This window comes from Canis lupus, chromosome 19 (assembly GCF_048164855.1).
Source record: "Canis lupus baileyi chromosome 19, mCanLup2.hap1, whole genome shotgun sequence".
NCBI classification, from domain to species: Eukaryota; Metazoa; Chordata; class Mammalia; order Carnivora; family Canidae; genus Canis; species Canis lupus.
The window spans coordinates 57016822-57152604 of record NC_132856.1 but is presented as its reverse complement, the minus strand read 5'-3'; the positions used below and the strand labels follow the sequence as shown (position 1 = coordinate 57152604).

General features: G+C 56.9%; 7 protein-coding genes and 2 long non-coding RNA genes across 44 annotated transcripts in view; 6 read left to right on the top strand and 3 right to left on the bottom strand.

Moving 5' to 3' along the window:
• Nucleotides 1–3425, top strand: part of LOC140611064 (uncharacterized) — a 7032-nt gene extending 3607 nt beyond the window's left edge. Inside the window, exons 1-2 of one of the 2 annotated variants that reach the window (XR_012012432.1) lie at nt 1927–2364; nt 3060–3425. This is a non-coding gene — a long non-coding RNA (uncharacterized lncRNA). Of the gene's footprint in view, nt 1–1926; nt 2365–3059 lie in introns of those variants that run through there. The other variant, XR_012012431.1, reaches the window with a different exon arrangement.
• A 1167-nt stretch (nt 3426–4592) lies between these two features.
• Nucleotides 4593–27424, bottom strand: MAP2K2 (mitogen-activated protein kinase kinase 2). Its single transcript, XM_072787808.1, has 11 exons — nt 27249–27424; nt 23207–23417; nt 18042–18188; nt 13660–13737; nt 12980–13031; nt 12766–12890; nt 11933–12146; nt 9945–10009; nt 8532–8593; nt 7414–7459; nt 4593–5830 (listed from the first exon to the last, which is right to left on the bottom strand). The coding sequence occupies exons 1-11, from the start codon at nt 27338–27340 to the stop codon at nt 5720–5722; spliced, it is 1203 nt and encodes a 400-aa protein (XP_072643909.1). The 5' UTR covers nt 27341–27424; the 3' UTR covers nt 4593–5719.
• Nucleotides 27425–56616: 29192 nt separating this feature from the next.
• Nucleotides 56617–66522, top strand: CREB3L3 (cAMP responsive element binding protein 3 like 3). Of its 2 annotated transcripts, none has more exons than XM_072787790.1 (10): nt 56617–56772; nt 57255–57383; nt 57804–58101; nt 58973–59085; nt 60636–60773; nt 61731–61837; nt 63956–64024; nt 65169–65253; nt 65470–65522; nt 65720–66522. In XM_072787790.1, exons 2-10 carry the CDS (start codon nt 57255–57257, stop codon nt 66060–66062), a joined length of 1335 nt encoding a protein of 444 aa, XP_072643891.1. In that variant the 5' UTR covers nt 56617–56772; the 3' UTR covers nt 66063–66522. The 2 variants fall into 2 exon arrangements, with proteins under 2 accessions (XP_072643891.1, XP_072643890.1); XM_072787789.1 differs by having other exon boundaries at nt 65426–65522.
• A 548-nt stretch (nt 66523–67070) lies between these two features.
• SIRT6 (sirtuin 6) lies at nt 67071–79091 on the bottom strand. 11 transcript variants are annotated; one of them, XM_072787792.1, is made up of 9 exons: nt 79035–79091; nt 78075–78302; nt 73545–73672; nt 71649–71831; nt 70106–70165; nt 68932–69027; nt 68775–68855; nt 68089–68212; nt 67071–67997 (listed from the first exon to the last, which is right to left on the bottom strand). In XM_072787792.1, exons 2-9 carry the CDS (start codon nt 78192–78194, stop codon nt 67656–67658), a joined length of 1134 nt encoding a protein of 377 aa, XP_072643893.1. In that variant the 5' UTR covers nt 78195–78302; nt 79035–79091; the 3' UTR covers nt 67071–67655. The 11 variants fall into 11 exon arrangements, with proteins under 11 accessions (XP_072643893.1, XP_072643892.1, XP_072643895.1 ...); XM_072787791.1 differs by lacking the exons at nt 78075–78302; nt 79035–79091 and adding an exon at nt 75373–75529; XM_072787794.1 differs by lacking the exons at nt 78075–78302; nt 79035–79091 and adding an exon at nt 74668–75247.
• Nucleotides 75580–100331, top strand: ANKRD24 (ankyrin repeat domain 24). Of its 20 annotated transcripts, none has more exons than XM_072787777.1 (22): nt 75580–76411; nt 78782–78857; nt 86352–86438; nt 86543–86673; nt 86753–86841; nt 87728–87792; nt 88285–88342; nt 89603–89715; nt 89868–89974; nt 90189–90376; nt 90893–90921; nt 91533–91613; nt 91754–91861; nt 92533–92577; nt 92674–92772; nt 93560–93632; nt 93873–93991; nt 94150–95667; nt 97656–97823; nt 99479–99604; nt 99763–99828; nt 99983–100331. In XM_072787777.1, the coding sequence occupies exons 2-22, from the start codon at nt 78822–78824 to the stop codon at nt 100058–100060; spliced, it is 3384 nt and encodes a 1127-aa protein (XP_072643878.1). In that variant the 5' UTR covers nt 75580–76411; nt 78782–78821; the 3' UTR covers nt 100061–100331. The 20 variants fall into 20 exon arrangements, 19 of the variants coding, with proteins under 19 accessions (XP_072643878.1, XP_072643884.1, XP_072643880.1 ...); XM_072787779.1 differs by lacking the exon at nt 75580–76411 and adding an exon at nt 76466–76687; XM_072787778.1 differs by lacking the exon at nt 75580–76411 and adding an exon at nt 76466–76746.
• Nucleotides 100332–101075: 744 nt separating this feature from the next.
• EBI3 (Epstein-Barr virus induced 3) lies at nt 101076–108734 on the top strand. 2 transcript variants are annotated; one of them, XM_072787805.1, is made up of 5 exons: nt 101076–101442; nt 102068–102191; nt 103830–104008; nt 105683–105840; nt 108313–108734. In XM_072787805.1, exons 1-5 carry the CDS (start codon nt 101376–101378, stop codon nt 108463–108465), a joined length of 681 nt encoding a protein of 226 aa, XP_072643906.1. In that variant the 5' UTR covers nt 101076–101375; the 3' UTR covers nt 108466–108734. The 2 variants fall into 2 exon arrangements, with proteins under 2 accessions (XP_072643906.1, XP_072643908.1); XM_072787807.1 differs by having other exon boundaries at nt 101078–101442; nt 102071–102191.
• Nucleotides 108735–108754: 20 nt separating this feature from the next.
• On the bottom strand, nt 108755–111275 carry LOC140611062 (uncharacterized). Its single transcript, XR_012012430.1, has 2 exons — nt 110921–111275; nt 108755–109615 (listed from the first exon to the last, which is right to left on the bottom strand). It is a non-coding gene; the product is annotated as an uncharacterized lncRNA (long non-coding RNA).
• Nucleotides 110963–124284, top strand: YJU2 (YJU2 splicing factor homolog). Of its 4 annotated transcripts, XR_012012429.1 has the most exons (10): nt 110980–111113; nt 112748–112848; nt 114433–114577; nt 116158–116292; nt 118313–118494; nt 119194–119317; nt 121795–121942; nt 122118–122243; nt 123345–123465; nt 123900–124284. XR_012012429.1 is itself a non-coding variant. In XM_072787804.1 (9 exons), the coding sequence occupies exons 1-8, from the start codon at nt 111090–111092 to the stop codon at nt 122228–122230; spliced, it is 972 nt and encodes a 323-aa protein (XP_072643905.1). In that variant the 5' UTR covers nt 110980–111089; the 3' UTR covers nt 122231–122243; nt 123345–123753. The 4 variants fall into 4 exon arrangements, 2 of the variants coding, with proteins under 2 accessions (XP_072643904.1, XP_072643905.1); XR_012012428.1 differs by having other exon boundaries at nt 122118–123465; XM_072787804.1 differs by lacking the exon at nt 123900–124284 and having other exon boundaries at nt 123345–123753.
• Nucleotides 124285–129192: 4908 nt separating this feature from the next.
• On the top strand, nt 129193–135408 carry SHD (Src homology 2 domain containing transforming protein D). Its single transcript, XM_072787767.1, has 6 exons — nt 129193–130321; nt 131361–131466; nt 131547–131735; nt 132614–132737; nt 133854–133973; nt 134989–135408. The coding sequence occupies exons 1-6, from the start codon at nt 130025–130027 to the stop codon at nt 135173–135175; spliced, it is 1023 nt and encodes a 340-aa protein (XP_072643868.1). The 5' UTR covers nt 129193–130024; the 3' UTR covers nt 135176–135408.
• Nucleotides 135409–135783: the final 375 nt, after the last annotated feature.

The window sequence follows — 135783 nt, the reverse complement described above, 5'->3', positions numbered from 1 at the left end:
TTTAACGTCGATGGGTCCAGCTCACTTACGTTTTCTCGCGCTGCTTGTGCTCATGTGTCATGTTGAAGAGCCCACTGCCGAGTCCGAAGCCGCAGAGATGGGAGGTGGGAAAATCCAACAAAGTCGTGATGCTGAAGGTCCTGGGAAGGTCTGGCAGCCCTTGGCAGGGGGCAGGGGGCAGGAGAAGGTGGCCCTGAGCGGGGATGTTTGTCTGGAGCCTGAAGTTCCTGCAGGAGCTGGGGGGTGAGGGGGGTGATGAGAGAAGCTTCCAGAACAGGGAGCAGCAGGTGCAAAGACAGGAAGAAGAGTGAGAGTGAGAGATGCGCACCTCCCCCCCCAGCGCCCCCCCTCGCCTCTCCTCGCCCCCGTGACCCCTGGGTAGCCCCTGCTTCTGCACCCTGGGCCCTAGGGCCCCACGGGCTTGGGGGCGGTCACGGGGCTGTGTTTGGAAACGTCCTGGGTCCCTGTGAAAAAACCCAAGCCTGTCAGTGGAAGAGAGGAGGTAGGGGTCAGGGCAGGGGGATGGCGGGAGCAGAGCGGCTGCGAGTTCTGAGCTGATGCCCGCCAGTCAGTGAGCAGGAGCGGGCAGGCTCAGAGGCAGCAGAACGGAAGCCGTGCCGGGCGGGCTTCGTCCTTTGAGGGGAAGGGGGCACCCAGGACAGCTGCTCAGGGCCCAGCCCTTACCTCCAACGGGCAGGTCACCTGGACCAGGGCTGTTGTGGAGACAGATCTAAGGGCTGGACCCCAGGGGAGGACGCGCTGGGGCCTCCAGGACGCAGCTCTGAGACCTTAATCCTGCTCGGCTGCACGAGGGGGGCCACGGGGGGGGGGGGATAGACCACCACGCACCTCGCTCCTTATTAACTCATCTTCCTGAACCTGTTTGTCTGAGGTTACCGCCCGGCTCGCGGGTGGCAGCTGTCCCTGGCACAGAGCACTGGTTTCTTAGCCAGACGTCCAACTGACCCGCTCCCAGCTCGGCCAGCACCAGCCCCGCGCCCAGGGCCGGTGTTGGGGGGCGCAGACCTAACAGGCTTCCGCTCCACCTGGGGGGAGCCCATGTCCCCGCCGTGTTCCCATCGCACCGCCAGACACGAGACAGCAACCCCAGGTGCCTGGGGACCCCCTGGCCCCCTCCCCTTCCTGAACCGAGGACCCTCCTCCACCCCCCTCAACCAGGGGGTGGACCCTACTCTGCCCCACCTCCCACCCCACCCCTGCCAGGCTAGTCTTCTCCAGGGCCCATTAAGTGGGTCCCCTGCTTGGGACGCCTTCTGCCCCCGAGGGCTCCCAGTGACCTTCCTTCGCAGGTGGGGGGCTCTCGGGGAGAACACTCAGTCCCTGGGGTTCTGCATGGCTTTGCCTTTAGCCTTTGGGGCGCCGTGAGGCTGTGGACCCCCAGCGGGGCCCGCAGAACCGCCCCAACTGTCCCACTATCCGCGGATCGAAGACAGTGACCGAGTCGGGGGAAAGCTCGGCCATGGGGCCGGCAGGATGGCCAGCCTTTGTGCGGGGGGCGGGGGGGGGTGGATCCTCTGGTCGGGTCCCCCGTCGCCTTGGGCAAGCAGCCCCTCCTCTCCGGGGTCAGACCTGTGTGCCCACAGGACGGGGTGAAGGGAGAAGGGGCTCGGGCCGCTGGGGCAGGGCCTGCCCTCTTGGGTGGCCCAGGATGACCCCCTTGGCCGGCGGGGGCTGGGGGGGCACGGGGCCCGGAGCCCGGGTGGGGGCACAATGCAGTCAGGCCCCAGGTTCCAGCAGGCGCCGCGTCCCCGGGGAGACGGGCCGTGGCCGCAGGCCCCCCTCGCCGGAGGCCCCCGGGGAGCCCGGGCAGAAACCCGAGCCTGAGAGCCTGAGCTCGGCGGGTTCAGGCACCGGGGCGGCCTCTCCCTCGGCCTCTCCGCCCGGCCCTCCTTCCTCCTGGGCCAGCCCGTCGTCGCCATGGGGACGGCAGACCAGGCCGGTCCTCCACCCACCTGGGCCCGAGGCCCGCACACCTGGGCAGCGCCCGGCAGCGGAGGGCGCGGCCTGGGCGCCCCTTCCCCTTCCTCGCCCCACCAGCCGGGACCCTGCTTTCTGGGAAGCCCCGTGGCGGTTTCCTCTGACCTCCGTTCACCCGGAGTCGCGGCCCGCAGAGGGAGGCCCGCTTCCGCCTCTGACCTGAGGCTTCCTGCCCGGCGCACACCTCCACCCGGAGGGCCGGCTGAGCACCCGCGTCTGGCCTCCCCACCTTCCAGAAGGTTCTGGGCCACCCCTGCCCATACCCCTCTGGGCACACACACAGGAAGTCCAGTGGTCCAGGCGGGGCTGCCTGGGACACACATGAACCAGGGTCTGGCCTCTGCCTCTTGGACCATTCAACTGGCGGTAGGATTTCGGGCTGAGTCAGGCTCCCCCTCGGCACTGTCCACGCGGGCGGGTGGTCCTCTGCAGAGGCCGGATGGGAGGCCCTGGGGGCGGAGCCGCACCCCTAGCCCCCACCCCCTGCATGCCAGGAGCTCCCCGGTGTGACCACCACAGAGGTCCCCAGGCATTACCCAGTGTCCCCTGGGGGCAGGACTGCCCTGGTTGAGACCCTAGGTTAGGGCTTCCACCGACCCCCACGCACTGCCTTCCAGTCATCTGACGACTGGGGTCCTGGGAGGCTGCACATGTGACACATCGAGGGTCACGCGGCTCTCAGCTTTGAGAGTTCGAGCCCCACGTACAGCTTACTTAAATAAGGGGCACGCCGGGGGCTCAGCGGTGGAGCGTCTGCCTTTGGCTCAGGGCGTGACCCCGGGATCCTGGGATCGAGTCCCGCATCGGGCTCCCCGCAGGGAGCCTGCTTCTCCCTCTGCCTGGGTCTGCCCCTCTGTTTCTCTTAGGAATAAATAAATAAAATCTTTAAAAAAATCAGTAAACATAAACACTGAGTAGAAGGGAGGGGGTGACTCAGTCACTGGGTCGCCCTGGTTGTACCCTCTGACCCCTGGGGAATTACTCTGGCGTCTAGTGTGTGCAGAGGCTGGACTCAATTTCTTTTCCAAATAATTAATGCAGGGTCTCCCCCCACCCCACAGCATGGCCATTTGGGATCCTTCTCTGTGGGGTCGTCCTGCGCTGACCCGGGCGCCGTGGGGGTGGAGCAGCACCCGAGGCCCCACCCACCAGATGCCAGCAGCTCCCCGTGGGACCACCACCGATGTCCTGCAATGGCCCCGGGTCCCCAGGCTGAGGCCCAGTGGGCTGACGGCCGGAGTGGACACAGAGCACAGCCCATTCGGGCCTGCACTGCCCGACACAGCTCCTGGCCACATGCGGCCCCTGGGCCCCGTGATGTGACTGCTCTGGGCCATCTGGGCCGAGGTGCGCTGTGACAGCAAAGGACACGTCAGGTTCCAAAGACTTCGTGGAAGATAAAAAAATAAATAAATAAGTAAAAGGAAGGCCAAATTGGTGATTTCTCCTGTAAAATGGTAAGACTGCCTCTACTGGGGCGACTGCACCACCATCAGGTTACGTCCACCTGCCTCAGCCCGTCGTGAACGCGGGTGCAGGAGGTTAGCCCGGCGCTGCAAGGACATGCGGGGGCTGGGCGGTGACCCGGGCTGGGGGCCCTCGCCCTGACCCACCTCTCCCTGCGCGGAGGAGGGAGCCCAGGCTGGGGTGAACAGAGCCGGGGGGCTTCCCCGGGGGGGGCCGCTCAGGACTCCGCGGAGAGCCAGGCGGGGACGCAGGCACGGCTCCATGCTGGCCTGAGGTGCCCTCCCGAGGACGAAGGCAGCGCGCGGGGACAAGGCCCACGGATCTTCCTCCAAAGCAAACGCAGGAATAAAAAGGCGGAGACAACAAACAAGTGAGCACACCCAGCGCACAAGCTTCTGAAGCTCTGATGCGTCTCCCCATTTTTGGACACAGAGGTCAGAAAGACGGGGTGTTAGGGGTCCCAGGGGTTGTGTCCTCAGGGGCCCCTGGACACGGAGGCGGGGTCTTCATTCCGGCTCCCGTCCTAAGCGCTGTCGGGATCCTTCAAGAGCCAGGAAACCCCAACACAGCTGCACAAAACACTCCCTGTTTCCTAGGGGCCACCTTCCACTGACCCCGTCAGGAGATGAGGAGACCCCAAAACAGCTCCTGCGCAACCCACGAGGAGCCGTCTCCCCCGCAACAGGGGCCCCGTCCCGGGGTCTGGCTGGCCGGCGGCCTGCAGGGTGTGTGCAGGGGATTGCGGGGTGGTGGGGACTCACCCAGGGGTACTGGCCTAGGTACCCCCGGCTCTGGCGAGCTCCTGGCTTCCCAGGAGCCTGGTCTAGGGCAGAAGGGACAAGAAGGTCCTGCCGCACGGCACCACCGAGTGAAGGTCTCCGGGCGGCACCACCTTTCTGGGGTCAACCTGGAGGTGCCCCTCATCCACCCCGTAGGCCTTACCCTGAGGATTCCAGATCCTCCGCAAGCCCTCAGGACCCAGCCCTGTTTCGGGGGCCTTGGTGGCTGAGGCCGGGCGGGTGCGGATGGGCCCAGGGACGCGGCCCATCGTGGTGACCAGCGCTGGCCCCTGCCACCCAGACACCGACACCCTCTTTCCCAGGCCCCACAGAGCAACACCGGCGGACTTCGGGGTATCTTCTTTATTCTCCCCTCAACCAGGTGAGACTTTGGGGATGGAAGTGGCGGAAACCTGGGAAGCCGGTGGAAGGAGCCAGCAACTCGTCTCCTCTTTGGTGTCCACAGGAAAAAGCACAGGAGCCTGGAAAGGCCGCCCCGCAGAGCAGCTGGGACCCGAGAGCCGTCACAGTGCCTGGGGGGGCGGCCCCCAGCCTCGCCGTCTTCAGAGCTTGGAGGGGAGCGAGGGGAAGCCTCAGAAGCGGCCCTGCTCTCCCTCCGGGCGGGGCGGCCGGGCCCGGGGCTGGAGCCGTGTGCATGTGCCTCCCGGACACAGGACCCCTCCCCTCTCCCAGCAGGCGCGGCGGGCCTGCGAGGGCCTGAGGGACGTGGCCTGGGCAGTCACTTCCGATCCCCTGGGCGAGCAGAGGCGACACAGGGAGCCACCTGCCCACATGTGTGGCCTGCGGGCGCGGGGACAGCGCAGGCCTCCTCTGCTGGATCTGCGAGGCTCCTCAGCCACACCGACAGCTGGGAAGCCCGCCACTTCCTTCTGCCACCGTCGGCTCGGCCGCTGCCGTCAAGAGTCAGAAGAGTCTGTTCCCTGAAGCCCGGGAGGGGCTGAGCGGGTCCCTCCTGGGGGCAGGTGGGTCAGCGGCGTGACAAGAGGTAGGGGAAGGGGGAGAAGTGGACCCCACGACCACCTCCACGGGCAGATGTCGGACGAGGGGGATGACATGCAGGAGCGCGAGGCTCCCTCTGAGGCTGCCTCCCCTGGAGACTGCGGTGTCCCCTACTGCCCCTCTAACCCCTCGCGGCTGCACCAGAGGCCGACCCCCAGAACAAAGGGAACGCCAAGTACAACGGGCACAGTTTGCTTTTTCTTTCCCTGTTTTGTTTGAAACCTAAGTAAGCAGGTCTGAGAAGACCCCGCGAGCAGCGTCACCCGCCCTGGGGACCGGAGGCCACACCAGCTGGGACAGGCGGGAGCGGGGCTCAGTGTCCACTGCGGGGTATGCGGGCAGCTCCGCGGAAGGCAGAGGGAGAGGCTGGGGTGGGGAGAGGAGGCGCTGGCCTGTCCTGGGCGGGAGGGGCGGGGCGCAGGTGGGATGGCGGACAGGTCACCCGCAGGACCCCGTCACACGGCGGTGCGCGTGGGCGTGCTGGGCTGATTCAGCCGCAGCGTTTTACACAACCAGCCGGCAAAATCCACCTCTTCCACCTCGGACCGCTTGATGAACGTGTGGCTCTGCAAGGAGAGGACAGGTGCGTCAACGACCGGCCGGCAGCGCCTGCAGCAAGGAGGATGGCCGGCGGGCGCGTGGCGCACAGGAAGCCAGAGCCAGAGGCTACCCTGCGCTCGTCGGGCCCAGGTCACTGTCTGGGGGTTGAGCAGCATCCCCGGCCCCATCCCCAGGATGCCAAGAGTGCCCCCATCGTGAAGCCCACAAATGTCTCCAAACATGCACCGCCCCTGCCTGGGGCCCCTGGGGTCGCCCCAGCAAGAGCATCCGATCTGAACAGAAGCCTCCGTGATGCCAGTAAGCTCCTGCTGCTCTGTCTGCTGCGGCAGCCACTGGCCACGTGAGGCTCCCAAGCCCGTGACATATGGCTCCTGTGGCTGAAGAACAGGAGCCTACGTTCTGTTTCGTTTTAAGTCACCGACAGAGTTCCCGTGGGGACAGCAGTGCGCCAGAGGTTCCTGGCCTGAGGCTGGGGGAGTGAGCAATGCTGTCCCCCCAGGGTGTGCAGGGGATGGGCGGGACGGGGGCTTGGGTCCACGGGAGGAGGTCTCGTCCCCCATGAGACTCCCAGGCTTGGGGACGACCAGACGGGGGGGGGGCAGGACTCCATGGCCTGGGGCCGCAGCGGGGCCACTTACAACGTCGGTTTAGGTGGGGCAGAGACTCGGGGGCTCCACGGGGCCCTCAGCATCAAGGACCTTCTCTAGGTCACAGATTTGTATATCACACAATGAACGTGCACCTGTGACGTCACGTGTGGCTCTAACACACAGACTGGAAACTCCCTACAGCTGACAAGACTCTTGAAGAACCAGGACACACCAACCCTTCCCACACGGTGTTCTTGGTGGCGCCCGCAACCAGGAGATGCTGGCTATCCCCGAAACTAAGGGAGGCACTGACGCCGTGACCTCAGGCTGGAGACACGCCAGCGGCGAGGAGCCCGGCACGTGTCCCTGGGGGAGGACTGTCTTTTGCAGAGGCCCCGAGCTGGAGGCTCCCTCCTGGAAAGACCGCGTCCCGACAGTGAATAGGGGCTCTTGTTCTGATGCTCGGACGCCCGGCACCTGTGACTGTCACGGGCACGGTCTCGTGTGGGGAGGCATGTGAAGGGCGGGCTGCCCCGGGCGCAGCAGGGGTGTGGGTGAGGAGAGCTGGCAGTGGAGGGCGCTGAACGTGCCTGGCCCACTGAGGCCACACGTCAACAGGCTTGCAGCCCGCCCCCACCTGCTGGGGAACGGCAGCTCCGACGCCCACCTTGCTCTCAAGGGCATCAGACAGCGTGGACTCACAGGCAGGCTGGTGGGCCCTGGGTCTCCCTGACCTGCGGGGCCCCCGTGCTCGAGGCAGGAGCGGCACAGAGGTCTTAGGGTGCCACCACTCCCAATAACAACCCTGGCCGCAGGCACGGCCAGGGCTGTTCCGTACCAACGGTGCCCCGACTGCTCTAGACCACCCCACTAATGGAGTCAGGACACCACCGGGGCTCTCCAGCTCGACACGCGCTCCAGGAGGCTGAGCCCGCTCGAAGGCTGGCTGCGGTCTGCCCTCCCCCCGAGGTGAGCCAGTGCCCCCCAGGATCACTTACCATGAGCATCTTCAGATCTGCTCGCTCTGCTGGGTTCTTTATTAGGCTGGAGAGGAAGACAGAGAACGAGGGAGACAAGGCAGGGCAGTTAGTCAGCGGCCACAGGAACTTGCATTTTGAGCCGTAATAGGCCAGCCCAGTCCCCGTGCCTGGCCTATCTGGATCTGGACGCAGCAGGGAACAGAATCTGCTCTGTTACTCCTTTGGTGTAAGACTGAGACTCCTGGGGAGGGAAGGGCAAGGGTCGGCAACCAGGACAAGAGGGAAGGGCAAAGGCTGTGGAGACACCCTGGCCGCTGCTCAGTCTGAGGCCTAGAGCCAACCACAGCCATACTGCTAATAAATCCCCCCAACTTGGGAGTGTGTCAAAATAGAACTTTTCCCCTCATAAAAAAGCAGAACTGCCCCTAAAGACAGTTGCTTAAACTGGCCTGAGGACAAACAGTGGCCGTTCAGATGCAAACAAAAACGCAACGGGTAGAAAAACATTTACACAGATGATTGGGTTTCTGCGGCAGCATGCTGGCCAGCGGTTGTGCAAAGGGCCGGTGGTGCCTTCACCGCCAGGAGCAGGTTTGCTGCTGCGTGATGCAGTCCCCAGGCAGCAGCCAGGCTGGCCGACTCCAGCCGTCCTGCCACAGCCACGGTGAGGGGGGCGGCCTTCCTGGTCCTGGGCCTGCTCGCCCCGGGCCCATGCTGATGCATCAAGAACAGCTGGCCACTTGCCAGAACCCGACATGAAAAGCTTGTTTGGACACTGGTGGGTTACAGGGCTGAGGGATTAGGAAACCGGGATGGCTGCTGGTGGAAGGCAAGGCGGGAATGGCATTTCCAAAGATCTGAAATCCTGGTTTGTTCTGGGCTTTGAGGACAAGATGGGGGACAGCAGCTGGACATCACGACTACCCAGGTTCTCAGGTGAGCTCCAGGTGTCCCCCAGTTGCCTCTACCCACCGGCAGTCCCACCGTCGATCCAGCCCGGGACCAAGAAGGAAGTTTGCCTCTGGGTCGGCAGCCGGGGTGTGGGCAACTATCCCAGGAGGCAGGCGGGGCCTCCGATGGCCTGGCACCCTGCCCCGGCCCGCCCCGAGACCGTGTTGGAGGTGGTGGCACCTTACCATTTATTTACAAACTCCTGGAAGTCCTGGGTGAAGACACCATTGGGCAGCTTGGGAGGCGGCTGTGGGAGACAGCAAAGGGGTGGGGGTCAGATGCTCAAGGGCGGTTGGAGAATCACAGGGAGAAGGTGCTTCCTGGCCCTGAACCCATGAGGACAGCACAGCACTTTTTGGGGGCCCTCAGAAGGCAACTTTCCTGGCCCCAGTCCCTTCACCTGGCTAGAGGGGGCACCCCCCACCCCCCACCTTCTGGCAGCTTTGCTGCAGGCCCTGTCACCTGCCTTGCCAACTTGGCTAGGGTCTTCGGGGTTCTATGGAAAGCTCTGGGGGTTTCGGGATCATAGCTGGTTCCAGGAGGAAGGAGAACAGGGCCCAGCCTCACTTTAGGGATGTGTCACACTCTGGGCCACTGTCTCCAGCTGGGGTTCTGGAGCACTGGGGGGTGGGGTGGGGGTGGGGCAGCTAGCTCCAGAAGCGCGAGCAGCCTGGCCCAGTACACATGTGCCAGGGTGGGGACAGCTGTGTGCAGGGTCAGGCCCTTGTCAGGGGAGGCAGTGGGCAGACTGCCCGGTGAAACCCAGAGCCTTCCTCCCATTTGGGGGTGGGAGGTGCCGGCAGGCTCCCCGGGAGGACGTGCTTGCCGGGCCTAGGTGTGGCTGCCAGGTGCAGGGCACGCTGTGTCACCAGAGCCAGCCCGTCCTGTTCTGTCATCACCAGCCCTGCTCTGAGCCGCTCACCTCAACACTGAGCCCCGCACCAAGCCAGTGCCACGGGCAGCCCGGCCGCCCCATTTCTCTGCCCTGATTCCAAAGGGCCACCGCAGGCACTCTTCAGCCCACAGAACCTGTGAGAGGCGGGCTGTGGGGTCAGGGCCCGCTCTGCTTCTTTCCAGCTGCCGCCTGAGGAGGCCGCTCCCATCCTTCAGCTGCAGCTTACTCGTCTGTACAAGTCCCACTAGCTGCTCACACGGAGGGGAGGACGATCTGGTGGGCCGGGCCCTCCGTGCCTCCTTCCCTGAACTTTCCCTGAGGCAGCGGATCACTCGGGACCACATGGGCTCCAAGAAGCTCAGAGAGCTACCAGGTGACAGCTCTGTGGAGGGCTGGCGGGCTGGCTCCGGGGCCACAGCCTTTGGAGGGGGTATGGCAGGAACATCACGTTTGTCTTTACACACTCCGACACACACACACATGCTATATGGGGGCATAAACTCCTCCTGGAGAGTGGGGGACCTAGGCAGTAGGGCGGAAGGCCACGCACTTCGACACCTGATAGAGGTCCCTGTCCCGCCCTCCACCCCTTCCCAAGAGAACCCAGTCCATGTGGAATTCCCTTCCTTCGGGTAAGGAATTTCAAGTTGAAGAGCTTAATCCGCCCGTGTGAAGACGTGCCAGAGGGGCTTCGGGTACGCACCTCGTTCACAATATAGTCCAGCAGCTCAAAGATGGCCATAGCTGGCCGGCTGTCCGTCCCATGACCTGCCAGGGCAGAGACAAAAACAGGGGTGAGGCGGGCGTCGGCCGAGTACCCTTCCCCCCGCGCGGGCCCAAACCAGGGGAGGTGCCCTGGCCGGGCTCCTTGCTATGGAACTTGCTTTCTTGGGAAACCAGATTCTTTCTGAGCCTCCGGTGAATTAAACAAAACAAAACAAAACACCAAAATGAACAGGAGCATTTTTTGAGAAGTCACACATTTGGCACGGTGCTGCTTCCAGGCTGTGCCAAAGTCACAACCCCTGGTTTCTGGCGCACAGGCAGGGTGTGGGGGGTGGTGCTGACCAAGAGCAAGGACGGCAGCGTGACCTTGCAGGGAGCTGCGGGTGAAGCAGCATCAGGCCCCAAATGCTGCCCAGAATGGACGACCGGCTAGGGGAGTTGACCCCTGTCTTTGACCCAGCTGGCCAGGACCAGGTTTGGCAGCTGGACTTTCGCCTTCTGTCCCCTGTCCTGAAATGGGCATGCAGGCCGGGGCTGGGGGAGGTGCTGGCAGGCAAAGGTGGCCTGGCATGGCCCGCCACTCCTCCCTGCTGGGATGGGGCCGCAGCTGAACACCCGTGATGCCATCTGGGAGTTGGTGCTGGGAGGGACGGAGCCAGGGCCCGAGGACACGGATGGGGGTGGGGGTGGGGTTCTCCCCTCAGAGAAAATCAAGACACCCCAGCGATGTGGGTCTGGCACCAGGGAAAGAGGAGCTAGACTTGAAAATACCGTAAATGCAACTATTTGATGGCCTGTGTCCATCAGCGGTGAAGACACATAACACAACACAGTCCACCACACACGGGACTACACGGCCACGGACAAAGGCGAGGCACCCACGCCGCCCGGGGGACGGACCCCGAGCTCATGACACTCAGGGAGGGAACCAGACACAGCAGGCCCCACGGGGTGGGAGTCCACGTGTGTGACACGTCCAGGACAGGCTCCTCCACGGATGGGAAGGGGGTTCATGGGGGCCAGGGAGGAGGGGGAGTGACGACTAACAGGGATGGGGCTTCCTTTTGGGGTGATGAGAACATTCGGGAACTAGACAGCAGTTATGCTGGCACAACCTTGTGAAGATACACAATTCCACTGAATTGTACGCCTTCAACAAGCGAGTCCCGGGGAGCACGAAGTCGGTCTCAATAAAGCTGGTATCAGACAAGCGCAGCCCGACCGCACTCCGCTGCACATTCCTTCAGACTCAACTCCCTTCCTGTCACTTGACTTAAAGAAATCAGAATCCTCAGCGCCGCTTCCTAGTTATGCTGCCCCCGCCATAACCCTTCCCCGCCCCCACCTCCAAGATGGTCAGAGGGTCAGCCTGAACCCCTCTGGTTCAGGGGTCCCCTGGGGAGCCCCCCACCTCCCAGGGGACCACTGCAGGCATGGAGAGTCCTCTGGGAGCCCAGGTGACCCCGGGGCCCCCCAGCCTTCGTCCCCTCTCACACGGTGTGTCGGGACAGGCCACCCAAGGAAATTGAGACAAGTTAGTTTCAGTTTCTGAAAGGCCCGCTCAAACAGCAGAGCGTTAGCTGCAGGGTCCAGGCGGTGGGCATACGGGTGGCTCGCTGGGCGATCCTTACAGGCCATTGTCCACGTTTGAACATTTCTGTGATAAAATGTTGGAAAACCCACCCAACCAGTGGCTCGGCTGAGGAGTTCTCTCCAGAACCGCCCCCACCCCCCCACCCCAGCTGGCCACGACACACGCAGCTGCCTTGAACGGCACCGGTTTGGGGAAGTGTCCCCAGAAGCCTCGGGACCATCTGCGGACTGCTGACCACAGCCAGCGTGACCCAGGGGGACAGGTGGTGCTGAGAGGGGCCAGAGGGGAGGCAGCTGCCACCCTCGGGCACTGCATTCCCCATGTGGGCATCACTGCTTGTCCAAATGCTAAGTTCCAGATTCAGGCCATACCGCTGATGGGGCGTCCAGGGGGTCTCGGCCGTGGTGAGATGCTGTGAGGCTCTCCTTCTATCCCGTCAACCATGGGCCGGCCGAAGATGGCCTCTAGCTCCTTGGCATCTGGTGGCGGGATGGGGTACCTTCCAATGGACAGCTCCACCAGGGACAGGCCCATGCTCCAGATGTCCGACTGCACTGAGTAATGAGTGCCCTGCAACCGCTCTGGCTGTCGGCGAGAAAGAGCAAAGAAATGCCCGGATGGTGGCTGGGACCTGGGGCTTCCATCAGGAGCCCTCACGGGGTCTCTGGCCATCCTGTCACCGACACTGTTCCCTCTGCAGCCCCATCCTGGTCCGTGCCGCCCTCTAGAGACCCAGCAACGGAAAGAAAGCAACTCCATCTTCTCCCTACACCTGCTGTGGGGCAGCGAAGCTCCCAGCCAGCACTGACAACAGCGCTCAACACCCAAATCTTTTGCACTTTTGGAAAAGGATGACCAACCCAGGAAAGACAGCGGGATGCCTCCTTTTCCATAACAGTCAAAAAAACTAACTTCTCAGAGTCCGCTCCTGGGATCACTCAGACGTTTCCTGAGATACCTGAGGGGTAGTCTCTTGGCTCAGAAACTAACTGACCGCTCTCCTGGACCCATCTCTTACTGCTGGCAGAAAGCAACCAGGCATTTCCAGCAAAAACCCTGATCAAGGAGACAACCGCTGCTAGAATTTGGACGGAAAGGAGAAACCCTGCAGAAACACGGTGTATTTGGGAGAACCTCAAGCTTTGCAAAATCTTCTGGAAAACGGAAGTGCTGACAGGACAGGGTAGGGTACAGACGGACTCACAGACATGTAGGACCGAGTTCCCACGAAGGAGTTGGCCATGGAGTCGATGAGCTGGCCGCTCACCCCAAAATCACACAGCTTAATCTCCCCTCGGGAGTTGACGAGGATGTTGGATGGTTTCACGTCTGAGGGCAGAGGCAGCTGCAGGTGAGGGGGGCCCGGCCTGCCTGCCTGCCAGCCCCACTCGACCCCTAGGTGCCCCTACCCAGCTCACCTCGGTGCATGATCTGGTGCTTCTCCCGGAGATACGCCAAACCCCGGAGAACCTGCGGGGGAGCCCCAGGGATGGGTCAGCAGGGCAGCGCCCCAGGCAGACCTGAGAGGCTGCTTGTCTGGCACGAGTTCAGGGAGCCCCCATGTTGAGGGACGGAGCAGGTGAGGTGAGCATAGCGTCCCAGGCCTGCGGGCAGATGCCTGGCTCACCCACCCTCACCTACTGCCCACCTGCCAGGCGGACACTCAGCAGGGACTGGGCCAGCGCCAGGCCCAGGCTCCGGCCCAGGGTCCAGCAGGAGGGCTGGGGGTGTACAACCTAGCTGCCCTGCCCTGAGGGTCACACAAGCCCAACGGGCACTGTCTGTCTAATGCTTCCATGCTGGGTTTACGGTGAGGCCCCGTAAGTGATGACAGCACTGTGGGATACCATGTGGCTGGGACCCTATAGGGGCAGGGAAGTATCATGTGCATTTTACAGAGATGCCCCTTGCCAGCCCCGCAGTTGCAGAGACGGGCATGGGCCACACCACCTGGTTCCAGCGGTTTGTCCAACTCTGGCCACATGTAAGGTGTAAGGGGGCAGGTTAAGGATAAACCCACACAGAGCGCGGGCCCAGGACTGTGCACACAGCCCAGTGTGGCAGTGGCCCGCGGGGGAGCCAGAGCCCGCACACTTACCGCAATGCTGACCTTCCCCAGGATCTCCTCAGGGATTCTCTTGGCTTCCTTCAACACCTGGTCCAGAGAGCCGCCATCCTAGGGTCAGCACAGAAGAGAAAAGGCAAGCCGTGCTGAGCAGTCGGCCAGGCAGGGCCCACAGTGCAGAGAAGGATTCCCAGAGGGACGCAGAACAGCAGGTATGAGAGCGAAGCATTTCCCCAGTTCCCGGTGAGCTGGAGCTCAATTTCCTCCACAGGAAATAGAGGCCAGACCACAGCCAAATGCCCCCCGCTGGCTCAGAGTGGGGCCTCCTTCAGCCCCTGCCACCTCCAGGACCTCGGGAGGGCCCATCCAGTAAGAAGCAACCAGGGTGCCAGCGCGCTCCCCAGGCAGCCCTGCCTTCCGGGAACCCCCGCCGTGACTCAGCTGCCCCTTCCCCAGGTTGCCATGGCAGCAGCAGGCGGAGCAGCGTCACCAGGCTTGCAACCAGAGCAACCGCGGAGGTGCCAGAGCTCGACCGCAGGCTCCTGGGGCCTGGGTTCTACTCCTGCCAGCCTGTGGCAGCCCCGGTGGAACAGAGACGGAGAGCCCGGAGGTGAGGCCTGGAGCTGCCGCTGCCCACTCCCTGCTCCCCTGCCCCCGTCCCTTAGGTCTTGCCCTGTGCTTGTCGCTGTGCACAGGCACGTCCTGCAAAGGACAGGACACATGTCCTCCCCGGCAGCTCCCCACGCCAGGCTTGCCTCAAGTCTACGGGGCACCTTTCAGTCAACTTGGAGATCAAACCCAGGCAGGGGTCCCTGCTGGGTCCTCCAAGACGCTAGGTAGACCCGCGGAGTTCCAACCATGGGCCAACATCTGAACTCACGGCTGGGCAGCTGCAGAGAAGGTGCTTTCTCTACCAGGCTGCTCCAGGCTGCCACAGGAGGGGGTGGGGAAGCCTGAAGGCCCCCGGATGCTGGGACTCCCGTCTCCCAGCCTTGCTCAGTTAAAACGGCCATGGGTGGGAGTTCTAGAAAACCCAACACTCTTTGAAGCTTCTACAACCTGCACATGACTCTCTCAACTACTTCCAGACTAAGAGTGCAAGACCCACAGAGAGGGTGACTGTGCCCGGGAGAAACCCATGGGACCAGGTATCCTGGCTCAGCCCAGTTCTGCCTGCAGGACCAGGGGGAGTTCCTTCTACCCTTCCTGTTTTTTGCTCAAAATGTCAAGCAACCTTTAAAGAATACAAACAAATTCTTTGAAGACTATAACCCTGCCTCCCAACACAGCTCCTCTCGTTCTGAACCTTCATGGAGCTGTGGTAGGTTTATAAACCAGGACGTCGGGGGAGAACGTCCCCAGAGAGGCCAGGGCAGGCCAGGCCCCGCGTGGGAACCTCGCCAGTTAGCTGAAACGCCCGGTGGGCGGACAGTTCTGTTCTCTCTATGGCTGCTCTGCCCCCTGCACCACTCCTGCCAACCACAGATGTCCCCAGACATGGCCCAGTGTCCCCTGGGGTAGGATCATTTCCGGATGAGACCCCCTGGTCCACATGAGGAAGAGTGTAAATTGCTCAAGTCACGCTGACAGGAAGTGGTGCAGAAGATAGCACCACTGGGTCCCTCTGACCCCAAATCTCACGCTGTGCGGACTGTCACACACTTTCATTTTGTGTATGTGCTCTAAATATTCTGGAAATTGCACTTTGACGTAAGTGGTATATGAGTATCTTTTTATAAAAAACTCAGCTCTAGGGGCACCTGGGTGGCTCAAGTGGTTAAGCGTCCGACTCTCAGTTTTGGCTCAGGTCATGCTCTCGGGGTCCTGATATCGAGCCTCTTGTTGGGCTCTGCTCAGCATGGAGTCTGCTTGAGACTCTCCCTTTGCCCGTCCCCCGCTCACGCCCGTGCTCTCTCTCTCCCAGCAGTTCTTTCTGCCTCCCCTGAAGTGTGACTTCCAGATCCTTCTATGTATTTGCATGGGCATCCACATGCACAGGGAAATATACACGGGAGTTTAAAAATTGTATCTAAGTGGGTTCACGTTATGCATATTTTCTCCTTGGGGATTTTTCTTCCTCTGCCAAGTGGCCAGGTAGGGTTCTTACCTCTCCCTCACTGGCGGACGTGTGACTTTTCACTATTGTACAAGGGAGCACATGCTTCAGATGGGACTGGACTCCAGAAAACACCAAGAGGTGCTTCTGAACAGTCAGTAAGCTGCCCCCTGGGACACCCACTACCCACTGTCTGCGGGGTCCATGCCAGGAGTCGCCCCAGTGACAGCCCCTTGCCCTTGGGAAACCACCAGCCCGCTGTCTCTAAGCCCCAGGCACCAACGTGTACTGGCCAGGTGCATTCACCCCCCCTAGGTTCCATCTGCGCTGCCCACCGCCAACTAGGGGTCTTCCCTGGCAAGCGGAGCTGGAGTCTACCCAGGCGGAAATGAGAGCCGATTCACACCCAACCCCATGTGGAGATAAGCCTTCCCCTCTGCTCACTGCTCTAGGTGTCACCGGAAGATTGGCTCCCTGCACCCCCATCCTGGCCCCGGGAAGCAGGCACCACCACCCTCAGCTCTACGGGGTTGGGGCTGGGGGAGGGAGAACCTTGTCCCAAGTCATGCTGTTAGGAGGTGAGTGGTGCAGTGGACACCTGACCCCATCCCCCAACAGGGCACGTGAATGAACAATGTAGAAGTGTGTCCCGCAAACACGGGAATGCCCGGGGGATGAGGCGTGGCGTTGGAGCAGATTACATGACCTGAAAATATCATGGAGGATGGTGGGGTGCGGGCCGCCTCCCCCTCCCATTACTTAACATCGTTTTGCTGTCCTCAGCCCTTCCTTGCCCAAAGAGCAGGCTCATCCCCAAGTCTAGAACAGCGGCCTCCAAGCCCCGCGCACGGGGAGCCGTCTCTGCGGCGGCGTGGAGCACACACCTCACCTGATTCTGTCTTTTCATGATGCGCCGTCTGCTCGCTCCGTGGCCCTCCCACACCCGACACAAGAGCAACCCAAAAACCCCAACTAGGAATCTGTAGAGAATGAGCACCATCAACAACTGGGGCCACTGGGCACTCCTCGTGCTGTGGGGTGCAGATGCGTCGTGCAGAAAACCTCACTTCATGCTCCCCGAGACGAGAAGCAGGAGAAGGCGGCCAGCTGTGACACTACTCCTCTCGTGCAAGAGAAGGGGCCGCTCCGAACTCCTCCTGCCATCAGGGAGAACAGGGAGAGGACCCAGACGGCTCGCCTTAGACCACAAAGTGACTCCCTGTCCTTTCTCGCCCCAGGTTCTCGTGGCAGTAACTGCCCGCAGGTTGGCGGATTCAGGGTCTGACCTCTCCCGCTCCCTCTGTAGCAGAGGATGGTCTGAGGCAGGGCACTGTGGGGCGGGAGGCCAGGTAGGGGCGGAGCGGGAGGGCGGGAAGCACCTTCTCTGGGGCTCCCCGTTACACCACGCGGCCTTACACCACGCGGCTGTCACGATGTCTCACGGGCACTTGCTCAAATTCACTTCCTGCCTCTGTTACAAAATTGTCAGAGGGGACAGTGCCGCGCCTACGAGGCATAACCGAAGCTGCGAGCATAAGGCCACAGCATCCTGGTTTTGCAAGGGCCCCAATGGGCCTGGGGCCTGGATGGCCAGGCGGCAGGCCGCCCCGTACCTGATGAATCAGGCTCAGCACAGGGTCGGCAGCATTTCCTCCCAGGGCGCTCAGCTCTGACCACTTCTGCTTTTGTTACACCGGATCCCACCCATTTCTGAGGTTCAAGACCAGTTTCTTAACAAGGGGGCTCATCAGAACCAACCGTGGTAGTCTGAGACAAGATCGGCTCCTGTGTTCCACCCCGGAGCTTCTGATTCCATGGACCCGAGCTGGGGCGCAAGTTGGGTCTTGCCTTCAACAGAGCGACCAGATCACTGCCCTCCCTTCAGAGCCATCAAAGTCTTAACCACGCATACCCTCGGGCCCAGCAATTACGCCTTCGGGACCCTAGCTCATCTCCTGCCCCAGGACACTCGGGACCCTAGCCCACCTCCGCCCCAGAACATTCCTCACACTGTCACTCCCAACAGGCTGTAAACAACCTGTGTCCACCGAGAGAGTGTTTGATAAAGTACCTTATGGGCACATGCCATGGCCAGAACACAAACAGTGGGGAAAATGAAGCCGGCTCCCCACGTGCCAGCAGGCAACAGCTTCCACCACCTATCTGGGGGAGGCCAGGTTGGAAGGAGGGGAACGTCTCGTGCTTTGAAGACCAAGGGATGTAGGCGCATGTGTGCTTGCAGGGCATGGAGTGTCTCCAGAAGGACCCCTTGGAAATAAGCGTGCTGTGCGTCTGAGGACGTGGGCTTGGAGGGGATGGGCAGGGAGCCCCCTACCAGCCCGGGGCACGGCGCACTCACCATATGCTCCATGCAGATGCTGATCTCGCCGTCGCTGTAGAAGGCCCCGTAGAAGCCCACGATGTACGGGGAGTTACACTCGTGCAGCACCTGCAGCTCGCGGATGATCTGGTTCCGGATGGCCGGCTTGATTTCCAGGTGGATCAGCTGCGAGGGAGAGGAAAGGGAGGGGCTCACAACCAGGCCGCTTGCTGCGGGCACCAGGAAGGAGGGGGCTTTGGCCCCTGCCCTTGATGTGCTCAAGACAGCAACCAAAACTAAGTAATCGCCTCCTAAGCATTTACCTAGAGAACAAAAAAGACATGTCTACACACAAACTTGCACACCAGTGTTCACGGAGCAGGACTCACGACTGCCAAGGTGTGGAGACCACCAAGTGTCTACCCACAGGTGAACAGATACACAGGCACCCTACTCTGCCAGGAACGGGTGAGGCGCCCACACGTGCTGCCCTGAGGATGGACCCTGAACACAGGACACTCAGGGAGGGAACCAGACACAGAGGCCCGCGATACGAGAGTCCACATGTGTGACACGTCCAGGACAGGCTCATCCACGGGCAGGGAAGGGACTTGCGGGGCCAGGGGTGACTGCTGATGGGGATGGGGTTGCGTTTTAGGGAGATGGAAGGTTCTAAAATAGATGGTAGTGACGGCTGCACAGCTATGTGAATATACTACTCACTGAATTACATATATTTAAAGGGGTAAGGGAGGTATGGAAGGTAGGGCCAAAAAAATACGTATGCACAAAGGGTATGTTCACCAGATCTCAACAAAGCTTTTTTTTTTTTTTTTTTTTTTTTCCCAACAAAGCTGTTTTAAAACAAACCTCAATGGAACAAACATTTTCACTTAGCTGCCAGGGAGCTCCGATAACAGAATTCTCTTCCCACCCAACTATACAAAGCACCACACCAGCGATGCCCATGACCTCGGGCCCTCTCAGCCAGGGGCCTGCTGCTGGAGCCCTTATCCTTCCAGGCCAGAGAGGACACAGAGGGAACCTCAGGCCGCCACCCAAGGAGGATCCTAGCTCTCCTTTCACCGGAGTTCAAGTTGGCAGAGGGGATGGTCACCTGCAGCAACAGTGAGAAACCAAACGACTGGAGAGATGCAGGACAGCTGACAGAGTGCCAAGAGCAATACCCAACAGGAAAGAGTTGAGACCGTGGCTCCATGTCCTGGCCACTTAGAATCTCAGCTGCTCCGACCATTGCAACTGAACAGGAAAAAAGTGATTTCCACCTGCCTGTCGGATCCAGGGTGTCTGAACCTGTCGCCATAGATCCTACAGACATTTCATCAGAACCCTGTGATGGGGAAAGGGTGTAGGAGGGGCTGCGTGCCTAGAGGGACAGGTGGGAGTCGGCCAGACAGATGTGGTGGGGGTGGGGGTTCTGGACAGGGAAACAAATAGCTGACTGAGGGCACAAAGGGGTGAGTACCAAGTTCAGGCGGGGGGCTCCCAGGCTCATGCTCACAACCCCGGCCACCTTAAAAAGTGCAGTAGGTCTAGTGCGACAGTGCCTGGGGCTCCTTGGATTCCTTAGCAAAGGCTCCTGCCTCTACCTGCCAAGGCGAGCTCTGGCCACGGGCTCCAGGCACCGCACACCCCTATGGCCATGCCGGTACAATGGCCTCTCCTCTGGTGGGACACACCTGTGACGTGATGCCCAACAGGCACACACAGGAGATGCTAGGTCCAAAGATGAAGTGCTGCTGTCCATGCGGAAAGCAGAAGGTCTGCTCCCAAAAGCTCAGAAGAAGAACTTGTGGAGCCTGATGGATGGCAATGTAGGGTGTGAAGGCCAACACCAGCCAACAGAAATACAATCAGGTCTTGTGTTTAATTTTAAATCCTCTAGTTGCTGCATTACAAATGTACAAGGAAACAGGGGAAATGATTTTTTCATGTGTTTTAGCTCAATGAGATATATTACACAATTACGGTTTCAACATGTAATCCGTATAAAAATATTCATGAGATTTTCCCATACTGAGCCTTTGAAATTTGGCATCATGTTTCTCTGCACGAACAGCACACCTCAGCTGGACTGACCACATCTCAAGGGCTCCGTGCACATGGCTGACCAGGGCAGCTGCCGTGAACAGTACAGCTCTTAACCAGGAACTTCACAGGAGCCACAGCCGAGCTGGGGAGCGAGAATCCCCCCAGGCTCCGCAGAAGAGGAAGGGGTGGAGAGGAGTGGGCTGGGCAGAACTGGACAGAAACCCAGAGGTCATGGGAGCCCAGAGATGGGGCCTTTCATGTGACGTAAGGCCACAGAAATCTGAGGCTTTCTGGAAAGATGCAGTAGAGAAGACGCGGGGACTCACGGGCCCATTCTTTCTGGGCTTGTGGAGGGAGCCTTCCAGATCACCAAGGAGCCTCCTTGAGAGGACATGGAGAAGAAAAGACAGGCATGGGAAGCAAGGGGCATGTTTCTGAGCATGCGTGTTCACGCTTCACCCTGATGAAAGATCTGGAGGGGACAGAATAGTTGTCCCCACGGCACTGATGGGCAGGTTAAGGTCCCAAGAGGCTCAATCCTGTTCTTAGGGGGGCACATGGCTGGTGAGTGGTCAAGTCTGCATCAGGGCCAGGCTCCCAGAACACCAAAACCCAAGCTTCCTCCATGTCACCACCCTGGGGTCACGCAAACTCCTTGGAGCTGGTTACAAAGGGATGGCACAAAGCATTCAAACCCCACATCAAGTCCATCTAGGAGATGCCTGGGTGGCTCTGCGGTTGGGCGCCTGACTTCGGCTCAGGGTATGATCCTGGAGTCCTGGGATCGAGTCCCACATTGGGCTCCCTGCATGGAGCCTGCTTCTCCCCCTGCCTGTGTCTCTGCCCCTCTCTCTGTGTCTTTCATGAATAAATAAATAAAATCTTAAAAAAAAAAGGCCCATCTAGCAGTTTAAGGGGATTTCTCCTACAAAATTGCAGGTGGGAGGAGTGCGGGGAATACAAACTAGAAAAAGGGAAATAAAATCTGAAGGTGAAATGCTGACAGCTCCCATCAAGTCCGAGTAAACTGCAAAGGAGAGACACGAGAGGGTTCAAACCCACTTCAGACGCCGACCCAACCTGCCTGTTTTCTCATGTTTAAAATGGAGCTGAAGCCACAACGTGACACTGGCTCTGACACAGAGCAATCGCGTGAAGGATGGCAGCCAGAAGCACGACACGGCTTTGCACAGGTCACACGACCTCCATCGTAGAGGCAGGCGCTCAAGGCCGGCACAAACCGGAGGCCCAAACTCCCTCCTCTCCAGGAAGGCACATGTGTAACAAACATGCTAAATTCATCATACATCTCTCTTGGCCCAGGTAATGCTGCTTGGGCTCTCAGAAGGACACAGGCAGAGTCCGAACGCCACGCTCAAGTCATGGAAACATTTACAATCAAGTGTGATTATAAAAATCGAGACCGGTTCACTTGGGGCTTACATAACTGGCGTCCGTGCTCTCCCTACAGCTCATTCGGGTTAAGAAAATCCTCTGCTGATGGAAGGGGCTGTCAGGATGCTGGCGACAAAGGGTGCCGGCCCCCAGAAAAGGACCACCTCAGCCCCCAACCTCCAGCCTGCAGGCAGGCTGTATTTGGAGATCTGATAAGCTTATGCACTAGGAAAGCACGGAATCCATACCCTGCACCTGGGAATGCAGGATCCCTCCAGGGGACTAGGAAGCCAGTTTCGCAAAAACCACTTTGCCACGTTAATTTCCCATCTGTGTCCACATCTATGGCCTCGTGGGGGAACTGGCATTCCAGATGGAAGGTAGGCAGCCCCTGACCCCCGTGGACCAGCCCGAGGCCCCTGGGCTATCACAAAGACACAGCCCTGAGCAGCACGATGGCCAGGCGGCCAGCCTTCTTGGTCAGTGTTGTCCACCAAATGCTCGTGGGCATGGGTCTGTCCCACACGCAGACCCACACTGTGCCAGGCATGTGGCCACTCAGGGCACACACGAGGGTGCTTAGCATCCACGGAGAACAAACCTGGGGGTCCTTCTCCCCAGTACCTCGGACCTACTCTCTTTTAGCTCTTTATTGTGAGGGCTTGTGGAAGTATGGGAAAGCTGTAAAACCGGCAGTGTCCCGTGCAGCCTCCACCCGCTGCCCGACGGCGGAGTCTCACCCACCTGAAGGACAGTGTGAAAACCTGGAGACTCACGTCGGGGCTGCATCGCAACTGGGTGGCAGGACTAGCCTAGGGCCCCGGGTTTAAACTCCCAAAGTTGACCTCAAAGGCTCCCACATCGCTGTGGAGCAGCCCTCGGAGTCACACAAGGCACGCTGGCGCCCCCCGGGTGAAGGCTCAGCTGGGTGGGGACACTCCTAGGTCCCTGATGCCAAATTGAGCCAGTGCTCTGCTTGCAGCCTCCCCCCGCCCCCGCTCCCCCCCCCCCCCCCCACTGAATCTCATGCCTGCCTGGTTATTCCCTATTTGCGGGGTGACGCCAGACCAGAGATTTCTGGGGCACCTCCGATTTAGGAAAAGCTGCCTGTCAGAAGGGGACACAACCAGGTCCCAGGAGGGAAGGCACTGCAGCGCTAAGTCCTGGTGGAGAGCGAGCGCGGCACTCCCAGGAAAGGCAGGGCAGCGCACGCCACCTGGGCATGGGGCGGCCGCGTTTCTGAGAACACAAAGTGGAACTCCAGGAGGATGGGCTTCCAGAAAGAGGTGGCTTTCTATGCCTGAGAGAACATGCCTGTATGAGCTGAATAACTAGTCACACAACGTCCCCTGATTATGTGGGGAGGGGCCACTATCCCCAAGGGTCACATCTTCCTCCTCCCTGCCCCTACATCTCACAGGGAGGATTCTTGACCACTTAGCTGGGAGCCCAAAGGGGGAGCCAGTCTGAAACACTCTGGACATTTCTGAGAATGGAAGTTTAAGACCTGAAAGGCAGAAGTCAGTAACTGAAGGGAAGAGCTGCTCGAGGTGGGCGGGCACTGCTGTGTGTCCTAGCCAGACACCGGCTCTTCCTGAGGACGGGGTGAGTGCCTGAGCCCTCCAAGCCCAGGAGCCAATCAGAAAGCACAGGCCTGCACCTTTCAAACCCCTCTCCTATTTCCAGGGGACCTGCCCCACCACACACCGCCGTGCAGCGCAAGGATGAAGTGCACGCCCTCGCTGACCACCTCTCACCTTTCTCGCCATGATGAGGCCAGAAGGTCTGTGCTGGACCTTGGTGACCACCCCGCCGTTCCCGGCTCCCAGCTCTGAGATCCGTTCGAAGTCGTCATCCTTGAGTTCCCCGACCTTGGCCTTCTGGGTGAGGAAGGCTTCCAGTCGCTTCTTCTGCTGCTCATCAAGTTCTAGCTCTGCTAGCTTCTTCTGGAGGTCCACCAAGTTTGCTCTGCAAAGACCCCAAGGGCAAAGGCTAGTAAGGAATGTGCAGGCTATGGGAAAGATGACGGGCCCAGCCGAGCTTATGGTGAGGCCACCGCAGGCTGGGCCCCAGATGTGTGGCTGGAAGGACATGGGAATGCATCAGACCTGAGTCCTATGCTGAGGACATCACCCCTTTCCTCAGGACCAGCTCTGGTTCAGTGATCCTAGTCGCAGACCCAGGAGCCCTCGTTCCTGACATAAGCACTCCTGATCATAACCGAAGGAGATGCAGGAACAGGGGTGGCAGAGCCAAGGGTCAGGTGAGGAAAGGCTTAGGCTGGGACAGAGGAGCCAACTTGTTCTGAGCGGTCTCAGAGCCAAGAGCAAAAACCACAGGCAGAAGACAGAAGTTGCAGGATGAGTGCCTTTAATGTACACAGATGACACATGGGCACTTGAGGGGAAATGAAGAGGGGCACGAAGTAAACAGTGCAGATGTTTCCAGGGCATGCTGCTCAGGCAGCATGCTGTTATGCTACTATTCTAAACATTATGCATTTATATGCACAAACATTCCTGGAGCTGGTCATTTAAAAAACCAACCAGGAGGGGATCCCTGGGTGGCACAGCGGTTTAGCGCCTGCCTTTGGCCCAGGGCGTGATCCTGGAGACCCGGGATCGAAATCCACGTCGGGCTCCCGGTGCATGGAGCCAGCTTCTCCCTCTGCCTATGTCTCTGCTTCTCTTTCTATCATAAATAAATAAAAATTAAAAAAAAAAAAAAAAAAAAAAAAAAAACCAACCAGGAGAGCCGGGGTGGCACAGTCAGTTGAACATCTGATTCTTGGTTTCAGCTCATGTCATGATCTTGGGGTTGTGAGACCAGGCCCCGTAGGGGTTCCATGCTCAGTGCAGTGTCTGCTTGGGGTTCTCGCTCCCTCTCTCTGCTTCTTTCTCCCTCCCCTCCAGCCTCCTGACCCTCCAACCTCATGCACATTCTCCCTTGCAAATAAATACCGCCCCCCCCCAAAAAAAAAACCCAAAACCAACCATGTACACTGTACTTCACCAGGTGATTTGAGGGATTTTTCCAAGGAATTTTGACAATAAGCTATTTTCACTAATGCCTTGATTTTGAACCAAATCCTGGAGTCAAAAGCAGCTCCCGGTAACAGGTGGGCAACATTAGCTCAATGCACACAGGACTAACCCAGTGCTGCCCAAAAGAAATAGAATAAAAGTCATGTGTGCAACTTTTTAAAACATGTGTGCAATTAATTTTTTTCTACACACATTATAAAAGATGTGTCAGGTGAAATTAATTTTAACATACTCAATTTCACCCACCAAAAATATAAATTTCAACATGAAATCAACGTAACCAAATTAATAAACACTTTCTTCTATTTTTTTTTTTTTCATATAAAGGCTACAGAATCTGAAACGCATATTGCACTCACAGGTCCCCTGAATTTGGACAAGCCACATTCTGAGTGCTGGTGGTGGGTGACGGGACCAGACGGGGTGGGCAGCTAAGAAACATCTCTAAAGGACTGTGAGTGATTTCTGAGGGCATTTAAGCCAAGGCCGACTCCCAACCTGGGGGAGACCTGCTGGGGAGAACTGGAAGAATGGAACTCTCTCAGACACCTTTCGATCCTCAAATTTGACCATAACTAGCCTAGAACTTAGAGGCTTGAGCAAGGGGCACAGGCTGGATACAAGATGACCTGTGGCTGGCGGAGGGAAGTCATCTGAGCTGGTATAGCAAAGCTACTAGAAGGCAGGGAGCCAGGTGCCACTTCCTGAGCACATATCAGGGCTTTACAAACACCACCTTGTTTCATTCTCAAGATCCTTCTGGGAGGTATGTACCTTGTAGTCCCAGCCCATGCAGGAGGGAACAGGCTCAGAGAGGTTAAGTAACTTGCCCGTGGGCTACAAAGCAAGGAAGTGGCAGTGCCTGGAATCAAACCTGCATCCTTCCTGATTCCAAAGCCCTGTTCACTGTAGCAATTCGCTGAGCCAGGACCGTGGGCCTACTAGGTGCTCCCTGAATGCCTGGTTAACAAAGACCTGATGAGGAAGGGATGGAGGACGGAAGAAGGAAGGCGAAGGAATGAATGTACATGACACGCTTCCGTCCTGAAGGGTTGAAGAGGCAGTTTTTGAGGCCAGACTCTGCAAAAGTCGTCTTCACACTGCCCTGTGATATCTAAGATGCATTCTACAGTCAGCTGATTAATCCACTTTAAATTTAATAGCAACTCAGCTGTGGTTATTAAAAAAAAAAAAAAAAAAAAAACCAACACCCTAGAATCCTAATGGCTGGTTTTCTCTGCCGGGGGTTCTAGAAGGAATGGAAATCAGAAGCCATGGAAGAGAAAAGGGGAGAGAATGAAGAAGGTGCTCTCCTGTGATTAGAATAGGCAGCTGACCTTTGAATATAAGGAACACGTCCCCACATTAAGCCACATGCTCAGAGACAGAAAAAGGTGTCAGGTCACACACAGGCATCAAGACTCTCACCCAGGACACAGGGGCCAAGCCCCCCAAGACACAACATACATGCTCTTCAGCATCACAGCAAATAGATCCCAGCCAGAAGCCTCAGGATCAGTCCTGCTCCTCTGGAGCGTGGGGAACAGGAGTGCGGAGGTCACTGGGACTGGCTCTGGGGCCAAGGGGTCACTCTCGCTGGACCTGGCCAGCACGTACCCCTCCCACAATATGATTCTGCTATCTTGAGACCCCACCCCGGATGCTCCTTTCTGCCCCTTTCCACAAGTCCTCCAGTTCGCTTAGGTGCCTACATGGCTCCAGCCCCAGAGGCTCCCTCTCCCCTCCCCACCAGGATCCTGCAGTTGACCTCACTACTCTGGGGCCTCACCTTGCCCTGTCCCCTTAGAGACACTTCCACCAGTCTTCTCCCCTCAGGGCCTCCTGGCTCATCTTACCCTTCGGGGAGCCCTCAACTGCCCTCTCCTGGAGGGACCCCTCCCCCTCCATTCCTCTCCTCTCAGGAACCCCTTCACCCCATTCTTTGGTAAGCAAGGACCTCCATCCACCCTCTACCTCACTATTCAGGGGCCTCCTCCTACCTTTTCCCTGCAGGAACCTCTCCATGTCTTGATTCACCACTAAGACTCCTCCCCCCCATCCTCTCTGGTCAGGAACCCTCCCTCAACTCCACTTCACTCCTTGAGACCCCCATACCCCATCTTTTTCACTCAGGGACCCTCTCCCCAAGACCACACCACTCAAGGACGCCTTCTCCTGACCTCAGCCCTCAGGGCCCCCACCCCATCCTCTCCACTCAGGGGCTCCCTGCAATGACTTCACCACTCAGGGCCCCCACCCCATCCTCTCCACTCAGGGACCCCCTGCACTCACCTCACCACTCAGAGCCCCCACCCCATCCCCTCCACTCAGGGACTCCCTGCACCCCCCTCACCACTCAGGGCCCCCACCCCATCCTCTCCACTCAGGGGCTCCCTGCAATGACTTCACCACTCAGGGCCCCCACCCCATCCTCTCCACTCAGGGACCCCCTGCACCCCCCTCACCACTCAGGGACCCCCTGCACTGACCTCAACACTCAGGGACTCCCTGAGCACTCAGGGCCCCAACCCCATCCCCTCCACTCAGGGACCCCCTGCCCTGATCTCACCACTCAGGGACCCCCTGCCCTGACCTCGGCACTCAGGGCCCCCGCCCCATCCCCTCCACTCAGGAGCCCCCTGCACCCCCCTCAGCACTCACTGCATCTTCTCCTCTCAGGTGTCCCCCTCCGACCGACCTCATTACTCAGGCACCCCCTCCCCTTCCTCACCCCGGCCAAGCCCGGCCCACTCACTCGGAGGCGCCCTCGCTGGTGGGGGACGGGCCCTCGGCGATGGCGGGGTTGATAGTGAGCGCCGGCAGCACCGGCTTCCTCCGGGCCAGCATCGGGGCTCCGCGGGCCGGCGGCGGCGGCACCTCTAGCCGGGGCCCATAGGGGGCGGGCCGGGAGCGGGCGGCGCCGACGCGAGCCCGGGGCTGCGGCTGCGGCCTAGGCGGGCGCCGGGGCGGCGAACGGAGGCGTCGCTGCGGACCGGGCCGAGGGGCGCCGAGGGGCTCCGGGGCTGAGGCCGAGGAGCCGCCGCCGCAGCCGAGGAGGCCCGTCCGAGGCTGACGCTGCAGCCGGAGCCCGGGAGGCCGAAGGCAGGGAGGGGGAGCGACGAGATCGCGGGCCGGCCTCTCGCGAGAGCCAGCGCCGGGAGCCGCGAGGCCCCGCCCCTCACCGCGGCGCGTGCGCACCAGTCGGAGGCCGCCTTCCTGTGGGGAAAGGGGCGGAGACCTACGGAGGCGGGGCCGGGAGCATGCGCACTCGCTCGCTTCCCCACTGCGCGTTTGCGCATGCGTCTGGGGCTCTGGGCGGAGGCGCAGGGGAGGCGGAGCCAGAGGGAGGACACTTAGGGGCTGATGAGAGCGGGCAGGTGCGCGGGGCTGCGGCTGGACCGTTGTGAGCCTCGTGGGTGCTCGGCTGGGGTGCATGAGCCAGGAAAGGCCCCCAAAGCTGTGGGAGACCACCCAGAGTCAACTTAAGTCTTTTTGTCACTTATGGGCATGCAGCCCCCACCCCCATGTCAATTACCCAATTCTTTCATAAAAGAAAGTTCATTTCAAAAAATAAATATATTTTAAATTGTGGTAAATACGTATGACATAAAATTTACTGCTGGGGACTTCTGGGTGGCCCAGCGGTTGAATGTCTGCCGCTGGCTCAGGGCGTGACCCCGGGGTCTTGGGATCGAGTCCTGCATCGGGCTCCCTGCGTGGAGCTTGCTTCTCCCTCTGCCTGTGTCTCTGCAGCTCTGGGTCTCTCGTGAATATATTAATAAAATATTTAAAAATAAATAAATAAATAAATAAATAAATAAATAAATAAATAAATAAATAAATAAAACTTACCGCTTAATATTCTATGTGCACAGCTCAGCGGCACGGAGCACACTCACATCATCGTGCAAGCACTTCCACCACCGTCTCCAGAACCTTCCACCTCCCCACATGGAGACCCTGTCCCCAGGAAGCCCTGACTCCCCACCCCTGGCTCACACCTTCTCCTCTCTGTCTCTGTGGACAGGACTTCTCTGGGGACCTCAAATAATTGGAGTGATCCTGTTAAAAAAAGAAACAACAGGCCCAAAATGAATTCACTCAGCATTAAGTCCCATGTTGGAAAAACAAGACTTAATACCTAACCCAACTGCAGTTTTAGCCTCTCCCAAGAATGTGACCTTTAACTAGTTGATCTGGAATTATCTGGTCGTCCCCAGTGAGGTAATCTACTTGATGGACCCCCCCAACCACCACCACTGACCCCTGCCTGAAACAGTTCACTCTTTGCTAGAAACTTCCTTTTTCTGCCTGCTTCTGCCTATAAAAGCCTTCCTTTTGTACAGCTTCTCAGAGTTCCTTTCTCCCTGCTAAAATGGGATGCTGCTCATTTCTTTAATCATTAAAAGAAGCCAATTAGATCTTACATTTACTCAGTTGAATTTTTTTTTTAACAATAGGATGTTCTTTTGTACCTGCCTGATTTCACCAAGCGTAGTGTCCTCAAGCTTCATCCACATTTTAGCAGGTATCGGAATTTCCTTCCTTTTTAAGGCTGAGTAATATTTCGTTGTGTGGATGGGCCACATTTTGTTTATCCTGTCATCTGTTGTTGGGTCTTTGAGTTTTCCGAGCTTCTGGCTGTCATGTACTGCCACTATGAATACAGTGCACAAGTATCTGTTCAAGTCCCTGCTTCTAATTCTTTTGGGTATCTACTCAGAAGTGGAACTGCTGGGTCATATGGTAATTCTATGTTTAATTTTTTGAGGAATCAGCATACTGTTTCCCATAGCAGGTACGCCATTTTATGAGAAAGGACACTTTAACACCAATTGGGGAAAAAATAAAAAAAGGAAGTACATAGCACAGAATAAAGAAGTCATTTAAATAGGAAAAAAGTTGACTTCATAAGAAACTCACCAACCACATTGAACTTTTGTCACATCCCTGAGCACCTGCGTACATAGCGTGGTGGGGCACCTTTGGGAACCACGTGTAAAGAAACAGGCTCAGGTGACACCATCTGCCAGGGTCCAGCCCAGATCCCTTGGTCACCCTGACTTAGTCGTCCACTTCATGTCCAGCTGCCCCTCAGTCATCTTTTGACAGCTGCATTGCAGTGCTCTTAAAAAATATTTATTTATTTATTTATTTATTTGGGAGAGAGAGAGAGAGAACGAGTGCACCAGCAGGGAGAGCAGCAGAGTGACAAGCAGACTCTCTGCTGAGCACAGAGCCTGATGTGGGGCTCAATCCCAGGACCCTGGGATCATGACCTGAGCCAAAATGAGAATCAAATGCCTAACGGACTGAGCCATCCAGGCACCCCTGCAGTACTCTTTATTTATTTATTTTTTAATATTTTTTTCTTTATTTATTTATGATAGTCACACACACACAGAGAGAGAGAGAGAGAGAGAGGCAGAGACACAGGCAGAGGGAGAAGCAGGCTCCATGCACTGGGAGCCCGATGTGGGATTTCGATCCCGGGTGTCCAGGACAGCGTCCTGGGCCAAAGGCAGGCGCCAAACCACTGCGCCACCCAGGGATCCCCCCTGCAGTGCTCTTTATATGACAGTAACTGCTGGGCACCAATATATATATATGAAATGTAACAATGATCGAAAGTGCAGTGTAACTAAGGTTCTCCAGGATTAAGGCTCAGCCTGCCTGCTTCTCACTTCTACAAGCTGTGCCTTTTCAGCTTTTCCTCTGACTTCTCCTACCCACTCACTTAAAATTAAGGGGAATGACTATCTGACTTCAAATAATGCTACAAACTTCCCCAGCTCTGGGCGTTCCTTCTGTCTGCAAAGTGATCTCTCCATTATTTTATTTCATTTTAGGCTGTGCGTGCATATAGTCTTTTTTTTTTTTTATTGAGCTGTCACTCCCATATAATAAACGCACAGGTCTTGAATGTTCAATTCCTTGAGGTTTTACAATTGTCTATACCCAGGTGAGCGTACCATGCAGCAAAGAATGTATGGAGCCTTTCCATCACTCCAGAGAGCGTCCTCTGTGTCCTTTTCAATGAATCCCCTTTGCTCCTACCAGCAGTGGTGTGCTAGTAAATGTTTAACAGAGGGTTTTTGAAATGACAGATGGATTGGAAGACAGATGAAAAAGAGGGGGTGGTGCAGGGAGAGAGAGTGAGGCAGCCTGGTGCATAGTATTTTGCCCTTTCCCATGGTGTAAATATTTCCACCGTGGCTGATTTTCAGCGATCAGGAAGCTGGAAGGAATGGTAGCAAGATAAGCTGGCCACAGCACACCACTAGCCTACAGACACCCTGGATTCTGACTTCTATGCCCATAGATTAGATCTCCATGTTCTAGAGCATCATAGAATTGGAAGTGTACAGTACGTACTCGTTCATGTCTGACTTCTTTTGCCCTGCACGATGCTTTTGTGATTCATCCATGCGTTTGCATGTAACCATGACTGGTTCTGTTTCCTTGCTCTAGGACACTTCACGGTGTGTATTCTGGGGATTGTTGTTCCCTCTTCTTGAGAAGGACGAAGAGATCAAATCTTTTCTAATACTCATAATTGTTGGTTTCCCCTATTTCAGATTTTTTTCAATATTTTATTTATTTATTCATGAGAGACACACAGAGAGAGGCAGAGACACAGGCAGAGGGAGAAGCAGGCTCCATGCAGGGAGCCCGACGTGGGACTCGATCCTGGGACTCCAGGATCACGCCCTGGACCAATGGCAGGCGCTAAACCACTGAGCCACCTAGGCGTCCCCCCTAGTTCAGACATGAGGGCTCGGCTCGCAAGCCCCCTTTGCCACAAGCTCTGTTTCTGCCAGTTGCTGCCTGTCATCTACTTCGGGAATTTCTGATGCACCCTGCCTGTTTCTGGTGTATAGCTCTTGTCTTCCAACCCACCGTACTGCTCTTTCATTATGCCCTCCCCACAAGTGATGAACGTTCTGAGGGCAAGTGGGGTCTTGGATTTGAAAGACCCTTGGATTAGGGTCTTTCTCTCCAGCTCCAGCTCCTCGAATGCAGTTAAAGCTTCCTACATATAGGCCGCTTCAATCAATGTAATGGGTGTTTCTGTCCTGGGAGAGACAAGTTTCCTGCTAGTCACATGGTTCTCAGCACTTGATATAGAACATGAGCTTTTACTGTTGAGATAACAGTACAGATGCACGCCCTCTACCCTCTTCCCTATCTTTATTAGCGAGCACATTTTGCTCTGCAACCTCTCCCTGTTACATATCTCTGTACTTATCAATGATTCTGATGGAAGCTCTCTCAGTAGATCTGTTCCCTGGTCCCAGAAACTTGAGTATTTCCTACATCTGCCCGCCCCCAGCCCAGGAAATAGATTTCTAACAGCTTTGTTAATAGATTCGATCCAAGGTGACATTTATCTCATATTTAGGCACAATATCATATTAATATCACATATGTACACTCTTCTCATTTCGAAATGCACCCTGAACTTTATGTCTCTCACATGTACAATGGATTAACAAAAATAAATGTTGACATGACCCTTTTAGAGAGCAATTTAGTCCTATCTAGAATACATAACCCAGAATTCTACTCTTAGCCGTCTAGCCTAGGAAGTTCTTGGCTTGTATAACCAGGAGACACAGACATGAATGTTCTCAATGGCACAAATCTGGAAACTATACAAATACAAGCCAATGGACAAAATATGTTCTAGAATAGTCCCACAAAGAAATACTAAGCATCAGAAAACTCACAAATGACAGCAACATTAAAAAAAGGTCTTAGGAATATGGGGCACCTGACTGACTCACTCCATAGAGCAGAGGACTCTTGATCTCGAGGTCATGAGTTTGAGCCTCTTGTTGGGCGTAGAGCTCATTTAAAAAAAATAAAAATCTTAGAAATATAGAGTTACATAATATGTCTTTATGACACCGTATTTATAAAGTGAAGTTGGCTCAGCATCATTAGCCACTGGGGAAATGCAAGTTAAAATCCTGATGAGAGGGACACCTGGATGGCTCAGTGGTTGGGTGTCTGCCTTCAGCTCAAGGCATGGTACCAAGAGTCCCATGATTGGGTTCCACGTAGGGCTTCCTGCATGGGGCCTGCTTCTCCCTCTGCATGTGTCTCTGCCTCTCTCTCTCTGTGTGTCTCTCATGAATAAACAAATAAAATCTAAATAAATAAATAAATAAATAAATGGGCTAAATTTAAAAAGGCTGACAATACCAAGTGCTGGCAAGGATGCAGACCAACTGGGACTTTCACACTTTGCTGATGAGAAGGCAAAAACGGTACAGCTTCTCTGGAAAAATGATTTGGTGGTTTCTTAGGAAGTTAAACAAACTTACTCTATGACCTAGCAATCCCATTCCTAGGTTGTTTCTCCAAGAGAAATAAACTCTTGGGTTCATCCCACATCTGAACATAAATGTTCATCAAAGCTTTATTGGTAACAGAAGCAAAAACTGGGAACAACCCAAATGTTCTTCAGTTGGTGAATAGGTGAATAAATTCTGGATTGAATTATTTAAAAATATATATATATAGATTAACTCCACACAATGGAATACTACTCAGTAATAAAAAGGAATGAGGGGCTCCTGGGTGGCTCGGTGGTTGAGCGTCTGCCTTTGGTTCAGGGTGTGATCCCGGGGTTCCAGGATCAAGTCCCGCATCAGGCTCCCTGCATGGAGCCTGCTTCTCCCTCTGCCTGTGTCTCTGCCTCTCTCTGTGTGTCTCTCATGAATAAATAAAATCTTAAAAAAATAAATAATAAAAAGGAATGAACTGAATACACACACGACCTTGAGTGAATCTCAAAGACATCACACTGACAAAAAGAAGGTAATCGCGAAAACTTACGTGATGCAGGATTCCATTTATATGAAGTCCCTAAAGGAGTCATATACATTGAGATAGGAAGTAGGTGGTGGGAGCCAGGGACTGGGGGGAGGGGAGGGAGTGAAGAACAATTTCTTAATGGGTACTGGGTTTCCTTTTGGGGTGATGACAATGTTTTGAAACCAGATAGAGCAGATGGTCACAAAATATTGTGACTATATTAAATGCAACCAAACTGTTCACTTTGAAAGAGTTAATCTCATGTCGTGTGAATCTCATCCCTTCCAACTATATGACATTTTGCCATTGTGTATGCTCTTTATTTTGTTTGCCTTTATTTTTGTTATTACACCCATTTGGTGGAAATAGTGTATGATGGTGAGCTACTTATTGTGTGCCTTTTTAACTTGGCTTCATTGACATCTCATTGGCAGCTTGAAGTGGGCCAGGGTGGGAGTATTTACACCATGGGAGTTGGCAAATGTTACAAATGAGGGCTTCATGTAGATGTTGTTGAGTCTCTAGATCAAGGGTCAAAAAAATTTTAAGATTTTATTTATTTATTCATGAGACAGAGACAGAGACACAGGTAGAGGGAGAAGCAGGTTCTCTGTGGGGACCCTGATGCGGGACTCGATCCCAGGACCCTAAGATCATGTCCTTAGCCAAAGACAGTTGCTCAATCACTGAGCCACCCAGGCATCCCAAGGGTCAGAAAAAAATTTATGGTAAAGGATCAGATAGTGTATATTTTCTGTTTTGTGGATCCTTCCAGTCTCTATTATATTTGCTCAGCCCTGCAGTTGTAGTGAGAAAGCAGCCAACAACCCAGTGTGCATGGCTGTGTGCCAGTAAAACTTTATTTACATAAATGGGTGCAAGGCCACAACATGCAAACCCCAGGTTTAGGCTTTAAAAGAGAGGGGCCCCTGGGTGGCTCAGTTGGTTGAGTGTCCAACTCTTGGTTTTAGTTCAGATCATGAGCTCAGGGCTGTGAGATGGAGCTCCCCTCATCGAGCCCTGCATTGGGCTCCATGCTCGATGCGAACTCTGCTTGAGATTTCTTCCCCCACTTCTTCCCCTCCTCTGCTCCCCTTGCCCCAGCTCATGCTTGCTGTCTCTCAAAAATAAATAAATGAAATCTTTTTAAAAAACGGGGATGGAGGGGATCCCTGGGTGGCTCAGGGGTTGGGCGCCTGCCTTAGGCTCAGGTCATGATCCCCCGATCTGGGATCAAGTCCCGTATCAGGCTCCCTGTGAGGAGCCTGCTTCTCCCTCTGCCTATGTCTCTGGTTCTCTCTCTCAGTCTGTGTCTCTCATGAATAAATAAATAAATATTTAAAAAAAGATTCAAGTGACTATATAGACTTTATAATAGTGCATTATATATTTTATTATTATTTGTAAATTGTGTGCTACACATCCTTTATGTCAGTAACTCTTAAATATATATATATATTTAATATGCATGCAGCATATACGATGCATTCAATATGTAGAGATATATATGGTCCCCTCTCTTGAGAGCTGGTTGTTAAATATTGACCAGCACACCATTACCTTCATACATTTGAGAGTTGACTTACTTCTTTATCTACACCACATACATTCATTCTACTATCATTAATTTAGTGTCTATTTCCTGCCAGGCAGAGAGACATATTCTAAGAGATATGGATATTCAGTAATTTTTTTGTCTTAAAGATTTTTAAAAGATTTTATTTACTTATTCATGAGAGGCAGAGAGATAAAGAGACAGAGATTGAGAAGCAGAGACATAGGCAGAGAGAGAGAAGCAGGCTCCATGGAGGGAGCCCGATGTGGGACTCGATCCCGTGACTCCAGGATCACACCCTGGGCCGAAGGCAAATGTTCAACCATTGAGCCACCTAGGCGTCCCTTTTCTTAAAGATTTTTATTTATTTGAGAGAGAGACCACAAACAGTGGGGAGCACAGGCAGAGGGAGCGGGAGAAGTAGGCTCCCTGCCAGGCTTGATCCCAGGACTCTGGGATCATGACTTGAGCCAAAGATAGACGCTTAACCGATTGAACCACCCAGGTGCCCCAGGACTTATTTACTTTATAACTGGAAGAAGTTTGTACCTTTTGACCTCCTCCACCCATCTCACTCACCTCCCACCCTAGTGCTACTTTATGAGTTAGTACCGGGTCCTGAACAGTGGGTGGCCTAGGTGGTACCCTTTTTATAGCCGTGCAAAAAAAGGATCCTTGTAGATGGGAAAGAGCCAGGAGGGAATGTGGGAAAATGGAAGGAACATAACCAGGGTAATAGGTGAGATTTAAGTTTTGCTTACCATTTATTTATTTATTTATTTATCCCTCAGCACTGTCATTAGCAATAACCTACATCAATGAGCATTGTCTGTTTTACTTTATTATTTTATCGACACGGCGTGTATTTACTGTCAAATCCATCCTCCTCAGGTGTACAATTCAATGTACTTAATGTACATGGCACTTAATATACTCACAATGTTTTGTGACCGTCAGCTCTACCTGGTTTCAAAACCCTGTCATCACCCCGAAAGGAAACCCAAGACCCAGTTTTTAGTGTATTCCTCGTCTTGTGTAGTCATTTCCACAATCTTCATCTGGAATATCTCTACCGTCCCGAAAAGAAACTCCATCCCCATGAGTGGTGACTCCCCATTCCTCACCCCAGCCCCTGGCAATGACAAATCTTCTGTCTCTGTGGGTGAGGGTCACCTCTTGCTATCAACTTCTGACCGTGTTAATACAATACCTCCTGAAGGGATCAAGTCAAAATGGGGTTTTGATATGCTGTCGTAATCACTCCGATCAAAGTCCTAAACTCAAGGTTTCTAGAAACAGCAATGACTTTTTTTTTGTTTTTACAGGGGCAATTAAAAAACCTCCAGGGCTTGGCAAGATCAAATGGGTGTGTTGAGGTTTCTCCCTCAAGGTTGGTATCCTAGATGACCTTCAATTTATGGAGATACTCACTTGTCGGTCAGATTTCTGTGTTTCTTGTGAAAAACAGCAACAACACATTTGAGGTATTGTTTGGATGATTTGGCAAATAAGGGATCCCTCAGAAATGTAAGGTCCTGAAAAACTCGCTTCAACCCTTGGGGCCTCTGTTTCTCCTTTGGGAATATGATTTCTGCCTTTGACACTAAAGGAGGCTCTGCAAACCTTTTCTGTAAAGGACCTGATGGTAAACATCCTCTGCTCTGAGCACCAGATGGTCTTTGCCACAGCTACTCAGCTGCCTGGTAGCTGGAAAGCAACCACAGCCGGTCTATGGGCAAGTGGGTGGGGCCACGTGCCAATAAAACTGTATTTATGGACATTGAAATTTGAATTTCATATCATTTTCAGTCTCAGAAAATACTCTCAAGTTTTTTTTTTCAGGGGCACCTGAGCGGCTTAATGGTTGAGTGTCTGCCTTTGGCTCAGGTCATGATCCCGGGGTCCTGGGGTTGAGCCTCGCATCAGGCTCCCTGCTCAGCGGGGTAATGAGCTGGGTTTGGCCCATGGGAAGTGTAGAAGGCAGGATGAGGACAAGGGTGCAGTTTTAAACAGGATGTCAGAGAAGGTCTCATGGAGAAGATGACATCTAGCCAAAGGCATAAATAAAAGGTGGGAGTGTGTCCCATGGATATCTGGGGGAAGGATTCCGAGCATAGTAAACAGCACATGCAAAGGCCCTGGGGCAGAATCAGGCGTGGTGTGTTGGAACAGCAGGGAGGAGGCCTGTGTGGCTGGGGCAGAGTGAGAGGGGGGAGTCGGGACATGGCTGAGGGATGGTTGTAGGGTGGGAGAGAAAGAGGCAAGTCAGGGACAATCCCAGGTGTTGACCTGAGCCCCTGGAAGGATGGGGGCCTCCAGTTAGTACATCAAGAATGGTGGGAGGAGGCGCAGGTCTAGCGGCAGAGCAGGAGCTCAGGTGGCCGTGTCGTGTTTGACATTCTTGTGAGACCCCCACACGGAGACGCCGATAAGACCGTTGGATACACAACCCATTCTCCAACCATCCAAACCAGATCAGGCTTCCAGAAAGGATGGACATTCCTCCTGCTGTAGGAGAAACTGAGACGGTTCATTTTTAATCTAACAGCTCCCATCTGCTGCCTTGGAGACGTCACACTGGATTTTTAAGCACAGCTCTTTGGAGGGAGACAAGTCCATGTGTCCTACTAAGACCTGACACGGAGTCGATAAAGGCTTATCACGCTAGGTGTTCAATAAGCGTTTGATGATGGGAATGAATGATTGATCGACCGAGGAATGAAGGCTCTACGGGGAGGGGGACGAGTTACCTTGCGGGGAGTCCCCAACACAGCGGGTACGGATGCCTCCCCCCAGGGAAGCACCCTCCTTTCTCACAGCTGCGTTGTGGGTACCCTGTTCACACGATCCCAAACCCGACTCACTCGCACCGCTTGGGGAATATTGTTTCTGCTTTGTAGACAAGGAAGCCGAGGCCAGCGGAGGTGGCCTGAAGTCACCCAGCAGGAGCACTGAGACGTGATCTGGGCTCTCTGCTCACAGGCCGCACTGGCCCCAAACGAGAAGCCCTGGAGATGCTCTGGGTGAGCAGGAGGGTGGTGGATGCAGCCGGCGCAGGGTCAGAGCGCAGCCAGGAGCCCTGGGTCTGGGCCGGCTGCTTAGTGTGCACAAGCTAGCCCCGGAGAGGGAAGCCTCTAATCTGTAGCGAGTGTCCGATCCTGCGGAGTACATCCCCCCACCGAGTTCAGGCGACCCACGTGATGTCGTTGAACGTGGAGTTGGACAGAGGCGCGCATCCTTCACCATCAGCAGCGGGCGAGCCAGCTCCAGCGTGCCCTGGACCCGAGACTTTCCTGCGTGGGGCCCCAACATTCTCTGCCAGCCTGAGCACATATGCCACTTACCCGTCTTTCTATTTCTTTTTTTTTTTTTTAAGATTTTATTTATTTATTCATGAGAGACACAGAGAGAGAGAGGCAGAGACACAGGCAGAGGGAGAAGCAGGCTCCATGCGGGGAGCCCAATGCGGGACTCGATCCCAGGTCTCCAGGATCACGCCCTGGGCTGAAAGTGGCGCCAAACCGCTGAGCCACCCGGGTGTCCCTATTTCTTTACTGTGAGACACCAGCCGGTCCTCAAGGATGTCAGATGAAATGATGCGGGTCGGAATACATTGGGGGAGGAGCGCCGGGATGGTTCCGTCAGTGAAGCATCTGCCTTGACTCAAGGTCATGATCCCAGGGTCCTGGGGTGGAGTCCCGCGTCAGGGGGGAGTCTGCTTCTGCCTCTTCCTCTGTGCTCTCTCTCTCTCTCTCTCACTTGCTCTCTCTCAAACAAACAAATAAAATCTTTTTTTAATAAAAGGAATACTTTGGGGGGTCGAAGAATAGCATGCATACAAATGTACGGATAAAAAGCACAAATTGGGAGTTTGTAGGTTCATATGGGAAGCGCCAACGCGGTTCAAATTTGTTGGCATCTTTGACTCTAGCTGAGTGTGGTTGAAATCAAGTGGGAGCATGGTCCCAGGAGGGAGGAGGTCTGGAGACCTTGGCAGGGGGTAGGGGGCGGAATCAGGGCAAGGTAGGAGAGCAAAGATAACCCCCCTACTTCCCCTGGGTAGGGGTGTGTCAGGAAGGAGGTTGGAAAGCAGTTGCTACTAGTGCCCACTAGAGAGCGCCAGGGACTGGGAAGCTGACCTTGGGCCTGGCCTGGGTGGGTGCACCCCAATACTGGGTGGCTAGGAGGTGGGGGTGGGGTAGGACGGTGTCTATGTCTTTGAATCTGGGGAGCCTTTTCTGTGCTTCCAGAGTGTGGGGGGGGGGGGGTTGGAGGAGAGGGGATGCCAACTTAAGGGCAGGAGTCTGCAGACTTTCTTATGGGGCCACAGAACCAAAAGTTAAAACCCTGTGTCTTCACCAACTCCTCAGTTGTAACTTGTACCCCCCAAGCTTCGACACTGCCGTGCACACCTCCACGCATGCGTGTGGCTCAGTGCCAGTGAAACCTCGGTTTGGGAAGCTGAGATTCGCATCTCGGATAACTTTCCTGGGACACAAAATAATTTTTCCCGTATGCTTTAATCATTTAGAAAGGCAAAAACTGGGGACACCTGGTTGGCTGGGTCGGTAGTGTACACAACTGTGGATCTCGGGGTCATGAGATTGAGCCCCACATTGGACGTAGAGGTGACTTCAAACAAGCAAGCAAGCAAACAAACAAATTAATAAATAAAATGTAGAAAAAGTGCAAAAACAAAACTGTTCTGAGCTCTTCTGCTGTACAAAGGTAGCCTGTGGGGGTGTAGTTTGTCGGTGGGGTAACTATGCTAATGAATATTTGTTTGACACTTACTGGGTACCAGGTAATAAGCGCTGAAAGGCAGTGGCTGGTGTAGCACATGTAACACCCCAAGTGGACCTTGTTTAAACATCCCTTCCTCTATATCAGAAAAAGCGTCAGGAATAATTATGAAAAGCAAAGTGTAATAGTAACGGCCAGAAAAGATATCTAGACTGAAAATATTCTTTTATTGAACATCACATAGAGAATCATGCCAGTAACATGCAGAAAATAAATGCCACAGTCCAATAAAGTGAAAGGAGTAATTAATGGATGGATATCTTTTTGTTCCATTAATTGTTTTATTATTATTATTTTTAAAAGATTTTATTTATTTATACATGAGAGACACACAGAGAGAGGCAGAGACACAGGCAGAGGGAGAAGCAGTCTCCATGTGGGGAGCTCGATGTGGGACTCCATCCAGGACCCTGGGGTCACGTCCTGAGCCAAAGGCAGGAGCTTAACCACTGAGCAACCCAGGCATCCTTTTTTTTTTTTATTTTATTTTTTATTTTTAATGATTTTATTTTAAAGGAAAGTTAGGGGTGCCTGGGTGGCTCAGTTGGTTAAGTGTCTGCCTTTGGCTCAGGTCATGATCTAAGGGTCCTGGGATCAGGGCCTGTGTCTGGGCTTCCTGTTCAGCCGGGAGCATGTTTCTCCCTCTACCTCTGCTTGTGCTCTTTCTTGCTATCTCTGCCTCTCTCTCAAATAAATAAATACATAAATTCTTAAGAAAATAATAAAGAAAAAGTTATCTTAAAAAAAAAGAAAGAAAAAGTTATCTCTACATACTGGTCTGTCACAGCGATGAGTAATAGCATGGCTGTTTGACACCTAGAAACAATAAAAAAAAATACCAATTTAAAGGAAGAAGATATTTTAATCTTAAAGATACGGCTCAAACTCAGCAAAGATATTCTGTGCCTGAATGAAAATCTGAGCTGACCAAACAAAAATTGTATAAACTGCAGGTCAGCACACTGTCTAAAAATTGTCTAAAAATCTTAGACACAATTACGAACTTCCAAGTGTTCAGATTCAATAAAGGAAGTGAAGTAGTGCAAACCCTATTTCTTTGTATTTAAGACCACTGGGCTGTCATTTCTTTTGAATCTACTGTTTAAAGATCTTATTTATTTATTTATTTATTTATTTATTTATTTATTTATTTATTTATTTATGGTGGCGGGGAGAGACAAGTAGACTCCCCACTGAGCACAGCGCCGGACGTGGGCCTACATCTCACGACCCTGAGATCATGCATGACCTGAGCCCATATCAGGTTGGAGGTTTAAGCAACTGAACCACCCAGGCGCCCCGAATCCACCGTTTAAACAGAGCATGCAAAGTCACAAGGTGCCCAAAGAGGGCTTGAGATTTGGAATAGTTAAGTAACTAACTCTCAGGATGAACATGTGTAGCTGAGTTGGTTTGAGCTCAGGCCAAATGTACGGCGCACGGAGTTCTCCAAAATCTCTCCCGAGTAGAATACAATGTTTACCAAAGGATAAACAATAAAAATGTGCTAACTCACAGCTTCTAACTATTAAATATCACTAGTATTGGCAGCAATTAGACCAAGAGTTGACAAACCAAGCCTTGCTGGCCAAATCCAGCTCCACGTCTATTTTCATAGGAGCTAAGGATAGTTTTTCAAATGGTTGCGGGGGGGGGGGGGCATTAAAAGGGAAATGATATTTCATGACATGTGCAAAGTATATAGGATTCAAATTTCAGCGTCCCGAATAAAATTTTGTTGGCACACAGCCACGCCCGTTCATTCACAAACTGTCCAAGGCTGCTTTCCCACTAGGGCCCCGGGCTGAGTAGGCGCCATCTGGTGCGCAGTGATGAAAATATTTACTGTCTGGCCCTTTGTAGGAAAAGTTTGCTGACCCCCTGTTTGGACCAACAGAAGATTTTTTTGGGGGGAAGATTCTTATGTTATTGACATTGTTCAGAATTGCCTATACACAGAGATAATAAAAACACAGATCATAAAATAGGGTTTATTATCATTTTTTTAATTTTCTGTCTTTTTTTTTTTAAGATTTTATTTGAGAGAGAGAGATGGGATCCCTGGGTGGCACAGCGGTTTAGCGCCTGCCTTTGGCCCAGGGCGCGATCCTGGAGACCCAGGATCGAATCCCACGTCGGGCTGCCAGTGCATGGAGCCTGCTTCTCCCTCCTCCTGTGTCTCTGCCTCTCTCTCTCTCTCTCTCTCTGTGACTATCATAAATAAATAAAAATAAAAAAAAAAAAAAGAGAGGGATCCCTGGGTGGCGCAGTGGTTTGGTGCCTGCCTTTGGGCCAGGGCACTTTCCTGGAGACCCGGGATCGAGTCCCACGTCAGGCTCCCGGTACATGGAGCCTGCTTCTCCCTCTGCCTGTGTCTCTGTCTCTCTCTCTCTGTGTGTGTGACTATCATAAATAAATAAAAATTAAAAAATAAAATTAAAAAAATTAAAAAATTAAAAAAAAAGAGAGAGAGAGAGCACAAGTGGGGGAGGAGGGGAGGTGCAGGCTGCCTGTATTCCTTTGGGCAAGACATCTCTCCTCCCTCTCTCCCTGTCCCGCCCTGTGCCTCAGTTTCCTCATCTGTAAAATGGGTTGACCAAATAACCCACTCACTGAGATTTCTGGAGGATGGAGTTTACTCGTCTACTTAGCATGAGGCCTGGCATAGTGAGTCATCAATAACTGTTAGCTGTAGGGGTGCCTGGGTGGCTCAGTAGGTAAAGCATCTGCCTCTTGATCTCTGCTCAGGTTTGGATCTCAGGGTCTTGAGTTCAAGCATGGAGCCTACTTTAAAATAAACAGATAGGGAACCCTGGGTGGCGCAGCGGTTTGGCGCCTGCCTTTGGCCCAGGGCGCGATCCTGGAGACCCGGGATCGAATCCCACGTCAGGCTCCCGGTGCATGGAGCCTGCTTCTCCCTCTGCCTGTGTCTATGCCTCTCTCTCTCTCTGTGTGACTATCATAAATAAATAAAAATTTAAAAAAAATAAAATAAAATAAAATAAACAGATAAAAAATAAAATAAAATAAAATAAACAAAGAAATAGATGGAGACATAGATAAATAAATATTGACTGTAGTTTTGATTAGATTGTGTGCTTAGATCCAGGAGCTGGGTCTGGAGGGATGGCATTGTTCTTCTTGGACAAGGTAAGTCCAAGAGAATGGGGTATGGCCAGTGTGGGGCTGGAACTCACAACCCTGAGGTCAGGAGTCGCATGCTCCACCGATTGAGCCAGCCAGGTGCCCCTCGATCCCCTTTCAAATCTTCTGATTATATCGAGAAATACTCAGATTGGGTGCTGCTGTGTCTTTCATATCTATTTCTTAATCTCTTTTTAAGAGCCACCTATTCCAGAACCTTCCACAGTCAACAGTAGCTGCGTAAAATTTAATAACATTGTTTATTTTCCTCTGCATCTAATTTGGGCGTCCCCCAAATTTGTTTTGTTTTATTTTAATTTACTCTCAAGGTATAGCGTTTCCTTTTATGATAACTGTATCAGAGGAGAAAAACGTAGTACAGTCTTCCACATTACTGTGAACTCTGGTTTTTTCCTTCATTAAATTTATTTCAGAAAGACAATTAGTGACACAATGGTAAATTGAGATTGATATTAGATGCCCCCAATAGAAGGCAACTGTACAAAATACATGTTATTATTATTATTTTTAAGATTTTGGTTTTTTTTTTTTATTTATTCATGAGAGACACGCAGAGAGAGGCAGAGACACAGGCAGAGGGAGAAGCAGGCTCCCTGCGGGGAGGCTGATGCAGGACTCGATCCCAGGACTCCGGGATCATGCCCTGAGTCGAAGGCAGATGCTCCACCACTGAGCCACTCAGGCACCCCAAAAATGTATGTTATTAAATCTCTCCAAAGGTGGGTGTCCATAGGCTGGGCAATCTTTCCAGTTAACTGCAACCTGGAGATTCTGAGCTGGAGATTCTGAGGGATCCAGGGCTCACCTTTCGCAGGAAGGAAATTCCTGGCACGTCCCAGTGAGAAGAGCCAAGGGGCGTACTTTCTGAGCCCCTTCTCCGCATGTAGGCCTCGGTGGGGGTTGACCTCTAGCTGGTGGGCTTCTCTGTGAGCCCAAACGACGGGGCCCATCCCTCCAATTGAATGCCCATCCTGATCAGATTTTCCCTGGGATTAAACATTAACCCCCATATTTGGCCTTGCGGGGGCTTTATATAACCTTTAGGTCAATCGTCACATTTTACAGACGGGGAGATAGTCTCTGGGGGGAGAAATGATGTGGAGTCACAGCCAAGTTTACTGCTGAGCTGAGGATAGGAGCGAGGTCACTTGGCACGCAGTCCAGAAAGCCACTGGGCACAAAGTGGGAGAGTATAAGCCATGAGCTCACATGAGACAAGGCTCACATCCCAAACTGGCCAAGGGCAGGCACATTTATCTCGGGATCCACAGCGCCCACGGAATTGTGGGGTTCATTGCACAAACGTGTTTGGGGCCACTCTGATGGTCAGAGGTCAAAATAGGCTGGAGTGGACAGGTAAGATAGATAAACAGAGCCCCTACTGCCCCGAAGGGCTCTGCTGGAGCCACCGAGGTGGGGGCTGCCTCTGGCTGGGGTGCTCAGGATGGCTTCTTAAGGGAGGTGACCATTGGGCCGAGAGCACCCACTTTGAGGAGGTGTTGTGGGTTGAATTTTGTGGACCCCCATTCATAAATTGGAACCCAGGCCCCCAGGCCCTCAGATTGTAACTGTATTTGCAGATAGGGTCCTCACAGAGGTGATCAAGTCACAATGAGGTCCTCTGAGCGGCCTGATCCATATGACAGGTGTCCTCATACAAGGGGGAACTATGGACAGAGACACAGGGAGAAGATGGGGCCTACACAGCAGAGGAGGCCTCGTAAGGAAGCAGCCCTCTGACCCACGGATCTTGAACTTCCAGCCTCCAGGACCGGGAGACAATAAATTCTGTGGTTTCAGCCACCGTGCCTATGGGATTCCTTTGGGCAGCCTGATGAACTCATGCAAAAGTTGAAGGATGAACGGTCAGGACAAATTCAGGATCTGGAGACGTGGAAATGCCCCTGCACCCCCACGCAGCGGGCTCCTTTCCGGGGCGGAGCCAGAGGAGACACCCCTCCGCTCCACCGAGGCTGCTGCAGGATGGAAGCTGGGATGATCACAACCTCAGCCAATGGAAGCCTCCTTCCCTGGGAGAGCGTCCCTGTGACCCTTGCACGGCCATAAAGTAATCACCAAGATCTGAGGGCTGCTAGACGTGGAGGGAGGGGTGGGGATGGGGCAGAGGGGTGTGGGCCGGGGGAGGAGTGGGGGGCCGGCTCCACGTGCTGCCCTATGCTCCAGGCCCGCAGGGGCATGACCCAGGGGCCGCCCATCCTCCTGGAGCTGGGGGACCAAACACCTGCCTGTGGCCGCCTACAGGCTCGGGGAGCAGAGACCCTGACAGCTGGGTCTCCCAGTTCTGTCCACATCCGTGCCCCACCCAGACCCCCACAGGAACGTCTAGAGCCACCCACGGGCCCTCAGCATCCCTGTCCTCCCCTGTGCCTTGCTCACCATGCTTGGGCGCCGTCCCTCCTACCTCGCTCTATTCTTCTATGCACAGTCTCGTCATCTTATTTACATGCTCGTGTGCAAATGATTTTGTTCAGCCACCGTCTCCCCGCATTGGAACATCAGCTCCAGCGGGGCGCGGAGCAGGGGGGCGATTTGTCTGGGGGGCCCCCTCCCTCGACTACTAGGTAGGCCCCTACTCGTCTAGCGCATAGCAAGTGCTCAATAAATAGTGGCCACAGGGCTGAATGAATAAATGTAGGAATCCCAGGCATGATGTCCTTTATCCTTTAGGATATTATGACAAGCGGGAGGCGCCCAACCCCTGCCAAGCTGTCCTCGCTTGTGGTCCTTGGAGACCCTGGTTCAAATCTCTTGTCTTCACCTCCCCTCAGGAGCCCGGAAGGGCCCAGACACACGGAAGTGCACAGTGTCTAAGAGGGAGGATTAGGTGCTAATCAGTGGGCATTGGCCAAGAGGTGATCAGAGTCCCCCTGCCCCCCCAGCCCCCGCCTGCCCCTGCCACACCCGTATCACGAGGGTTTTGCTCACTGCCCGGCCTGGCGGTTCACCAAGGGAGGGTCCCCCGAGGTAGACGAAGAGCAGGAAGTGGAGGAGGAAGAGGAGGCAGGCAGGGAGTTGGTGGAGGAGCTGCTGCTCCCAGACCCCCTGCCTCTTCTTCCCAAACTGACCCTAAAGAGAAGTGTAGAGAGAACTCTCCAGTAAGAAGTCAAAGTAGTGGGGAGGTGACATGGTGGCCGGGCGGGGGGCGGGGAGCCCCCGCCCCAGCGGGGAAGCTGGGTGTTGTCTTAGCCGTGGCTGACTCATGGGGTGGCCTGGTGAGTCACAGCCCTTTATTAGCCTCCCCGTCCTCGTGTGCAAAGTGGGGACTGTTGTCATGACCTGACCCGTGCTGAGGCCAAAGGGCTAAGGCGGTCGGAAAGTACCAGGCAGGCATCCACCTACTGGGCCAGCATCCCAGGTTCCAAGCGTCGGGAATTTCTAACAGGTGTCCCTACTGGTGATGATGGAAACCAAAACAAAGACAGCCGATTTGGGGGCCTGGGTACCCAGAGGTTCCTTCTCAGCACCTTGTGTGCTTTATTTTATCCACCACGCCTGTCGGCTGTTGGGTGACGCCGGGCCTCTACCCCCTTTCGCAGATGAAGAAACTGAGGCAGGGAGCAGCAGAGTCGTGGGCCGTGGTGACACAGTGGCCCACGGCAGAGGAGGAGGCGAACCCAAGTCTGCTCTAATGCAGCGCCGTTGGATGGAAACACCGCGTGTCACTTGAAAATTTCTAGCACGGATTTAAACCGCACAAAGTAAAATCAAGTTCCATCTTAATAATGTAGTTGGTTAATCCAGACAAGTGGGTTAATAAATCCAAACTATTATCATCTCAACAAGTAATCGATACCCAAGCTATTAATATTCCACTTTAAAAAATATTAATGTTTGCGTCTCCCTAGTGTATTTCACCCTCTAAAACACATCTCGCATTTTGCCCCTAAATTTCCATCAGAAATACTTGATCTGGGGACGACTGGGTGGCTCAGTGGTTGAGCGTCTGCCTGTGGCTCAGGGAGTGATCCTGGGGCCCTGGGATCGAGTCCCACATCTGGCTCCCTGCAGGGAGCCTGCTTCTCCCTCTGCCTGTGTCTCTGCCTTTCTCTCTGTGTCTTTTATGAATTAAAAAAAAAAAAAAAAGAAATCCTTGATCTGTATTTATAGAACTTGTAAAACGTACAGTTAAAAACATAGATTCATGTACCCAGGCTGCTCCACATGCACCAAAAGTAGTCCATTAACTGAATTAAGTATTGGCCTTTAAATATAAATCAACAAAAATGAAAGATTTCAAATCCAAAAAAAAAAAAAAAAAAGATTTCAAATCCAGTTCGGGTCAATCACACAGTATACTTGAAATGCATCGATAACTGTGTGATGTGTTCCCTGCACTGAGGCAGAGCACGTCTAACTCAGTAAACCTGTGAATCACAGAGCACTTTTTCTGTAAAGGGTCAGATAGTAAATATTTTCCACTTTGCAGGCCACGGGGTCTCTGCTGCAACTTCTCAACTCTGCCAATGTAGCATGAAAGCAACTATAAACGATCAGTAAACCAAAGGGCATGGCTGTGTGCCAATAAAGCTTTATTTACAAAACAAGCAGAGGGCCAGAACTGGCTCACAGGCTGTAGTTTGTCAACCATGTGCTAAATTCTGTGGTTACCTTTATACGTCTTCGGTTGTTCCTTCTGCAAGCATTGCTTGGGTAGCTCCTGCACGACAGGCACTGGTGATGCTATGTAGGTCTGGCCATAATTTTGCAGATCATCCTAGCTGGAGACTTTCTAGCTCTCCACCCCACATCCCCTCCTGTCACTGACTACTTAAGCACCTGGATCAGTGTTGATGCACAGAGGGATCAAAAGGTATTTTTGGTTAATGAGACAATTAATGAATATTCATATCCCTTACGATGTGTCCCTCTGCCTGGTACAGGCACTCCATAAATGTTTGCTGAGTGAATGCGTGCCCTGATAAATTAATAAAATGTACAGTGTGTCAGATGATGGTAAGTTTCTTTCTTTTTTTCTTTCTTCTTTTTTTGATGATGGTAAGTTTCTATGAAGAAGTGTAAAGCAGGGTGGGGGTGAGGACTGAGGGGGGAATTGCAATTTTATTATTTATTTATTTATTTATTTATTTATTTATTTATTCATGAAAGACTGAGAGAAAGAGAGAGAGAGAGAGAGAGGCAGAGACACAGGCAGAGGGAGAAGCAGGCTCCATGCAGGGACCCCGATGTGGGACTCAATCCCAGGACTCCAGGATCACGCCCCGGGGCCAAAGGCAGGTGCTAAACCACTGAGCCACCCAGGGATCCCCATGGGAATTGCAATTTTAAAGAAGGTGGTCAGGGAGGGCTCCCTGGAGCAGGTGAATTTGAACAGAAATCTGAAGGTGAAGAGGACCAGATCTAAGAAAGGGAATTTCAGAAAGAGAGGGCAGCAGGTGCAAAGGCCCTGAGGCAGGACTCTGCCCGGTAGAGGTGAGGCCTGTGCTGAGTGGGGGGGAAGGAAGACGATGCTAAGGTGGAGAGGGGGAGGGCACTTCCATGTCATAATATGGACGGCAGCCCGGGCATGGGGGTGAGGTTGAAGCCAAGCCAGAGAGAGGGGGCATTTGGAGGGGAGTGCTGATGGGGCCGGACCAGGACGCGGGAACGCAGCAGGCAGGGAGCGCACATGTTTGGAAGGCAAAGCTGTCAAGACTCACGGACGGATTATAATAAACACGAGCAAATTTCATTGAAAGATAAAGATAAGGACATGTGGGTGGCTCAGCGGTTGGGCTCTGCTTTCGGGTCAGGTCGTGACCCCGGGGTCCCAGGATCAAGTCCCTCATCAGGCTCCCTGCAGGGAGTCTGCTTCTCCCTCTGCCTGTGTTTCTGCCTCTCTTTGCATCTCTTAGGAATAAATAAATGAAATCAATCAATAAATACATAATTTAAATGATTTCAGTGATTCGATAATGGGACCTTGAAAGTCAAAAAATAGGGAGAAAGAAACCAAAGATGTGTGGGTGGGAAAGAGCCTTTGTGGTAGTTTCAGAACTGGAGGAGCCCTCGGGGCCTGCGTTGTGTCAAGGGGACGAAATAGACCTGCCTCCGAGGGGCTCATTGTAGCTGTGGGAAAGGATGAGACCCGCTCAGCTGACACCCAAGGACAGTGTGTCCGTGCCAGTTGCCACACTCCGTATTCCAGTGTGTGCCATTGGAATGAGAGAGAGCTCTGTGGACAGAGTTAAATAGGGGGAGAATGAATAGTAAGCTCTCCGCACCCCCTCAGTCCACCCCACCCCACCCCCCGCCATGGAAAGGTCAGAAAGTCAACCTAGATCAACTCAAAATTTTAAGCCCAAAAGGGAATCCACTGACTCACATCGCTGCCATGGGTCTGAAGCCAAGGATTGGATTTCAGGTATGGCTGGATCCAGGACATCAGACCATGTTGTCAGGGATCAATTATCTCCATCTGCTTTGCGGTGTTCTGGGTGGGCTTCATCCTCCCATCGTGGGGTAATGATGGCCAGCAGCCCCAAACCTGCATTCCTTGCAGCCTGGCATCCCCAGCACACCCAGCGTACCCTTTCTACAGATGTGGAAAGAGGAGGTGCAGAGTGAAGTTCCTCCCCCGGGGTCTCACACAGCACTTGTGAGCAGTGAACGTGGAGTTCACGCACCGGTCTGTCTGGCTCTAAGCCCTGCGTTCTTCACCCCTGAATCAAACCGCCTCCTGGGGACCCATCCTCAGGCTGGAGAGGAAGTAGGTAGCATTCTCTCAATTTCAAGAATTCTCTTATTTAAAAAAAAAAATTTTTTTTAAAGAATTCTCTTATCTGAAACGTTCCCAGTTTTTTCTAACTGCCACGTGTCTGAGCTCGAATCTGGTACAGTGTGTAATCTCCAGTCAGTAAAGATTCAGGAAGCTGTTCCTCTGGGCCCTAAATGAGATGCTGGGGTTTTACAGTCACAAAATTTATACGTGAGATTGAATATAATAATTTCACGGTGTTTCACAGAGAACCCAGCGGCTTTTTGGCCATCTTACCGCTTGAGTACATCTGAAACACACACTCACAGAGAAGAAGGATTTGCCCTAGAAAACGTTAAAGAGCTCATATAGATCTGAGGTATAGGGCGCCCATGTGGCTCAGTGGGTGAGCGTCTGCCTTGGGCTCAGGGCATGACCCCAGGGTCCTGGGATCGAGTCCCACATCAGGCTCCATGTAAGGGGCCTGCTTCTCCCTCTGCCTGTGTCTCTGCCTCTCTCTGTGTGTCTCTCATGAATAAATAAATAAAATCTTTTAAAAAAATCTCAGGTACAATTCCTTGAGGTTCCTTGAGAATATAAATGCTTCCAAGAAAAATCACATATTCACCTCATATCTGTCATCACATTGTAACGGGACCTAGTTATATCTAACATCCAAGAGGGGTGATTTTTGCCCTGGGAGAAAAGCTAAGAACAAACCTTTGAATTACAATGCCTTCGAGTTCCACAAGAAAATATAAATTCTCCCATGAAAAGGAATATATGTTGTTGGTGTCAGTTATTCACCTTTAACTAGAACTAGTTATACCTAATTAACATCTCAGAGTGGGGCGGAGTTAATCCAGGCTTCAGCTAACAGGGTTCCTCCAAACCCCATTAGAAAATGTCACTGTTGGGATCCCTGGGTGGCTCAGCAGCTGAGCACCTGCCTTAGGCTCAGGCTGTAATCTCGGGGTCCTGGGATCGAGTCCCACATCGGGCTCCCTGCATGGAGCGTGCTTCTCCCTCTGCTTGTGTCTCTGCCTCTCTCTTTCTGTCTCTCATGAACAAATCAATAAAATCTTAAAAAAAAAAAAGAAATGAAAAGGTCGCTGTTTCCAAGAAAAGGAATCAATGAGCCTGATATCAGCCGTTCACACTTTAGTTAGAATCAGCTCAAAGAGCTTTGAGTGCATTTCCCCCTCTGTGCTGTTGGAAACCACGTGAGGTAACTTTAGGGATGGAAAGGAAGAGGGACAAGTGAGAAAGACCCGGGTTTCCTGGCTGGGCTTGGCTGGCAATCATTGATAGTAGTCACATCAGAATAAAGCGATCAGGGTGAAAGAGAGGCATCTCCTTATTTAAGGAATGTCACAAGGGAGGCATCCAGTCCTGGCGGGAACGCTGCTTTGGGGACACGGGTGCAGCCACTTACTGTTGTAGGAAAGGCAGCTCTTAAATACTAACCTGAACACCAGGAGAGCTTGTATTAGGCAACTGAACGACTGTGAAGAGCGAAGAGCGCATGATCTCGCTTTATTGGCAATGTTTTCTTTCTTTCTTTTGTTTCACATGAAATTGTACTTCCTTGGAAGATATGTCGGAGGCACACGGGTTCAAAGTCCAGGAGACTAGAGTTCCATGCAGCAGAAGCCCTCCTCCTCCTCTGGGAGCCCCCAGCCCTGAAAGCTACCCCCATCCCCATCGTGTCTCACTCCAGAGATCCTCCCCTTGTCACTCACTTGCCACATCCCGTGTTCTGCACTGTCCGTTTTTTACTTACCTGGTGCATTTTCAACGGGTAAGATACTGTCTTCGAGGGGGTGAAATCCTGTTCTTTTTTTTTTTTTTTTTTTCAGATTATTTATTCAGTGGCACCGGGGTGGCTCAGTGGTTGAGCATCTGCCTGCAGCTCAGGGCGTGATCCCGGAGTCCCGGGATCGCGTCCCACATCGGGCTCCCTGCATGGAGCCTGCGTCTCCCTCTGCCTGTGTCTCTGTCTCTCTCTCTGAGTGTCTCTCATGAATAAATAAATAAAATCTCCTTAAAAATATTTATTTATTTGACAGAGAGAAAGAGCACCAGTAGGGGAAGAGGGAGAAGTAGATTCTCCGCTGAGCAGGGAGCCCAACATGGAACTCGATCCCAGGACCCCGGGATCATGACCTGAGCGGAAGGCAAACGCTTAACCAACTGAGCCACCCCGGCGCCCTGAAAACTAGTTCTTAGGGGGTGGAAAGGATCTTCCTCTTGTGTAGAAAGCACAGATACACACAGAGCACATAAGCAGATATATAATCTACGTGTGGTATTAAAATTTCATTGGGGGGGTATGCCTGGGTGGCTCAGTGGTTGAGCGTCTGCCTTTGGGTCAGGTCATGACCCCAGGGTTCTGGGATCGAGTCCTGCATCGGGCTCCCTGCATGAAGCCGGCTTCTCCCTCTGCCTATGTCTCTGCCGCTCTCTCTCTGTCTCTGTGTCTCTCATGAATAAATAAAATATATTTTTAAAAATTTCATTGGAGAGGGGATCCCTGGGTGGCTCAGCGGTTTAGCGCCTGCCTTTGGCCCAGGGCGCGATCCTGGAGACCCGGGATCGAATCCCACATCGGGCTCCCGGTGCATGGAGCCTGCTTCTCCCTCTGCCTGTGTCTCTGCCTCTCTCTCTCTCTCTCTCACTGTGTGCCTATCATAAAAAAAAAAAAAAATTCATTGGAGAAAAGAGCACAAAAATCAAAATGGTGACAAACACTAACATTGGAGCCACATACACTAACATTGCCCCAAGTCAGGGGCGCCTGGGTCGCTCAGGTCATTAAGTATCTCACTCTTGATCTCAGCTCAGGCCTTGATCCCAGAATCGTGAGTTCAAGTCCCCTGTTGGGCTCCACCGCTGGGTGTGGAGCCTACTTAAAAAATAATAATACATGTTGCCCCATATAGATACGTACAAATAATTTGCATTCATTTTCTTTCTTTTTTAAATTAAATTTAATTTTTCTGATTTTTAAAAAATCCCCATTCATTTTCAAAGCCACGTAACATTCCACGCTCGGGATACACCAGACTCTATTAACCCATCCCCTCTGGATGGCTGTTTTGTGGTTTCTTTCTTTTTTTTTTAACATTTTATTTATTTATTCATTAGAGATACACACAGAGAGAGAGGCAGAGACACAGGCAGAGGGAGAAGCAGGCTCCATGCAGGGAGCCTGATGTGGGACTCGATCCCGGGTCTCCAGGATCACACCCCGGGCTGCAGGCGGCGCTAAACCACTGAGCCACCTGGGCTGCCCCAGGGTGTTTTGTGGTTTCTAATGTTTTACTAAGTGTCTTCTGTAGGCGATTAGGTATTTTGTGCACTTTTCATCGAGGGGGAATTCATTTACAGTGATACTACGCGGGTCTCCGCTGTGTTCAATTTGACGAGTTTCGACAATTCTATACGTTGCTCACATAACAGCGTCTGACAATAAGATCTAGAACATTTTCACGTCCCTTCGTGCCCCCGTCCTTCAGGTCCCCGCTCTACCCAGGCAGCCGCTCTCCATCCCCAGAGATTACTTCGCTGGTTCCCCGGATCCCACCAAATGGAATCCTAACGCTGCGTATTCCTCTGTGACAGGTGTCTTCTGACACAACGTCTGTGACATTCACGCACGAGGTTGCATGCGTCACTGATTTATTCCCTGCAGTGGGCTGATAGCGCGATGGTGTGTGGATAAGCCAGTCAATTTATCCATTCCCCTGTCCTTGGATATTTGAGTTGTTTCCAGTTCCGAGCGATGATGGGATAAAGCCGCTCTGAACCTTCAAGTACAAGTCTTTCCGTGGACGTTTCATTTGCGGGCCTCCTAGGCAAACATCCAGGAGCGAACTTGCTCAGCCATATAGTAGACGCGTGTCATTCTGGCGAGTGCCCTTAACATTGTCACCTGGCGGGGCGCTTGAGTGGCTCAGTGTTGAGCGCCTGCTTTGGGCCCAGGGCGTGACCCCAGGGTCCTGGGATCGAGTCCCACCCACATCGGGCTCCTGGCAGGGAGCCTGCTTCTCCCTCTGCCTGTGTCCCTGCCTCTCTCTCTGTGTCTCTCATGAATAAATACATAAAATCTTAAAAAAAAAAAATCCAAAACATTGTCGCCTGGCAGTCGTGGTGCAGAACGGGCCAAGCAAAGATGGAAAACAAAACCCCGCGCCCCCACGATCATGTTTGGGAAGCGCCACAAGCCCCGGCCGCCCCAGAACATAGCACAGCGCAGCGCCCGTTCCTCCGTCGGCTTTGAGCAGAGCATCCTCTCGTGCTGTGCTCACACTTACACGCGGGGGCGGAAGCTACTGTGGGCATGCTGCCTTGGATTGCAGCCCAGCGTTGCCTTGAAGTCCGCGTTCATGTTCCGTAAGTGAGATAATGTGATGCCAAGGGCATCAAAAAGTCCTCCTCTCCCGCACTGCTTATCCTTATCGGACTTGTGTCATAACTCTCCATGGGGGCATATAAATGCCTTCTAAAGTCCATAATTACATAAAAAATTTAAATACAAATATCTGGGGGAGGGGATCCCTGGGTGGCGCCGCGGTTTAGCGCCTGCCTTTGGCCCAGGGTGTGATCCTGGAGACCCGGGATCGAATCCCACGTCGGGCTCCCGGTGCATGGAGCCTGCTTCTCCCTCTGCCTGTGTCTCTGCCTCTCTCTCTCTCTCTGTGTGACTATCATAAATAATAAATAAAAATAAAAAAAAAAAAAGACACTGTTTACAAATATCTGGGGGAAAGGCACCCTGGAGTCTAAACCTCCAGGGAGGGGTGAGTGAGTGATGCCCCTGCTGGCAGGTGAGAGAGCTCTATGTGAAGGAGCCCCCCCCGGCTCGGGGGTGGGGGTGGGGGCGGGGGGTCACCAGGGAGGGGGAGGCGGGGAGAAGCCAGAAGTCAGACCTCGCCTACCTCGGGCACCTGCCACAGAGAAGCGCCTCCAAAGCAAAGGCTGCACAAATATGGCTGGGATGGTGAAGGCCAAGCCGACAGAGCCCTTAAAAATTCAACACAGGGGGGCTGCTGGGGGGCTCAGCGGTGGAGCATCTGCCTCTGGCTCAGGGCATGACCTCGGGGTCCCGGATTGAGTCCCGCATCAGGCTCCCTGCAGGGAGCCTGCTTCTCCCTCTGCCTGTGTTCTGTGTGTGTGTGTGTGTGTGTGTGTGTGTGTGTGTGTGTGAGATAAATAAATAAATAAAATCTTTTTTAAAAAAATAAATAAGTACAGTTCTGAATGATGAGAAAGAGGCAGCCATGGGGAGATCCAGGGGAAGCGTGTTTCAGGCTGAAGAAACAGCACATGCAAAGGTCCTGGGGTCACAACCCGGTCTGGCATGTTGAAGGAACAGCGAGGAGGCCCGGGTAGCTGGAACAGACAGACCAAAAGGGGAGAGAGGGAGAAGGCAGGGCAAGCAGAGGTCGGGGCGCGGCGTTCAGGGCCTTGGGGGGCAGCCCGCGGCAAGGAGTTGGGCTTAAACTAAATACAGCGGGAGGTGGTTAGGAGCTTTGTGAGTGGAGGAGAACTGAACGGAGCCTCGTGTGGGCCGGGCACGATGCTGGGCGCCAGGCTCACGGCGGCGACGGAAACACCCTCCTTGCTCTCGAGAAATTCACATCGTGCCGTTTCTGTCAATGGACCCGGCATCATTCATTCACGGAACAAACATTTGATGAGGGGCTGCTGTGTGCCCGCCGGGTGCGGCCCTTGTGTCTGACGGGGACTCACAGCAGCAGTCGCGCCCCCAGGACCCCCGGACTACGTCGATGTGGAGCCCGATGTGGGACTTGATCCCAGGACTCCAGGATCACGCCCTGGGCCGAAGACAGATGCTCAACCGCTGAGCCACCCAGGCGTCCCCCAGGACTGTACTTAAATGTCACCTTCTCAAGGGGCGTCTGGCTGGCTCAAGCTGGTAGAGCATGTAGCTGTTGATCTTGGGGGCTGTGAGTTCAAGCCCCACGTTGGGTATAGAGCTTAATTAAAAAATTAAGAAAAGGTCACCTTCTTAAAAGAGGCTTTTCCAGCCCTCGGTTGCCGTTCACTGTGGTTCCACCCAGTTTCTTGGTGGCCCTTGCTTATTTATCTGTTTCCTGATTTATTTATGTATTTATGGTCCAGCTTATTCAGTGCTTTATCCGTAGCGCTTAAAACAGTGGTGGGCACAGAGAAGGCGCACGACGGGTAAGGGTGATTGAGCACCGCTGTGCGCAGGTACTTCCTAGATCCTGGGGGCCCAGCAGAGAACACAGGAAACTCCATTCTAGCCTGGAAGGCCCTGGCGGGGGAAGGGAGGAATCAGGTAAGACAAAACAAAAAACAAAAACAAAAACAAAAAAAACAAAACACAGGTAGACAAACAAGACAATGTCAAACAGTGAGGGGCTCCTGAAGACAGCAATGTCACACAGAGCTCTGGGGATGGGCTCCTGGGGTGATGGTGGTGGGGGTTGTGGTCACACATAACCTCTCAGCCTTCTGGGCCAAAGACAGTGAGAGTCAGGGGTGGAAGAGGGGGGCGCAGTTCCACGCAGGGGGAACAGCAAGTGCAAAGGCCCTGAGGTGGGAGCCAGTTTGGGTCAATCAATACTCGGTGGATAGACGAACGATGGAAGATTCTAGAAGGAACTGATTGCTGCTTAAGTTTGGCTGTGGAGGGCTTGGAGGGTGGGTAGGAGGTTGCCAGCTCCAGGGAGAAGGGAGCTTCTGGCCAAGGAAACGGCTTCGGCAAAGGCCCGGGCCGTCCGTTTTGGTTTTGTTCTGTCCCGGGAGTGGACAGGACCCAACCAGGGGCCCTGGGCCTTCTTGGAGCCCCACATCCTGGGACACAGAACAGAAACAGTTGCTGAAAGTAGGGGAGAGGTCATGGCAGAGCTGAGGCACCCAGACTTTGGCCTTTGCCCACTGCCGGCTCGAAAAGCACAAAACACCGAGATAACGGTCTTCCCTCCCTTCCCCCAGCCTGCCCCGGTGTCACTGGTCCTTAACCCCGTCCATCTCGCCTGTCCCCCAATCGGCAGCCAGGGACGGGCTGGGAGCTCCGGAGCCTATTTCAGCATCTTTTGGGGGTGGTGACAGAGCCGGGAGAGGAGCGAGCAGAGCCCCGGGGCCTGGTGTCACAGCCACCCGGGAGGGCGCCCCTACAGAGCCCGCTGGCCTGGCCTCGTGAATGGGGATTTAGCAGCTGGAAAGGTGAGTCCTGCCCAGGGCGCTGCGGGAGGGAGGGTCGAGGCCCAGAAGTCCTCCGAAGCTCGTGCGGGGTTGGAAGGAGCCTCACACACCCCATCGGACCGGCGGGAAGACCCAGAGGCCCAGAGAGAGCACGGAATGGCCAAAATCGTGCCTCCATCCCGGGGTGCCCTGTTCTCTCCTCTGGGAGCGGGGGTCCCGTTGGGCGGGATGGGAGGGCAAGGCGGGAGCTGGGTTTCATCAGCCTCGTAGGAGTTGGCCGAGCTGCTCACCCCACGCATGCACCTGTTGAGTACTTGGAGAGAAATCGGCTGCCGTGGCCCCGGGAGGGCCTGGGTCAGCTCGGCGGACCGTCTGGAGATGGAGGCTCCAGGGCCGGGGTGGGGGTTGAGCTCGAGCCACAGACGGACCTGGGTGGTGCACAGGTGCGATTTGGGAGGAGCGGGCACTGTGCGGTCCTCATGCCTGTCCCCTCCCTGCCCCAGATGGCTTCCTCCGCTGGTCCCCTGGACCCCATTGGCAGCCTGGAGCTCCTAGATCTCCTGTTTGATCAGCAGGACGGCATCCTGAGGCATGTGGAGCTGGGTGAGGACTGGGACCACGTCGGGGACCAGGTGAGCACACGCCGGGCTTTGCGCAGCATTTAGGGCTCGCAGAGCTTAGTCCTAGCAAAGCGCATCATCGTGTCGGACCTCTCGGCCACCCTAAGGAGTAGCTGGCATCAGCTGTTTCTCACAGATGAGGAAACTGAGGCTCGGCCCAGAGAGGGGCCGTAACTCACCCGGGGTCACACAGCCGTTTGGGGTTGGGGTCAAACTCAAACTCAGGGCTCAAGCCTCCGGAGTGGCTACCCATGCGACAGGATTGTGTTCAGGCTCTGACAACCCGGGAGGAGGAGGCATCAGCTTTCTGGGGCCCAGAAAGGACAATTGAGGCCCCGAGAGGACCCGTGGCTGGCTCGGAGTCACACAGCCATCCAGAACAAAGCAGAGCGCTTTTAATGCCCCCACCCCGTCCCCGTCTGTTCCCACCAGGTCCTACCAGGCCCGGACTCTGACGATTTCCTAAACTCCATCCTGGCTCCTGGAGACTCGGTCCCCAGCTCTCCGATCTGGTCCCCTGCAGCCAGTGACAGCGGCATCTCCGAAGACCTGCCCTCCGACCCCCAGGACACCCCTCCCCGCAGTGCAGCCGCCGCCACCCCCGCCGGCTGCCACGCCCTGGAGTCTGGCAAGGGCCTCTGTGCCTCCTACCACCCCGGACCCCCTTGCCTTGCCGGCGGCCCCGGACCAGCGACCCAAGCCCTGGAGGCCTCTGTGGCCATAGACTTGGGTGGGTTGCGCATCTTCGTCCACTTCCCTGGCCTCCTTCCAGGCGCACATTGTCCCCGCCTCTGGGATTGATGCTGGGGCCTATTCCCCCTACGGCGACCTCGAGTCCCTGTGGGGTTTAGAAATGAGTCAGAGCCGCTGAGCTGGGACGCAACCCTGGCGGGCTGGCTCCTGCCCCGGGTGCCACACTGTCAGCCTCATCTTTGAACCTCCTACATCTGGATGCTCCATGAAAGCATGGGAGGTCACGGGACCCTGGGCCTCCGGACGCTCCTCTGGGTCTGGGGAAAACTAGCCTTGTACAGAAGGCACCCCCACCCCACCCCCATGCGGCACCAGCAGGGTGTCCCTTGTCCCTTGAGCTCTTACTAGACTCATTGAGGAGTTGACAAAACTGAGGCTCAGAGACGTTTAGTGAGTTAACCAAGGTCATACAGCTCTGCCCAGGCAGGATGAGAACCAAGAGCAGTGTGACCCCGAAATCTGTGCTCCGGAGAGCAGCCTGCCTGTGGGTGCCAGGTGGGAGGGAGCCTGCGGTGACTTAGAGCTGTCCCTGCCCCCAGGGGGAGATAAGGCGAAGCCGGCTGGAGATCTAGCCTATAATCCTGGGCGATAACAGCCGCTCCCTCCTGGGCCAGCGGTGGGTCCCTCCGTAACGTCCTGGTGAATCGGCTTCCCCTTTGCCATCAGAGCGAAGACGGAGGCACCGCTTGGGGCTGTCTGCTTCATCCCAGGCCGTGCCCCAAATCTCCACCACGGTGTGGCTGGGGGCTATCCTGGCAGGCTTCCTGGAGGCGGCAGGTGGACGCCGGGAGCTCAGCTGCCCCCCAACCTGACGCTTCCCTGTCTGTGTCCCCATCTGCCCTGCTCAGAAATGTGGAGCTCAGGCCTCGGTTCTGAGGAGCTGGGGGAGCTTGCAGGCCCGCCTCCGTGCTGCAGCCTCACGGTGAAAGACCTCCTCCTCTCCGGCAGCGGCGCGGACCTGGTGAGCAGCCCCGACCCCAGCCCTCAGAGCATTAGGGCTGCCGCCGCGGTTCTTAGGACCCCAGTACCTCCACTTCAGAGCCCGGGGATACTGAGTTACAGGCAGGGTAGGGCACTCTCCACTGCGGTAGTAAATAACAATTTAAAAAATAGCCAAAACTGACCAAGCGTCTGCTTACTATAGGCCAGACATTCTCCTAAATGCTTTAGGAAGATCACCTTTCAATTCGCAGTGATGCTAATTATTGGGGCTCCTGCTGTATTAATTTTACTCTTGAGGAAGCGGGCACAGAGAGGGTCATTGATTTGCCTGAAGTCACCCAGCGGCCACTGGCTCAATCCCTGGGTTGGCCTATGGGGTCGTTGCACACCCACCCAGGGCCACCTGCCTTTCCAAGGGCTTCGAGTGCCCATAACCCAGGCCTGACAACCCAGTTAGTGCCCCCACTTCACAGATGGGGAAACTGGGGCTGATCAATGGCCTGGCATTCCTGGGTGGTGGGGATTGGTCCAAAGACCAACAGACTGCCCCAGTCGGTACCTTTGTCCTGGGGTCTGCTGTTCCTCAGGGCGACATCTCCAGGACTTTGGCACTTGGATTACAAAGTGCTTTCATTTCTAGTGCTTAGCTTTCGTGATTTAAATTTAACTAAACACTTAAAATTTTTTTTAAAGACTTTATTTATTTATTCATGAGAGACAGAGAGAGAAAGAGAGAGAGGCAGAGACACAGGCAGAGGGAGAAGCAGGCTCCACGCAGGAAGCCCAATGTGGGACTCGATCCCGGGACCCCAGGATCACGCCCTGGGCTGAAGGTGGTGCTAAACCGCTGAGCCACGCAGGGATCCCCTAACTAAACACTTTTTTAAAAAGGCAAATGCATCCACACAGGCCAAATCCCAAAGGCAAAGACAGGCAGCAGGGAGAGCGTCTGCCTCTCCCAAGGCTGCAGCTACCTCACGTCCCACAGAGGTCCCAGTGACTCCTTCCAAAGGGATTCCTTCTCCTTCTTTTATTTTTTTTTTAGGTTTGACATAATAGGAAGCATCCCACACTTACCATTGTTTTTGTCGCTTTATTTTTTAACTTGAGGGTTTTTTGTGCCGATTGCTTTATATCATGATACGGGGCCCCACCTTTTTCACAGCCCCCCTCCCCGCACATCTGGGTCATGCCTTATTTAATCCGTCCTGTATTGCCAGATAGCCCCGCTGTGTCCAGCCCTTTGCTATTGCAGACAGCGCTGCAGGGAATTGTCAGAGCCCAGAACAGAGCCTGGCACGTAGTAGGTGCTAACTACGTAGTTTTCACATGACTATTTGTTAAATGGATGAAAAGCCTGCGTGTCCGCCGTTTCGTCCACGTGCAAGGGCATCGGTAGGATCAGCTCCCGGCTCGGGGGCGTGGTACTGGCTCTCTTGAGCCCTCGCGCTGATGGGGACCTGACAGCAGGAGAGACTCGAGAGTTTTTCAAATCCAGGGCCGCTTTTTCATTTCCTGGAGGCTGTCGGTTTCCCTGCCCCCAGTGCCACGTCCCCATTTCCCCCACAGCAACAGCATCACCTGGCAGCCCCCCACCTGTTGCGACCTGGGCCCGAGCAGTGCCAGGAGCTGGTGCTGACAGAGGACGAGAAGAAGCTTCTGGCCAAAGAAGGCATCACCCTGCCCACCCAGCTGCCCCTCACCAAGGTGAGCTGGGGCTCCGGGCCCGGCCCCCTTTCCTGCAGCCACCTGCTCCTGAGTCCCCCCCCCCACCATGAGTCTCCTGCGCTGCAATGTTAGGGCACATCTGTCTGTCATTGGAGCCTGGAAATCCATCCTAAAAGCCAACTCAGCAGGCAGGACTTGACACCCCAGAGCCGAGGGTGGGCTTACAGGCAGCGGCGGTTTGGGTGCTGGGAGCCATCCTGGTGCCCTTCACTCTTTATCACAGCCCCTTGCAGGCCAGAGCTGCCCAAAGGGGTGACCTGCAGGCCAGGTACGTGCAGCAGACAGGCTTCCTCTGCTGCATTAAAAAAAAAGATTTTATTTATTTATTCATGAGAGATGCACAGAGAGAGGCAGAAACACAGGCAGAGGGAGAAGCAGGCTCCCTGCGAGGAGCCAATTCGAGACTCGATTCCAGGACCCCGGGGTCACGCCCTGAGCCAAAGGCAGACGCTCACCCGCTGAGCCACCCAGGTGTCCCTGTGCTGCATTTTGTTTAAATTGGTTGCTAACAGTTCTCTGGCCGGGAGTCTTCATACAAGAGTTCCGTGACTGTGGGCCACGTACTCCCACCTCCACGTGCAACCAGCTCGCGGCAGCCCCCCGCCCTCCTCTCCCCCCCCAAGCCTGCTTCACTCAACTCCCAGTCCTGGGCTTGCGGTTCTGGCAGGCAGGACAGTCCTTGGCCTCGGTACCCGCCGGCCCAGGCTTGGCCAGAAGGTGGCGCGAGCGCACCAGTGTGCAAAGTCCGCGGGCCAGTTCCTAACTGGGATTGGGATCTGGGAAAATCTCAGGGCCCAGCCCCTCCCACCCTGGAGACCCTGCAAGAACTTAGAGGGAGTCATCGGGAGTCTTCCCCGGGCGGGCCGGGAGGGCTCCCGCGGGAAGGGCGTGGGGCCGGGCAGCCGAGCAGACCGTCCTCCCCATGTCGTTGTGCAGTACGAGGAGCGAGTGCTGAAAAAAATCCGCCGGAAAATCAGAAACAAGCAGTCGGCCCAAGAAAGCCGGAAAAAGAAGAAGGAATATATTGATGGCCTGGAAACTCGGTGAGGCTGGGGGCCTGAGATGCGGCCCTTGGGGTGAGGGAGGCGACCGATGCCCGGGGACGGGTGGGTGCCACGTGGCTAAGGTCACAGTGTGGGGAGCCTACAAAATTATAGAGGTTTCCTCGCTCTCTCGGGCAGAGGTCATTTTTCATGTGAATTGCAAGGTTGGAAAGATTCCTAGAGAAGACAGAGGCTTGGTCTCGGGGATCCCTTATTCTCCTAGAACCAAGAAAGGAGAATATATATTTAACCTGTTTTGTTCTGGCTCTCTGCCCGAGGGTGGGGGGCTTACTCCCCTGGTCTGAGCATCCCTGGTCCTCAGCTGGCAAGGCTTCCTCCAGAGTGTGTATGGGAAGGATGGGGATGGGGGTTTGGGGGGGGGTCAGTCCTTCTCGGCAGAACTTCCTCAGCTGAAAAACTCCAACCCCCGTTTCATCCAATCACCTCTTTTTTTTTTTAGCTCCAATCACCTCTTAACTCATATAAGAGGACAGGCTCCGGTTTCTTCTTTACCAGAAACATAACAAGGGAACGAACTCAGTTTTTTTTTTCTTTTAAGATTTTATTTATTTATTTATGGGAGACACAGAGAGAGGCAGAGACACAGGCAGAGGGAGAAGCAGGCTCCCCATGGGGAGCGCAATTTGGGACTCGATCCCGGGACCCCAGGGTCACGACCTGAGCTGAAGGCAGACGTTCAACCACTCAACCGCTGAGCCCCCCGGGCGCCCCACAAGCTCACTTTCCAAACTGGAACTGACTCGATGGAGTGTTATATGTTTTCCCAAGTCAGTTTTGGGGTGCCATACATTTCTGGGAAGTTGTCCGTTACAAACATACCCCCCAAAACGGTTCGTAGTTGTCTCTTATTATCTTGCTAAGCTCTGCGCCGTCGGCAGTCGTGCCCATTTTAATAAACTCATGCTGTTCATCTGTGCCTTCTGTTTCTCCTTCATCTTCTTGACTCATCTTGCCGCAGACTTATTTATTGGATTATTCTTGCCAGAGAACGGCTTTCTGGCTTTCCCCTCCCCCCCGCCTCCCGGATTGTTGTGTTGTAGTTCTTTATTTCTGCTCTTAACTTTACTATTTGTTAAAATCTGTTTAAATACGATGAGTTGCCATATAGTGTATTACTAATTGCAGCAGTAGAGTTCAGTGATTCATCCGTCTTATTGCTCTTAGCTTTGGTACGTTCTTCCTTGATGCTTCATGTTGGAGGAAGTCTGTTCTGTCGTCCTTTTGCTAATTTTCAACACGTGTGCGTCCAGCTTGTCGAGCTGTATAAAGGCTGGTGAAGGTCCGAACCCGCCACGCCTCCCTGCCCCAGCCTTTCCGTTAGCTGCCCCTCGTGCACATACTGTGATTTGCACCATTGTCATTACCACTGGGTTCTTGGGTCTTCCTTAATCCACATCATGGATTCTTCTCTATCCTGTGAGTTATTAGGAGGGCCTCTCAGTTGTGGGTGGAGGGCTTATTCCTTCCCCTGGGTACAACATGAAGACCTGCATGCTGGGATTTGAGTGCTTCGGTTCCACATCTGAGTGGTCTGGGCCAAGACATGCTCATAGATGGCTGCAGGTGGGAAAGGTGGGGCCCCCACTTGGATCTGGGATCCCTAGGTGGACGGATCTCCGTCAGCATGTTCCTCAGATGCGATCTGCGAATCTTTCTTTCATGTCGTTCTCCCAAACACCGTGAACTAGGTAATTGTCCCATTTTACAGGTGAGGGGACTTAAGGCAGAGAGTAGAGTGGCGTGAGCTCACGGGGAGGGTGAGGATTGTAACCTGGTTCTCCTCCGACTCCCAGTCATCCAACTACTTGGTCTTCTGGAAGCATCCCTGCCCAAGTTTGGCATCCCATTCCCAGTCCTAGGGGCACTGGCTGGAGTGAAGCCCCCACATCCATGCAGAGATGGGATCTAGGAGCCAGGCAGACCTGGGTTCAAATGCTGACCCTGTCCGCAGACTTGCTGGGTGGTTTTCGATGAATGACTCCCCGTCTCTGGCCTCGGGTTCCCCACCTGTAAAATTGGACCTCATGGGGAGATGTCAGCTGGGCCGGTTGGTGACATGGGCATATGATGAAGGTCACTGTAACATTCTCCTTGCAGGATGTCAGCCTGCACTGCCCAGAACCAGGAGCTTCAGAGGAAAGTCTTGCATCTCGAGAAGCAGAACCTGTGAGTCTTGGTCTAGCTGTGGCAGAGGATAGGGGGAGCGGGCCCCTTGCAGGAGAGGTGGACAATGTGGGTGACAGCCTCTGTGACGGCGAGGCAGAGCAAAGGGTGAGGGCTCCCCCTAGAAAGGGGGCAAGGTGCATGGAGGAGGGCACTCGGATGTGGGGGCAGGTGTTTCTAGTGAAGGAAATGGCAGGTGAATGTCCAGAGGCTGGAAACTCCGTGTGCTGGAGGACTGCATGTGGTTCTAAGAGATGCAGCCATCTACTCGATATTTATTTGGCACCTCATCTGTGCCAGGCATCGTTCTGGGCACTGGAACCCAACAGTAAACAGAGTCTCCCTACTTTTGGAACTCATGGTCTAGGGGGAGACATACTCAAGACAAATGAAACTATATTAAAAAATTATTTTCAAATACTAATTGTCACTGAGAAGAGGTGAAGGCACTGGAGAATGAGTGGGGGCTATTCTGGGCAGGGAGGTCAGATAAGGCAACTTTTGAGCTGAGACTTGATGGATGAGAAAGAACCAGCTGCTGCAAAAAGACCTGAGGGAATAACGTCCTTGGTACAGAGGGAACTGGCATGTGCAAAGGTCCTGGAGCAGGACTGGGTCTGGCATGATGGTGGAACAGCATGTGGGCCCGTGTGGCTGGAGCAGAGTGGATGAGGGGGAGAGAGGGAGGAGGAGAGAGGAGGGGGAGGACGGAGCAGGTTGTGCAGGGCCTGGGGGCCATGGGGGAGGACCTGGGCTTTTACCCCAGGGAGGTGGGATCCCTGGGAGGGTTGAGAGAAGCCCACTTCCATTGGAAAAGTGCTGTCTGCCTACTGCTTGGAGCATTAACCCTAGGGGGCAGGAGAGGCCTTAGGGGGGCAGAGTAGAGGCTGGGGCTGGCGTTTTGGTGAGAGAATAGCGGCCTGGATCAGGGAGGTGGGGGTGCAGAGAAGTGAGTGGGTGCCCGGGGGTGGGATGTTCAGGGAGATTTACTGAGGCAAAGAGGGGGAATCTGGGACTTTGAAGACCAGTGGGGCCATGAGGGATGAATGGGATTCAGACACCAGCCAGACTAGGAGACCCCAGAAATGGATGGGAGTCAGATCATGGCCCTGTGGGGCTCAGCCAAGGCCCACCCATTCCTGCTAAGGTCTCTCCTGGAGCAGCTGAAGAAACTCCAGGCCATTGTGGTCCAGTCCACCAGCAAGTCAGCCCAGACGGGCACCTGCCTAGCGGTAAGTCCTGGTCCCCAGAATAACGGGGGTCCTTGGCCTCGGCAGAGGGGTCTGTGAGGGGAGCTGAGCATAACCCAAGCCCCAATTTAAGCACGATCCTGTCTTCTGGGCCTTGGTTTCTTTGCTCACAGGGTGGGGGGAGGGATGGGGTGACCTCCCCCATCTCTGCCAGGTCCTGCTGTTCTCCTTTGCCCTCATCGTCCTGCCCTCCATTAGCCCTTTCGTCGCCAACAAAGCCAAGCACGCCGGAGACTACGCACCTGTTCGAGGTAGGCGGGCTAGGGACGCTCTGCCCCCCCAAACCCCTCTGGGCTGCACCATGCGCATTGTTCCCTTGTTTCCCCAAAGGGCCTCTGGGGGACGGGGAGGGGACCCCCTTGTCGCTACACCGTGATGCTGGGGCTAGAGAACGGAGGGACACCAGTCCCCCACCCCATCCCTCATGATCCTCCCAACCCCTGCTCAGTTTTCTCCAGAACTTTGCACAACGACGCTGCATCTCGTGTGGCCCCCGACGCCATACCCGGCTCCGAGGCCCCAGGACCACGGCCCAAGGGTGGCACACCCCAGGAAGGGTCTCCCGGCAGCCCCGTGGCGGACTGGGAATCTCGCACATCGGCTCTGGACAACTGGACAAAGGGGCTGGACAACTCGACCCTGATCTCGGACAACTCGACGCTCACCCTGCGCAACTCGACACTCATCCCGGACAACACAACTCTTGTCCCAGACAATGCGACACTCATCCTGGGCAACGACTCGGAGAAGCTGAACCCGCCAGCCACCTTGCTGGGCTGGACTGCGCCTGAGCCAACGCTCAGCTCTGGGCGGGTGGGATTGGAGGCAGCGGGGGAGGAGCTGTGAGCAGCATCGGGACGTGCCCCCCGCCCCCCAGCCCCTGGGCTGAGGGGCCCTTGTGTGGACAGCGACGGGCAAGGGGGTGAGAGGCGAGACCTGGCGGAGGAGCCGGGATGCAGACGCACAAACTGTACACTCACGGACCCAGAGACGCACAGAGCACGCTCAGACACGGGGCGGCCACAGGGCCACAAAGCCTGAGAAATACACAGACCCAGGCGGAGGCCAGGCGGACACACGCACACACCCCGCGCCCCCGCAGCTCGCCTGCCCGGGACTCCTCCCTGCGCCTGCACACAGGGAAGAGAAACCCGCGGACTCTGCAGGGACCCTGACCCCGGAACCACGGCCCACGGCCACCCCTCTTTTCTAAGATTGTAGAGATCCTTAGTAAAGTATTTTGGCAGAACACGGCCGGCGCGAAGCAGGGGGGGGGGCTGTGCCACAGTCCAGGGCCCGGCCTCTCCTCTTGGAAGCGGCGGGAGAGCCTTCAGCACCTTGGAGAGCGGCCGCGAGCGCCGCAGGGCCCGCGGGGCGTCAGGTGTGTGTATGGGGAAGGTCTGGGGCCCTGCCCACCTGCTCAGGCTTACGGATGAGGAGACTGAGGCACGATGGAGGTGAAGGGCCCGGCTGGAACCGGCCGTGCCTGCACTCTCCGAATGCGTGGTGACTCCCCACCTGCTCTGCGCAGGTGCAGGTGCTTGGGGCTGTGAACCAGACCAAAGGCCATGGCCTCTCCCCTCGAGGCGCTCACAGCCCAGGAGTGGAGGGCAATATTTAGAAACCATGCGGCTGGGGAACTGCCCTCCGCCGCCGCCCCCAGGCCTGACTGCACGGAGGCCTACAGACTCCATAAGGGGCAAGGGGACCATGGATTCCGGCTCCGTGGCCCCTCCGGCCCCCTCCTCCCTAGGACTAGGACCTGCCACAAGGTTACAAGTGTCAAACACAGACTCAGATGCAAGAATCTCTGCTTTTATTGCATTGAAGACTTCTCTGGAAGTCTGGAGGAAGGCAGGTGGACACACCTGTTTCTCCCTCTAGCTCCAAAGGCAGTGCAAACCCCTACTGTCTGTGCCACACAAAGTCTGGCTTCGTAATGGTGGCTCTGCCCCAGCTTGCCTCCTAGAGGGACTGTGAAGGCGATTTGGGGGAGGCAGAGGCTGGGGAGTGTGAGAGCCCGGGGGGGCAGAGAACGTCAACTCCTGTTTAGACTGGAAACTAGGGAGGGCCTGGCCACACCTCCCCAGAACACCCTGAGTCAGGGACTGGGGCACGGGGAGGAGCAGGTGCCTGGGGTGTCAGGTCCAAGGTCAGCTTCCAGGGTGAAAACGCTCCTCCCCAGGCCCACACCAGAGGCCCCTAGAGCTAAAGAGAGAGGCAGTGGAGAGTGAGCCTGCCCCGGGGCCTGGAGCCCAGCAATCAGCACCCTGAGGTCACCCTCTCCCACCCTCAAGGGCAGGTACGAGTAACAAAGTGAGACCAATAAGAAAAGATGAATCCACGGTTTCTACAAAAAGCCCCACCCTCCCCGGGCTCCCTGGTCAGCTGGGGGCCACCTCGGCCTTCACCCTTTTGGGGGGCCTGTGTGGTACAGGACTGTCCAGCCGCTCCCTCTTGGGGCTGCCGGGCCCAGAGCCATTGTGCTGGGTGCAGGGCTCTGTGGAGGGCTCCTGCTTGGGACTGGCGGGTGCTGGGCCATTGAGCTGGGCGGGCGCCTCCTCCTTGGGCTCGGGCTTGGGTGCGGGTGGGCGGGGCAGGGGTGGCAGCGCTCTCTCCAGCACGCGGGGACCGTCCCAGGCAGGGATCTCCAGGCCCAGGTGCTTCATAAGCCTGGTCATGACCTCATCCACATAGCCGTGGATGCGCAGGTCGGCATGGCGGTCCTGTGGGGGCAGAGACAGGTGGGCTTGGGCAGAGGCCTGGAGGGGAGGGAGGCAGGGGCAGGGAGGATGTCAGGGTGGGCCCAGGACATACGTGCTTTGTGGGCTGAAGGTTGACAATGACCAGTCGGCCTCCTCGGCGCTTAGTGGCGAGTGGCAGGTTCCCGCTGGGCCGGATTTGCAGGGAGGTGCCCAGCGTGATGGACAGGTCTGCGTTCCTGGGACAGGACGGCAGAGTCAGATCGAGCCCCTTCGACCCTGTGCCTGGGTCTGGTGCCCTCTGACCCCTGGGGTTCAAGGCCCTCTGCCCCCCCACCCCACCCCGTGCTCCTGCAACACGCCCAGCCCTGGGAGGCTAGCTCTCTCCACACCCACCTCTGCTCCCAGGGGCCGCCCACAGCTTTCAGGCTGCCCTGGGTCCTGCTCCGGCCGCTGCCCTTCTGCCTCAGCCACCTCCCTACCCTGTTGCAGAAGCAGGGTCATTGATGGGGGCAGGACCTTCAACACTTGGGGCTCAGGTTCTAACCTGGCTCAGCCACTTCTGGGCTGGGTAGCACTGGACAGAGAAGTCCACGTGCTGAGGCCTCAGTTTCCCTGCCTGCAACACAGGCAGGGGGCAGAGTGTGTGAGTAGCTGCTGTTATTAATAAGCCAGTGAGGCCCAGAGAAGGCGCAGCCTGCTCTCCCAGGAAGCCCTTCCTGATGGCCCTGGGCTGGCGCCACCTGCACTTCCACAGAGACCCCCACCCCCACCCCATCCGGGCTCATCTGAGGGTCAGACCTGCTGGCCTCGTCGGCAAGAGTGAGGTCCCGGTCAGGCAGGGCGTCCTCCCAGTCCAGGATGGTATCCCTCAGCTCCCCCCTGCAGCGGAGGGCGGGGATCAGCACAGAGACGTGCACCCTCCCCCGGAGTCCAGGTGCCGCGAGAGGTCACTCACCTGCAGGCCCGCAGCCCCCTCGCTTTGGCCACAGTGCAGAGCCGGCCTGTGGCCCTGAGGCCCATGCTGCCCACTACGGTGTCCCGGACGTACTGCCTGTGTTGGGGGAGGAGGGGGGCCAGCAGGGCCGGGTCAGCCCACCACTGCTCCCGGGGTTCCTGCCCTGCAGCCTGAGCGAGGCTGCTCTCGCCCTTCCCTGTTCTCCCAGGGAAGTGGGGGCCGTACGACCAGAATCTAAGCGTGAGGAAACATGCCACAAACCCAGAGCAGGGAAAGGGGGGGCTTCCACAGCGCAGCTGGCCTGGCTGCACCCCTGACACCAATGCCGCGGAAGCAGAAAGGTTGGGAAGTGTTCCAGCAAAGGAGACTGGAGACTGGATCCTAGGCCGGATCTCAGACCAGGACAGAAACAAGCCACAGGAGCACTGGGAACCCAGGTCACGGCCTGATTGTCTACATTGCCTTCCGCGTCCCGGCCTGCACGACTGGCTGTGGCCGAGAAAGAGCAGAGCTCCTGGGAGGTACGTGACCTGCGGGTCAGGGGTGGTGGACACGAGGGGCCCGCCACTTACTCCTCAACAGCCCAGCAAGTACTGACAAAATGTGGCAAAACAGTAACACAGCTGTCAAACCTATGTCGGGATCAGCAAACTATGGATCAAACCTGGCCCTTGGCCTCCTGTTTTCATGAATAAAGTTTTATTTGCACACGGCCAAGCCCATTCCTCCATGTGTGGTCTACGCGCCTCTCACGCCACAACAGCAGAGCCTGTAGTCCTAACAGAGACCGTCTGGGCCACAAAGCTGGAAATGTTTGACCCTCTGACCCTTTCCAGAAAAAACCTGCTGAGCCCTAGTCTAGGCAAAGTACAAGTTCATGATAAAATTCTTGTGAGTTTTCTATAGATCTGAAATTTTTTCAAAATAAATTTGGGGACAAAATTTTTTGGGGGGGACAAATTTTTTTTGAATTGGGGGGGCCCCACCTGTGCGGCCGCTCAGCCAGCAGGAGGAGACCCCCCCCCCAGAGCGCACCAGCTCCACGAAGGGCTCTGGTTCAGCCTTCCCAGAGTGGGCGGACACACTCCTGTCACACTCTGCCATGGGTTGAATTGTGTCCCCACCTCGCTGCCCACACCTGGCGCCCCCGCCCCCACCCTCCCGCGGCACTCACGTCTTACACTTGACACATTCCTCTACGAACATGTTTCCGTGGAGCTCCGCCAGCTTGTCCCTGTGGGAGGAGAAGGGAAACACTTGGCTGTGGCACGGGGTTCCGACTCCTGAGGCTTCAGGCTGAGCACTAAGCCCTCCTCCTCCAGGAAGCCTTCCCGAAGCCCTCAACCATAGATCAATGGACTCGGTCCAGCGCCTCTGGCTGCTGACTCCATCATCCTCACATACAGCCTTACGCAGATGACCCAGCCTCCCTGAGCCTGAGGAATCATTAACCCTCACAGCTGACCCCACCTTCGTACACAGGCAGCCTGGTCCGTTCACAAAATCCATCCACAATCGTGTTGGAACCTCCGAATGTCACCAGGTCGAAAGGACAGGAATTCTAATCCCTGGTTTGCAAAAGAGGAACCTGAGGCGATGGGTGGCCCGGGGGTGGGGAGCAGAGGAACGTGGAATCAACTCCCGGCTCTGTGGCTGTGTGACCTTGTGTAGGTCACTTAACCTCTCTTGCCTCGGGCCCCCATCTGTGAAATGGGACAACAGAGCCTAACTTTTGGGATTTTTGGGAGAACAATGATCAGGCCTGGAAGGCTCTTCTCCTGGCTCCGTCACCTCCCTCACGTCCCCACTCAAATGTCAGCCTCCCTGACTTGCAACTCCTGCCCCACCTTCCCCATTTGTTCCACAACAGTGATCACCGCCTGACACAGATTTTGATTTGCTCATGTCTTCTGTTTCCTCCCCACTGGAGCATGAGCCCCAGGAGGGCGCACCTTCTGTCTTGTGCACCCAGTGTCCTGTGTCTAGAACAGTGTGTGGCCTGCAGTGGGCTCGGGGTAGTTGTTGGGTGTGATCTACTTTGCTCCTGTCTGCGCACAGTGGGTGCTGGGCAATTAGTGCTTATTCCTCCACAGTGGGACTCAGGCCCACTTCAAAAGAGGACGGGACAGGGGCCTCATTCACCTGTATAAGCAGAGAAAAGTCTTTTTTCCTGGACCCTCGCCTACCAAGTGTCGCCCGCTCATGTCAACCGCTGACCCGGCTCTTGCCTGCACCCCAAGGGGAAGACCCGGCCAGCCCTAACACAGTGCTCACATTCACTACACGAGTGACAAAGGGGAATGTTAAAGCCCAACAACAAGTTCTAAACTGTGAGCACCCTTCCTCCCGCACCCAATTCCCTCTCGGCCTCACTCCAAGCAAGATTTTGTAGCGGCCTGTGGCTGGGCTATGGTGCTGGTGGCTGAAGGCTGTGCTGTAGGACAACAGAGGTCCAGAGCAGTCCGGGCTGGAATCACCCTGGGACCAGAAACAGGGACCCCATTTCTCCAGATATGCCCAGGAGGCAGCGACAACACACCATAGGGAGTCCTACTGAGTGCCAAGTGCTTTTCCCTGCTGCCTCACTCCATTGCCACGTTGGCCTCACGAGCAAGGGGCCGGCATCAACGTTCATTTTACAGATGAGGAGACTGAGGCCCAGAGAGAGGGAGGGGTGGCCTGCCCCAGGCTGAGCCAGCCCGGGAGCCTGGCGTTACCTGGGGAAACCGGAGCGCACATGCAGCCCATCCACATTCTGGCTGACCAGGAAGCGGAGGAGGCCCACGCGCTCCAGCTGCACCAGTGCCATGTGGGTCTGCGTGGGCCGCGCGCTCTCAAAGGTGGTGTCGAATTTGGGGGCCAGGCCCCGCTCCTCCATCGTCCAGACGCCATGGGGGCCCCTGAAGGCGGCAAGTGGGGAGAGACACGGAGAGTTTAGGATTCAAGGAGACAGGGGTAGAAAGAAAGAGACAGAGCATAGACAGAGAATCTTGGAGACTGGGGGCTGGGGGGAGAATGCGGGGCAAAAAATTATTCATTCCAATCCACATTTTCTGCTGCTGCACTGAGCCTGGCCCTGCACTGGGTGATGCTGGGGTCCTAGCAGACCCGGGCCCTGCCCTTGAGGAGCCCTCCATCCTGTGAGAGGAGGAGACACAAGTGGCCACAGACTCTGCAGCTGTGGGGCTGGAGGAGCCCAGTGGAAGTGGGTGGGGGGGGCTATGCATGGGGGCCTGGGAAGGCTTCCTGGAGGAGGCTGAGCTGTCTCTTCAACTGTGCGAGGATAGGGCAGAGCAGAAGGGGTAAGCAAAGGCCGAGGGGGCTGGTGATAGCCTGTGAGCTTGGGGACATGCGAGGGGTCTGGGGGCCCCAGTAGGAGTAGCAGGGGCTGAGGCTGGAGAGATGTCCCGAGGTGGGGTCAGGAAGGGCTTGGATTTCCAGCTTGAAGTACCTGGGACTCTCCTGTGTGGCAGTGGGGAGCCACGGCAGATTAGGGAGGAGGGGTGGGGGGGAGTCACCCTTAGAAGTCTCACATTCCTCCCAGAACCAGGAATCTGCCCTCCTGCTGCAAGTCTGGGCTGAGGCCTAGGGAGGGAGTATGAATGCGATAGGCCTGCTCTAGGGGGCAGGGTTACAAACTCAGCCCCTACTGGGGTCCCTGGGGTGGGGTGCCAGTTTGAGACCCTTACACTTCAGCAAGGTTCTTGTCTAACAACAGGATGCCTGAAGCAGGAAGGAGTCTAGACACTGTCTGGTTGCACGCCCTTGTTAATAGGTGAGGAGGCTGAGAGCTTGATGGTTAAAGCCACTTGCCTGGCGCCAGGTCTGATAGAAAAATATTTGCAAGTGAGCATGGAGCTAACTGCTCCTGACCTTCCCATCATCTGACGTAAATAGAATCCCTTCCCCCCACCCCCCACCCCCGCCAAAAAAAGGGACACCTGGGTGGCTCAGCAGTTGAGCAACTGCTTTTGGCTCAGGGCATGATCCTGGAGTTCCAGGATCGAGTCCCACATCAGACTCCCTGTATGGAGCCTGCTTCTCCCTCTGCCTGTGTCTCTGCCTCTCTCCTTCTGTGTCTCTCAAGAATAAATAAAATATTAAAAAAAAAAGAAAGAAAGAAACCCAATATTTAGGCATGTGTGATGAGCCCAGGCAAAAGACTACATTCTGGAGATCCCTGGGTGGCTCAGCAGTTTAGTTCCTGCCTTTGGCCCAGGGCATGATCCCAGGGTCCCGGGATCGAGTCCTGCATCGGGCTCCCTGCAGGGAGCCTGCTTCTCCCTCTGCCTGTGTCTCTGCTTCTCTCTCTCTCTGTGTCTCTCATGAATAAATAAATTCTTAACAAAAAACCCAAAAAACAAAAAGACTACATTCCCCAAAATCTCTTGCAGCTAGGCATGGCCAGGTGACCAGGTCCTGGAATGGGATGTGAGCAGAAGATTGAGCATGCCTTAAAGGGACATGTCTGCAAGGGCAGGGTCTTCCCCAAGCTCAACACCCCCAGGGGGAAGGTGGCAGGAGGGGTTCTGATGCCCAAGCCTCTGTGAGCTGACAGGGAGCTGCTGGCTGTGTGGCAGCCCTGCCTCGGCTTCCCCTCCACGCCCACAGACCTGAAGTCTGGGATGCCCGAGGCGGTGCTGATGCCAGCACCTGTGTGGAACACCACGTTGGAGGACTGCCAGACCAACTGTGCCAGCTCCCACACCTTGCGCTCCAACTCCTCAGGCGGGTCGAAGATCTGTCAGGGGATGGAGCAAAAGGGGGAGGTCAAACTGTGTCCCGGAGGGCAAGGTCACTAGCCACAGGCGGGGAAGCCCTGCCTCATCCAGGGGAGAGAACTCACTGGAAAAGGCAGCTGGTCCTCAGGTCCCCCCTCTGCCCACAGCCCTCCAGGACTCCCCCAGGGTAAAAGCCTAATCCTTCCCAGTGGCCCCCAAGGCCCTGCACACCCGCCCCATCCTGTCCCCCTCTCCCCCTCGCCCGCTCTGCTACAGCCACCCATGCCTCCTCACTGTACCTCCAACACACCAGGCCTAGGCCTGATCCTGTGCACGGGCTGTACATGGCTCCTCCCTCACCCCCTTTAGGTCTCGGCTCAAAAGGCCCCTCGTTTGCACACCCAATGTTCACAGAAGCATCATTTACAATCGCTAAAATGGGGAATCAACACAAGCATCCATCGATGGATGAAAGGATAAACACAATGCGGTCCATCCATGTCCGGAATATGATCCAGCCCTAGAAAGGAAGGGATCCCGACACCTGCCCCCGCGTGGGCGGACCCGAGGACACCGGGCTCAGGGAGAGGACCCAGACCCAGAAGGACACGTCCTGCAGGACCCCACTCCCAGGAGGTCCCCAAAGGAGGCCCATCCACAGAGACAGAGGAGGTGGTGGGAGCCAGGGGTGGGGCAGGGGGCAGGGGTCAGTGCTTCCTGGGGACGGGGTCTCCGTGTGGGGAGACAGAAGGTTCTGCAGACAGTGCTGGGGGTGGTCGCACAACAGCATGAGCGTGTTCTATGCCGCTGAACTGTGTACTTAAAGATGGTTAAGGTGGTACATTTTGCCACAATAAGAAAGAAAGAAAAGAAAGAAAAGAAAGAAAAGAAAGAAAGAAAGAAAGCCCAAAAGTCATGTAAACGATGCCTCCTGGGCTCTGGTTTCAGTGCAGCCCCAGCTCTCACCACCGCTCCCGGCCTTACTTTTCTCCACCCTCTACTTTCTTATATTTACTTGCTCCTCGGGCGTCTTCCTGCCAGAATGAGGGGGTTTGGGATGCCCTGTGCCCCACTGTGGCCCCAGGGCCTAGCAAGCACCTGGCTGGTGCACAGCAGGTGCTCAAGAAATGTCTGTGGGCTCAGGCGACCGACCGGCAGGAGGAGGAAGCGGAGGAGACAGGGGCTGGGGACGGGGCTGAGGGCTCGGGCTGCACGAACCGCTCACGCAGAAGGCACAGCCCAGCCCGCAGCGGATGGGGCGACCCCCACCCCGACCCCGCCCACGGGGGGGCGGGGGACCCAGAGGGGCAGGGACTCCCCGCTCGTCCGGCAGCGGCGGAGGGGTCTTTGTGACACCTGAGCCCGTCCCTGCAGCCCAAACCCTCCCCCACCGCCTGGCACGTGCGGCCCCCGCGCTCCCGCCCCTGGGCTCCTCTCCGGCCTAACTCGCGCTCCGAGGGCGTTTATTCGCCTCCTCGCCTCGCCCTCCCTGCAGCTGCGCCCCGGCTTCCCCCGTCACCCGCTCGGCCCACCCGGGGCTGGGGGCGTCCGGGTCCCCGGGAGCGCAGGGGGCGTCACTTCCCGCCCCCTCCTCCCTGGGAAGTCCCTCCCATTGTCTAGCCTCGGTGCCTCCCGATGTTCCCACAATGCCCCGCTGCCGTCCGGCCCCGCCCAGCCCGCGGCGCTGCGGGCGGCCTGCCGGACTCCGGGCCCCGCTCACCTCGGGGAGGCCGCACTTGCCCTTGTCCGCGTACGGCGACAGTCCCGCCGCGTAATTCACCGACATCCTCGCCGCCCCAACGGGAACAATAAAGTTTCTCTTGTTGAGGCCGCTTCCGCCGGAAATGGGGCGGGCCGGGGGGGCGGAGCCGCGTTCCACCGCGCTCGCCGGGCCGCTCCCTCCAAGGCGCATGCGCCTCGCCTGTCGCCGCAGGCGCCATGTCAACTGCTGGCAAAGGGAAGCCGGCCCGCTTGGACGCGGTGGCGGCTGGCGGGAGACCGCGGCGAGCACCCCGCGGAGATTTGTGCAGTCACCCCTGAGATGAGGGGCACAGGCGCGCCTGGGTGGCGCAGTCAGTTAGGCGTCTGCCTTCGGCTCAGGTCGGGTCCTGGGATGGGACGCGGGTGCGGCTCTGCTCCCCTGGGAGCCCGCCCCTCCCTCTCCCTACTTGTGCTCGTAAATGAATTAAAAAAAAAAATCTTGCAAAAGAATAAAATGAGGGGCACAAGTGGCCAGCGCGTCCCCTTTGCTCTTCTTGCAAATGAGCAAATGGAGGTCCCCACGCCACCCCCCGCCGTCGCCGAGGCCAGGTGCTTCCCGTCGAGGCTCTTTCTGCTGCACATTTCGGGAGTTTATGAAAGTCACAAACGCAGGGTACTCGTGCAAGTGTGCGGCGGGGGCCTGGTGTGTGCAACGTGGGGCCTTGGACGCCGCTGCGGATTGCCCAGCGCTGCCCAGGTGCGGGGCAGTCTCCCCTGGGCAGGGCAGGTGCGCCGCTAGGAGACCGCTCAAGGGCACTGGGGCTGGTGGCCTCGAGGATGCGTTGAAGAAACGCGCGGGGGAGACGCTGGAGAACAAAGGCGGCACCTTGTGGCGAGAGATGGACACAAACCGGTGACCGGGGGATGGTGACTCTGGTGTGATTAAGGTGCCATGAGGGCACCGGGCGACAGGGAGCTCAGAGGAGGCACCTGACCCAGCCTGGGTGCACCTGGGAAGGCTTCCTGGAGGAGGGGGTGTTGCAGCAAAGATCCGAAGAGTGAGTAGGAATGAGATGGGGAGAGCGAGCGGGTTGGGAGTAACGTAGGGTAGAGAAGGGGCATTCCTGGTGGAGAAGCAGCAAGTGCAAAGGCCTGGAAGGGAGGTAGAGGGTGGCGGAAGAGCTCGTTGGCCAGCAGGCAGCCCCGCGGCCAGCCTGTCTCCTCCCTCTGCTCATCCCCGGCCCCCTGGGGCAGCTGCCTTCTCAGAGCCGATCGGGTGTCTGAGCTGAGCGCTTGGAGCTGCTGGTGTGAGCTGGTGGCCCAGCCGGGAGCAGGTAATTGGAGCCGGCAGTGAGCGCGGAGGCTGGTGCTAGAGTCACTGGAGTCGCAGGAGGTAGGAGAGGAGGAAGTGAGGGAAGCCTGGGATGGGGCGCCCCTTAGGACTTCAGCCCCTTGCCTCTGAGCCCTGGTGTGAGGGAGAAAGGAGAAGCCCGCATGTGTCCCAGCTGTGGCGAGGAGCTACCCAGGCACCCTCACATGCACACACACACACACACACACACACACACACGTGCACACGCTCATGCATGCACTTCCCACTTCCCAGCCTTTGCACTGTCTAGGGTACATACCCTCTTTAACTGCCACTGTCCCTCTCAGCATCCTGCCTGGCCATCAGGTCCTGCTTTATATACCATCACCTCTTCCGGGAAGCTACTCCCGTCCCCCCAAGCCCATGGTTCTCTCCTGTCCTGGCAACCTGTGGACTCTCTTGGGTGTCTTATTACACCCTGCTCTGGGTGTGATTGAGACAGAGGTAGAAGAAAAAGAGTAGGGTGAGTGCTGAGTGAATGGGTATGCTGATTGGTGGAGGGGTGGGTGGGTGAATGAGTGATCAGTAGATAGAAGGGTGGGTAGATGGAAGGGTGAATGGATGAATGCGCCGTGGAGTGAGTGGATGGGTGGGTGTTGGGTGTGTAGATAGGTGGGTGGGTGTGTAGATGGATGGATGTGTGGGTGTTGGATGTGTAGGTAGGTGGCTAGGTAGATGAGTCGGTGGGTGCATGTTGGATACGTAGGTGGGTGAGTACGTGGATGGATAGGTGGGTGTTGAATGTGTGGATGGGTGGGTAGGTGGATGGATGGGTGGGTGGGTGGGTGCATGTTGGATGTGTAGGTAGATGGGCACGTGGATAGATGGGTGGGTAAGTGGATGGATGGTTGGATAGGTAGATGGGTGTTGGATGTGTAGGTAGGTGGGTGGGTAGGTGGATGGATGGGTGGGTGTCGGATGGGTGGCTAGGTGGATGGCTGGCTGGATGGTTGGCTGGATGGTTGTCCAATATGTAAGTGGGTGCATAGATGGATGATAGGTGGGTGGTGGATGAAGTATGATTGAAGGGTCATGGGAAGGTGAGTTGGTGGCTGGTAGCCAGCGGGTGTCTGTACAAACGCTCAGGTAGGAGGATGGATGCACTGGGGAACGGATGGGTGAGTAGACAGACGGAAGAATGGCTTCGAGAATTCACAGGCAGGTTGGAGAGGTGATGAGGCCTCCATAGAAATCCGACTCCCAGTGGGGAGGAATCCCTGGCCGCCCACCTTGAGATGTGTCTGCCCTCCAGCCCCGTACACGGGAAGAACGCGTAGGGGGCCCAGGCAGGCATGTATAGGCGGATAGGTGCCGATACATGTACACAGCCGTCGCCCCCGACCTCTCACCTTGGGTGACTGGCCTCCGTGCTTTCCGTCACACAGACACCGCCTGGTGGAAGGACACTTGGCTGCAGATGATCTTCTCTGATTATCCAAGAAACGTGCCTTTGTGCAGACCAGCCTCATGTACTAATACCAGCCCAGACACTTCCAGCCTCCAAAGCCAGGGCCGGGGCAGAGGAAGGGACCCAAGCAGGGCTGGAGGAAGCCGGTTTGAGGAGTTGAGAGTTCAGCCTGTGGACAACAGGCGAAGCTCATCAGAACATCGGGTTCTGGAACGGGGCTGTGAAGGGTAAATAGGAGTTGACCAGAGAAGGAGAAGGAAGGGTATTCTATGTAGAAATAACTGCACTGATGAAAGCTTAGAGACCACAGAAAGCTTTATCTGCGTGCACAACAGGGAACACCGGAGAGGTGCATATATTGAGCACCTACTGTTTGCCAGGCCCTAGGCTAGGGACTTCACTGAAAACTGACCATTGGTCAAAAGGGGATTCTCTCCCTCAGGTTAAGGATGAGGCAGGTGAAACTCAGGGCAAGTGACCTGCCAAAGGACACACAGCAAATAGGAGATGGGGTGTCCTGTGTCTGTGTCCTGCTCTAGGGTCTGAAATGGCCCAGGGAAGACCAAGGGGTCCTTTCGAGGAGAGGGAGGCAGGTGACCCTCCTGCTCACCAGGTGCTGCATCCTGCCCCACCCTCGTGCTTCCCCAGGTGGCCTGCCTGTGTTGAGGAGAAACGTGGGACGCTGGCCATGAAGACCCTCCGGGCACGATTTAAGAAGACAGAGGTGAGTCTGAGGCCTCTGAATGCCCAGTGTCCCCTAGTTTCAGGCTTGGGTGCCTCAGGGCCTGGCTGAGGAGCCACTGGGCCCTCGGAGCACTGTCCCCCAAGCTTCCTCTGATCCTTCTGGCAGCTTCCTTACGACCAGGCCCCTCCTGGTCAGACTCTCCCCGTGGTTCCTCACCCCCCACAGGTTCCGGGTCTGCTCCCTCTCCTGCCTTTCCTGTCGACTGCACCCTGCTGCAGTCATGTCCCCACCTCTTCCTGCTCATGTCCCCACCTCTTCCTGCTCCGTTTCCAGCCACCAGCCCCCACCCCCCTGCTCTTCCTTCCATGGGGAAAGCCCTCTCCTGCATCTCCCACCTGTCCAACCCTCTACAGCCCCCGCCCTATTTGGCCCCAGTAACTCTTCTTCTGGAAGAATCTCCATTCTCCCTAGTTCCAGTAACCGCTTGCTTTTCGGAGGACTCACTTTCTCAGGGACTCTATATCTTGCTTTTGAGCATTCACTCAGCAAAGTGTTTGTATCAGGCCCTGTTCTAGGTGTTGAGGAATTGCCTACCCTCTTGGAGCTGACAGCCATGTGGGGTTGGTGGATATTAAACAACATAAATGAGTGAAAAGGCATTTTTTATACCACAGAAACAAAGAAAGCAAGGAAAGGGAGCATCTGGGGCAGGGGAGTTGGTTGCAGTCCTAAAGCAAGGTGTCAAGAAAGGCCTCATCAAGGAGCTGATATAAGAGCAAAGGTCAGAAGGGAAAGAGGGGGGGAATCGTGCGCATATTTCAAGAATTGCGTTCCAGGCCGAGGGAACAGCCAGTGCAAAGGCCCTGAGGTGGGCTGGAGCTGGCCTCCAGTGCAGAGGACTGTGAGCTCCCGGAGGGAGATGTTCCTTCCTCAGTTGTACCCACCCTCCCCTGGTCCCCCAAGTGTAGGGAAGTATGGGGGCTGGGCCAGGCCTGGGTGATTCAGGGCCATCTTGGGATGATGATGAGCAGGTTCTTGGGCTGGAACAGAGCGTGTGGGCGGGCTGATGCTGAAGAGGGTCCAGCCCGAGGAGAGGAGCTCTGGAAAGCTGAAAAGGGGGCAGAGGAACAAGCCTGTTTGTAAAGTCAGGTGGCTCTGGGTTTGGGCGCGTCCTCCGCCTGACTAGCTGGGTCACCGTGCGTCTGTTCCCGAGCCTCCCGTGGCGCCCTCGGTTTTCCCAACTCATCTATTTCTGGAATATGTTCAGCTTAACATTCCATTTCCCTTTCTTTAATTAATTTTGTTTTAAAGATTTTATTTATTTATTCATGAGAGACAGAGAGAGAGAGGCAGAGGGAGAAGCAGGCTCCCTGCAGGGGACCCCGATGTGGGACTCGATCCCAGGACCCCGGGATCACACCCTGAGCCAAAGGCAGATGCTCAACCACTGTGCCACTCGGGCATCCCATCCTTATTTTAATTTAAACTTTAAACATTTAAATGTAATAGCATTGAATTCATTTTTGCTGATTGCACCCGGTTCGGGCTTTATTTCCTTGTTTTGGTTTTATGTGTGTTTTCAAACTCTGTAAGGAGCTTAACCCGGAGCTTTGCGGATGTTAGCTCATGTCTTCCTCATGACAATCCTATGGGGTAGGAGCTTTTATTATTCCACTTTACAGATGAGGAGAGGAGGCCCAGAGAAGTTAGAGACTTGCCCAAGGTCACACAGCTAGGAATGGAGACACCAGACTTCCCCCAGGTTGGGGGTGGGGGGGGTGGGGAGTCTACTGATTGGAGAGAAGTAGCAAGAGATGGAGTCAGAAATAAATAGCTCGCTCACCACCTACAAAAAAAATGTGGGCACAGAGTCAGACTCCTTCATTGCCAAATGATCCTTAAATTCTTCATCCCGTTTGGAATCAGCTCCTAATCTGGACTCTTCACATTTACCCCTTCCCCCCCCCCCCCCGAGAATTCCTGAGATGTTGAAGGCAGCGGTAAACCAAACCCTACAATTGTTTAACTTCAAAAGTAGAATTATAACCGAAATTGAGATCAAATCCTTGAAAAAGTTTGCGTACCAAAAAAAAAAGAAAAGAAAAGAAAAACAGACACCTAATTTGGGACACGGGTATGTTGGGCATGTAGCACAGGTGTGGGGGTGCATGGGGGACAGGGACACGTGTTAAAGCCTCGGGCTGGGTGTGAGGGTGTCGGGGCATCTAGAGGGGCATCTGGGAGGTGGCGGGGCGGGGGCTGGGGGGACACGGACGGGACGACCTCGTCCTCTACATCCCCCCATCTCCGGCAGCTCACTGTCCCTCCCTCCTGCGGCTCCAGTTTCTGGGCAGACAGCGGGAGTCAGGTTCGGCTTTTGTTCAGCTCCCCCGAGGGAGGAAAGCGAACACCATGACTGCGTGACTGCAGACACACAGACACCCCCGCCTCCCCGCCCCCAGCTGCTCCCTCATCTCAGCGCACAGGCCACCCCCACACCTTTGCTGGTCCTCCCTCCCTGCCGCTGCTGCTTCTCTGCCACCAGCCTTTGCTTTAAGACCTGAACACATCGGGGTGCCTGGGGGCCTCAGCAGTTGGGCATCTGCCTTTGGCTCAGGTCGTGATCCTGGGGTCCTGGGATCAAGTCCCACATGGGGCTACCCCTGCAGGGAGCCTGCTTCTCACTCTACCTGTGTCTCTGCCTCCCTCATGAATTTAAAAAAAAAAAAAAAAAAGACCTGAACACATGGCCATACTCGCCCTGAGCCTTCTCAGAGCCTTTCTGGGCCTGATTTCCCATCCATAAGATGGGATTTAACTGAAGCCGTGAGCCCAGGCCTCAGTTCCCACCAGCCTCCTGCCCTTATTTCAGGTTTTAGGAAAAAACCCACAAGCACAAGATTGGAGCTTTGAGACATTCACAGATTCCCAGGGCCTCACTGCTTCCTGGAAAGTCTGTCTCGCGTTTTTGTTCTCCAGAGTTACCTGTTCCTTGAATTCATTCAACGGACATTTAGTGGGTCCCTCCCTGCTGTAGGTGCTGGAGGTCAGGCTGGCTTCACAGACCCACCCTCAGAAGGGCCCCACGCTTGGTTTCATGCTGTCTCCTCTGACATTGTAGGCGGGGAGTAGCCCGAGAGGAAGCAGGGAGTATTCAGAAGGGGACACGATGTGGCATCAGGAGGGGAAAGGAGCAATGAAAACAACAACAACAACAAAAACCCTGCTAAAAATACCCTGTTCAGGTGCCTTCCAGTGTAGACAAAAGGAGAGGAATGGGCCATGTGGACAATGGAGGCGGGAGGGTGCTCTGGGTGGAGGACACCACAAGAGCAGATGCCCCCAGACCAGAAAGGAGGGCACCGTGACCTCAGGATTGGGTCTGAGCAGGGCAAGTGTAGGGACTTGACGGGGGTACTGCTTACAGTAGTGGGGGGCAAATTCTCCCTGTAGAGCCAGGCAGTAACATTTTTGTTTCTGGTGGGGGGTGAGATGTAGGGGGGACCCAGCCCTCCTGTCTGCCACTGCAGCCCGAGAGCAGCCAGAGGCCCCAGCACACAGATGGGCAGGGCTCCGTCCCAATAAAACTTTATTTACAGACACTGATATGTGAATTTCATGTCATTTTCACGTATCAGAAAATATTACGCTTCTTTTTGACCCCCCCCCCCCACTTCTAAATGTAAACATTCTTAGTTCTCAAGCTGCACACAACCAGGCAGGGGGTGCGATTTGGCCCAAGGGGACCAGTTTCTATAGAAACCTTGGGGGGATACCCACCCCCCTCCCCAGAGCAGTCTGGATTTTATGCTGAGTGGGGCTGCTGGAGGCTTTCGGGCAGGAGGGAGAGAAGAGCTGATGAGGCTTCAGGAAGCTGGGGGCCCAGGGCAGGGCCGGGGAGACCAGAGTGGAGGTGTCCCCAGATGGAGCCCACAGGGATGGGGCTGGACCAGGCAGGATGGGGTACCTGGATGGAGTTCACAGCCAGTGGGGTTCGCTGGTGGAGTGGGTGTGGCATGAGAGGGAGGAGTCAGGTGAGGTCCAGACTTGGCCTGAGCCCCTGGGGGGCAGCAGGGGGAGGTGAGGGGTATTTGTCTGAGCTCCTATAGTATCCAGGAGGACCGGCCAAGGCGCGCTGGGAAATCCGAGGCCTGCGCCGGGAGATCCATTTCAGCTCCCTCCCCGGCCAAGCCTGAGAGGGGCACTCTGCCTCTGGGTGTGGGAGGCAGGAGCCCTCAACACACACCCCCCCCCCAGTTGCCTATCACCAAACTCTCCATTTATCTGCCCCGCCTCTCCCTCCCCCTGCCCAAAGATGTCCCAAGAAGAATCACAGACAGATCTTGCCCCTGGAGACATGGGGGTGGTGTTTGGGGACATCTGTGGTGGTCACACTGGGGGCGCTCCTGGCATCGAGTGGGTGGGGGCCAGGGATGCTGCTCAGCCTCCCCCCCCCAACCTTGCAACAGAGAAGGATCTGGGGCTGAAAGTCTGCAGGGCCTCAGTGGGGGGACCCGGCCCGATGGTGCCTGTTGCTTTATCTATCCCATTTAGCAGTTGGGGAATTGAGACCCAGAGAAGGAGCGTGACTGGCCCAAAGTCACACAGCGTGCGTTCCGTGACCAAGTTGCATTCAGGCCCCCCCTTCCTGTCTGCAGTCGCAACTGCTAACCTGTTTCCAGAAGGCTGTCTCTGCACTCATCCCTTCTCTCCCCTCTCATCCCTGTGCCCCCCCACCCCCACCCCACGGCCCCTATGGCTCCTATGTGAATTTGCAACCACATCAACAGTGAACCATTCCATTTTGGAACCTTCCGTGGCTTCCCTGAGGTCCCCCATTCCTGGTTCCCCCCCCTCCTTCCATGGATGCACCTCCTCCTCCACCCTACCCTTAAGTATGACCTCCAACCACCTGGTCGTGCACCAGCACACAGGCAACTGGGCGGGTGCAGGAAAGACATAATTTTATGATCTCTCCTGAACTTGATCGTGTCCCTGCCCCCCCCAACTCCTGCCCATCCTCCTAGTTTCAGCTCAGATGCCCCCTCTTCTGAGAAGCCCTCCCAGACTCCCCTGGTGTCAGGGGACCTCTCTGAGCTCCCAGCTGGCCTGGGCCTCCCCCATCACAGCCTTGATCACCCTGGTTCATCAACCTATGGGTGTATATCTCTCCCTAGAGACTCCCCGTGCAGCACCAGGCACCCCATAGGACAAACGGACTCCGTGAATGAGACTCCCATGGCTCCGAGGGCCTGGCCTCCTCAGTCATTCCTTCACTCAGCAAAGACTTAACCAAGGGCTCCACCCCACCCTGGGGTGCCAGGCCTATGTCAGGGAGGCCTCGGCCTGGCCCTGCTGTCCAGGGGCTCCCAGTCTAAGACAATAGCCAAGAGCTGTGTCCTCTCCGGGTCTCGGTGATTTCACTGACCACCTATGACGGCCCGTGTCCCTAGGACTCAACATTAGATATGCACACGGGCCCACGCACATCTGTGCTTGACGAATGAACCCATGATCGCTGCACTTACTTTGTGCCCCGCACCGGTGCGTGCTTGCATAGACCATCTCCTTAGTCCTCCTCCTGCTAATAATAACCCTCTGCGGGCAGTAGCTACTGTCTATTTTGAAACCCATTCTCCAGGTGAGGAATGTTAAGTCCGAAGCAGGTAAGCAAGTATCTTCTGGGTCGGGTAGCTGTGAAGCGCGGAGGGCCTGGGGGCAAGGCCCTGGGTTCAGATTCAAGTTTGTCAGACTGACTGCTGGGTCCCACCGCTGCGTGAGAGCGTGAAAGACGGCCGGGCGGAGGGGGCGTCGAGGGGACGTCCCCGGAGTCACCTGCGACCCGCCGCCGGCTCGGACCAGGCGGAGACGCCGCAGCGGGCAGCCGCCCGGGCGGGGCAGCCCGGCCTCCTAGGCCGCGTCCGCCTCCAGGCTGGAAGGTCAGGGAGCGTCCAGCGGCACCCCGCCCCGAGCCCAGGCCCTCCCCGCGCCACCCCTACCTGGGGGGGCGGGGCTGCGGAGCTCCGCGGGACACCGCCCCTCCCTCCGGACCCCCAGCCCCTCCCTCCGGACCCCCCAGCCCTCCCTCTGGACCCCCTGCCCCTCCCTCCGGACCCCCATCCCTCCCTCCGGACCCCCCAGCCCCTCCCTCCGGTCCTCCATCCCTCCCTCCGGACCCCCCAGCCCTTCCCTCCGGACCCCCTGCCCCTCCCTCCGGTCCTCCATCCCTCCCTCCGGACCCCCCAGCCCTTCCCTCCGGACCTCCTGCCCCTCCCTCCGGACCCCCCCAGCCCGTCCCTCTGGTCCTCCATCCCTCCCTCCGGACCCCCCAGCCCCTCCCTCTGGACCCTCCAGTACCCGCTCCGAACGCCCCCGGGTCCCCCCTCCGGCCTCTCCCCCGGCCCCTCCCCCTGGCCCTCCCCGCCCCTCTCTCCCGCGCCACCTGCCCCTCCCTCCGCGCTCCCAACGCCCCTGCCCCTCCCTCCGGGCCCCCCCAGCCTCCCCCTCCGGGCTCTCCCAGTCCCTTTCTCCGGCCCTCCCCAGCCTCCCCTCCCGACTCCCAGCCTCCCCCTCCCGACTCCCCAGCCTCCCGTCCGGCCCCCCCACCCCTCCCTCCGCGCCCCCCCGCCCCCGTCCCTCCCTCTGCCCCCCGCCCCCCCTCCGGCCGGTGGCCTCCCGGACCTCGGAGCCATGAAGCAGCTGTGCGTGTGCTCGGCCGCCTCCTCCGCGGTAGGGCCCGGGCGGGGGGCGCGGGGCGGGCGGGGCTCGGGCCCTCAGTCTCCCCTCCCCGCCCCGCCCCGCCCCGCCCCTGGCCGCGCCCGGCCGGGACCCCCGCCCCCAGACCCCGGCGGGACCCGCAGCGAAGGGGGGGCAGGGGGTGGGGGATGGGGGACATTCGAGGAGACGGGGACGTTCTGGGAGGCAGTTCTGAGAACAGACGAGGCAAATCTGGAAAATCTAGAGGACAGTTCTGGGTGGGTTCGTTTGAGGGGACAGTTTGGACTCTTGAGGGATCGTTTTTGGGAAAACATATTGACATTTGGAGAATAATTTCAGAGAACATTCAAGGGATTTTTTTTGGAAGGACATTTTTAGGAGAGATGTTGGGGTCATTGGGGGGGGATGATTTTGGAGAAACTTCAGGAATTTGGGGAAGACATTGTGGAATGCATTTCATGCTAAGTGAGGTATTTGGGGGGCAGATCTTGGAACATTTGGGGGACAATTGTGTCATTTCAGGGTCAGTTTAAGAAGGATGAATGTCAGAGGACGGTTCTGAGGGACATTTAAAGGGGCCCTTTTAGGGATTCCTATGGGAGGGTTTTGGAGGTGCGGGTGATGTTGGAAAGGTGGTTTTCACAAAAGGACCAGCTAGGGACCCAGGTGTAGGGGAGGACAACTTTCAGGAAAGATGCTGGGGGCTGATCTGGGGGGAATTTAGTGGGTGTAGGATGGACCTGGGGGGCAGCTGCTGGGGGAGGCAGGCTTGGGGGACGGTCTCAGGCCCCCACCCAGGACTGCCTCCCCCTGCAGCTGCGTCTCAGCCCCACTGACCTTGGCTCCTGCCCGCCCTGCGGCCCCTGCCCCATCCCGAAGCCGGCAGCCAGAGGCAGGCGCCAGGCAAGTGCCCAGGGGCAGGTGGTGAAGCCTGGAGCCCCAGGGAGGGGGAGCAGGGAGGGGGTGGCGATCGCAGGGCCCCACGACCCTCTGGGTGTGTCCCACAGAGCCAGGAGTGGGGCAAAAGTGACGAGCGGCTGCTGCAGGCCGTGGACAGCAACGACGCTGCGCGGGTGGCTGCCCTCATCACCCGCAAGGGACTGGTGCCCACGAAGCTGGACCCCGAGGGCAAGTCCGCGTGAGTGCCCACGCCCTGGGGGGGCGGTGTGAGGGAAGGGGGGGCCACCTGCAGCTGATCCCTGGCCTTTGACCTCCAGATTCCACCTGGCTGCCATGAGAGGTGCGGCCAGCTGCCTGGAGGTGATGCTGGCACACGGCGCCAATGTCATGAGCACGGATGGGGCAGGTACTGCCTGCTGGGCCCCGGGGGGGGGGGGTGGGGGAGGGATGAGGAACTCAGACCTGTGCCCAGCCTGAGGGTCCAGGCAAGCCGTCCCCTGTGGCTTCTGTGACCTGCTAAAGGAGGGGGAGTTCCTCCTTTCCGTGCTCCCCGGGACAGGTCGGGCTGCAGTGCCCATGGAGGAGGACTCCAGCCGGCTCCAATCAGGGTCAGTGGACAGCTTGCGGTCGGGGAGTGGCCAGGACTCAGGTCATGGTTAAGTCAGAGGATGTACCTGCGACAGAGGAGTACCTGAGCGTGAGAAGTCTCTGGGGTTTAGAGGGAGCTGGTGCTCTGGGAGTAGCTGGGATAAAAGGAGAATCTGGGCGGATGATTTAACTAGGGCGCTGAGGGAATATCTGAGGTAGGATGCATGGCTAGAGGGAGTGGTTGGAGCTCAGGATGTAACTAGGTGTGGGCCAAAGCCATGTCTGAAGCTTTGGGGCAACGTAGGAGGCAACGTAGCAGCCAGGGTGTATGGAGCAGCTGAGGGTCTGTGGAGCATCAGACAGGGAAATAGGTAGCGCATGGAGTAGCAAAGGTTTGCAGACCAGCAGGAGCAGATAGAGTGACTGGGTTCCGGGGCCATCCCTGAAGCTTCAGTGTCATCGACCCTAAAGGGTCCCCCAGGGGGCTTGAGGGGTGGGTGGGTGCGGCGTGTAGTCTGGGATACAGACTTGCTGGAGCTTGGAGAGTCTCTGGCCGTGGGGAGTAGCATGGTTTAGAGAAGTAGCTGGAGTCTGGGGACTTACTGGATGCAGGGAAGCTCATCACAAATAGCTGGCACAGTTTGGGGAGCAGCTGGAAGCTCCTTGAGTATGGGGAGCCCTAGCAGACACTCCCTGCCTTTCAGGTTACAATGCCCTCCACCTGGCCGCCAAGTATGGGCACCCACAGTGCTTGAAGCAGCTGCTACAGGTCATTTACTTTCTTGTGTCAGATACTCCCTCAAACCTGGATACTTCCTTCCTCTGAACCCCAGTCGAGTCCTAGAAATCCCCCCACCCCAAGCCTCCAGATACTTGCTGGATCCTAGATATATGTCTTGGCTTCTTTAACACCTGATCCCCAGCTACTCCCTGGACAACCGGATACTCCCTGAATGTCCAGATACTTCCCACACCCAGGAGATGCTCCCAACACCAGATATCTCCAGAGCGCCAGCTTCTCCCCAAACCCTAGGTAGTTTCTCAGCCACTCTCGGGGCTCCCATCCAGCCCCTAAGCCCCCAGGGCTTCCTGAGCTCCCAGCGATTTCCTCTTTCTCACCAATTTTCGTAAAGGCCAGGTCACCTGGGGGCCGTGAGGGGATGGGCTCCGCAGAGCAGGCATGAGGGAGGGAAGACGGCTGAGGCATGAAGGGGCAGTTCTTAGAGACCCTCCGGTGACCCGCACACGCACCCCTCCCCAGGCGTCCTGCGTGGTGGATGTTGTGGACAGCAGTGGGTGGACGGCCCTGCATCATGCAGGTGGGTGTCCCCCAGCTTCGCCCTCACCACAACCCAGGGGGTGCCGGGCTTGGGATGCTTCCACCCGGGGCTCACCACTAATACCCGGCAACCCTTTGCTCCACAGACAGTGACCCCATTGCACAGGCAAAGGTGACTGAGGCTCGCCCACAAGAAAGTGGGGGAGACCCAGGCTGTCTGACTCCTAGTCAGCACAGCCTAATATCAGCCAGGCCTGGGCGAACCCCGTGGTGGCGGTGGGGGGCGGGGGGGCGGGGGGTGACCAGAGTGCAACTTCCTTTGACAAAATCCTGGGGTGTGGAGGGAGGGGTGGTCTCAACAAGGCCAGAGATCCGAGCGCCCTTGGTAACCATTAAATCTGGATTCCTTCCGGAGGGGCGGGGAAGGGTCCCACCTGCGGGAGCCAGATCCCAGCCCAACACCTGCCCACATCGCCCGTGAGACTAGGAAGTGACTTTCCCTAATGATTTAAGGAGCTGCTGACCCTTTGGGAACACAGAGTACTTTTGTGTGTGCTTTGGGGTTTCGGTGGCCGGGGAGGTGCCGCCACCTAGTGATGGTAACGCCCTGGGTCGCACTGCGGAGGCTCACTAGGTGTTTTTTTGTTCAGTAAAGATTGATTGAGTTCCCGCTTGGTGTGTCAGGCTCTAAGCCTTGGGGTTCCACCAGAAAACAAAATGCCGTACCCCCCCCCCCCGGCACACAGCACGTAACCAGATCTCGCTCATTGGCTTTGCCAGCGGACCCCCCTTCTTCCCGGGTCACCACATTCACACCGCCTCCCACTTGCTTGACTTTCCCAAGCGCTTCCCCACTTCACGGCTCTTGCCTCCAAGAAACCTCTACGCTCCTCCTTTCACCTTCAAAACCCAGAACCCAGCCCCAACCCCAGTCCCAGCTGACCCGTGATCCCCAACAGTAAACGTTCATATTTGCCACATGAGGTTGGCTGCACGACAGGTGCCCAGAGCCAGTTAAATCAAAGAGATGAAATACGTAAAAATCCGTCAAAAGTTCTACCTTAAGAGGGAGCCGTGGCGGAATGTGGAGAGAGCGAGGGAACAGCGGGTTTGCTCTGTCTCTGACCCTACTGGCTGGACCTCAGTTTCCTCATCTGTCAAATGGGACTCATACCTTTGCCTGCCCACCCAGGAAAGGCGGGAACTTCTCATGAAACCAGGGCTAAGGATCACACCAGCCAGAAGGCCCCCCCCAGAAAATGCCTAAACCTTGTCCTACCTACCCTCCCTCTTTTTCCAGCTGCGGGCGGCTGCATCTCCTGCTCAGAAATGCTTTGCTCCTTCAAGGCACAACTGAATCCCCGAGATCGGGTGAGCCTCTGGAATCTTTTTGGGCAAGAGAATGTATTTGAGGTACGCTGTCACCAAGTGGCAACATCCCAGGCACCTTTCTAAAAGGGGCGAAAAGGTCTGGAGTGAAGGTCAGGGTCACTCGTAGAGGCTTCCCTATCTACCAAAGTCAGCCTCTCACGTTTTTGTCTCCCCCTCCCCCTCATTCCCACCAGTCAGGCACAACGCCCCTTATCATAGCAGCGCAGATGTGTCACACAGATTTGTGCCGCCTCCTCCTGCAGCAGGGGGCCGCTGCAAATGACCAGGACCTGCAGGGCAGGTGAGTATCTCCCCTCCCTCCCAGTCCATCCATTGTACACTGTGTGACCTTGGGCAAGTCTCTGAACTTCTGTGGGTGGCAGGGTTCTGGTTGACCTTTTCCCCCCACCACCCCCTGCCCACCCTGACCTGGCCTGGGTAACTGAGGAGGGCTTGGGGGCTGGGGGGGTGTTAAAGAATGTCCTCACATCCTTAGCGGCCCCTTCCCCTGGTAGGACGGCCCTGATGATGGCCTGTGAGGGCGCCAGCCCCGAAACGGTGGAGGTGCTGCTGCAGGGCGGGGCCCAGCCGGGCATCACCGACGCCCTGGGCCAGGACGCCGCTCACTACGGAGCCCTGGCAGGAGACAAGCTCATCCTGCACCTCCTGCAGGAAGCTGCGCAGCGCCCCTCACCACTCAGTGGTATGCAAGCCCTGCACCCCAAAGCAGTTTCAAGCATCCCCCCCACCTGTGTCTGGTCTAAGCAATGTCTGGTCACCCCCTTTCTCTGATCTAGAGAGTTTCAAGGTATCCCTGTTTGCTGCTTTCCAGGGTGTGTGTGTGGCGGGGGGGATTCATGTGTCCCCTGATGCTACTCAGATCAGTGTCAAGGAGCCCCTGAGCTTCTAGAATGATCGAGGCATCCACTCTGTTTTCCTGGGTTATCCTTATGCTTGGATCTTTCCTAAGAATTGGCGCCCCCCCCGCCCAGTCCCATCCTGGAGGTGCCACTGTCCTTCCCCTTCGGAGGGTTCCAAGGCCCCTCAGGTTAGCTTCTGCAAAAATAGTTGAGTCTTACTTTAAAACTCCTGATACTTGGGGAATTGGGAGCTCTCCCCAGCCGTAGGTCCCCTCCCTAAGAGCCCTTCCTAGGGCTGGGAATGGAGTCCCCAAACCACAGTGCCTGACCCTGCTTCTCTCCCTTCCCTGCCCTCCTAGAGGATGACTCAGGCGAGGCATCATCTCAGGTACGGATCTCAAAGCAGTGAATGAGTCCCCTCCCCCTGCACACACTGCCTCCCCCACCCCACCGCCACCTCCCCCGCCCTGCCTTGCCCCACACTTTATGGGAAGAGGACGAGATGGACTTCCATCCCAGGGTTGTGACCTAGGAAGATGTATTTGGGATGAATGCTACCTCCAGGGTATGCTGCCACCAAGTGACAGCAGCACCCACAGTGTAGGAGCCCTCGGGACTGGGTGAGAACACTGCAGTGGGGGGCAAATCGTGGGGCTGAGTTGGGTGAGGGCTGGTGTAGGTCAGGGAAGGCAGGTCTGCCCCCCACCCCGTCTCTCTCTCCCCCCACCCCGCCCCCAGCCCTATGGCATCTCAGCTCCACAGGGAAAGTGAACCTGTAGACAATCCAGTCCTAGTACCAAGTGCCGAGTACAGAGAGGGGCAGAGAGTAAAGCACTAGATCTGGAACTCTCAGGAAGTATGGCCCCCCCTTTATGTGGCTAAGCAATGGCCAGGGAGAGGCAGGGACTTGCCCAGGGTCGCACAGGAAGTGAGGGCAGAGTTGGGGCTGATGACAATGGGGCTGCACCCCGGAGTTGCCATGTGCCCCCCTCCCCTCAGAACTCTGTGTCCAGCCATGAGAAGCGAGGGGCTCCCAAGAAGCGGAAGGCACCTCAGCCCCCCGCCAGCATCCCCGTGCCGGTGAGAGACGCCCTGGCCCCTAGGAGGGGGGATGAGGGAGGGGAGACGGGGGTCGGGGGAGCTCTGACTCAGGTGCGGCAGCGGACAGCCCCTGGGCCTCATGTGAAGGTGGTGGGTCCCCGGGGCGGCGGGGGGGCCAGGATGATCGAGACGCCTATGAGGAGATCGTGCGGCTGCGACAGGAGAGGGGCCGCCTGCTGCAGAAGATCCGGGGCCTGGAGCAGCACCAGGAACGGAGGAAGCAGGAGGTGAGGGGCCGCAGGGACACAGGCCTGGGCGGGGAAGACCCCCCCTTACCTCTCCTCGCTCCCTCCTTCCTGTCTCCACCCTTGCTCACTCCCCTCCAGCCACACGGGCCTCCTTGCTGGCCCTCCAGTGTTCTGGGCCTCGTCCTGCCCCAGGGCCTTTGCGTGTGCTGTGCCCCTTGCTTGGAACGCTCCCCCTCCAGAAGTTTCTGTGGCTCCTTCCTCCTTTTCCTATGGGTCTTTGCTCAGAGAAGACATCTCCCCTGGTCCAACTTATTTAAAATTGTGACAGTCCCACTCACTTCCCAATTCCCTTCATTTTTATCCAAAGCATGTAACTGCTATTGTGGCCATGCCACGTATTTGATTCACGTTTGCCCGTTTGACTGCCAGCGAGCCCAGGGAGAGGCGTGGTTGACCGCGACTGGCTCACGGTTAGATGCTCGATAGTTATCAGAGGAAGGGATACGTGAGCCGACGAGTGAAGGACTTAGTGGCCCAAAACAGGGTCCGACACTTAATAAATGTTGGTCATGAGTCGGGGGGTGGAGCCGTGCTGGGTGCCCAGTGGGTGCTCGGCATATGCCCACGGTGGGGCCCGAGGGCTACTCGGGAGGTGGAGTGGGGAGGCCCCCAACCCAGATTCCAGCCCTGTCCCCCATTCTTCCCATCAGCTGCCAGAGGCCGAGGCCAGCTCCCTCCACAGCCTGGAGAGACAGGTAGGTGGCAGGTGCGGAGAGAGCCAGCGCCCTGCCGCCCCGTGTTACCCCCCACCCAGGGGCTGGCCGAGCCCCCACTGCCACCCACCCTTGCAGGTGCAGGAGCTGCAGCAGCTGCTGGCTGAGAAGCAGGAGGAGAAGGAGAGCCTGGGACGGGAGGTAGAGAGTCTGCAGAGCCGCCTGTCGCTGCTGGAGGTGGGCGTGCCCCCCACACACACACCGTCACAGACGGCACGCTCACGCGCGTGGTCTCACCTATAAAACTGGCAGCCACCCCCGGCGTCCATGAACGTGGACTCACAGGCACATGCTGGAGATACTGGCGCACGCGCGACAGACACTTCTCCATCACACGCAGACGACACACCCACAAATGCACGCACGCACGCAGATCTACCCCCAGATACATGATCACACAGACACAGGCATGTGCGTAACCGGGCTCACGCACACAAACCCACACGAGTACGTGAATACGGTTGCAGTCATCACATGTACACACACCAGCCTAAAACACAAGCACAGGGTCACGCGTCGTCAAGGGAACTCACACCAGGAAGCAGGGGCCGTGCCACATGCCCACACACCCCAGACCCACAAACCCTGAGCCACACAGATGTTCTGTGCCGGGTACTCACATGTGGACACCCCAGTGCAGAATCTGGGACACGTCCTTGTGAGGACACAGCTCTGCGCCCCTCTCTCCATCCCATACGCACAGGCCGCACGTACAACCCCAGGCATCGGGTACGGGTTACACATTTGTGTGGCTGCTGGGCTGTTCTCTGTCCTTCCTGGGGAGCCCAGTGCAGCCCCATGGCCCGCGGTGAACACTGGGGGGCCAGACATGGCCAGTCTGATGCTCCCGGGGGGTGATGGAGACACGCAAACTCCCCTGTTCTCTCTGGATTCCTTGGGGGGCAGTCTTGGGGGTGGGAAGAGGGTCAGACCCGAACTGGACCCTGTCCCCCGTACCCTCCAGAATGAGAGGGAGAACACCAGCTATGATGTGGCCACTCTGCAGGATGAAGAGGGTGAACTGTCTGACTTTCCAGGTGAGCCCCCACCCCTGTCCCCCCTCCACGTACCCCTGTCCACCTTGTCCCTGGGGCCCCCTGGGAAATGGAGCCTTGACTCACAGGCATGGAGAGAATTTGAAGCTGGCAGGGACGTCGACCCCCACCCATTATTCATTCCACGTGCCTGCCTTGGAGGCCCCGACCCCCTGCTCCGGACCCCCAGCCCCCACCCCCTGTGGCCGAGGACCCTTGGGGCTGACTCTGTGTGCCCACCAGGGGCCGAGGCTCTGCTCTGCAAACGGCTAAGCCCCTCAGCCCAGGAGCTCTTGGCCTCGCTGCAGGAGCAGGTGGCTGCGCTCACCAGACAAAACCAGGAGCTGATGGAGAAGGTCCAGGTGGGGACACTGAGGCCCAGGAGGGTGGGGTCGGGACAGATCTGAGGACCCGAGGGATGGTTCCCCCCGGGGAGGTCAGGGTGGGCACATGGCTGAGTCTGTGGGCAGGGCAGGCCCTCATGGCCACAAGCTCCCGCCAGCTCCCTACTACCTCCCAGATCCTGGAGAGCTTTGAGAAGGATGAGATGGAGGTGAATGGGTCAGCCGAGGTCATCCCTCTGGCGCTCTATGACTCTCTCCGGGCTGAGTTTGACCAGCTCCGCAGGCAGCATGCCGAGGCCCTGCGGGCACTGGAGCAACTGGAGGCCCGGGGGGCCCCTGGAGCAGAGGAGGCAGCCGCTGGGGAGGGCCGGGGCACGGGACTCAAGACCACCAGGAATGGGCCGATGGAGATGGAGCTTGATGGCCTCACGGCTGCGGGATCCAAAGTTCACGGAGCTGAGACCACAGAGGAGGAGGCTGCAGGAGGTGACACTGTGCAGACAGCATCTGTGGAGGCCGAGGCCACGGAAACAAAATCCACGGGGGCCGAGGCCACAGAAACGAAATCCATGGGAGCCGAGGCCACAGAAACAAAACCCATGGACCCTGAAGCCACAGAAACAAAATCCACGGGGGCCGAGGCCACAGAAACTGAGGCTCTGGAAGAGGGAGGAAATCCAGAAACGAAGGCCACAGGAGCAGAGGCCACAAAGCCCAAAGCAGAGGAACCAGAAGTGAAGGCCAACGGCGTGGGTGCTGGGGAGGCCAAGCCTACGGACCCAGAGACCGCGCCCGTGGAGGCCGCCCCAGGCCCAGCCCTCTACCCTGGAGCCGCGGAGGCCTCAGAACAGCTGCAGGCAGAGCTGGAGACCAGGATTCGCGCCTTGGAGGAGGCGCTCCGGCAGCGGGAGCGGGAGGCGGCCGCCGAGCTGGAGGCAGCGCACGGCAAGTGCCAGGCCGCAGAGGCCGAGGCCGGCCGGCTCCGGGAGCGGGTGCGCGAGGCCGAGGGCGGCGGCGCCGCGGGGGGCAGCGGCGGGGACGTGGTCCAGCTGCGAGCCACCCTGGAGCAGGCCCGGGAGGACCTCCGAGTCCGGGACGCGCGCCTCCGGGAGCTGGAGGCGGCCTCGGCCTGGCTGGACGAGGCCCGGGCTGGCCGGCTACTGGCCGAGGAGGAGGCCCGGGGCCTGCGGGCGGAGCTGGCCCGACGGGACGAGGTGCGGCTGGAGCAGAGCCGGGAGCTGGAGGCACTCCGGGGGCAGCTGGCCACTGCCACGGCCACCGGGGAGCAGCAGCGGGCAGCGGCGGCCCAGCTGGGCCAGGCCCGGGATGCGGCCGAGGCCCGAGCCGCCGAGCTGGCCGCGGCCTGCGAGGAGGCCCGGCGGGGCCTGGCGGAGCTGCGCGAGGCTTCCGAGGCCCTGCGCCAGTCGGCGGTGCCGGCGTCCGAGCATCACCGGCTGCAGGAGGAGGCCCTGGAGCTGCGGGGCCGGGCGGCCAGCCTGGAGCAGGAGGTGGTGGCCACCGGCAAGGAGGCCGCCCGGCTGCGGGCCGAGCTGGAGCGGGAGCGTGTGGGGAGCGTGGCCCGCTTGGAGCACGAGCGCGTGGTGGGCGCGTTGCAGGCAGACGTGGCCCGGCTGGAGGGGCAGCTGGAGGACCTGGGACGACGGCACGAGAAGACCAGCGCCGAGGTCTTCCAGGTGAGCGTGGCCGGGCCCCCCCAGCATAGCCGGTGGCCACTGGGGATCTGACCTGCAGCCGGGGTGTGGGGGGGTGTCCAACCCCGGGGGTCCCAATCCTGTAGACACCTGACCCTGTTAGCCTTTCTAGCTGGATGGCTGACCTCGAAGCCGTTCTGATCTCTCGGACGTTTCAACTTGCGTTATCCTTTTAAAAACCTCTGGCCATTTTGACCCTGTCATTTTTCTGCTGGTTGGCACTTTTTGTGGTTCCTTTAATGAGACCTCCGTGCACCCCAGGGTCACACTGTTGCTTTGTTCCACAGCCGAGCTCATGCTTCGGCTCTCACTGTGCATATGGTGTGAGGGAGGGATCAATGGCCGCTCAGTGTTTTGTAGGCAGTGAGCTGCCCTGATGCTGTCACCTCGTGTCCATCTTCTCCACTGCTCTGAAATCTCTCTGTGGTTCGTCCAGCTGGCTGTTTTGAGGCTGTGGTTTTGCCTTTTGAGCATGTTTGATGTTTCAGCCCAAAAGTAGGGAGGACGTCATGCCCAGAGATTTTTTTAATCTAATATTTTGAACCCAAAATATTTTAGATTTTGATGCTGAGTTCACTTTTTTTAAGGTCAGGGTATATAGATATATATATTTTTTGTCCCTGGCGGTAGACTTTTGATTCTGTCTCTTATCTTAAAAAACAAACAGGGATGCCTGGGAGGCTCAGTGATTGAGCATCTGCTTTTGGCCCAGGGCTTGACCCTGGGGTCCCAGGATCGAGTCCCACATCGGGCTCCCTGCATGGAGCCTGCTTCTCCCTTTGCCTGTGTCTCTGCCTCTGTCTGTGTGTCTCTCATGAATAAATAAATGCAATCTTTAAAAAACAAGCAAACAAAAAACCTAAAACTAGCAGGTGTTATAACAAAATATGGGAATAAGGAGCCACGTCCATTAGTTGTTATCAGGAAAACATCTTTCTCTCCACACCTCTGTTTACTCAGCCCTGTGACAGAGATGATAATACTACTGAATCCTCATATGAAAATTCAGTGGTTTAACCTATATAAATTAGAACAGTCGTAGTGTAAGAGATCAATAAATGGCAGCCAGAATTATTATTTTTCCAAGACAATGCTCTGTTAGAACCAGTAAAACCCATGATCTAAAAAAAAAAAAAAACAACCCATGATCTACTTAGTAGAGTCCACAGTCCAACCAAAGGATGTCTGTTTTCATCTTTATTCCCTGAGATTTATCTGCTTCATGACCATGTGTTGTGGGGAGGGGGTAAAGTTTGCAAGTCTGATTGGCTTTATCAGTCAGTGTAGTTGATTTTTCTTATTTTGATTGTTAAAGTGTAGCCAGTCCATACTGAGTGGAACACCTACTTTTTACCCTTGTTCCCCTGGAACTATTATTTCTATAAAGGCCAAAGTTTACCTTGGGGACTCCCCGCAAGTCCCCACCCCAGGGTCAGTTTTTGCAAGCTAACATTCTCTGATCTTGATATTTTTGTGAAAATGTAGTCATCAACTCCCAGACATTTGTTTGCTTTCCACCCAAATTCTTCTGGTTTTCTTTCCTCTTGTAAGAAAAGCTGTAAGCCTTTACAACAGGGACAGAGAAGGGAAGGTGGGTGTGAGAACAATGCGACGCCTTGAATGTTGTACTTCTCATACGCCCGGTGCTGTTCTTAGCCCATGCCATGCATTTGTCTATTTTCTCTTCATTATTGCACTGTGAAGTGGGGGCTGTCATTACCCTTATTTTACATGTGAGGAAACAGACACAGAGAGGTTAAGTCAGCTGTCTGAGGCCACACAGCTGGCACGTCACAAGTGTCTGGTGGAGTCATTAGAATGTTCATGCTGTCTGGGAAGAACCCAGAACTCCCCCGAGGTCAAAACGGGCTTGAATGGGCTCAGGCTAGAATAGAAAGGTTGGAAGATGCTGGGTTCCAGGCGCCTGGCGTCCTCATGTCCTCAGGGTCACACATGGGCTCGGGCTGCAGGTCCAGAGGGAGGCGTTGTTCATGAAGAGTGAGCGGCACGCGGCTGAGGCCCAGCTGGCCACAGCAGAGCAACAGCTGCGGGGACTCCGTACTGAGGCCGAGCGGGCACGCCAGGCCCAGAGCCGCGCCCAGGAGGCCCTGGACATGGCCAAGGAGAAGGACAAGAAGGTGTGTCCCGCTTTCCTGTGCTCAATTGGGGGGGGGTTCCCACCCATCAGAGGTTGTGGGAAATCCAAGAGTGTCCCAGATGAAAGAGTCTTGGGAGATCGGCCCATCTTCTCGATGGGAGACTGAGACACAGAGAAGGAAGAGGACAACGCGGACACACGGGCTACTGTTCTAACCACGAATGAGAACCACAGTGCCGTTTATTGAGCACTTACTGCATGCTAGGCCCTGTGCTATGTATTGGACACATTTGGTTCTCACATCAAGTTCCCATAAGATCGGTGCTCTCATTGCCCCCATTTGAAGAAACGAGGCACAGAGGTGATGCCGCTTGCTCGAGGTTGCACAGCCTTGCAGGGGTTCAGCCGGCGTTTGGACCTAGGCTCCCGGGTTCTGGTGTTTGGTGACGATGACGGTTGACAGCAGCCCACGGTTATGGAGTTGGGTGGTTTTCACACACTATCACTTTTAATTTCCCTCTAACCCTGAAAGCCAGAAGGCATTCTGATTCCTGTTTTCTAGATGAGCAAGCTGAGAGGCAGAGTGAGTGGCTCAGAGTGACACGTTATATCACTCACCCGTTGGACAGTGGACGTGAGTCCCGGAGCCGCAGGGGCGTTAGCATAAAGTCACCCAGCCCTAGCTTACTGTGTGGTCTTAGACAAGGCACTCGACCTCTCTGAGCGCATTACTGCCTCTGTAAAATGAAAATAAAACTCTAGTCGAGATTATGGCTTATTTGTTGCAGGATCTCTCCCCCCTGGGCACTAGCGACACTCGGGTCAGGTCGTTCTCTGTGGGGGGAGCCGTGCCGGACACTGCAGGGGGCTGAGCGACATCCCTGGCCCGACCCCCTCAAAGCCAGGAGCGCCCCCAGTGTGACCAGCACAGATGTCCCCGGACACTGTCTGGGGTTCCCTGGGGGCGAGACGGCCCCTGGTTGAGAACCTCTGATCTGTAGTATAATAATAATACAGCTCGGCGTTCATTGAGCGCCTGCTGTTTGCCAGGCACAGTTTAGATTTAACCTCTGCTCCGAATCACAGTAAGCTACCAAGGTGAGAACTGTGATTCTCCTTCCTTTACAGATAAGGAAACTGAGGCTCAGAGGGGTTAAGTCGTCTTCCCGAGATCTCCTTCAAGAAAGGGGTAGGGAGGGACCCAGACCCAGGGCTGCCCGACCCAGCCCCACCAGGCCAGGCTGCTTTGGGCCTCCTGTTCTGTCAGCCTCCACTTTCCAGAGTCCGCAAGCGCGGCTGTGACAGGATCGGCAACCTTCTGGAAAAAGCCAGAGTCCGTGTTTTCGGCTCTGCTGTGTCGATGAATGGGCGTGGCCCTGCGCCAATGAAACTCGATGTACGAGCACAGCAATGTGAATTTGATTTGGTTTTCATACGTCATGAAATATCATTTTTCTTTTGACATTTCCACGCACAATCCCCCACCCCCACCCTGACCATTTTAAAAACGCGGAGGCCGCTCTCTTAGCTCGCGGGCCAAGCCCGGCCTGCAGGTGGGAGTGGGTTGGCCTCTAGGACGTGACATTCCCCTACCAGCCTCCTCCCGACATGCTGGAGACGTCCCAAGCCTCCCAGCCCCAGGTCCCAGGCTCAGGGTGACCGGAGGCCCCCCCCTCCTTTGCCCCTCCCCACCAGATCACAGAGCTCTCCAAGGAAGTCTTCAGTCTTAAGGAGGCATTGAAGGACCAGCCAGCGGCCCCAGGCCTCCCCGAAGTAGAGACCCTCCGTGGCCAGGTCAAAGCCCTGCAGGAGCAGCTGAAGGTGAGGACACAGGGCAGGGGACCCCAGGAGAGCCGCGGGCAGAAGGATGACAGTATTTTAGCTGCTGTCACGCGGGTGCAGGGGCTCTGGGTGTAAAGGGGGCTTTGGGGTGTGTTGGGGGGGCTGCTTTTCTGAGTGCCCGTCCCCCATACCCGCAGCAGGCTGCCAGGGACCACAGTGCCGTGGTGGCTTTGTATAGGAGCCACCTCCTGTATGCCATCCAGGTGAGTGTGCCCGGCCGCCAGCACCCTGGGCCTGTTTTCTCCTCCGACCAGGGGGGCAGGTTCAGAGCCCTCAGGGGTGGGGAGCAGGGAACAAGGGATATAGGGGAACGGAGGCAGGAGGGCCCAGGCTCTCTCTCTGCTTCCCCCACCCCAGGGTCAGATGGATGAAGATGTGCAGCGGATTCTGAGCCAGATCCTCCAGATGCAGAGACTCCAAGCTCAGGGCCGCTGAGCATCCGAGCACTGACCCCCCGGCCCCCAGGCTCCACGAGGGGGTCCAGGGTCACCCTCTGACCTACTAAGCTTGGACAGCGGCCTGGGCCCTCTGGGCTGTTCTTAGCTGCGTCCACTGCCCCACTTGTGCCCCGCATGCCCTGGCGGTGCCCCTGCCCCACCCGAGGATCTGTGAATCCCCTCCCCCACTTCCTGTTGGTCCCATAGCCAGGCGGCACCCCGGCCCCCAGGAACCCCAGGAATAAAAGCTCTCGGAGCAGAAGATGAAAGTGTATGGCCTGATCGCTGCAGGGAGGAGAGGGTGGCCCAGGGCAGGGATTAGCAAGTGAGGCGCGCAGTCCCCGGTCCCCAGAGTAGGCACCGTGTGGACGCAGTGCTGTAAAGTGTCACAGTGAACGACCAGATGTCCACGATCAACAAACCATCCAAATGTTAAGACAGCCTCCAAGTCTGCATTCTTGAGTATCTTTCCTCACCCCAAATCCAGCCCCGCTGGGACCCTCCCACCTGCAGCCTCCCTGCCCTTGGGCAAGTCCCCCGAAAACCCCTGGGGCTTCTTAGCTCTTTCCCTGCTAAGGCGGGCGAGGCGGGAATGTGGCCCATCCCCTTGAGTGTCCAGGGTGGGCACCGTGTCTGTAGGGGCCCAGCCTGTCCCTCGGGGTCCCTGTGGCTCCGAGTAGGTCCCGCAGGTGGGGCTGCCTCCCCAGGGCCCTGTTTCTGTCTCTGTGGCCCTGAGCGTGGAGCGCTGGCCAGGGTGGGTCCCCGCACTGTGGTCGGCGAGTGCAGGGGCCACTTCCCGTGTCCTGCCTGCGTCTCTCTTCACCCGGTGTTGGTCTCTTGTGTTTCTGCCACTGGCTCACGGGCTCCCAACACTGTCCCCGTCCCTCTCTCTTCTCTCCGTCTCTGTGTCTCTCCCCACACTGTCGTTTCTCAACCTTCACCCTGTCATCGGTCCCCTCCTGGGGTTTTCCCATCCATGTGTTCCCTGAAGCCGGAAGGAAGGACTGGCAGTCAGGCTGTTGTGGGAAAGGCCACGGGGTCTCCACTTCTCTCTTTCTCGAAGCCTCCTCTCCCGCCTCCACCCTCAGGGCCTCCGGAACCCTGTGCCCAGCGGTGACAGGTGAAGGGACCAGGGCTCCTCCGCCACCACCCGCTCAGCTCTGCTGGCCCCGCAAACCGCAAACCAGCCAGGGAGTCAGACCCCGGGGGAGGGGAAGTGGGGGCTTTGACAGGGTGCTGCGCTTCCTCCTCTGGTGGAACCCGAGTCCCCTGCCTCCCGGAGGTGCTCCCAGGACAGCAGAGCCCGCCGACTCATGGCCCCAGGACTTCTGCTGGTGCTCGCCCTCTGGGTGGGCTGCTCACCCTGCCGAGGGAGAGAAGGTACGTGTGACCCGCCGGGGGCTTGGGGGGCATTGCCTGGAAACTGGAGTTGGACTGTGTACCACGGAATATTCTGGGCTGGGGCGGGAGCTCTCACGCCTACTGGATCACCCACTGGTGGGAGGGGGTTACCATCCCATGGCATGGATGGGGAGACTGAGACACAGGACGAGTCTCCCCTGCAAGTGACACCAGAAAGTGGCAGTGACAGCAGGGACGGAGAGAGAGGGAGGCAGGGAGGGAGAAGGGAGAGAAGGAGACATTTTAATTACATGCATTCGTTCCATGTGCTACTAAACAAAGCTGCTGGGAAGAGGGGCTACAGTAAGACAGCTCCCTCCCACCGGGGCTCCCCCCCACCCCGTGTGGCCCTCGAAACCTCAGTTTTCCCATCTGGAAAATGGGCTAATACTCCCTGCCTCCGCAGGCTGTAGTGGAGGCGAGAGATGATGCAGCCGTCTTTCGTTCACCTATTCATTCGCTCCACAAACCTTTATTAGGCACCTACTGTGTGCCCGGCGCCGGCTGGCAGGGAAGCTGGGGCTGAGCATGCTCAGGGCTCAGACAATCCCGGGGGAAGGTGGCGTGGAGGCTCACGCGGCTCCTTCTCCCTCCGGGGCCCCAGCAGCCCCCACCCAGCCCCGAGTGCGGTGCCGGGCCTCTAGGTACCCAGTTGCCGTGGATTGCTTCTGGACCCTGCCGCCTGCTCCCCGCTCCGCCACGCCCACATCCTTCATCGCCACGTACAGGTCAGAGTGCGGGGAGGGTCCCCGGGGGTTTTCTCGCGGGGCCGGGCGCCCTGCGGCCTGGACACCTGGAGGCCCAGCGAGCACCCAAAACCCTCCCGGATTCCAGAGCAGCCCCGGCCAATAGGAATATACTTCCTAAAATACAACTTGTGAGTCACATGCTGAGTTCAAAACCTTCTAGAAGCCACATTCTAAAAAGGAAAGAGAAATGGAGTTAATTTCAATATTTTTAAAAAAGATTTGATTTATTTATTCATGAGAGACACACGGAGAGAGGCAGAGACACAGGCAGAGGGAAAAGCAGGCTCCCTGTGGGGAACCAGATGTGGGACTCGATCCTGGGACCTTGGGGATCACGACCTGAGCCAAAGGCAGACGCTCAACCACTGAGCCACCCAGGCGTCCCCCAATATATTTTCTTCAGCAACATCTAAATATTCCAAATATTTCATTAATGGGGTTGCGTGTAACTTAACATGCTTACATACAATTTATATATTTAAGTTTATAATAGAAGCCAATGTTACTCAGTAGGATTAAAGCAGGATCACTTTGGGCCTCCCAGGTGGCCCAGCAGTTTAGCGCCGCCTTTGGCCCAGGGCATGATCCTGGGGACACTGGATCGAATCTCACGTCGAGCTCCCTGCATGGAGCCTGCTTTTCCCTCTGCCTGTCTCTCTCTGTGTGTCTCTCATGAATAAATAAATCTTAAAAAAGAAAAGCAGGATAATTTCAACATGTAATCAATATTTTAAAAATTAGGGCAGGCCTAGTGACGCAGCGGTTTAGTGCCGCCTGCAGCCCGGGGTGTGATCCTGGAGACCTGGGATTGAGTCCCACGTCGGGCTTCCTGCATGGAGCCTGCTTCTCCCTCTGCCTGTGTCTCTGCCCCTCTCTCTCCGAATAAATAAATATTTCAAAAAATATGTTTTAAAAAAAATAGTGAGATACTTTGCATTCTCTTTGTACTAAGCCCGAGATTCCATGTGCATTTTACACATAGGGCACTTTTCAGCTCTCATGCTAAATTTTCACCAGAAATTCTTGATCTCTGATTAGATTTTATAAAATTTGTGGGTGGGGAAGTAGAGTGCCCCACCTGGATGGTCCTGAACAACCTTTTCACGTTTGCTGATGGCTGGAATCTGGACATGGAAGGTAGATAAAAAGCCGCCCTTGGTTGCACCAGCCACATTTTGAAGTGTGGACAACCACTCGTAGGCAGTGACTACTGCATGCGACAGCGCTGTTGGAGCACGTGGAATGTTCTGGAAGGCTGAATGCACAGTGCTGAGCTTGTCTCTAGAGTCCAAAATCTTGGAGCCTCAGAACTCAGGACAATCAGACTCTTATTCCAGAGTCTGTGAGTCCCTAGAGTTGGGAATATTGCAATCGCAAGGCTGAAGTGTGGATGTTCTAGAGACCTGTACACTCTGGGCCCCCGCATCTCCGTGGGGGGCGTTCCCTCCCCACCCTGGGTCGCACAGGCTCTGTGGGGTTGGGATGAGCGCGCCCCCCCAGGGTCACACAGCCAGCAGCAGTGTCCCAGCCCCGTCCCTGAGTACTGCCGAGCAGTGTCCAGGGCAGACCCAGCCTGCAGCAAGCACCGGGGCCCTGATGCTGTCCCTGCGTGTCCAGGCTCGGTGTGGCCGCCCACGGGGAGAGCCTGCCCTGCCTGCAGCAGACACCCGAGGCCACCAGCTGCACCATCCCCGACGTCCACATGTTCTCCATGGTGCCCTACGTCCTCAACGTCACAGCGGTCCGGCCCTGGGGCAGCAGCAGCAGCTTCGTGCCCTTTGTCCCAGAGCAGCTCAGTGAGTGTGGCCAGTGGGGGGAGAGGGGTGGGGGCCGTCAGCTTGCTCCTGCCCCTCCACGCTCCCACCACCCGCCTCCCGCCCTCCGTCCTGTCCATCCACCCGGGGTACTGTCGGCTCCACCTTTGCATTTCTTCCAGAAGCCGCCCGCTTCTCCCCACACTGAGCCCCCACCCGGCTCTGTCTCCATCATTGCTCGGACCAGTGCAGTCGCCTCGGCCCGGGTCCCCGTGGCGGCCTTCAGAGGGCGCCCCTGAGCACCCGAGTCAGGTCCCGACCTCCTCTGTCAGCCTTTCAGAGCTCCCACCTGCCTGGTGTAGAAACCCAAGTCCTCCCCGAGGCCCCAAGGCCCCGAGGCCCCGAGGCCCCCCAGGCCCTGCACGACCTGCCCCGTCCCCTCCTTGTCCTCTCCTCCTCCCTGTGTCCTACTCATTCATTCAGTTTTTTCCAAGATGAAGGTTTTTAAAAAATATTTTATCTATTTATTTTTGAGAGAGAGAGTGGGTGGAGGGGCAGAGAGAGAAGCAGAGTCCCCACTGAGCAGGGAGCCCCATGTGGAACTTGATCCCAGGATCCTGGGATTGTGACCTGAGCCGAAGGCAGACGCCCAACCAACTGAGCCACCAGGCGTCCCTTCATCACTTACTCTTCTCCAGCCACACACGTCTCCTTGTTGCTCCAACACCCCAGGCAGGTCCTGCCCCAGGACCTTTGCACTGGCTGAAGCCTCTGCCTGGAACCCTCTTCCCCCAGATCTCCACACAGTTCACTTCCTCGCCTCCTTCACATCTCTACTCAGACATCATCTCCTCAGTGAGCCCTCCTCTGAGCACATTATTTAAAGACTGCAACCCCTCGCATGTTGCTGGTGCTTATTAAGAAAGCCTGGTAGCCCCTCAAAGGGCTAAGCATGCGTGATCATATAAGCCAGCAACTCCAGTTCTGGGTGAACTACCCCTGAGGAATGAAGTCACACACGCTCAGAAACTCGTGCGCTGATGTTCACGGCAACATTATCCGTACTCGACAAAAAGCGGAAACCACACAAGTGCCCATCAGCAGATGAACGGATACACAAAACATGCTCCATCCACATTCTGGAACATTAGTCACGAGCGGGAGGGAGGTGCCCACGACGAGCCCCAAGCCCACGACGCTCAGGGAGGGAACCAGACACAGGAGGCCCCACGGGGTGTGAGTCCACGGGGGTGACAAGTCCAGGATGGGCTCGTCCACGGATGGGAAGTGCATTAGTGGTTGTGAGGCAGCGATGCTGATGGGACGGGGTTTCTTTTTGGGGTGATGGAATGTTCTAGATTTAGTGAACGTTGCACAACTCTGTGAACGTATGATGACCCCGGATCTGTACGTTTTAACCGGGGTATGTGTGTGTGTGTTTGCAGTCTGTGAGCTACGTCTCAAAAATCCACGGCAACCCACTCTCCTCGCACTCTCGATCTTTCTTCCCTATTCCTCATGACCCATGCATTTGCTTCATGTTTCCCGTCTTTTGCCCTGATGGGCTGAGCTCCAGGACAGGGGCTGGGCTTGTGGTGGTCAGCGCCGTGTCCTTGGTGTCCAGGACACCCCTGGACACTCAGTGGACGCTGGCTGGCTGGCTGGAAGGAGGCATGAGCCCACCAGCCCCTGACCCCGCGTCCTGCTGTCTGTCAGTCAAGCCCGACCCTCCCGAAGGCGTCCGCCTGAGTGTCCTCCCCAGGCAGCGGCTGTGGGTGCAGTGGGAGCCGCCCCGGTCCTGGCCCTTCCCGGAGCTCTTCTCGCTCAAGTACTGGATCCGATACAAGCATCACGGATCCCCCCGCTTCCGCCAGGTGAGGGGGACCAAGGGAGGCTGAGGGGCCCCGGGGAGAGGGGCCAGCACGTGCGTGGGGGCCACTCCCGGGGGCCCAGAGATTGGGCTCCTGCCTGTGCACTCAAAGGACAGCAAATGGGAGCGCAGACAAAGCCTGGCAGCCGGTGTTCACGGGAGCACCATTCCCAGCAGCTGAAAGGCAGAAACTGCACAGATGTCTGTCGACAGGTGAATAGATTAACACACGTATTCACCCACGTGCAGGCCTGTCATTTGGCCAGGAACAGGGGCGAGGCGCTCACATGTGCCACCCGGGGCACAGGCCTGAGCCTATGATGCTCAGGGAGGGGACCAGACACAGGAGGCCCCACGTGCGTGAGTCCATGCGTGTGACACGTCCAGGACGGGCCCCTGCACAGACAGGAAGGGGGGTCTAGCTGCCAGGGCCTGGGGAGGGCGGGGAGAGACGGTGGATGAGGACATGGCTTCCTTTTGGGGCGACAGAAGCTTCTGGAACGAGAAGGTCGCGGACGGTGGCACAACATTGTGAATGCACTCGATGCCGTGGGATTGTCCACTTTAACTGGTTGATTTTATGCCCAGTGAATTGCACCTTGATTAAAAACACCGATATTGTTTTAAATTTGTACACAGTGAAAGATAAACAAGGCAGGGGTATTGCTGAGCGTCGGAGAAGGTCAGCCGTGCACCAGCCTGGTATGGCAGCCCCAGGAGCTGAGCGCCTGCAGGGTGGAGGCTCCCGCAACCCTGGCCCATAGGACTTTCGGGGGCCATGGAATTGTGCTACATCTGCACCGACTAAATTGTACCACGAACCACGTGTGGCTGCTGAGCAACTGCAATGTGGGGAGTCGCCAAGGAGCTGGCTTTTAAATTTTATTTAGTGTTATTTTTTTAAGATTTTATTTATTTACTCATGAGAGACAGAGAGAGAGAGAGGCGGAGACACAGGCAGAGGGAGAAGCAGGCTCCATGCAGGGAGCCCGACGTGGGACTCGATCCTCCGTCTCCAGGATCAGGCCCTGGACTGAAGGTGGCGCTAAACCGCTGAGCCACCCGGGCTGCCCTATTTAGTGTTATTTTATTTTAAAGATTTTATTTCTTTGAGAGCAAGAGCGCTTGCATGCGTGGACGAGCAGGCGGAGAGGCAGAGGAAGAGGGAGAAGCAGGGAGCCCGATGCAGGGCTTCATCCCAGGACCCTGCGATCCTGACCTGAGCCAAAGGCAGATGCCTCACCAACCGAGCCACCTCGGTGCCCCCATTAATTTTATTTCAAATATGTTTGCAATTTATTTATATGTATATAAATTTTTATTTTATTATAATTTTAATTTTTACATTTTTTAAGATTTTATTTCTAAGTAACCTCTACATATAGCATGGGGCTCGAACTCACAACCCTAAGGTCAAGAATTCCATGCTCTCAGCACCCGGGTTGGCACAATTGGTTAAGCATCTGACTCTTGGTTTTGGCTCAGGTCATGATCTCAGGGTCATGAAAAGAGCCCCATGTCAGGCTCTGTGCCCAACACAGAATCTGCTTAAGATTCTCTCTGCCCCTCCCCCTGCTCTTTCTTTCTCTCTCTCAAATAAATAATTAAAAAAAAAAAAAGAAAAAAGGAGTTGCATGCTCTACCAGCTGAGCCAGCCCGGTGTCCCTATTTTTTTTTCTTTTTTGCAGTTTTTTTTTTTTAAGGTGAGAATCAGGGTGATTTTTTTTTTTTTAAGATTTTATTTATTTATTCACAAGAGACATAGAGAGAGGCAGAGACACCGGCAGAGGGAGACGCAGGCTCCATGCAGGGAGCCCGATGCGGGTCTCGATCCCAGGACCCCGGGGTCACAAAGGCAGCAGCTCAACCATTGAGCCACCCGGGCATCTGGAGAATCTTAAGCCGACTCCCACTCTGAGATCGTGACCTGAGCCGAAACCAAGAGTCAGACACTGACTGAGCCACCCAGGCGCCCCGATTTCGGCAATTTTTAGATTAAGACAGAATTCACAAGCCGTGAGACTCAAACAGCTGCAGAAGGCAGTGGCCTTGCGTACATTCGCAGTCATGCAACCGCTAGTTAATCTAAACGTATAAACATAAACCGCCACATCCTGCGAGCTTCCGGACGCCCCAGGACACAGCGGGGAGGGAGACACAAGTCAGGATACTCGGATCTGGGGCCAGGAAGTTGCCCAGGGTGGGGGGCAGGGGGGCTGCTGGGACATCGGGGTCGGTCCTCCTGTTCTGAGGATGAGGGGGACCCGGAAGGAGGGCGGATCCCAGAGGCTCAGGCTGGGGCCGGGAGGAGGAGCGGGGTATTGGCGGTGGGGGCGTGCGGTCCACAGAGGAGTCCTGAACGGGTGGCTCTGGGGCCAAGGACGGGGAGGGGGCTGCGGGCACACTGGTTAGGGTGGCGCCGGGACCAGACTCCGCGTCCCCACTGACCCGGTCTCCGGCCTCTGCTCCCTCCCAGGTGGGGCCTATTGAAGCCACATCCTTCACCTTCAGAGCTGTGAGACCCCAAGCCAGGTACTGCATCCAGGTGGCTGCTCAGGACCTCACCGACTACGGGGAGTCGAGCGACTGGAGTCTCCCTGCTGCTCCTTCCACGCCCCTGGGCAAGTAGCGGGGGCTTCCCAGCGCCCCCGGAAGAGGGGCTGGCTCCCAACATCTGCGCCGTCCCCCTGCCCTGCTGCCACCCACTCAAGGATGGATGGGACCCAACTGGCCTGGGTTCGCTGCTGCCAAGTTCCTGCGCGACTTTGGACAAGTGACTTTGTCTTTCTGAGCCTCAGTTTGTCAATCTGTGAAATAGGGATGTACACAGAGCTCCGTGAGCTGTGAACGTGTGATTTTCTTTATTGTTTAACTAGAAAAAGATTGTCGTTGCCGACATCAGGACTCCTCCTCCCTTCTTTTTTTTTTTTTTTAAGATTTTATTTATTTATTCACAACAGACAGAGAGAAAGAGGCAGAGACATAGGCAGAGAGACAAGCAGGCTCCATGCAGGAAGCCCGGTGAGGGACTCAATCCCGGGCCTGGATCACACCCCAGGTCAAAGGCAGATGCTCAACCGCTGAGCCACCAGGCGTCCCACCTCCCTTCTTTCAACAGACGCAGTGGAGGCCCAGAGAGGAGAGGATGGGGCAGGACATACAGCAAATCCGCACTCCCATGGATGGGGTCAGGGCTGGACCAGAGGAGGAGGAGCCTGGGCAGGCGGCGGGGGGTGTCGGCCTGGGGTGAGGTGAGGTTGGGGCTGAGATCCAGTCAGTTCAGTACACCTGCCTCCTGAAAAGCTGCCCGCGGGTGAGCCCCGCTATGGCTGGACGCAAACAGGACATGGGATTGGGGAAGATTTCTCCGGGAGGAGGCAAAGCAGCCAGGACTGGGGGATGGAGAAAATCCACTGGGCTTCTCCATGATTTTCACTCGGGTCTAATCTCGAAGGTCACCTTCTCCAAGAAGCCTTTCCTGACCACTTCCTGTGTGGCCAGCACAGTCACGGCCCCCAAAAGACAGTCGCCTCCTAGACCCCAGAATGTGGGAATACAGCCCCTTACAGGGCAAAGGGGACTTAGCAGATGGGATTAGAGTCTTGAGGGTCCTGAATTTAAAGTTATATCCCGCATCAAGTTGATGGATATCAAGGCAGGTGGTCCAAGTGGCCTAATGACAAGGGTCAGACAGAGGGTGAGAAGGTGATGTGACGACAGAAGCGGAGGCCAGAGTGAGGCCAGGCCGTGGGCTGTGGCGTGTGAGTGGCCTCTGGAGGCTGAAAAAGTCAAGGAAATAGATTCTGCCCTGGAACCGCCCCCCCAACTCCCATTGCTTTAAACTCCTTCCCGCCCCCACCCATGTGCACGCGCACGCGCAGGAGCACAAGAGAAAAAACACACAGGAGGGGGAGGGGCAGAGGGAGACTCTCAAGCTGAGCGCAGAGCCTGATGCAGGGCTCAGCGTCGCCACCCTAGATCATGGCCTGAGCTCAGAGCGAGTATCCGACGCTCAACCAACCGAGCCACCAGGCGCCCCAACTCCAGACCTCTGAGCTTCTAACCACAGAGTAATAAACACGTGTGGTTTCAGGACACTGAGCTCGTGATGACCATGCAGCTGCCACGGGAAGCTCACACGCCATCTCAGGTGCCCTTTCTCTCCCGTGTCCCAACACTGCCCTGTTGCACTGTCCACAGATCCCTTACCAGGTGTTTGGGTGTGAGAGCTGGTGTGTGTGCATGTGCAGGGGAGGTGGGTGTGGGAGCTGATGTCTGTGTGTGTGCGCAGGGGAGGTGGGTGCGGGAGCTGGTGCCTGTGTGTGTGTGTGTGTGCAGGGGAGGTGGGTGCAGGAGCTGGTGCCTGTGTGTGTGTGTGTGTGTGTGCAGGGGAGGTGGGTGCAGGAGCTGGTGCCTGTGTGTGTGTGTGCAGAGGAGGTGGGTGCGGGAGCTGGTGCCTGTGTGTGTGTGTGTGTGTGTGTGCAGGGGAGGTGGGTGCAGGAGCTGGTGCCTGTGTGTGTGTGTGTGTGTGTGCAGGGGAGGTGGGTGCGGGAGCTGGTGCCTGTGTGTGTGTGTGTGTGTGCAGGGGAGGTGGGTGCAGGAGCTGGTGCCTGTGTGTGTGTGTGCAGAGGAGGTGGGTGCGGGAGCTGATGTGCATGAGCGTGTGCAGGGGAGGTGCGTCTGGGTGCTGGGTCTGAGTCTCTGCCTGGGATTCCGGGTAAACCTGGGGAGGGCGTCCGGGGCGCTCCTCTGTGGACACGCGTGGCCGTGGGAGCTGACCCCAGTCCCCAGGTGCGCTCCCTAGCACGGGAACGCGTGTGGCATTCTGCAGCCCCGCACAGAGCGTCAGCGCCCAACGCCGACCTCCGCGTTCGCTCCATAAAGGACGAAACCCCAAGGCACGTGCGAGCCGCGGCCCCCGCGGGTCACGATCGAATTTGTGAGCCGCTGCTCACCTCTAGGGGGCGCAGCGCCTCCCCTGAACTTGAAATCAGCTGACACCCCCCCCCCCCCGCCCCGCCCCGGAACCTTTGTCGCCATCTAGCGAGGGTGCACCTGGGAAGGGAGGGTAGCCGGATTCAGACCTTGACAGGCGGGAACCGGAGCCAATGAAAAAGGCAGCTGCGAATGCTCCGCCCAATAGTACAGTGGAGGAAGTGACGTTGGCGGAAATACAAGGGACGGTCCGGGAAGTTCGGCCAACACCGAGGCGAAGCAGTCTTCTCGAGCTGGTGAGAGAAGTAGGAGGCAAAGATGTCGGAACGAAAAGTCTTAAACGTAAGTATGTGGTGGCCAGAGCTTTCTCCCCGGGGCAGGACATCTCGGAAGTCCGGCCTAGGTGGATTTTCTGTGCTCTCCCATTGGGACTTCTTTCTCTTCGCCAACGGTCTTCCGCGGGGCGGGGCTTTCAGACATCTCCCAATCACCTTCCGTGAGGGGTGGGCCCTCACCGCCTTTGGGGCGGGGCTTAGGATGTTTGCCCAACCAGTTCCCCTGATTGGCTGTGCTGAGGGGAGTTAGCCAATCACGTCTCTTGGGAGCGGATCCGCCTTAAAAGGATTGGCGTTCGCGCCTCCTCCCCGGGGGCGTGGCTCCGTGAGGCCCCGCCCCGCCGGGGTCCCGGGGGTCGCGCTCCCTCCCTCCCGGTGGACCCTCCCAGGACCCTCGGTTTCTCCGGGCGCTCATGGAAAACCGAGACCCTGGTGCGGTGGCGGGGGGGCTCAGAAGGCGGGATTCGGCCCCTGACTTCCGAGCCTCTGTCCGCAGCCCTGGGAGGGGTGCGTGCTCCGTGCCCGAGAGTGAGCTCCCCGGCCTGGGAGTGTGCAAGCCCCGGTTTCCGCGGGCGGGCTCTCATCGTTCACACTTACGTTAGGGATCACAGGCCAGGGCAGGTGCTGGACCCCGTGTGCACGAGGGTCCTTCCGTCGGAGGACCCCGCCAGACCCTCTGTCCCCGCATTTACTGTGGATGCTGCGCTAGCGCCCTGCTCATCCACTTGTGCAGGCCGAGGGGTTCCCTCCATTCAGATGAAGACAGCGGGGTCCAGGGGGATGGGGGACTCGAATCCAGGCCCCCGGCTCTGTAACCGGTGCCCCTGATCACCCTTGCACCACGCTGCTTCCCCCGGGGTCCCCCCCCCCCCGACCCCGGGACTCAGTGTCCTCCGCTGTGACGTGGGTACATCTGCTGTGCCTCGCAGAGGCCGTGCAAGGATTCTGTGAGGCACGGGCTGTAAAGTGCCCAGAACACAGAATTGCTTTATTCTCTGATGACCCAAACCTGCCCCGCGCGTGCATCACATCTCCCACCTCGGGCTCGGGTGCAGGAGGAGCTAATCCCGCAGGCCCGGGGCTGCCGTCCTCAGAAAGGCTGGTCTGGAGGTTGGACCTGGGCTGGCGTCCAGGAACTGGGATATCAGGGTGGTTCCCGTGCTTACGCTTTCTGTACGCAGAGCGTGGGTCATGCTGAGCACCCGCCCTCCTCTGGGAGCCCAGCTTACTGGAAGCTGCGAGGCCGAGGGGCCTGCGTGACCACCCCTCAGTGAAAGCCCTGGGCTCCCTGGGAGCTTCCTTGGCAGACACCTTCTCACGTGTTGCCTCATTTGCTCACTGGGGTAATTAAGCATGTCCTGTGCAGTTCCCCTGGGAGAAGACTCTGGAAGTGGGTGCCTGGTCTCCCCAGACTCCTTCCTACCACCTTTTCCAGCTGCTGATGTGTCTCTGAGTCCTTTTGCTATAGGAAGAGGTAGCCATAAGTACGGCTGTGTGCTGAGCCCTAGGAATCCTCCCACTGAATCATCAAACCCCAGGGTGGCCCTCGGGACCTGGGGATAGCTCCCTGGAGCTCTTCCCTCTGCCCCTGTCCTGCTCCTGTGCCTGAAACAGCCCCCCTGACACCTTCACTCCCCTCAGAAATACTACCCACCTGACTTTGACCCGTCGAAGATCCCCAAGCTCAAGCTCCCCAAAGATCGGCAGTATGTGGTACGGTTGATGGCTCCCTTCAACATGAGGTGAGTGACCCCACGTGACTCCCCGTGTGTCCCCCACTCTGTCCCGTCAGTCATGGCAGACAGACCTGGTGTCTGACATCCACAGAGGGTGGCTTATCCCTGGCGCTCAGACCAAATCACCAGTGCTGTCTCAGACATCGATCCAGGGAGCACATGAGCATGCCAACCCTCACTTTACTCACAGATCAGGATTAACCCCCCTGCCCGTTAGATCCCAGCCAGAGTCAGCCTCGAGATCTGGATCATTGGTAGTAAGTGTGAGTGAAGAGATGGAGCCCTGTGTACTAATTCACCACCTCCAGCAGCCACACTGCTTCATACCCCAGGACCTTTGCACAGGCTGTTCCTTCTGCCTGGAATATACACTTTTCCTTCTGTTCTCACATGATTCTTTCTTTTCACTCCTCCAGTCTTGGCTTAAATCTCCCCCTTTTAGGGGCACCTGGCAGGCTCAGTTGGTAGACTCTCTTGATCTTAGAGTCGTGAGGTGTGAAGGTTAATAGAAAAAAAATAAGTAAGCTTTAAAAATAATATATATATTTTAAATTTTAAATGAAATCTTAAAAAAGAAACACACCCCTCAGGCCCTTGTGACCCCCCGTCTGACCGCTTCTATGATTCTTTCTCTGTCACTGTCCCCAGATCTTGCCCTTTGTATCGTGTCTTACTGATTCTGAGCCTCACACTTTTTCACATTTAAGCATATTGAAGTCAGATACACCCAATCATCAAAGACACATTGTTCCGTGAAACTCAGTGTGTGTTTGCAAATCATTGTTGGTCTGTTTATCTCTTGCATTTGCTCATGTTTAAAATTCAGCAATCATTGTGGGCACCTGCTGTGTGCCAGGGCCTGGGGGCGCGGGGGTGGGGTGCTCTGGGGAGCAAGAAGAGCAGAGCCCCTGCCCTGCGGAGCCCACGGTCTGACAGGGAGTAGAGATAGGACCGTGTGCTTGGTCACATTCACGCCAGGTGTACGTGGGGTGTGTGCATCCGCACGAGGGAGTGACAGAAAGGGAGGTGGCGAGAAGGGAGGTTGCCCTGCCAGGGTCGTCAGGGAGGCGACAGAAGAAATGCTGGCAGAGCTGAGGTTCAAGAGGTGACGGGTGCTGTGGGGTTTGTGACCTGCAAGGGCAGAGAGGCCCGGAAGTGGGACTGGGCTGGGAGGATTTGCAGGAACCGTCAGGATGCCGGCGGGTGGGGCCGGCACAGGGCCTGAGGGAAGCCAGGGGCCAAGAATTCTGCCTTGCTCCATGTGGCTTCCCTCATGGTGGAACCTTCCTTTGTGGAGGCTAGGATGCCCAGGAGCGCCATCCAGGCTGCTGCGAGTGTGTAGCAGGCAAGGCTCGGCAGCTCAGGGTCGTCTGGGTGCTTCCCCAGAAGGTGACCCTGGGGGCCAAGACTCCAACAGCTGGTAAGAAGAGCATGCCAGGCAGGGGGCATCTGAGGCAGGCTGCGTCACCAGGGAGGGAGTTCCCCATCCCTGGAGGCATGCCAGCGGCCATCTGCCAGAATGTCAAAGCATCCTACCAGTAGGAACCAGGGTGCCGGGATGGCTTGAGTCCGTCTGTCCTGCCCTCGCAGGTGTAAGACGTGCGGAGAGTACATCTACAAGGGCAAGAAGTTCAACGCGCGCAAGGAGACGGTGCAGAACGAGGCCTACCTGGGCCTGCCCATCTTCCGCTTCTACATCAAGTGCACACGATGCCTAGCCGAGATCACCTTCAAGGTAGACGCTAGTGTTGGGGGGGTCCTTCGCCCCCAAGGGCTCCCCGCCCCCTACCTGGGAGCTCCTGTTCCACTCTGTCCCAACAGACAGACAGGGGTTTGGGGGTCGTTCCCAACAGCATTATTTAAAAAGACAGAAACCTAGGAGCAGCCGGGTTGCACAGGAACAGAGGAAACAAGCACCACGCGGTGTGGGGCTCACAGCCAGTAGCACCTCAGCGGTGTGGACAGTATTTGAGGAACGGCCAAGGACCCTGCATTCAGTTGGAGTGTCTTTTCACCAAATGCTTTTTCCTTGGGGTTAAAAAAAGTACATTGAAAGAATTTTATATTTTGAGGACTTTTTTTTTTTTTTTTAAGATTTTGTTTATTCGTGGGAGAGAGAGAGGCAGAGACATAGGCAGAGGGAGAAGCAGGCTCCATGCAGGGAGCCCGATGCGGAACTCGATCCCAGGACCCTGGGGTCACATCCTGAGCCAAAGGCAGACGCTCACCCACTGAGCCACCCAGGTGCCCCTCGAGTACTTTTTAAACAACAGCTTTAGCGAGATGTGACTCACATACCAGGCAGTTCACCTTTTACAGCGTCTGGTTCAGTGTCTCATGTATTCACGTCGGTCTAAACTGTCCGCTGAACCTGATTCCAGCACACTTCCATCACCCCCAAACTGAGCCCTGGAATCGTTAGCAGTCGGTCCCCCGTCATGCCCACCCCGACCCCAGCACTAGGTGCCACCATCTGCCCTCTGTCTGTGTGCATGCCCGTTGCGGACATTTCTCGTGAGTGGAGCCGAGTGCTCTGTGTCCTCGTGTGTGTCCTGTGTGGTTCCAGGTTCTTCCACACCGTGGTGCATGGTGGCGCCTGTGCCACTTCACGCCGAATCATACTCCGATGCGTGAATACACCAGTGTGCGCAGCCACTTGTCTGCAGTCACCCATCTGGGTCATTTCCAGAAAATGATTTTTTTTACCTGAGTTGTAATGATCCGTGTGTATTTAGATATTTATGAATACATAAGAATTTTTTAAAGACTAGAAGGATCAGGGGCTCCTGGGTGGCTCAGTCAGTGAAGCTTCTGCCTGTGGCTCAGGTCGTGATCTCAGGGCTGTGTGGTCCAGCCCTGTGTTGGGCTCCATGTCAGGCTCTACACTCAGTGAGGAGTCTACTTGAGATCTCTCTCCCTCTCCCTCTCCCACACACATGTGCTCGCTCTTTCTATCAAATAAATAAATGGGGTGCCTGGGTGGCTCAGTGGCTGAGTCTCTGCCTTTGGCTCAGGTTATGATCTCAGGGTCCTGGGATCAAGTCCCACATCAGGATCCCTGCTCGGTGGAGAGTCTGCTTCTCCCTCTCCCTCTGCCCCTCCTCCCATTCATGTGCGTGCGCATGCTCTTTTTCCCTCTCTCTCTGTCAAATGAATAAATAAAATCTTTTAAAAAAATTTTTTTTTAAAAAGAAAAAAAAAGACAAAATAGAGAAAAGGCGTTAGTGGGAGGGAAGCACGGAGAGAAGGCATGCTGCCAGCTGGCAGGAGCGCTGCCCAGGACACAGGACTGATGTGTGCCCTTCTCCCTCCCAGACAGACCCCGAGAACACAGACTACACCATGGAGCACGGAGCGACTCGGAACTTCCAGGCGGAGAAGCTCCTGGAGGAGGAGGAGAAGAGGGTGCAGAAGGAGCGGGAGGACGAGGAGCTCAACAACCCCATGAAGGTGAGCCAGGCACTGTGGGGGGTGAGGAGGTGGGGGGTGTGGTCAGCAGGACTCTAAGTGGTCCCTGAGAGCCCTGCTTGCTGGTCACACAGCCCACGAAGTCCTCGGGGTGCACATGCGGGCTCTCACTGCTTCCATGAAGCTGTTAGGTTGGGCCACACCTGTCACCCGAGCCCCTTCATCTGGGTCTAGAAGACATTAGCGACAGGAAGGAGCAAGCCTGGAGCGGGGGCCGCGTGGCTGGGAGCAGTGGGCGGTCCCTGTCAGCAGCCAGCAGGAAAGCGGGGGACCTCAGCCCCCAAACCACAAGGAACGGGATTGTGCCAGCAGCCCCAAGCAAGCTCGGAAGCGGAGCCTGGGCCTCGGGTGAGACGGCCGGCCCCTGATTTGAGCCTGCGGAAGCCCTGCCGGACCCTGACCCACAGCAGCCAGGGACAGTGAGATCCCCACAGCAGATTGTCAGGTGGCCAGAGGACACTAACAGGGCGGCCGAAGGTCGGACTTGAGAACACAAGGTGCTGCCTGCAGCCCGCTGCCGCCTTTTGCAGAGAAGACGCCTGTGACCGGGGGTGTGAGGACTGGAGGCGTGGAAGGAGACCTTCGCTTGAATGTTCCCTGGCTGTGTGACCTTGGGCCGGGTACTTGGCCTCTCTGTGCCCCAGCATCCTCGTGTGGGGTCGATGGGTGCCCTCTGAGGTGGTAGGGGGATGAAGTGAGTTTGTACACGTGAAACTCTTGGGACGCGATCCCCGAGAGCCGATACCATTACTGGTTGTCTTCAAACCAGTCACCTGCCACTGGCCAGTTTTGTCTTTCTCGGCAAACACACTGATGTCTGTGTTCCTTCCAGTCTCCCCCCACCCCCAACAACGCCCACCCATCGCTGGGCCCTCCACGCCTCTGCCTGTTGTTTGCTGAGCCGCCAGTTGGGACCTGACGCAGGGTTGCTGTGTCGTGTGGAGCGACGGGGAGGCAGGAGGCTCCGCAGAGGTGGCCGTGTGGCCGGAGCCGCCTTGCGGTCTTGTCAGTCCCAGTCTGCCTGCACTGGTCACAGGAGCTTCCAGCCTAATGAGTTACCCCCAATCTCCAACTTAATAAACACGTGTGATCGTCTAGCTTCTGGGAGTCGGGAGGTCCAGGGAGCTGAGCTGGTGGTTCGGGCCCGGGGTCTCTCCTGAGGCCGCAGTCAAGCTGCAGGCCGGGCTGCGTCCTCTGAAGGCTCGCCTGGCCACATCCATGCCACGGGGGCCTCTCCACCCCGCATGACACAGCGCTGGCCTCCCCAGAGCCTGTGATCCAGAAGAGCCGGGAGGAAGCCTTTTACGACCCACTCAGAGTGACACGCTGTCATCCCATCAGACCCTGTTTACTAGGAGCGGGTCACCCGGACCAGTCTGCACCTACTGGAGGGGGAATTAGGCTTTGCTGTTTCAGGGCAGGAGCATCAAAGAATTGGGGGGCGTATATTTAAATCCTCCGACTGCCACTTCGCAGAGGGTCACAGGGTCATGTGGCCCAGAAGCAGCCCACACGGGCTTCACACCCAGGTCTCAGAGACCTGGGCTGGCTCCACCTCTGCATTCTTGCGAAGGTGAAACATTTGGCCACATCTCAGCCTGGAGTCTGGCACGTAACAGTTACTGAGATTGTCTTTTTAAATTTTTATTGCTGGTATCTCTAAGTAAGCTCCGCACCCGACGTGAGGCTTGAACTCACAACCCAGGGGCAAAAGGGTCGTGAGTCGCTCACTCCAATAACTGAGCCAGCCAGGCCCCTTGTCTTTGTTTTTGTTTTTATTTCATGGTGGAGCTAGGCTGGATGTCCAGCCCCGTGGCCTCAGGAGACCACTCCCCTCCCCCCCAGCCTCAGTGCTCTGAGCTGTGAAATGAGTGCAGCAGTGAGAGCAGGCAGGAGGTAGGGGTGGGGGCTCCCCCCGTTTGTGGGCGCTGCCCCCCGCGGCCCCACCAGCTGCATGGAGGGCTGGCGTCCCCGCTCGCTCAGCCTGTGTCATCCCCGCCAGGTGCTGGAGAACCGAACCAAGGACTCCAAGCTGGAGATGGAGGTTCTGGAGAACCTGCAGGAGCTCAAGGATCTGAACCAGCGGCAAGCCCACGTGGACTTCGAGGCCATGCTGCGGCAGCACCGGCTGTCCGAGGAGGAGCGGCAGAAGCAGGAGCAGGAAGAGGATGAGCGGGAGACTGCGTGAGTGGGCCAGGCGGGGCCAGGCGGGAGTCCCAGGTGCTCAAGCCACCTCACGGCCTGGGCTCAGGCCTCCACCTGGAACAGCCCTCCTTCCTGATCTTCTGTGACTCCCACAAGTGTCACTTCTGCAGGAGGCCTTTCCTGTACCCCCCCACCTCGCTTTCTCTCCCGCGGCATCTGTCAGCGTCACCAGCATCACCCCCGGGTTTGAGCATTTGTGGGGGTACCGTCAGGCCCACTGTGTGCACACTTGCTGCACGGCACCGACCACCCTGGAACCTTCTGTCTGGTTCGTCACTTCCCTGTCTCTAGAATCTGAATGGGAGGCTGGGTTTGGCTTCTGCGTTCCCAGGGCCTGGAGCCGGGTCAGACGCGTAGTGGGTGCCCAGGCAGCGCCATCAGGTGGGCAGGGCAGTAATCTATGCATCGTGGTGCAAGCAGTGTGCATTTATCCAGCACCTTCTGAGCACCAGGTGCTGCTTTGAGGTGGTCGAAGGGACTGTGGTTTGGGGAGCTCCAGGTGTGGCCACAATAATCACCAACCACGGTTCTAGTTGAGGTGGGCTGGTAACCACTTGCTGCCCTCTGTGGACAGAGAGCATTTCAAGGAGTTGGCACGGCCCTCCCTGGCCCGCTCCCTGCTGTCAGGAGGGGCAGCGAGCCTGGCAGGGAATCACAGGCACGCGTGCCATCCCACAGGGCCTTGGTGGAAGAAGCCCGCAAACGCAGGCTGCTGGAGGACTCGGATTCGGAAGAGGACGCGCCTGCTTCCGCCCCGCCGCGGCTGGCCCTCCGGCCCAAGCCCACCGCCATCCTGGATGAGGTGAGTGCTCTCGGGTTAAGCAGAGACAGTGGGTCAGGGCCGGACAGGGTGTCCTAAGGCCTCCTCGCTCTGCCACCACGGCACGGGCAGCCGTCGATCATCTGTGAGTGCGTGGGCCGGCCACGTGGCAGGAGGACCCCGTCTACACAGGCAGCGGCCGGCCTCCAGGGCTGCAGTTTCCCAGCCCCTGCTCAGCTGCTGAGACAAGCAGACCCCCAGACTTGGAGATTTAGGAACGTAAATGTTTATTTCTCCGTCCCCATAACAGTGCTGGGGCAACAGGGAGGACTTCCAGGCAGCTCTGCCCCAGCGCTCCAGGACCCAGCTCTTTCCAGCTCCTGCACCTCCTCCCCAGAGCATCAGTTCCGGTTCTGGGGTCATAGCCTCCACGGCCTGCTTGGTGTCCGGCCAGGGTGGGGGTGAGAGGGGAGCCCACCAGGGCCCCGCAGCTCAGAGTCCGTTGGCCACACGGAGCCACAGGGAGCCTGGGGGCTGCGGCCTCTTGCTGGCCTGGCCCGGGTTGGCAGAAGGGAGGGAAGAGGAGGATTTGGCTGCCAGCATTTTCCAGCCAGCTGTCTCATCCACCGGGGTCAAGGCTGCGCTGGTGTGTTCATTTAAGATGAGGGCTGAAGTGGAACGTGAGGAGTGGTCGTCACCCCAGACACATTTTATTTTGTAACTCAGTCGCATTCGTGGTCTGTGCCCGCTGGATGCAAGCCCAGCCGCTGGGTAAGACCCAAAGTCACAGCGGTTGCAACAGCACGGAGGTGACTTTTGGGTCGAATGACAATCACACACAGCCACCCGGATCGGCATCGGGCCCAGGCAGCTTCCTCCTGCCGCCTGCCGCCCCCCTGCTGCCGGGCCTCCACTGTCCCCTCCCAGCCAGGGGCCCAGGGTGTGCAGGGGAGGACACAGGTCAGGGCCCCTGTACCCTCTGAGCGCACATCCCGGGGCTCACAGCCCATTGGTCGGAGCCGAGCCACCTGAGCACATCCTGCTGCAAAGGAGTGTGGGAAATGTAGTCTTCCTGGGGCGCAGCCATGTTCCCGTGAGGATCCGGTGACTGTCAGCAGAGAGGATGGCCCTGGGGCTCCCGCACTCCCATCTGTTACTCCCAGACGCCGAACCAGGACATTTTCTTTGAGGATCTGTCTCCTGGGGACCATTTTCACACTTTCTTGCATAAACTGCCCCGAGAATTGCCTAAAATTTCCTCTTTTTCTCTTTGATGTGGAAGAGATTGGAGCCTCTTGAAAGCAGTCTGGGCTTCTCCGACGTCCCCACCCCCAGCCGGGCGTCTGCTCCAGGTGTCTCGCTGACACCTCGCTTGATGACAGACTTTGTGTCTTGTCGTGCACGGTGCGGCGCCATCGAGACTTCCCGGCCCCTCCCCGTGAGGTTTGAGGGAGCCCATCCGTCCGTGCGGCTCCATGACAGGTCTGGGGACCGGGCTCCCGCGTGCGAGCGCTGGGCCGCCATGGGGACGGCCAGTGGGTTCGTGGGGTTCCCAGTGGCTGCGGCTGGGACTGCTGGTCTCTCTGCGCACCCCGCTGGACCGCTCCCCCTCGCGGGCCCGGCCAGCACAGATGCAGCCAGGTCCCCCTCCTGCGCACCTACTGCTCTGGCTCCACCAGACCCCTTGGTGTGCCCAGCCCAGTGCCCCCTCCGGCCCTGCCTCCGTCTCTGCGTCTCCACTCGTTCGCTCCTCACTCTGAGGTCAGCCCACAGTCCGCTCTTTGAGGGACCTGTCCTGACCCCCGACTGGCTGCTGTTCCCTCATGCTGTCACACCGTTTGTCCGGACAGATGTTGTCCTGTTGATCTACTCCCTCCTCCGTCCTCCGTCCTCCCTCAGATGGTGGCCCCCAGAAGGCAGCACCCTGCCCACCATGCCCCCTGCAGCTCCAGCCCCTCACTCAGGCAGGACCTTCTGAGTCCAGGGGATTCCAGTTCCTGTGTTTCAACACAAAACTGATGAAAGGGGCCCCTTCCCAAGGAGTTGAAGAACTGGAGGTGGGGCTGAGCCCCTCTCTGCCTTCCCATCACAAGTCCCCAAGGTGGGCACCTGGATCTTCCCTCCTATCAGACACTTTGGTAGAGCATCTTCGTGCCAAGACTTGTTTGTGGTACAGTGTACCCCGTCGTGAACAAGACAGGAACCCACAGCAGAGACAAGGAGCCCACTTAATGAGGCAGTGGAGGGCACTGGGGGTGTGGACACGCAGCCCTCGCTTGGGCTTCAACTGGGAAGAAAGGTTTCCCAGAGGAGCTGATACTTGGGATGGGTATTGAGGGATGTGTAGGAGTTCACAGAACACATTAGAAGAAAGGGGGGCATTGCAGGTGGAGGGAAGGGCATGGGTAGAGGCCCAGAGGGGAGAAGATGTGATGTGATTTAGGAAGCATAGGTGCAAGGAGCCCAAAGAAGGTGGGATCTGGGCCAGCTCACCCGCTCTTGTCCCCCCTCGCCCCCAGGCACCAAAAGCCAAGAAGAAGGCGGAGAGCTGGGAACGGAGCGTCGGCACCCTTGGCAGCAGGCCGCAGCTGTCAGGCCTCGTTGTGGTGAAGAAAGCAGACCTGGGTCGCAGCACCCAGCAGGGCCAGGTGTCCCCCACCCCCCAGGGTAGGTGTCCCAGGGTGCTGGGACCGCTGTGCGGTTCTTTGGGCAGCCACCAGGTGGCAGCACACACCACCCCCAGTGCAATTGGGGAGCTTGGGAACCCACTGCATGTAGGGGAGAGGGTTGCCCCCAGGATGCAGGGTGGAGGCCCCCTAGGCTAGCTCTCCCTCTCCCCCAGGCCCAGCGAGGAGCGGGAAGGCAGCTGACTCTGCAGCCTGGACGCCTGGTGCCTCCTCCCTGAGCCAGCTGGGAGCCTATTCCGACAGCGAGGACAGCAGTGGCAGCAACTGAGACCCCAACCCAGGCACGTCCCCAGGTCAAGGTCCCATCCAGCTTCAGCTGGTGGTCAGAGCAGGAGGTCTCGGCTGACACCTGAGCCATGCATGGTGGACAGACCCAAAAGTCCTCTGAGGCTGGCCAGACCAGCGAGGGCTTCGGCCGAGGGACTGTTTCTCCCTGTCCCCCCACCACTGACCCCTAGGACCTTGGGGTCCCCAGCGCACACTGCCGTCCTCCTGGCCCTCCGTTTGGGGCTGTGGCATCCCTGGAATGGCCCTCAGCTCCCGGCAGTTCCCCTGCTGTACTCTCTTGGGTGGCCGTGTTGAGGGCAGGCAGGGAGCCCAGCCACCCCCATTAGCTCGTCCCCTGCGGCCACGACAGAAGGAACTCGCTGTCCAGCCGGGGCACCTTCTCTGCCAGCTGCTGAGGAGAGGCCACAGAGGCGCACGATGCGGCCTCCTCGCTCCTGGAAGCCACAAGATTGGGAAGGTGCTGATTAGTGCAAGTTTGGGGAGAATTTGTTATGTGGCCATAGTGCTCCAGGATGGTCACATGACCAGTGAATCGAGTCCGACGCTCAGGGTCTTTCAAGGTTGCCACGTTTCAGCTCTGGTACAACTCTCTCCCCCTTCACAGCTTCCTAGTTGAAGGCGGTGTGCTCCCGCCAGGCCCCCTCGCCACCTGACCCCCGGCTCTGCTCTCCCGCCCCTCCCGGGCTCACTGGCCTCGCCCTCTCTCTCTCTCTCTCTCTCTCTCTCTCTCTCTCTTTCTCTTTCACATGCACGCAGCACGCACCTATGCACACATGCGCACACGCACTCATTTGGCTTTTGGTACCAAGGCTTTGTGTGTCTCCCGCCGTGTGTGAGCAACAAAGCCCCCCACTTTCAGGATCCACTTTCCTACAGTGATTTCGTGCTTCAGTGTGACTTGAAGAAGCGAACCAGGATCCAGCCAGGCCCCAGGTCCTCCCCTCACAGCTCCCGGCTGTGAAGACAGGCCGTGGGGGCCCCAGTTTCAAGCGCCAATGGTGCTGGGCTGAAGCCAGCTCCCTGGCCGCTGGCCAGAGCTGATGCACGGGGCACCCCACTCCCCAGTCCTGCCCTCAGCCGCATCCTGTTCACAGCTTCCAGTTGGCCGCGGCAGGAGGATTTACATCACAGGAGTCCATGCACTTACAGATGGGTGCCCCGCGCCAGAGAGCCAGCTGTGGGCATTCCCAGCGTGCCCCTGCCTGCCTCCCCAAGGTCAGTGTCAGTGTCGCACGGTGCCCCGGACGTGTGTGTTCATCCTGGCGGCTGGACTAGAGCAACCGACCGAAGCACTTGTGCAAGAGATTAGTAGGAGACTCAGGGCCTCCCTGGTTCACGCATTCTTGCAGACCCTTCCCTGAGCTCCTGTCCTGTGTGGCCCACCCTCGTCGCTGTGTGCAGGTGCCATCTGTTACTATTATTAAGATCATCGACTCTAACACATGGAGTAGCGAACCTGGCCCACAGCCTATTTTTGTGAATAAAGTTTTATTGGCACAGCCACATGCCCATTTGTATCCATGTAAGGTCCAGACGCTTTGCTCTATGGTGGCAGAGCCAACAGGTTTACGAGTCGCTCCCTGACAGTGGGACTTCGTCAGCCTCTGTCTGGGTCGCCCAGCTCTACACTTCCTGCTTGTTCCCCACAGCCTCCAGGGGAAGGTGGCCAACACCCGTCCACACCTCGATTTCCAGGCTCACACCGCACCTGCGACTCTGCTGCCTGGGGTCACCCTGAGGACAGAGACCACCTGCCCTTGCAGTGTGGCACAGGGAATGAGGTACATAGGATCCGTTTAGTGAGTAATAGTTAACGTCTGTGAAGTACTCCCCACTTGCCAAACCTGTGCTAAGCTGGTTGTGCAGATTCACTCGTTTGAGTTTCCCAAATCAAGTCGCTCACTCAAAACATACATATATGTATAATTTATATATAAAATAGATATTATAATATGCATATAATTTATACATAAAGTTTATAATATAATTAAGTTTATATGTAAATGTATTTATATAAATTACATATATAAAATATATACGTTTTAATTTTATTTATTATACTTTTTTGGGGGGGGGGCACCTACATTATGCCCAGATTTGTTTTAGGCACTGGGACTAGAACACTGAAGGAAAACCTATGATGATAATAACCCTAAAGAAAAAACAAAAAGAATCCTCACTCAATAGTGATGTTATTTGGAAGATGGGGAGTAAGATAGTGAACATATCTAGAGTAAGATACAAATGTACACTGGAGGCGGTGAGAACTCTGAAAACAGCAAGAGGAGGTGGTTCTGGGGGGCCCTGCCACAGGGTGTTTTTATTGCCCACCGCTCCCAGTATTGGCTACTGCTAGGTCACGAGATCTCTCAAAAGTTTCAGCTGCAAACACAGGAGTCTGGATGTGGTTTTACCGGATTCTCTGCTTCGGAGTCTCGCAGCTGCCCTTGAGATGCGGGCCAAGGCCGTGGTCTCACCTGAAGGCCCGTCCGTCCGGGGCCAGATGCACTTCCAAGCTCGCTCAGGTGGCTGTTGGCAGTTCCTCACGGGCTCTTATCAGCGGCCGCCCTCGGTTGCCGGCCCACATGGCCCTCTAACAGCTGGCTTCGTAAAGCCAGCACCACAGGAGTCTGTGGGAAGTGGCATCCCATCAACTTTGCCATGTCCCACTGGTTGGAAGCAAGCCACAGGTCCCGGCCACATTCAGGGGGAGGGGATCACATGTTCAGGGACCCTGACCTTCCGGCTGGGATCACCAGGAGATCAGGGTCATTGGAGGCCAGCAAGAGTCTACCTGCCAGACACCCCCCACCAACAGTGGGCTTTGCAAGGGTAGCTGTGTTGATGAGAGAGGCCCCAGCACTTGAGACCATCCAGGCACTTCATGGGTGTCTCCCCATTCACAGATGAGGGAGCTGAGCCCTCCTCCCTCCCACACACTTGGCTGGAACTGTCTTAGTCGTCTCTCCCTGAGGGCTTTTATGCTTCATTCTCCCACCCTATGACCTGTAGCTGTTATGCTCTTGGCCCTGGTTCCCTGTGGGGGTTCCCAGGGTCAAGTGAGCAGAGAGGTAGTGACACATCAGGGTCTTGTGTGCACGCACAGATCCTTCAGGGCCTCCACCTGCCTGCTCTCCGCCTCATCTGCTGGACTTGCTCCTGCTCTCTGGAGCCTGCCCTTCCCCCATCGCTGCTGACAACCCCCTTTCTCCATGCGCTCCATGTCTGTCATCCTGGGGAGCTGTCAGGCCTCATCCAGAATCTCCTCCATCAGCTCCCCTGGGGGCTGCACACAACAGAGGGACTTGGTGGGGGTGGCCTGCCCCTGCGAGAGCCCATTCCACCCGAGCCTGGGCTTCACAAAGACACAGGGCCACTGCCCCGTTTCCCAAGCTCTAACTGCTCGCCAGCCTCTGCACCGAGCTCCCTCTACACCCAAACTCACCGCTCACTCCCTCGGGCACACGCTCTGTTACTGCTGTGTTTTACAGAGGAGGGGACGCTCCTTGGTCAGGGACTCGAAGTGAGTGAGGGACAAGACCCGGGTTTGTGACCACAAGGCCTTTAATGACCACACTCTAGTGTGCAACTCCTGCAGACAGAGCCTCCAGGGGCGGGACCATGCCTCTCCCATCAGATTAGGCAATCATGACAACAGAGCTACATCTCCTCCATTAGACTGGTGTCTTTGAAGGCTGAACCATGCCTGCCCTGTCAGATGGGGACTTCTAAGGATAAGCCCTTATCTCCTCCATTAGACTAGGGGTACCTGAAAGACCATGTCTCTCACATCAGACTGGAAGCCCTGAAATCAGCACATGCCTCCTCCATCAGACTGAGTGCTTCAGAGAGTAGAATCATGCCTCCTGGTTTTTTTTTTTTTTTTTTTTAAGATTTTATTTATTCATGAGAGACACACAGAAAGAGGCAGAGACACAGGCAGAGGGAGAAGCAGGCTCCCTGCGGGGAGCCCAATGCAGGACTTAATCCCAGGACCCCAGGATCGTGCCCTGAGCTGAAGGCAGATGCCCAACCACCAAGCCACCCAGGTGCCCCAGAATCATGCCTCCTCTGTCAGACTGGGAGCATATTAAAGCATGCACCCCTCTCCATCAGACTGAGGCTTCTGAGGTCAAGACCATGCCTCTCCCATCAGACTGCAAGTTTTAAAAGGCAAGGCTGTGTCTAGGAGCTTCTTAGGGCAAAGACTGCCTCTCCTATCATAGTAGGAGCTCCTAGGGCAGGGCTACGTCTCCTCCAACAGATTAGGAGTTATTAGGCTCCACCATGAGCCTTCCTTTCTTATCCTGGTGCCTTGGCTCCCATCCTCCCCTCCATCCTGCTCCATGAGACAGGGTGAGGGGACGGAGAACACAAGCACAGCCCCCCTCTTCCAGGGACCCCATCTGGCTCCCTTTTAAGGTCCCACCCACCTAAAGCATATATTGAGCACCTACTGTGTGCCATGCAATAGAATACCATTTGGCCACAAGGGGAAGGAGGCACTCACACCTACAGGGAAGGACCTTGAAAACACGGTGAGAACCAGTGAGAACCAGACACAAAAAGCCACATAGCATGTGATTCCATTTACATGAAATGTGCCAGAACAGGCTCATCCACGGAGACCAAGCGGATTAGAGGTGGCAGGGGCAGGAGAAGTGGGGAGAACGAGAGTACCAGCAGCGGTGGCGCTTCTTCTTTGGGGGGGGGGGCGCGGGTGATGAAAATGTTCTGGAATGAGTGGCGATGGTTGCATGATCTTGTGAATGTTCTCAAACGGAAATGCACACTTCAAGTGGGCAAATGGTAGGGTATGTGAATTGTTTCTCAAATTAAAAAAGGGGGGTGCTTCAGAGGGCGCCCCAAAGCCCTGAGCCGAGGTTAGCTGTTTCCCTGCCATCTCAGCGGTGGGAAGACAGCCCGGGTCACGCCACCCGAGGTCGGGAGGGGCCGGGATCCAGGAGATGCCCCCTGACACTGCCTCCCAGGCCACGGGTGCTGGGGGAAGGGGGAACCCGCAGCCCAGGACCCCCAGACCGCCCCAGCGGCTCGCCTTATCCCTGCAGTGACCCCCTCCAAGGCCCATATGAACGCAGAAAGCCCCGGAGTTCACGCGGCTCTTCAAGGGCGCACGGCAAGGTCAGGCCCCCCGCCCCGGCCGCCTCCTCCCCTGCAGGGCCTCCGGGGCTCCTCTCCTCGCGCGGGGCGGGGGCGGCCCCGGGAGCCGCGGCTCAAAAGCGCAGGAAAGTCAAATGCCCGTTTGATTCTGCCCGCGGGGCCCCGAATTGCCATTCCGGACGCGCGCCGTAATTAGGAGGCCCCTTTCAAATATTTATACCTCGGACGGCTCGTGTTTATCCGACAGGGAGAGGGCTCGGATTTGATGAGATCTGTCAACAGCTCATCCCCGAGCCGGGAATTGCCTGGCGGCTGGCAGAAAACAGGACAATTACCCGCCGAGCTCCCCGGCGGTCCCCCGGGACGCCGCCGCGCGCCGAGCGGGGGGCGGGGGGCGGGGGCCTGGACGCGCTGCGGAGCAGGATCGAGTTCAACAGGTTCACGAGGGCGACCCGCCAAAGCAGGGGAGGGGACGCGCGGAAGGCCCTGCTGCCGCCAGCGCCTCCCCCGGCCAGCGGCGGCCTCGGTTTCGTCGCCTGGAAAATGGGGCGAGCAGTGGGGGCGGAGAAACGCTGATGCCACGGGGACCCCGCAGTGGGTCCCCAGTGCCACCCCAGCCGGGCCACATCGGACACGGGCTGCGGGCTGGCTCTGAGCAGGTCCTCCCTCTGCCTGTGCCTCAGTTTCTCCGTGGGGAAAAATATAACTCAGTCCCTGCTGGCGCTGCTCCCCTTGAGCTCCCTGGGGGTTCCCTGTTAGAACCCCTGTGGGAAAGCGGGAAAGCAGGCACAGACGCACTGCTCTTCCCAAGGGGCATCTTCCCAACAGTGTCAGCTCTGACTTCTAACTGCTCCTCCCTCCCCTCGGAGCCACAGGCACCAGCCCGCCCTGGGGGCCGTGGGTGGGGGGTGCGCGGCGCCCGGGGAAGGGAACCCCGAGTCCCATGACCACCCCTCTCTCTTACTTCCCAATATTAAGGGGCGCTGAACAAGCCGCCTTAGGCCGAAAGAAAGAAAAACCCGGTTTGCCCTGGAATGGGCCCGCTCACCTCGCGGCTTCCCTTGCCCCAACGTCCCAGCGGCCTCGCCCCCAGACAGCTGCAGCCGCCAACAGGCAGGCGGCCGGGGAGACCCCTCTCATCTCTGCCGCCCTCCCTGCCTCCGCCCCCAGGAGCCACAAAGGGACAGATGCTGAGGACACGCGCCAGGCACAGATACCATCTCCCTGGCCGCGGCCAGCTGCCCCAGCCCCCTCCCCCCGGCTGCAATTAGTCCCCCGGGGGGAGGGGTGCAGAGGAGAGTCCTCTTGGGGAGGGGGCGCCAGACGCACACCCCCCCCCCCCCCGTTGCCTCCCGGCCTCCTTCAGCTGCATCAATATCAATTTGAGCCGGTGACCTCTAGAACAATCTGCTGGGCAGTTGCGCCGCCAGATAGCGGTTCAGTCTCAGCCCTCAACAGTGGTCGCCCCCGCCCCCCCTGCTGGTCAGTCCACCCCTCTCGCGGGCACCTCCAGACCCCCCACTTCCCCAGTTGCCCCCGCGCCTCCCTCTCGCGCCGCCCCCGCCCCTGCGCCCCCCGCCCTCCCGGGCAGGGGCAGCCCGTGGCTTCCCACCTCCCGCTCCTGCTCGCTCGTGCGGCCGCGGTCCTCCGGGTCGGGTCCAGCTGCCGCGGCCGCGGCCCGCGACGCCCGCCCCGCACCCCCTCCCGCGGCGGGCAGCGGCTCCCCTCCCTTCCCAGAACAGCTGAAGGTCTCAGTCACCTCCGAGGGGGGCGCAGGGGGAGCGGAGGGGCGGGGGAAGCCGCGGCGGGGGAGGCGGGGAAGCCTTGACGTCGCCGCCCGGGACGCGGCCGGGGGCCGCCAGGGGCCGCCAGGGGCTGGGGCGTCCGCCCGCGCGCCCCCTCCCCAAAGTCCCACCTCCCGGCCGCGGCGGGGAAAGTCTCTCCGAAAGCGTGAAGGGGGATTGGAGGAGGTTTTATTTCCCTTTGTGCGGGAGGCCGGGGCCGGATCGAGGCGGCCGGGCCGGGGGCTGCGGGACCCGGGCTCCCCCCGAGCGGAGACGAGCGCAACAAAGGATGCGCCGCGCGGGGGTCACCGTCCCCGCCGCCCAACTTTGCGCGCGGCGCCCGCGCCCCGGGGGAGCCCGCCCGCTGCGCTGAGAACCCAGGCGTCCGGGCTGAGCCGGGGCTGGGGGCGCCCCCCGCCCCCCCCCCTCCGGGCCGCAGAAGCGAATCCCGCAGCTTCCCGGAGGCGGCGGGCGGCCGAGCCGTGCGCGGGGACCGCGCTTCCCGCGGAAACTCCGCGCGCTTCCTTGGATGCCCCGCGCCCGGGCCCGACCCCCCGGCGCTCGGCGTTCAGGGCCCCGCGGGGCGCCCCCTCCCCGCCCGCCCTTGCGGAGCCGGGCTGAGGCGGACTTTGGCTCCCTTCCTCCCCTCCCTCCCTCTTCTGTCTCCCTCTTTTCTCCTCTTTCCACCGCCTTCTGAGCCCAGCCCGGGGACACACCTGATCTTCCCCCTCCCGTTCCTTCCTCCTCCCTCTCCTCCTCTCCACCTCCTCCTCCTCCCTGGGGACTCTGCGGAGAAGAAAGGGGGGTTGGCAAGGGGGCATGTGGGTGCCCCCCCGACAGTGGCCAGCTTCGGCGTGACACACGCACAGATGGCCAAGTGGCTACGGGACTACCTGAGCTTTGGCGGCCGGAGGCCCCCTCCGCAGCCGCCCACCCCCGACTACACGGAGAGCGACATTCTGAGGGCCTACCGGGAGCAGAAGGATCTGGACTTCGAGGACCCCTACGAGGACTCAGACAGCCGCCTGGAGCCGGACCCTGCGGGCCCCGGGGACTGCAAGGGTCCCGGAGACGCCAAGTACGACTCTCCCAAGCACCGGCTCATCAAGGTGGAGGCTGCGGACATGGCCAGAGCCAAGGTCTTGCTGGGCGGCCCCGGGGAAGAGGTGCGTGGCTCCCGCCCAAGCTTGGGCGGCCCCAGGACGCTGGGCGGGGAGGCCCAGGCTGGGCTCCCGGGATGTGGGGAGCTTGTTTTATGGGGCAGGCCAGGGCACCTCCAGAGACGCCCCCGTCCTCCACCTGCTAGAGGGAGCTCGGTATGTGGCCCTTCCCAGGGCGCAGCACTGGCTGTCCCACTACCTCTCTGCCCTGCTTTGTCCTCCTGTCCTCCTGTCCTCCTGCCCTCCTGTCCTCCTGTCCCCCTGCTCCTAACCCTTAGTCCCCTCTGCTCAGATCTGAGTCACTCCCCTAGCGAGCCCTGGAGCACCCTCAACCACGATGCCCCTCCTCTGTTACTACTCCCATTTCACAGAAGTGGAAACTGAGGCTCACAGAAGACAAGCAACTGGCCCAAGGTCACATGGCCCTAGCTTGTTAAACCTTGACACAGGTCTGCCTCCAATGCCCATGCTTTTTTTTTTTTTTTTTTCAATATTTTCCCTAGAGGATCAGGGAGTCGTCCCCCAACCCTCCATAGAGACAGGATTTGAGGGGGGTCCCACAAGGCTGTGTGGGGCAGTGTTTAGGAGGACAGAGGAAGGAAGGAGGAGGCAGGGACCCTGGGAAGCAGACCACCTGGGATGAAGCCCTGCCTCTTACTTACCAGCTGTGTGACCCTTAGCAAGTCACTTACCCTCTCTGTGCCTTGTTTTTTCCATCTGTAAAATGGGGATAATGTGCTCACTGGGTGTTGGCATTACAAGGAAACACATGTGAAGCGCTGGCAGCTGATAGACGTTACAATTGTCTGTTTTAACAGAGGTGGGGTGTCGAGGAGGGTCAGAACCGCAGGGAGCCGGGGAAGCTGGCATCTGTGTGCAAATCCTGGTGGGTGGGGGAGAGGACTCCCTGCCCCGGAGGAGGAAATGAGCTTCGTGGAGGGGAAGGGGTAGCCAACCCAGAGAGGTGCGCCATCCCCGGGGAGGGGGTTCCATGGCTGGGCTTGGTTGCCCCCCAGCCCTTGCCACTCCCTTCTTCTCTCTCCAGTTGGAACTCGACACGGAATACTCAGACCCCTTTGATGCTCAGCCTCATCCGCCACCGTCAGATGACGGCTACATGGAGCCCTATGATGCCCAGCGGGCCGTGAGCGGTGCGAGAGCAGGGCTGGGGGGATGGGGGCGGAGGCCCCTGGTGGGTGTGGGAGCTGACCAGTGTTCTTGATGCCCCCAGACCTGCCATGCAAGGGGGTTCAGCTGTATGACACTCCCTACGAGGAGCAGGACCAAGACCCAGGAGATGGGGCCCCTTCCGGGAGGAGACCTCGCCAGAGCCGGCTGCCTCAGGAGGACGAGCGGCCAGCGGATGAGTACGACCAGCCCTGGGAGTGGAAGAAAGACCACATCTCCAAGGCATTTGCAGGTGCCCCTCCGCCCCAGGCCTTGACCCTCCCTCCACAGGCCCTGAGTGTCCATGTCCTTCCATTGTCTGCTCTGGTCATAGTCTCTGATTCAACTTACAAAGTAGACCCCAATCACCTGCCGCTGTGACACTGTGGTCATTTTTGTGCATTCTCGCTAAAGTGTGAATGGCTGATCATCATACATTTCTCTTCCTAGGACAACTTGTATCTTCCCCTGAAGACAGAAATTCCTCTAGAGCACCAGTAGTGCAGGGATAGGCTTTGGCATCAGGGTAGACCTGGATTTGTGTCACTTACTGGGGCAAGGTGCTTTATCTTTTAGTCTTGGTGCCCTCACCCATCAAATGGGGGTCATTACAGCACCTACAGAACAGGGGTCATGTAAACAGTGCTAGAGGCGCTGTCGGGGGTCAGGGTAACATTTCTTAGCAGCTATCATTTAGGTGGACTTGGGGTCAAGTGCTGAGTTGGGGAAGCCTGGACAAGTCTGTGATCTCAGTTTCCTCTTCTGTAAAAAAGGTAGCAACACGGGCAGCTTTAAGAAATACAATAACGTGGGCCAGGAAGAGCTGTGCGAACCCAGTTTGGCCTCAGAAGTTGTGTGGCTGGGAGGGACCCGGAGGGCTCGGTGCCTGGCTCTATCTGTCTACCCGTATCTTGGGGTGGGGGTGGGGCTGGGGGGTGGAGTACAGATCTAGGACTTGGCCAGACTGTGCAGAACCAGCATCCTGCTCTCCGTTCTGTCCCTCTCTGTCCCCCACGGACTGGCCCCTGCCCTCAGGACACCAGGCTCAGAGGAGTGACCACACCCCTTCTTCAGGAAGCCCTCCCAGGTGGGTTGGACTTAACACTGCCTTCTCTGACCGTCCCCCTCCAGTGCAGTTTGACAGTCCCGAGTGGGAAAGGACCCCAGGCTCTGCCAAAGAGCTCCGGAGACCCCCGTCCAGGAGTCCCCAGGCCGCTGAGCGCGTGGACCCGGCCCTGCCCCTGGAGAAACAGCCGTGAGTGGGGAAGCTGACGGTGGAATCCCTCCCCATCCCATCCCAGCTGCAGACTCCTCGGACTGGGTGGGGGGGTGTTGGGGGAATTAACGACTCATTCATTCGCTTCATTCCGGTCTTCAACTCATCTTCATTGGGTGCCAGAGCCTGCCGTGTGTCGGACACCTAGCTAGGTACGAAGCAGAATCAAAGGGTGTCTCATTCCTCTGGCATCAGATTCTGGGTTCCAGTCTCTGCTCTGCATCTCTTGGCTGTGCAGCTTTGGGCGAGTCCCTTAACCTCTCTGAACCTAGGGCTCAAAACCCCCAAGACGGCGTCCAGCTCAAACAGACTAAAAGGGTGGATGTCCTCCGTTCACTTGGATAATGCCCACGAGCGAGCCCGAGAGTAAAGAGACAGAACTCATCCTCACCCCCAGGGGATCTTGGGATGGAAGTAGGAGGCGACAGGGTTTTGAGGGGGGAGTCCCAGCGTTGGGCTGGAGTGAGCTGCACCAGCTGGGAGGGCCTGGGTCTTCTTTCCAACCTCCCAGTTCCTCCAGGAACTCCCTAAAAGCCCACTGCGCTGGGCCCGAGGGCACAACTGACTGCTGGGGGTTGGGGACAGCGAGGCACAGGGGGAGAAGTTGTTGCTCTGTTCAATTTTTTTTTTTCAATACAAAACCCGCGAAGTCTGTTTGGCGCTCCTCTGTCTGTGAGACCTGGCTCGCAACTGCGAAGCTCACTGTGAGCACGCGCAATGGAAATATTCAGTAAAGGATGGTGCAGGCGGGTGGGGACGCAGGATGTGGCAAATCTGGAGAAAGCCAGATGCAAGGGATTCGCTCAAGGGGAAGTGGAAACAGGACAAGGGGGACCTAGCCTTGGGGAGCCAGTGAAGGTCAAGGTCAGGTGTGTCTAGTAACCCGGAGGGAACAGCCCCAATGGGCCTGGGCTCAGCTGCCTGACAGGGAAAACTGTCTGCCTGAAAACCAGGCTCCCCCTGAGAAACCCGGGGGATTGTTCTCACTTGTTTGCCTGGAGGTCACAAGTCCTGGAACCGGACTGGGCCTGCACCCCACCCCAGGGTGCATCTGCGGGGATCGCCTTTTAAGAGACATCTGCCCCCACCCCCTAGGTGGTTTCACGGCCCACTGAGTCGGGCAGATGCCGAGAACCTCCTGTCTCTCTGCAAGGCAGGCAGCTACCTCGTGCGTCTCAGCGAGACCAGTCCCCAGGACTGCTCCCTGTCCCTCAGGTGAGGCCCCAGCCCCCTGAAGGGACCGAGGTTCACCGGACTACCTGGGAGCAGAGGGTGGCTCCAGCAGCCAGTGGGTGGGGCTTCCAGGGAGGCCAGAGGCAGGATTTCAATAGGGAATGAGCACCTTGTCACCGGGGGTATGCAAGAAGGTGGAGTGGAAGCCATACCTTAGATCTAGAATGTGGGTGAGGTGGGAAACTAGGTATTTCCTTCAAACCCCCCGACCCCCCAGTCCAAAAGTTGAAGTATATCCATTTGCGTCTCTCGGGACCAGAATCTCCGAGTGACCCTGTGGGCATTTGAGTTTGAGATCCTGATTCTACGAGCTTCTCTGCCTCAGATTCTTACTGTGTCTGATTATAACAAGCCCCCCAATTTGACAAGGCATCTGAGTGTGAGATTCATAAAAGGACAAGATTGCAGAGGACTTTGAGAATCAGTTTAAATCCTGCCTCTGCCACTCTGCAGCTGTGTTGTCTTTGCTAAATTACTCGGCCTCTCTGGGCCTTGCTTTTCCCATCTATGAAATGAGGCTACGAATAGCACCTACTTTGTGTTAATACTGCCACGATTAAATCACACACACACACACACACACACACAAAGAATTGTTGAGACTAGTGCCCTGGCAACAGGAAGCGTTTCATCCATATTAATGATGGCAAGATCATTCCCAGGCTCAATGTCATTCCACTCACCAGAAAGGGAAGAAAGGAGAGGGACCCCAGACCGAGGGCTAACCCGTGGGGCGCCCAGGAAGCGTAGTGCAAGGGCTCAGGTTTGGAGGAAACGTGCAGGACCTCCAGCCTGCCTTCAGAGCCGACAGGCACGTCCCTGCCGATGTGGACCAAGCCCATGGTTTGGCACCCGAAAGGCCGATTTCTGGAAATATTTGGGAATGCCAGGCCCCAGCTTCTGGGGCCATGAGTGTGTGTGTGGAGGGGAGCTTTAGGGCCGGAGAGCCTGAGCAGGTCTGGGGTGATCAAGGCACTCTGTGACGCCTGTCCCCCAGGAGCAGCCAGGGCTTCCTGCACCTGAAGTTCGCACGGACCCGAGAGAGCCAGTTCGTGCTGGGGCAGCACAGCGGCCCCTTCGCCAGCGTGCCGGAACTGGTCCTCCACTACAGCTCCCGGCCGCTGCCCGTGCAGGGCGCTGAGCATCTGGCCCTGCTGTACCCGGTGGTCACGCAGACCCCCTGACCCCAGGACCTTCGGCCCCTGCCCTGCACCACGTGGGCCCAGATTTACTGGCCACAAACGCTGGAGGTCTTTCCAGTCCTGGAGGAGGCCGGAGGGAGGGGGAGAGACTCGCTTCGCCTCCAGGCCCCGGCTCTTCATCAGAGCTGCCTTCTCTGCCTTCTCTTGGGTTCTAGGTTCCAGGATTGTGTCTCCAAGCACTCCTCTGGCCTGGAAAATAAATAAGTTATTGTGTGTTTCAAGTGTCCTTTCTGGGAGGTGGGGATCCCGGCCCTGGGGAAAGAAGAGGGGGAGTGACCCTTAGACCCTTGTGGTGGGGGGGCATCCCCAGCTCCCCCCGGGATGAGCCCCATGGGGTGAAGCCTGACTTGCTCACAGCGGGGGACCACCAGTAAGGGGTAGGGGTAGGCAGGGAGAGAGCCAGTGAGGTCGGAGACGCAGCTGATACCGACAGATACAAAGATGGAGAAACCGAGGGGGGAGGCTCTCAGGCCGGCCCTGCCCCCACCCGCCCCTCCCTCGCACCGGGACAGGCGGGCTGCCACGGCCTGATGCTGCTGCGGAAAGGACATCTGTCCCCATGGAAACAGCAGAAGTGGGGGAGGGGAGTT

Bases quoted from the DNA above. Each gene is read 5' to 3' on its own strand.
- YJU2 (XM_072787803.1), top strand. From the start codon at position 111,090: ATGTCGGAACGAAAAGTCTTAAAC. The intron at 112,849-114,432 runs GTGAGTGACCCC...CTGCCCTCGCAG, and splicing joins ATGGCTCCCTTCAACATGAG to GTGTAAGACGTGCGGAGAGT. The intron at 114,578-116,157 runs GTAGACGCTAGT...TCTCCCTCCCAG, and splicing joins TAGCCGAGATCACCTTCAAG to ACAGACCCCGAGAACACAGA.
- MAP2K2 (XM_072787808.1), bottom strand. From the start codon at position 27,340: ATGCTGGCCCGGAGGAAGCCGGTGCTGCCGGCGCTCACTATCAACCCC. The intron at 12,147-12,765 runs GTGAGTCCGTCT...TCTCGCCGACAG, and splicing joins GAACTCGGTCCTACATGTCT to CCAGAGCGGTTGCAGGGCAC. The intron at 7,460-8,531 runs GTAAGGTGCCAC...CTTCCTCTCCAG, and splicing joins CAGGAGTTTGTAAATAAATG to CCTAATAAAGAACCCAGCAG.
- EBI3 (XM_072787805.1), top strand. From the start codon at position 101,376: ATGGCCCCAGGACTTCTGCTGGTGCTCGCCCTCTGGGTGGGCTGCTCA. The intron at 101,443-102,067 runs GTACGTGTGACC...CCGGGGCCCCAG, and splicing joins ACCCTGCCGAGGGAGAGAAG to CAGCCCCCACCCAGCCCCGA. The intron at 104,009-105,682 runs GTGAGTGTGGCC...GCTGTCTGTCAG, and splicing joins CTTTGTCCCAGAGCAGCTCA to TCAAGCCCGACCCTCCCGAA.
- SIRT6 (XM_072787792.1), bottom strand. From the start codon at position 78,194: ATGAGGCTGGTCTGCACAAAGGCACGTTTCTTGGATAATCAGAGAAGA. The intron at 69,028-70,105 runs GTGAGTGCCGCG...CCCCCAACACAG, and splicing joins GAATGTGTCAAGTGTAAGAC to GCAGTACGTCCGGGACACCG. The intron at 67,998-68,088 runs GTATGTCCTGGG...CTGCCCCCACAG, and splicing joins ACCTTCAGCCCACAAAGCAC to GACCGCCATGCCGACCTGCG.
- ANKRD24 (XM_072787768.1), top strand. From the start codon at position 78,681: ATGGCCCAGGGAAGACCAAGGGGTCCTTTCGAGGAGAGGGAGGCAGGT. The intron at 78,858-86,351 runs GTGAGTCTGAGG...CTCCCCCTGCAG, and splicing joins CACGATTTAAGAAGACAGAG to CTGCGTCTCAGCCCCACTGA. The intron at 93,633-93,872 runs GTGAGCCCCCAC...TGTGCCCACCAG, and splicing joins TGAACTGTCTGACTTTCCAG to GGGCCGAGGCTCTGCTCTGC.
- CREB3L3 (XM_072787789.1), top strand. From the start codon at position 57,255: ATGGCTTCCTCCGCTGGTCCCCTGGACCCCATTGGCAGCCTGGAGCTC. The intron at 57,384-57,803 runs GTGAGCACACGC...TGTTCCCACCAG, and splicing joins GGGACCACGTCGGGGACCAG to GTCCTACCAGGCCCGGACTC. The intron at 60,774-61,730 runs GTGAGCTGGGGC...GTCGTTGTGCAG, and splicing joins CCCAGCTGCCCCTCACCAAG to TACGAGGAGCGAGTGCTGAA.
- SHD (XM_072787767.1), top strand. From the start codon at position 130,025: ATGGCCAAGTGGCTACGGGACTACCTGAGCTTTGGCGGCCGGAGGCCC. The intron at 131,467-131,546 runs GTGCGAGAGCAG...TGATGCCCCCAG, and splicing joins TGCCCAGCGGGCCGTGAGCG to ACCTGCCATGCAAGGGGGTT. The intron at 133,974-134,988 runs GTGAGGCCCCAG...CCTGTCCCCCAG, and splicing joins GACTGCTCCCTGTCCCTCAG to GAGCAGCCAGGGCTTCCTGC.